A 144,179-nucleotide genomic window follows, 5' to 3' on the forward strand; every position below is an offset into this window, starting at 1 on the left:
ACACTTTGGTTTTAACCCAGTTGTTACACTGATAACACGTTTTGTTTGTTCGTTTAAAGCTAAGCAATATTGTTAAATGTTTTGTTGATTAAATTAGATAAAGTGTTTTTTAAAGCCACACATTTATGAATGAAGACATTCTATTTCATCTTTAGTCCTCAAAAGTAAAATAAATGTAGCAGCATTTGGTTACAACAGCTACCACCAGAAGATTTGCTCTCACCACCAGCTTTTTAAGGCCTGACAGCAATGGGGCAGCTATTGCTAGATATCCCTCCCACTTTCTTAGTGTGCTCCAACATTCATAGTGGTACAACTAATTTGTGGGACCTGAATTTCCCCATTGCAGGACAATAAATGAATGCTTATCTTATCTTATCAAGACACATCCTAATTTACAGTAACAGTGCAGCAAAATCCCTAAACAAGTGAAAATTATCCGATGTGGGCTATTTAACTCCCCCCCAACAATAAGTTCCTGGTTCTTGAAGAGACAGCCCAGTCACTGAGGCAGGGAAGCAGTCAGTGTCACCACCTTGTCCTCCGGGGGCTCTTAGGGACTGCCAGAGCTACAGGGATCTGAGGGGAAGACCAAGAGGGGGGATGACAGCTCCTTCTCTGCAGGGCCATGGAGGAAGTCAAGGAAAGAAAGATGAGAACACCCTGTATATGGCGCCTTCTTTATCTGTGCAGTGCCACTTTACTGAGTCACTGTCTCAGATGAGATGCTTTTTTCTTATTTGTCATTATACGTACAAGGTTCATTCAACAAAATTCATCAACTCTTAGGTGGTAGGAGAGACCAGAACACCTAACAACTACAAGGGAGAACACAAGGAGTGCAAGCAAACTCCACACACGGGTTCAAGTCCTGCTGAGTCCAGGACTCGAACCCGATGTTCACACACCACTGGTATACCATGCTATCTGGTACATTAGATGCACATTAGATGGTTGCACAGCACACCCAGCTGGAATGATGTTGGACTACTGCTGCGTTTGACCCAGGGTCTAGGAGCTCTGTAGAGGACTCCCCACCAAAGGAACATGGTAAAAAGTTATGAACCTGTGTTCCAGGCTACAACAATGACTATGCCTGATAACAATGGGGTAACACCTCATAACGCTCATGCTGTGACACAGCAGTTAAAGTTTTGGCCAGTAAGATACTTTACACAGTAAAAACCCAAAATAATTCAGTACAATTTTGAGCTGAAAAAGGGGAAAACAACTATAAGTTTAGGTTTAGAGTCCAAAACTACAATTTGACTTCAACTCGATTTCGGTTGGAAAACTTTATTGTATGTCTGGTGGTTCTCAGCTTGTGTCTCGCATCAGGAATATTATTCATTTCCAACACCCCCTAATTCAATATAAATAACAAAACACACACATGAAAACAAATTTACATGATTTAACTATGTTAGCAGTTTGTAATGGGTTGCAGTCATTTTAGGAACCACATTTGTGGGTCACCTTAACCTTCCATCCTACTCTCCGGCTACTCTCCGGGCTCTCAGTCTTCGGGTCATGATCTGCGCCTCATGACTATAGGTGAGGGTCAGAACATAGACGGACCAGTTAATCAAAAGCTTTGCTTTTTGGCTCAGCTCTTTCTCCACCACAACAAACCGGAGCAGCGCCCACATTACTGCAGATGTCGTCCCAGTCCGTCTGTCCAGCTCCTGTTCCTCCCTACTATCATTCGTGGACAAAACACTAACTCCTCTACTTGATACTTAAGTTTAGAAGGAAGCTGGAGTCACACTCACAACTACACCCTTCAAAAACAATGAAAGTGGTTCATAGTTTTTTATATAAACATTGTATCACTTGCATTTTCATTGACATTTGACATTTTATCTTACATGTCACAAAACACACAATGCTAAATATTTTAAGGGAAATAAATACAAGTCTGACTAGTGCTGTACTTCATGCTTCCCTTCAGTGAGAACATCCAAACATTAACTGGGTGTCGGAGGAAGTAAAGGAAATATTTTTATCTCTGATTTTGTCAACTACTTTTAATCTGGACGGTCAGACATGTAGAAGACTTGACATCAAGTTTAGACCAAGGTTGTGAAACAGAAAGTGAGCTTGACCAAAGCTTCTCTGACAGATTTTTCTCATTTTTCTACAGCTGTCAACACAGCCACCATAGTTGGGATATCAGCTGCTGCAGCAGCTTTAGTAGCTGTGTGTATTGTCTTTGGGCTGTTCAGAATTCGTAAGTATCCGTTCATTTCTAACTCATATGTTCATTCCATTTGTTAAACTTGTTAGATGTTGTTCAGTCTTCAACTCAATTCGTTGCACTGCATCAACCTGCTGTTAAACACAAAATTATTAAACCCCTGACAGATACAGGCTTAATCCCTTAATTATATCAAGAAGTTTTCTTCTGACTGGAAATTACATTCACATTTTTGAATGATGTAGTCACAGTCTGGACTTGTACTCAATTAAGCATCTGTGAAGCTAATTAAAGATTAGGGTGATGGCAAGGAGGCCTTCCAGCCCCAAAGACTTGAAGCTCTCCATTAAAGATAAATAATTAAGATACAAGTGAACACATGAAAACGATGAAGAATGTTTTTTTATTTCTGTAAAAAAGATGTTGCATTGAGAAGGGTAAACATTTTTTGATGTGACATTTAAAAAATGTAAATACAGACCAAAACATTTTACCCGTCCCCTCACAATAAATATTATTCTATTCATTACATCACTGAATAGAAATAAGTTTTTACCAAAATCTGCCCGGGGTTTGAATAAAATTCAGCTCTAACTATCAAAAGGTGTGTTTATGCTTGCTCAAACTGATTTATTAACACATAGTGACTAACATGATAAAAAAGGATAATTATTCTTTTTGCTGCAAAAAGGGTTGAGTATTCTTTTCTTCAGAAAAACATATTTCATTAAAGAAACAGGTTTATTTGTTTAACGATGTTTGAACATTACAATGTTACTTAGCTTACCTGTTCAAATGTAAATGTGTGGATTCACTTTAATTACTAAGGCTAGTTTTCTTAACTGTAATAAGATACTCTAATCATTTTAAATAGTTCGAGTAAAGCAATCCAGGTTTAAAAAGGCTGTAACACAAAATTAAATAACTACATTTTGCCTCTGATGGGCCTCACCAGACCTCCTCTCTTTCTTGGTTTATATGTTTTGTAGTAAAATACGAAACCTTTTATTATTTAATGAAACATAAAACCTCTTAAAAGGCTGGGAAAAATGATTTTGCTCTTAGCTCACTGTAGTTATGTTAATCTCCTGGCATGAATGCAATAGTATTTTTAACCGTTTAAATAAATCCTACTTCAGTCTGTGCAAAGTGCAAAATGCATTGAACTAGAAATTATTGCTTATGCTTTCTTTTCTTCCCATTTAGACTATTGCAATGGTCTTTTTAACTGTTTAAATTAATCCCCCTTGGCCCGTCTTCTGTCTGTGCAAAATGCTGCAGCAAGGCTGCTGACTAAAACAAATAGAAGGGCACAAATTGCTCCTGTTCTCACCTTCCTGCACCGGGTTCCTGTGCACATTAGGATGAATTTTTAAATTTAAATGCACAGAATCCACAATCTCTTTTAAGACACATCTAAAGACCTTTTTATTTAGACAGGCAGTTGCTTAAGCATGTTTTGTGCTTTTAACTTGTTTTTGCTCCTGTTCTCCTATTATACACTGTTTAAAGTTATTTAATGTTTAATAAATAACTCTCGGTCTGTTAGGTATTATCCGGGACAATAGTTGAAAGGAATGATTCGAGCACTGGCATTTATTTAACAGCAAACTCTGCAGACATTTAGAATAAATGATAAATGGTCCATATTAATGTGGTAATAAGGCTCATAGCGCTATCGAACTATGGCGGAGTGAAACGAAAACAAACTTTATGTTTGAAAAAAACAATATTCTGGAAGCTAATAGCATTATGCTAGCGGTCATTTGGCGCTAATTTTAAGAGGCTTTGAGCTGCATTTAGTCGTAATGAGAGGACTGGAGAACAGAAAAATCATTATCCCATCAACATATAAAACCCTTATGGAAATAAAGTTTGTTATAACCATAAAAACATCAACAATGCTTGGTTTCAAAATGCTAACAGGTGCTATGTCGGTTAGCTCCATGTGTTTTAAAAACACAGTGAAAACACGTTAATTAACCCTTTCTAAATAAACCGTTTAACTTTCCCTGTTCAACTCTGCCAAACCTGTCTGTGCCTCCGTGTCAGTTTAGTTCACTTTAGGGCATCCAGTTGGAAGCAGTTGAAAAAGGGATGGTGAAGGCTGGTTGGGTGAAGGTTGTTTGTCTGACCAGCTATAGGTGGCTATGCGGTTAGCTGAAACGTGGCTGTTTGGAGGCAGCTCCGGGATCCTTCATGCAGGTCTCAGTCCTGTGGAGGGGTTGGCAGCATGGGTGTGTTCGACCTGTGAAAGGGAGGACCTAAGCTCGACTTCCCTGGCATAGCTGCTCCTGTGGAGCCTGTGCTAGCTGCAGCAGGCGACTTCAGATCAGCCCTCCTCTCAGTTTGGCCTGGCCACAGAAGAGGAGGCTGCTCCGCGCTGTCTCAGGTCAGCTTTCCTGCAACAGCTGAGAAAAATCACAAGGCTGGTTTCGGCATAGATGGATTCTTTACTCCGGCGTCTGGTTACGCAGAAGATAGACCGCAGACTTAGCTTCGACCCAGCTTGCGATTCTCCGAACTACAGTCAGAACCTCTGCACTGAGAGGGTAGTGAGAGTGTTCTCCTCATAATTGCTCCAACGTAGCAGTGGGAAATAAGGCAATTATCTGTGGATATCGTGTCATATTGTACACTTTCATGCAGATGATGAAGGAACAAAGACTTAAAAAGCGGGTCCTCTTCAGGAGCTAGAGAATTACATTCCTAAGAATAAACATTCCTTAAGCGATAGTAATAATCTCTGGGTGTTTCATTTTCTTCTTGAGGAATGGCAAATGGGGCAAGAAGCCTGATCACTGTACACAAAATATTCTTCTCTTAAAGCTTTGCAAAGAGCTGAATAACAAAAAATCTCAATAATAATAATAATAATCAAAAAGCTCTGGAGGAAGAGCTTTAATGAAAACATGAACGCTTCTAGCAGTTGTTTTCCAAATAAGCTTTAGCTTCTCACGAGATGAGGGAGTCAAAAAGACAATGTTCGACTTCCTTCAGATAATCATGAATGTTTGAATCCTGATTATCTGGGTCAAAATGTTCTATGTCCAGAGCAAAAGTCTCAAGTTGGCGAATACAGATACCATAATTATGAGGTGGACCTGGACCACCGGGGAAATCAAGTTGGTTATATTCATGAGACAATGGAGGCATTTGAACTAATCTTTGATGATGCAAGAAAGAATGCTTCTGATCTAAGTGAGAGTTTTCCAAGGTGTGAACTCTGACGTGTGGTGGTGGGTTTAGGTTGGTGTGGGCCACCTGAGTGACTCTTCTGGCCTTTAGGGGGCGGCACAGAGTCAGGACAGGTGGTGGTATGAGTCAGGTGTGATGGCTGCTCATCCCTCCAGTCTATACCACCTGTGTCTGCAGAGTTATATAGCTGGTACTCTTTTGGTCCGTCCATTGCTGCAGGGCAGTGCAACGCTCCACTGTGGACGGTCTGACTTCCAGCATCTCTCATGGAAATTTGAGTTAACTTCTTGTAAACTCAAAATTTTAGAGGTTCAGTTCTAAATTTTGGGAAGATTGGCTCATTTATAGGTGCTGCGTTAAAAACTGCAGAGCTGTTCTAAGATTCAAGCTCATGCAAAGAGTCAACCTGCTGAGGTTGATCGTGTGAGGATTTCTCCTCAAGGTTGGAGGACATCAGGAGTTTGTTCCTCGGTTTAAGGTTTAGCTTCCTCCATCCTCACCTCGGCTCTTTGCTGCTACACTAGATATTGGTGTTCTGCAGTAGTAGTTTGTCGGACTTTAGTGGTCTGTTTCAGAATTACTTAATTACTTTGAAAAACAGTTTTAAGACCAGTTGGGATCTATTATTTTATTCTTTCAAGAGCTTTTAGTTATGATAATGTCTCTTTTAACCTCTGACTTTAAATTATTTAACTTTTATTTGTACAAAAATGCAAAACAATAAATTTTGCAAAATGAAAAAAACAAAAACGACAACAAAAAAGGACAAAAAAGCAGTTAAATTATTTTACCATATCCAATTTGGCATTTAAATAGCGTTGTTTCTTAAGTGCTGTCAGACAGTTTGCAGTAGCACTTTAAACTAAATTATGATTTTAATTACTTCCAACTACACAATCTTGATTCTTTGACTGACCTGCAGGTAAAAGAAAGAGGAGCCCAAATACAGTGTATGAAGTTCCCCAGGTAAGCAGTATGTTCTTTCAGTAAAAGAAAAACTCTCCCTATTTGCTTGTGAAACTAATCACATATTTCCAAAAGAGCAAAATTTTAACCTATCTATTGAGAAATAAAATAATTTCAGTTTGAGAAAAGCAGAAACCCACCTTTTTACACAAACATACTGTTTACAGCAAATGCATCTCTAAGAAAATTCTAGGTGTTTTAAATTAATTTAATTTAAAATCCTGGCCTTCACAGTGTAGTGAATTTATTCTGTTAAAGGCTCTTATTTAGATAGTATTCTTTAATTTTTTTTCTATAGATTTTTCTCTTATGTCTGTCAACATTTTGAGTGTAAGCTCTCAGTGACAAGTGATGTTGTGATATTTATTTCTAATTAACTCTTGTGTGTTTCTAGCCTAATCCACAGCAAAATCCATATGAAAATCCTGCAGAAATTGCTCCTGCTCAGTCTCCAACATCGACTTATGCCTTGGTGCAGTTTCATAATCGTCCTGAGCAGCACAATGACACCAGTTCCTGCCAACCCCCCCTGCCTGAAACAATTTATGCACAAGTTAACAGAGCTGAGAAGACCAACTCCCGCCCTGCTAAAGCCACCAGATGACAAAGACAGATTTACTGCATGGATCTGAAATGGACAATATTATCACATAGCTGTGTTCTAACTGTGCTAAAATTGTCATAAACTGCAAAGCTGAACCATATTTTAAATGCTACTATATCAGAGGTGGGTATTACCTACCTTTATGCAGTTCACATTTCCTAGGGTTGCATGAGTAACTTTTTGAACAAAAGGTTCTCCTAGGAGTAATTTGTACTTTTATTTCAGTTATAATATCAAGAAGTATCTCTATTCTTACTTGGGTAAAAAATCTGTCTACTCCACCCATCGTGAGTAACTTGAATAGAGAACCTAAAATCCACAAGACAGACACATACCTACAGTTTATGTCAAAGTGAGACTTCTTGTTTGTACACAAGCTTTGTTGTTTTAAGATTATTTAAGATTATTATCTGTAGAGCTCTTTGAGCCCTCTTACATAATACTTTTTTACTCTTGAGTAATTTCTTGATTGGCTACTTCTTACCGTTAATCGGATAAAAATATGTTTAAACAGTCCTAGTACCTCGAGTACTATTTTTGGCTACTAGACCCACCTCTGTTAAATGTAATCTTAATATTTAAGATTGCATTTATTGATGGATAAAACGGTGCATTAAATAAGTTCATAAAATTAGTCTACCCTCCACAGCAGGGAATGCAACAATCCTTCAGAGATGTGAGCTTTAGAGCCATCGTCACGATGAACATCAACACAATGGTCAGTGCAAAGGGTGCTCTATGCCAGAAGAAGGTGTCATCCACAGGTTCTCCACAGGGGGGCATCTTATCCCCCCTTTGTACATTCTTTATACAAATGACTGTAGGAGCAACCACAAAGGCAGGAGTCTACTTAAGTTGGCAGATGACACAGTTTTAACCAGTCTGTCCCAAGAAGGAGAGGTTGATCATGGAACAGTTGTGGAGGACTTTGTGAAGACAATCACTTTCTGAAATGAAATGTCCTAAAAATCAAAGATGTAACCGTGGAGTTTAGAAGAAGAACCTTCCCCAGTAATCACCATATTATCGTTGAAGGATCACAAGGGGAATCAGTAGAGAGATCCATCTACCTGGGTACAGTTACAACAGTCTAAAGCACAAGTTAAACATGTTTGCCATCTGGAACAAACACCTTCAAAGACTATTTTCTGAATGAGCATTTTTATGGTGGACAAAAACATGATGGTTTACAAGTCTTGTATTGAGTCTGTGTTAACTGTTTGTAAAGAGACAACTCTTTGTAAAGGCACAGGCAACGTTGGTCCGCTCTGACTCAGAGGAGTTTGTTCTTCTCCTCATGGGTGATTTAGGCTCCCAGTGGTCAAAACTAATAAATATAATTTTTCCTTCATACCAACAGCAATTAGACTGCAATTGGTACTTAACTGAAAAGGATTGTTCCGCTCTGACTGAAGAATTATGTTTTTAGCTAATTTAACTGATGGTTACTATCATTTCAATTGATGTAAATGTACGCTGTCTGATGCCCTATGTTGTGAAACAATTTTTCCTGCTTGTAAAAATTAAAAGTTGGCTATATTTATGCATTTTTCTGTTAAAAACTTCTTGTTGCAACAGGTCCAGATTTCTATTTAGGTCCTAATAAGCAAAACACCTTTTTATTAAATTAAAGACCGGAAGAATACAATGTTATTGTTACACATGTATTGTTGGAGAAACAGACATACAAAAATAAAAAAAATAAATGTAAAGCTGATGGAGTAGAATATATATATATATATATATATATATATATATATATATATATATATATATATATATATATATATATATATATATATATATATATATATATATATATATATATATATATATATATATATATTATTACATATTATACATATTACATTATATATTTTCAATTAGATTTGTTGAACAGCTGAGATATACAGCAGTAAGCAGTAAGATTTAATGGTGTAATGATAAAAATAAGTGACATCAAAGCTTTTTTCTATTGTTCAGTTTCTGATTTTCTGCATGTTGGTACAGTCACACGCATCACCACAAGAGGGTGACACAACACATGGCTGATGGAAAATCCAAATTCTAGAGCTCCGTCTACAGTTCTCTGAACATCTGGAAATTATGTGTAAAAAGCTTTTTAGATAATTTATTGCTCACATAAAGGGCTTATTGATGCATGCTGAAAATATTCAATTCAATTCAGTTTTATTTATATGGCGCCAATTCATGAAACATGTCATCTCGAGGCACTTTACAAAGTCAGATTTAATCATATTATACAGATTGGTCAAAAATGTCCTATATAAGGGAACCAGTTGATTGCATCAAAGTCCCGACAAGCAGCATTCACTCCTGGGGAAGCGTAGAGCTACAGGGAGAGTCGTCTGCATTGTCCATGGCTTTGCAGCAATCCCTCATACTGAGCAAGCATGAAGCGACAGTGGAAAGAAAAACTCCCCATTAACGGGAAGGAAAACCTCCAGCAGAACCGGGCTCAGTATGAACGGTCATCTGCCTCGACCCACTGTGGGTTACAGAAGACAGAGCAGAAACACAACAAGAGAGACAAAAAAGCACAGAAGCACACATTGATCCAGTAATCTGTTCTACATTAGATGGTAATAGCGGGTGATCTGTCTTCCCTGGATGATGTCACAGCTAACAGACTGTCAGACCAGGTGTACCTACTATGAAGAGAAAAAAGAGAGAACAAAAAGTTAAAAGCTGAAATGACGACAAGCAATGCAAAACTGAAGAACAGTAGAACTCAGTAGAGTGAGAGAAATAGACCCTGATGTCCTCCACTAGCCTAAGCCTATAGCAGCATAACTATAGAGGTAGCTCAAAGTAACATGAGCCACTCTAACTATAAGCTTTGTCAAAAAGGAAAGTTTTAAGATTAGTCTTAAAAGTAGACAGGGTGTCTGCCTCACGGACCAAAACTGGGAGTTGGTTCCACAGGAGAGGAGCCTGATAGCTAAAGGATCTGCCTCCCATTCTACTTTTAGAGACTCTAGGAACCACCAGCAGACCTGCAGTCTGAGAGCGAAGTGCTCTGTTAGGAACATACGGGGTAATCAGAGCTCTGATATATGATGGAGCTTGATTTTTATGGGCTTTATACGTTAGAAGAAGAATTTTAAATTCTATTCTTGATTTAACTGGAAGCCAATGAAAAGAAGCTATAATTCGAGAAATATGATCCCTCTTGTTGATTTTCATCAGAACTCTTGATTGCAGCATTTTGGATCAGCTGAAGACTTTGAACTGCGTTTTGTGGACTTCCTGATAGTAAAGAATTACAATAGTCCAGCCTTGAAGTAACAAGATCCCCTAATAATATATATATATTTTTCATATAAAGGAAAAGAGGGGGAACTACTAGTTTCTCCATTTACAACAAGTAACAGCAAAAAAAAGAAATAAAGAAAGAAAAGTGGGAGTAGGAACAGTTCAACGAATTAAAAACATTGTTTTTGAGGTGTAATTAACAGAGCTGCCAATTAATATCTGTTTCTTCCAAAAACAAGAGGTTCATTTAGCCAATGAAGAATTCAATAGTCAGCAGTGAAAATATCAGGATGTTTTTTTGAAGTATCGGCAAATACAGCGGATGTCGGAGCCATTTGGCCTTGATCAGGCTGCCGGCTGCATGACGCGCTCACTGTGGCTGTGAACGGACAAACCTGGAAGGTGAATGGAGCGAAGCCGAAAAGCTGCCTGTGTTTTTGGTAACGCAGACTGACTTTGGTGGTTGAACTCAAGGGGAGATGGGATAAAATCTGGAAGTGAAGCGCGAAAAAGCCCAATAATTTGGAAAATTGGATTTACTATGTGGAGCAAGCAAAAGACTTAAAAGCTGACAGGAAAGGCAGTGCAGCTTGTCTCATAACAAATAACATATTTGGATTCCCTCCCTATCTCAACTCCTGGATTGTTACGGCGGAGAGTGCTCAGAAAAGCCCCCGGCTACCCCCCTCCCCCGCTGACACCTGTGGATGCTTTTCTGAACTGTGGGCCGGCTGATAACATCAAGGACAATGGCCTCTGGAGAGTGTTCACGGAGATAAAACACTTTCGCCCATACACACACGCATAACTGATACTCATAAAACTGATTAATTACGCACACGCGACAGGTCTCAAATGTTTACCTTCTGCATACATGTTGTATTGTGTTATTTCTGCTTTTCGTGCTATGAGGTTTTTTTTGTGTAGGTTGTTTGACTCTATTGGTGAGAGCATAAATAGGCAAACATCTGTCTCTTTTTTTCTCCCCCCCTCTTTCCCCCATGTTGTTGCTCTTCCTTCGACAGTTCAAGGGCAGCGCCTCGTGAACTCCGTGTAGGCGGGGTTCGGGGCTGTTTGGAGGAATGTGGCCTTGACGGCTGCGCTATTTAGCAGCGGCTGACTGGCTGCGTTCCTTGGCAATGCAAGGCCTCAGTCAATTGTTCCCCCCAAAATGTTTGTTTGTTTATGTGATGGACGGTTGTACTGGAACTGACTTTTCGATTGCAATACAAATTGTAATTGAAAAAAAATTTTGATTGATTGATTGATTGAGTGTTTTAGCATAAATCACATATTTTGTTCTTACTCAGATCGAACTTCTCCAGTGAATCTAACAGTAAGTCACAGAGACGTGTGAAATGGGGGATTCTCTAATTCAGTGTTACAATAAAACCTGACAGATCTTACTCTGGTAAAATAGGTGAGATTTATAGTCAAGATAAATTTTATATTTTACGTTAAATATTTACAGTTTTAATTTTTCACAGAGAGAGAAACTGGCGACCTGTCTGGGCTTTACACCTCCTCTAATGACAGCTAACATCTCTGCAGGCCACAAACATCCTGCACCAACTTGGTTAGAGTCCAGCCTTATGTCAATGCTACAGAGCGCTTTTTGCTAAAACCAGCCACCACAGAGACAGTTTTTTCCACCAGGCTGTCATTCTGATGAATGCTTAACAGAAAAAGCACCCAGATCAATGCTACACTTGTTTGCTCCAATCAAATCTTTTGTTAAGATGCATATAATTACAGTCAAGAAAAACATTTTTATTTACCTTGTTCGTATATTGTAGTTAGAATATCTTTATTGACAGAAAAATGGAACCAAAGTCAAATTCCTTGTTGTGTGAAGCAACTTGAGCTTGTGGTCAAATTTAACTTATTCCTCCGTTAAAACTAAAACAAAAATCATTTTTTATACATTGATTGACTGCTGTATTTTTGAAACCTCCTCAACACTTTACTTTCCTGAGATTTCATCAGAAGAGGTGCAGAACATAATCAGGAAGATGAAATGCTCCCCCTGTCCCCTGGACCCTTTCTCAACATCCCTGGTAAAATCCCATATCACTGCCCTAAGTCCCCTGATCACTGCTGTTATAAATAGTTCCTTTCAATCTGGTCATGTTCACCCTGTCTTAAAAAATGCCATTATCACACCATTGCTTAAAAAACCCACTCTTGATCCGGAAGTCCTATCCAACTATAGGCCCATCTCAAATCTCCCTTTCATATCAAAAGTACTTGAGAAAGTAGTTGCCACTCACCTTCAGGACCACCTCAAACATAATAACCTCTTTGAGAAATTCCAGTCAGGTTTCCGCTCTGCCCACAGCACAGAGACAGCCCTAGTCAGAGTCACAAACGACCTCCTCATATCATCCGATGCTGGCTCTTCATCCCTCCTCATCCGTCTTGACCTTTCTGCTGCATTTGATACTGTCGACCATGGCATTCTCTTAAACCGGCTCCACCTCACTACTGGACTAAATGACACTGCTCTCAGTTGGTTCAGATCATATCTCACAAACCGGACAGAACACATCTCCCTAGGCCACTCCAAATCACATCCACACACAGTTACATGTGGTGTCCCCCAGGGGTCAGTCCTTGGCCCCATCCTCTTCATCCTTTACCTCACTCCCCTTGGCCAAATCATCAGCTGCCACAATATTTCATTTCATTGCTATGCTGATGACATACAACTCTATGTTAATGTCACAGCTGACACCTCACCCTCGCAGTCATCCCCATCAAAACTCACCACCTGTCTGGAGGAGATAAAGGTATGGATGGAGCAAAACTTTCTTCAATTAAATAGCTCAAAAACCTAAGCCATCCTGGTTTAAACTCCTCATCAAACCAAATCATTATCCATAACCAGCATCACCTTTTCTGGCACTAACATCCCGCTTTCGTCAACAGTTAGTAATCTTGGTGTAAAAATGGACTCCCAACTCACTTTTGAATCACCTATGCAAGACCTCTTTCTATCACCTCCGAAATATTTCCAAACTTCATCCCATTCTCTCCCTCCCAGACGCAGAAAAGCTGGTTCATGCCTTTGTCTCCTCCAGACTGGACTATTGCAACGCACTTCTCGCTGGGATCCCTAGAAAAAGTCTGCAGAGGCTTCAGTACATTTAAAACTCTGCAGCTAGGATCCTGATGAGAGTACGGAAACGTGAGCACATTACCCCATCCTCCATTCACTACACTGGCTTCCCATCTCCACCAGGATTGAGTACAAGGTTTCCCTCCTCACACATCAATGCATCCATGGACATGTCGCCGCCTACCTCAAAGAACTTATCAACCCACAGAAGACAAACCGGTCCCTTCGCTCCACTCACTCAAACCTCCTCCACATTCCCAGAACCAGACTCAGGACAATGGGAGATAGAGCATTTTGTGCTGCTGCCCCACATCTGTGGAATGTCCTCCCTGACACCTTGAGGGCACCTCAGTCCACTGAGTGTTTTAAAAAAGGCCTTCAAACATTTCTTGTTGGCAAAGCTTTTGGTCCCCTTTAGATGTTTTATTTATTTATTTATTTTTATTTTTTTCTCTCTCATCTAAAAAAGCTTTTTTTTAATGCTTTTTTTCTTTTTTACCTGTAGCACTTGGAGATCTTTTGATGGAAAGTGCAGTATAAATTAAATGTATTATTATTATTATTATTATTATTATTATTATTACTAACACAAAGTCAGTGCTCAGGCAAGTTTGAAATTACAAGAATAAACGTCATATTAAAAGTTATTACAACTTCCAATATCGTAAATATAACTTTAAAACTCGTAATCATGAGTTTTATTATTGTAATTATGATGTTAAAACTCATAATTACGCTAGGCTTATAAATGGCAGAAATGGGCTTCCATACTTGTGACCAGAGAGGAAGCAGCAACGAGCTCCCAAAGCTGGACTGGGAGGCTGGAAAGGGAACGACAGCATCTCCTCAAGGGCTGGATTACTATCTGTAAAAGCCGTGTTGATAAAGGTAATTTCGTAAATGTAAGTCGGTGAAATTACATAAATCTAAGATTTGTATTTTGTTCACGGTTTTTATTGAGAGTAATCTTAAATTATACAAAAGCCATTAGGAAAATCCCTCTTACTCCATCAGTCAACTTGAGAAATGGAGCTGATCATCTCGTTTCCTTTTCATCTGTTTCTAATGTTCATACTTCAAATACAAGGTATGTATAGAATATGTTTTTTTGTTTGCTTTTTACCAAACAAAGTCATGAGTTGGATAGACTTATTTTTGAGTGGGATCAACACAAATACTTACATACTTTTTGGACCTTGTTTGCGTTGTAATTGGAACCTTGATTTGTTTTCAGTTTCTGTTTAAACTGTTTGTTCCGCTTCTTAAAAAGTCAGGCAGACATGCAGCTCCCTGTTCTGTTCTGCTTAGCGTGCTCAGAGCGGCTGGGTGCGCCCCTCAGTTGTGGCTAAAACCATTTGTAGAAGTAGGGCAGACTCTGAGAACTTTTGGTTTTGATGAGCTCCTCTTACTAAAGCTTCCTGAGGAAAACTTACCTTGTCGTGATCATAAAGGTCAGTTTTCTCTGTAAAGTCAGACCTATTCGACGTGTTTAGGGGTTTGTATCATATTAATAGAACATGTGAAAACAGCACAAAAATACCGAGACCGAGATACCTCAGAAATTGCTCAGGCATATATCTGCCAGACGAATGTTGCTGGTTCAAAATTAGTTTAGTGTTTTACCAAGATATCTTCCTTGCTTACTTATTGCAGCTATATTGAAAACATTAAAATTGAGAAGTTATTTTCGCAATCAGGAGAAATTCATTGATAAATACAACAAAGCATTTGAACTTTGGCTAGCACAGCTACTTTATGAATATAAAGTGTACTTGTATGAAGTGTGTAATACAAAAAAACTTTTGGGTTTGTTGGGAGCAGTAATGGTTTGCAGTTGCTGAGAGGAATGACCTATAATCATGCTCCTCTGAGCCTGAAGGATGTAACACCCAGTCTCCAAACAGGGACAGACATTGAAGATCTGATTAAAAAATGATCTTATTCACATCATATGTGTATTAATTATATAGATAATTTAAAACATCAGCATCAGTCTCTACAGTCAGCCCTACTTGAAAATGTTGTACTGATTTCAGTTGAGTTTGAATTTTATTTTGTTTTCTGTTTTACAGAATCCACCTCAGTGAATCATGTATTTGTGCAGACTGGAAACGATCTAATTCTTAATCTCACAGAAGCTGAAATTCCCCCAAATTCTACCTTTTGGGTCTGGCAATTTAATGGTAACTCATTGGTAACATTTTCACCTCCTTCACCACCATCTGTTGAAGAGACTCACACCGGAAGAACTGAAGTCCTTGAGAAAAAATATAATGTGAAATTGAAGAATCTACAAAAGTCAGACAGCGGTATTTATACTGCAAGGTCAGTACTGCCCGAGGACAAAAAACTATCTGAATACAACGTTACAGTTCAAGGTAAGTTTTTCTTATATGTATATTTTTGATCTGTATGCATTTTGGGGCAGAATATTTAGTTGAATATTTCCAAATGGATGATAAAGTTTAAAAAAAAAACACCTGTTACCTCCTAAATAACCCTGTCAGGGGGTTTAGCTCCTTTCTTTTTCTTATGCTTTAAAACATTTTAAATCAACTCCGTCCCTTAGATCCAGTGTCTCCAGTTGATCTCACCGTTGACCTCACCTCCAGCACCTCCTCCAGTATCTTCACAGTGACCTGCAGAGCAGGGAACTCTTCCATCAGCAGCACTCTTAGATGTGAGAATCAAACGTGTGGAGAGAGTAGAGGGGTCACCACATCTGGCTCTTCTCTTCATATCTATCAGTTGGACAAATCAATCATTTGTAACCATAGAAACCAGGTCAGCTGGTCCGAATCCACTAAAAAGATTCAAGATTCCTGCACCACACAAGGTAAGACTTTACGACCAGAAACGATCATCTTGGTTTTGACCCAATTGCTATACTGTGGATGTGTTCTCTTGGTTCACTTGAAGTGAAGCAATATTGTTTTTTAATGATCTATTGATTAAATTTAAAAAAGATTATTTTCTAAACTGCATATTATAACTGAAAAAATTATATTCCTAATGTAGGCCTCAAAAGTAATAAAAAACTTCTAGCATAGCATTCAGTTAGAACGGCCAACCTCCAGAAGTTTTGTTCTCACCACCAGCTCATTGAGGCCAGGCTCAACCACAGACATTATTTATGTGAACGCCTCATTACGTGCACCCTGCATCGCCGCCATATTGGATGGATCTCTCCAACTCTAGGTTGGCACAGGAGCCGACAGGAAGAAACAGAGAGAGAGCAGCTTTGCCCGTATATTCTGCATCTTACAGTTGCAATAACCGACGACAACAACTGAAAGTGAATGACACGATGCAGATCACTATTTTGGGCAGAGATTGGCTCTGAAGATGAGTTTTTAATTGGTGAGAACATTGCAGCTTCTCTGACCGATTTTTCCCATTTGTCTACAGCTTTCAACACAGCCCCCTTATTTGTGATATTAGCTGCTGTAGTCGTTGTGGTTATTGCCTGTGTGGTGTTCAAAATGAGTAAGTATCTATTCATTTCTAACTCAAAATGAAATTATTCCCTCTAAGAAATATGCTCATTCCATTTTTCCCAAACTTGCTAGATGTCGTTCAGTCTTCAACTCAATGCATTGCACTGCATCAACCTGCTGTTAAACACAAAATTATTCAAACCCTGCCAGATACAGGCTTAATCCCTTAATTATATCAAGAAGTTTTCCTCTGATTGGAAATTACATTTCTATTTTTGAATGATGTAGTCAGAGTCTCGACTTGTACTCTGTGAGTACATCTATGTTGTCCTCACTGCAGTGTAGCAACTGCCGCTATACAACTAGCTAAACTCTTCCTTATAAATGAAGATGGAAGTTGTAGCAAGCTCTAGTCTCTCTTTACTGTGGCACTTTTCTTCTTAATACAAGGTAAGAGTGAAAACGGTAACAACACAAATACAAAAATGACCGTTTAACTATGTAACAGGTGCTTTCCATATGTAAATAAATGTAAATAAAACGTTTTAAGCTACAAATAAATCAACGGCATTTTCATGTAAGTACTACTATTTAAAATCAACTTATAAATGTAAATAATAAATTATCAACTTACGACGTTGCCTCTGTGACGTTTACAGCGATAAATCAGGTAGTTGAACACAGAAATGTAGCAAAATTTGAACAGCTAACTTCAAACTGCCTCTAACTGCTGTACTAACTACCGTGGTAACTGAAAATAAACCTGAGATTCGGAAGGTTAGAGATTAGGGTGATAGCAAGAAGCGTAGGGTAAAAGGGTAAAATTGTTTTTGAGGTGACATATAATACAGACCATAACATTTTCCCCCCCCCCCCCCCCCGACCGAAATAAATAAAAAATACTGTCATTATATCACTGAATAGACTTTTTTTCTTTCTCTTCAAACTTCAAACGTCTTCAAACTTCGGAAAACAAGTCTAGTTGTTTTGTTTCTTACTTTTTTCGGAATGACCGTGACCTGGATGACTGAGAATCTTTACTAGCAAATTGACAGTTCAATCTGCAGCTTATGACAACACTATTCTTTCAGTGTTAAGATGCTAAACCTGTAGGAATTACTAGCTCTGTGGCGCCTGCTTGACCTTTCTTTAGGAATTACTAGCGTTTTAAGCTTATGCTCCTCACCTTTCTTTTTAGAAAAATTAGCAATTTGAGCTTTATGAGCACACCCTTTCCGCACAAACAGGGTGGTACCTCGGATTGACTAGGAATCAAATCTGGAAACAAATCTGTTCTACACAACACAAAATAAGCTCTTAAAATTTCTTGTTAGAAAAATATGCAGAGGATCTTAGGTTAGATGTTTGAGCATCTAACTCCTCTGGACTGGAAGTTAATTTTTAAAATGCATAACTGTGGACTTTTCATTTAAGAATTGTGGTTTATACAAACATGAAGACAAGTCACAGCATCTGGACTCTGATGTAAGACAGTAAGATTAACTTTACAGTTAAAGGTATACTATGCAACCGGGGTTGATTTTCCAGCGAGGCTCCCCCCAGAGGGCGAAAGTAAAAGTGCACTGTCGTAAAGATGCTCAGCTGTTCTACTGGTTTCTCCGTCCAGCCAGGCGCGGTTGTTTTGAGCTTAGCAGACAGGCGAACGCAACGAATCACCATGTCTACTAACACAGTGAAAGTATGAACATGCACACAGAGAGAGAGAAACCATTCCAATGCAGTGTTTCTCCTAGGAATTTGCTTACCGGATGAGCGGAGCGGGGGGGGGGGGGGGGGGAGCTTTGCGCAACCGGCAGAGTGGGGGGGGGGGTTTACACAAGCTTTGCAACCGGCAGAGCGGGGGAGGCTAGCTTTGCGCTACCGGCAGAGGGGGGGGGACAACCTTTGCAACCGGCAGAGCGTGGGAGACAAGCTTTGCGCGCATATGGAGTTAGTTTTTTTTTTTTTTTGGAATGTCGGCCAGGCGGTAGCGTGAGGAAAACCCTACAATGTTACTTACAATCGCATCAGCAGAAACGCGAGGTCCGCGTCAGCCTTGCAGCCTTTTTTTAGCTCTCGCCATTCTGAAAAAGCTTGTCCGATGTTCACCCGTGTACGACTCCTCTCTCTGTCCAGAGTCATTTTCCTCTTTCTTGCCTGCTCCAACATGGGCTTTCCCTGTTTTCTCGCTGGTCCCGCCATATCCATCCATTTTCCAAACCGCTTAATTCCTCATGGGGTTACAGGGGTTGCTGGTGACTATCTCCAGCGTTCACTGGGCGAGAGGCGGGGTACACCCTGGACAGGTCGCCAGTCTGTCGCAGGGCAACACAGAGAGACAAACAGGACAAACAACCTTTCACACACACACTCACACCTAAGGACAATTTGGAGAAGCCAATGGCGTACCGCGCGCGAGCTATTTTTAGAAACACAACGTCACGATGACGTCACATCACGTGGTACGCAGTAGGGCATGCTTGCATAGTCCGCCGCTGTGTCGCTGTAAAAGAGACGTGCGTTACCCTTGGTTTTACTCGGTAAACAAATGCTTTTTCCAAATCTAAAACCATGGTTTTTAAACATTGTTGCTATGGAACGTGCAACAGCGACTCGAGTTACGCTGATCGGCCGCATATGAAGGATGTTTTCTTCAAGACTGCCAAGGAGAAATGTGTACGCTTGGAACACCGGGGCGGTCGGCCTACACAACAGTTCAACCCGGAAAAAGTTACCAAATTCACCTACATATGTAGCAAGCATTTTGTCGGAGGAAAGGGCCCAACCGAAGAACATCCTGACCCAATTCCAGCGACATTAAGTCAAGGTAAGAGTATTTTGGTGGCCGACATGTTAATAAAGTAGCGCCTGCTACCATGACAGCATACAGGCGCTAACATGATAGCCTGCTACCAGGATAGCTTACTCAAAAACATTTCAAATGAGACAAACATTAAACATATACCCATTCCTGGACGGTGATTGCAAACAACAACAAAAAAAACGGCCGACGCTGCCATGATCGCCGCGCAGGAAAAAAAAAACAAAGCTTACCGTTCATCAACTCGGCCAGTTTTCCAGTCTTTTTTTAAGCCCTCGAACCTCAAGCCATCGTTTGAGCTGAAGGTTGGTGTGTTCTTCAACAGTGCGACCAGTAATCCGTGTGCCTGGGACACCGTCTTGGGAAAGTTTAACGGCTGTAAAGTCGGTCATATCTGTTATCCGTGCGTTCTCTCCTGTATGCGTTCTCTCCTGTATGCCCTACCTAAGCGGCAAAAGGGGCGTTGCTCTTGAGACGGTGACGTCACGTGCGCGGTACCGCATTAACCTAACAGTCATGTTTTTGGACTGTGGGAGGAAGCCGGAGTACCCGGAGAGAACCCACACATGCACAGGGAGAACATGCAAACTCCATGCAGAAAGACCCAGGGGTGTACTTGAACCCAGGACCTTCTTGCTGCAAGGCAACAGCGCTACCCACTGCGCCACTGTGCAGCCAACAGTTCCGCCATAATAACTGCACAAATCTAGCAACGAGCATGCCTTTCACTGGGGGCGTGTAGCAGTTCTCGCCGTAAAGCAAGACCAACTCTCACGATGCACACGAGACTACTGAGCCTGTGGGTGCGAGCCGAGTGCTCCTGCAATTGCAAGTACGGTATTTCCCCCACAGACCACCAGGGTGGCCGAGAAAACCTTAGTTCGACCTGAAATGACTCATTTAATCATCCAAAACGGTATGGAGCACATTAATTAACTGAAAAATGTTGCATAGTATGCCTTTAAATCAACTATCAGACCGTTGGTAACACCAAACAACTTGATTGATTCAATCATTTGAATTTTTGCTTTTTGTAGTACAGTTGATCATCACTAGCTGCAAAAATTTTGGAGTTAACTTTTTTCAAAAGTTTATAAATGTCACAGGTGTTAATTCTCATACGTGTGCAGGGCAAGCTGTGTTTAGAAATGCTCACCCTCGTTTAACAGCTTGATCGTAGAGGGGGGGAGGAGGGGGGACTGGCTTCTCACGACTACCTCCCGATCAGGAATCGGACGATCGGTGAAAATCAAACATGTTTGAAATTCAGTCGGCTGTCGTGAGGTTTTCGTGAGCGCATCCTGCTGTTCAAGCAGAGCTACGAGGGGGCGCCCTCCCCTCCTCTCTGTCCCCACCAGCGGAGGGAGGGAAGCGGGCGTCCCTGAAGCAACCTCCGGCCGGTGTTAGGGAGGGCGAGCCGTCCGGTCCGCGCAATGCGCTGGCCGCCTGTTTCGGCACTCCTCTGCTTGCTGGGGGGGGGGGGGGGGGGGGGGGTGCGGGCCAGGCGACCTGCCGTGCTGCGCGGCCGCCGGTGCGTCTCGTGCCTCCTCTCTCCCCTCCGTTCCCCCGACGCCCGGTGCCTCCTGCGGGCCTCGCCAGAGCTGGGCTCGAACCCCTGCTCTGGGTCCCTGTCACCTACCGTCGCTCGCCTGCCTCTGCCACCACGGCGAGCGGTCCCAGAGGGGACATGACGTACAGTGTGAGCAGTCCGGTCTCGTCCGAGCGTCGCGCCGCACAGATCGTGAGCGGTGAACTTTTTAAACCCCGCGGTTCCGTCGCACAGTTTGAGATGTATATAAGTACCACGACTGAAAAACTCGTACAGTGTACACCCGGCTTAATGATGCAACGTGTGTTGTCTGCCGGATCTCACGGCCGCCTTCAATACAGTCAATCATTCTGTCCTTCTGTCTTACTTAAGCCACTATGTTAATATCTTTGGCTCAGCTCTTTAATAGTTTACATCATATCTAACAGATAGGTTTTCAGTCTTCAGGCTAAAAGGCCTCTAAAAGGCCATGGTCCCAAACTGGATGGGGGTCAGTCTCTGCCAGAAGTTTAAGTATCTTTTGGGACTTTTCCATGGCCCCGTCTACTCCACACCATTTTACTCATCATACCTTAACTCCTCTCCAACGTACCCGGTAATGCAGTAGCTTTAAACCTCACCTCCGTTTTGTGTCTTGCTTATATTAAGCTTTGTGGGATTAACTCTGAAAAATTACATTGAGAAACGGTAGAATACAATCGTAGATCAGGCTCTGACATGACTCTCTCTGCCTCTCTGTCTCTGTTTCTCTCTGTGAGAGAGAGAGGGAAATCAATATAACATTGTATCGTGACAAAGCTGGTGATCTACACCCCTAAATATAAGGGGTTGCTGCAGCACCATCCTTATCTATACTTACCATGGCCTTGCTGACAGAGGTCATATAAAATGTATATAACCTAGTAGAGATACACATTTTCATAGTTGGGAAAGCGTTTTGATTTTTCATCCCTATGGTCACCTTGATTTCCCACCTACGGCCTGCGGTGGCGCTATCTGTCTGCTGTTGCTTGGACTTTGTTGCGTTCTAACCTTTGATGTGGCTGCTCCTTTCCTTGAAGCCCGTATTCCATTTATTTCCATTAAACTGTGGCAAAACATAACAGATTTTACTGGTGTTGGAAAATATGTTCTCAACTGTTTGGTTTAGTGAAGCTCTGCTATGTTTCCTTCATGGAAGAGAAATGTAGGAACAATTACTCCAGATCTGTGATGCCAACAGACTGCTGTGCATTTATTTGAAATACTCCTATTAGTAAAGTCTCTTCTGTCAAGATGGCCTGTTTTCTGCTGCTACACTAGATATTAGTGTTCTGCAGTGGTAGTTTGTCAGTTTTTAGTAATCTGTTTCAGAAATACTTAATTACTTTGAAAAACAGTTTCAAGACCAGTTGGGATTTATTATTTTATTATTTTAAGAGCTTTTAATTATGATAATGTCCCTTTTAACTGCTGACTTTAAATTATTGATCGTTTATTTGTACAAAAATACAAAACAATCAATTTTGCAAAATTAAAAAAACAAAAAAAAGACACCAAAAAAGCAGTTAAGCTCTACTGCAATCTCCAATTTGCCATTTAAATAGCGTTGTTTCTTAAGTGCTGTTGGACAGTTTGCAGTGGCACTTTAAAATAAATTCGGATTTTAATTACTTCCAACTACACAACCTTGATTCTTTGACTGACCTGCAGGTAAAAGAAAGAGGAGCCCAAATACAGTGTATGAAGTTCCCCAGGTAAGCAGTATGTTCTTTCAATAAATCTACTAAAGGCTCTTATTTAGATAATATTCTTTACTTTTTTTATATAGATTTTACTCGTATGTCTGTCAACATTTTGAGTGTAAGCTCTCACAATGAAAAGTGATGTTGTGATATTTATTTCTAATTAACTCTTGTGTGTTTCTAGATCAACCCACAGCCAAATTCATATGAAAATCCTGCAGAAATTGCTCCTGCTCATTCTCCAACATCGACTTATGCCTTGGTACAGTTTCCTAATCGTCCTGAGCAGCACATTGACGCCAGTTCCTGCTCAACCCCCCTGCCTGAAACAATTTATGCACAAGTTAACAGAGCTGAGAAAACGAACTCCCGCCGTGCTAAAGTCGCCAGATGACAAAGACAGATTTACTGCATAGATCTGAATTGGACAATATGATCACATAGCTGTCTTCTAACTGTGCTAATATTGTCAATAACTGCCGAGCTAAACCATCTTTTAAATGCTACAGAAGTGGGTATTACCTAGATACCTTTATGCAGTTCACATTTCTTACAGTTACATGAGTAACTTTTTGAACAAAATGTTCTCCTATGAGTAATTTGTACTTTTATTTCAGTTATAATATCAAGAAGTATCACTATTCTTACTTGGGTTAAAAATCTGTCTACTCCACCCATCTTGAGTAACTAACTTGAATAGAGAATCTAAACTCCACCAGACAGACAGACACACACCTACAGTTTATGTCAAAGTGAGACTTCTTGTTTGTACACACGCTTTATTTTAAGACTATTTTCCATCTGTGGAGCTCTTTGATCCACTTGCAGGTTAAATGAATATACAGCAAACAGCAGATGTTTTCATTGGGAATGCTTTGCACTGCTCTAACATTTACTAGTCCTGACCTCAACTTTATAGATCATCTTTGGGATTAACTAGAGTAGAGGCTGCAATGCTGCTTTACACATTTAAATATGACCCCCCCTCTCTCACCCCCCAAAAAAGAAAAAATCATGAGCAAGATGTTAGGTAATGACAAATACTTTTGTCATTATAGTGTCTATACTTTCACTGCTGGAAGTATTGGTTTTATCAGTTTTATGTAGAAGAAAAAAATATATATTTTTAAAGTTTTTCTTTTTCCTTAATTTATTTTGTAATTTTTAATTTTTTTTGTACGTCACTTTATATATTTGTTTGTCCAATTACATTTTTTTAAAAGTATTAAATCAGATGTTATGATTAGTTGCTCAGTACTGGAGAAGCATTCTTACAGAATACCTTTTTACTCGAGTTATTTCTTGATTGGCTACTTCTTATCTTTAATCAGATAAAAATATGTTTAAACAGTCCTACTCCTACTTTGGGTACTATTTTTGGCTACTAGACCCACCTCTGTTAAATGTAATCTTAATATTTAAGATTACATTTATTGATAGATAAAACGGTACATTAAATAAGTTCATAAATTATTCTACCCTCCACAGCAGTCAATAAAACAGTCCTTCAGAGTTGTGAGCTTTAGAGCCATCATTATGATGAACATCAACACAATGGTCAGTGCTAGGGCTGGACGATAATTCAATAACAATATATATCGATCGATAGACGTGTGGCGCGATAGGAAAAAAACGGGCCGATAAAAGTTCGATAAAAAACTGTTTTCCTTCCTTCCTTTCAGCCTATCATATTAGTTGATGCTACAGTCACTACTTCCTCTCGACCAATCGTAATCGCGAACCCAGGCACGCCGTCACAAAGCGCCGCCCTCTCAAACCACAACACAGAGCACGTGAATATGTCGCAGCAAGGAGCGGCGGAGGAAACGGTCAGAATCTGTAGGACGCTTCCTTAAGAAGTTTCGTTTGAACTGTCAGGGGGCAACTTTCTTCCACCGGGAAAAGTTTCTACACATATCAGTGAACTCAAAACACCAATGTTCCCACGTTTTCACTTGCACATTAAGAAGTTATAGCCGATAAAAAATCTAAACTGTGGCGCTCCGGTCCAAGAGGTCACGTGATTCGATTTTTGCTGCTCAGCCAATCAGATCGCTGTATTGTGAGCTGTGCGCGTTCACCAGTTCATCATGGCTGCGCTCGTAAGATGTTTGTATGCATTTGTTTCCAGACGAAGAAAGCCCAATAATAGCATTTTCTGGTGCCAGCTGGTTGAGATCTTGATGGCAAGAAAAAAGAAATAGCCCAGACCATCCGTCCATCCATCCATCCATCCATTTTCTAACATGCTTATCCCCGCTGGGTTGGCGAGGTGCCGGTGCCGATCTCCAGCTGTCAATGGACGAGACGCGTTGTATAAACTCGTTGTGCCAAACGAGTTATCCCCTTCGGAATTTGTAGAATTTTGTATTGTATTTTTGAAATCAATAAAAGTTTTAACCTTTAGCTTTGTGAAGTCTAAATATTTTAAATATCACATTCTAATAAAATTAAATAGATTTTTTAAACTCCTAATACATTGTTCTATTTTTAAAAGAGACATATCTCATTTTCTTAATATGGTTAATATCTCTATATGGGTCTTGATTGAATTAAAATATTATTGAATCTGATAATTTTGGCTGTACCTTTATTCAGTGTTCATTTGATCACACGTGAAATCCACTCTATATGATCCATTCATGCGGGTCAAAAAGAAAAGAAAAAGAAAAAAGACGAATAAGCTGACAGCTGTGATGAACTCAGGAAGGTGGATTTTTGGTTTAAGCAGACAGACATGCGACAATCTAATAACATAAAGCTAATATTTTCGTGACACATGTGGAAATGACCACAAAGCCGTTTACTTTCCCAGAACGTGTTATATTGAGTGATCAATCGAGTTTTAACCGACATAGCAATCCTTTATGATCGCACTAACAAGTGTTACATTTTCTGTTTTTTCACACTAACTGAACGATAATGTAACGACACCATTGCTATATTTCGTTAAGAAAAGTAAAAGATCTTCATTCCCACACCTAATAGGTTGGAAATAAGCCGGAGTTGACTGGGTTCATTCTTCCAGTTGAATGCGCTCTCGGCGCAGGGAATACAAATTCTGGCGGGGATAAGTCGTTTGGCACATCGACACCTGTCGCCTGTGCTATTCTAGCGCAGCAGGTCTTGGTGATATCACAGTAAATTGGGCAAAAGTCTGGACTATTTCTCCCCTGCGATGGACTGGCGACCTATCCAGTTTATACAACGCCTCTTGCCCATTGACAGCTGGAGATAGACACCAGCACCTCGCGAACGCAGGGATAAGCGTGTTAGAAAACGAATGATGGATGGATGGATGGATGGATGGATGGATGGATGGATGGATGGATGGTCTGGGCTTTTTCTTTTTTCTTGCCATCAAGATCACTGCTAGCTGGCGCCAGAAAATGCTATTATTGGGCTTTCTTCGTCTGGAAACAAATGCATACCAACATCTTATGGGCGCAGCCATGATGACGTGGTAAACTCGCTCAGCTGACAATACGGCGATCTGATTGGCTGAGCAGCAAAAATCGAATCACGTGACCTCTTGGACCGGAGCGCCACAGTTTAGATTTTTTATCGGCTATAACTTCTTAATGTGCAAGTGAAAACGTGGGAACATTGGTGTTTTGAGTTCACTGCTATGTGTAGCAACTTTTCCCGGTGGAAGAAAGTTCCCCCCTGACAGTTCATACGAAAAGTCACCCTACAGATTCTAGCCCACGGCCTAAAACGGTCCCAAGACGGGGTTTTACTAGTTCGCCAGTCTGACAGTAATAAACCAGTGATTTGTAAAACTTGCAAGAAACCGGTAAAAACAAAGTCTGGTAACGCAACCAACTTGTTTCATCACGTAAGCCGTTCACACCCGCAGCAGCACCGCGAGCTGTGCAGCCCTGCGCGACTCCACGTCGTCGTCGTAGGAATCTTCTGGAAGTTCTTCCAAAACAAAGCAGGTATAGCAGCTAAACTGGGCTCTCTTCTTTGTGATAAAATGACAAAGCGTCCAAGCGGCATAAGGACATCACGCATGCAGTAACATGCTTCATAGTGATGGACATGCTGCTGTTGTCTGCAGTTGAAAAACCTATCTTCAAACAACTACTCGCCACTCTTGATCTGCAATATAAAGTTCCGGGACGCAAGTTTTTCTCTAACAGCGCTCCCTAAATTGTGCAACTAGTGCAGAGAATCAGTGCAAAATGAGCTGCAGTCTGCGTCTTCCCACGCCACAACCTCGGACCTCAGCCCTGCATCAGCCTCTCAATTATGAAACCTGAGAAGTTACTAGTGTACTATTCCCACCTAAATAGGCTATTATATTGATTTATTTGGTATATTTATTTTGGTTATTTTACTGGTCACTTTAGTTTATTCTTTGTCAGTATTTAATAACATAACTCAGGTCTATCTCTCTCTCTCTCTCTCTATATATATATATATGATATATATATATATATATATATATAGATATATATATAGATATATATATTATATATATATATATATATATATATATATATATATATATATATATATATATATATATATATATATATATATATATATATATATATATATATATTAGGGCTGGGCAAGTTAACGCGTTAATTTCGCGTTAACTCATTAGACTATTAACGGCGATATTTTCTTTAACGCGCGTTAACGCATGTTGCTCACATGCTTTTATTTTTGTGAAGGTCTGTTGCTGCGGTGTAGGGGTTTGAATCAGAACAGTAGGTGGCGATAATGCGCCAATAACCTCGCTGTCAGCCCAGCCTCAGATTCAAAGAGGAAGAAAGGTGCTGGCCGGAAAAAAACAGCCGACATGCGGAAGGCGGTGTTTCCCGCAGGTACCGCGAGCGAGCTTAGGCGAGGCGGTGAGTTGGCGGCCGGAACAAGTTTTGTGCGGAGCGGAGCGGGGGGGGGTCTGCATCGACGACGACGGTGAAGTCGCTTCTCGTTTCAAAGTATCCATGTATTTTTGCCTGTTTTCCCCCTGCCATTCACTATATGCGCGCGAGAAAGCAACAACAAAAAACCGCGTGTCAACGTCAAATAAACGCAAGCATATCGAGTTAGCAAGCATTTCAGTTTAAAGTTCATCCAGCATGGAATATGACAGAAACAAGTTAGTTGTAACCACTGCCAAGTTAAACTTTGGTATTAAACATAAAATGGTAATGCTGCTCCCTGCTGTTACCTCAGAAATTGCCTGTTTTTGGTAGATTTTTTCCCCATAAAGAGAATTCCCTGTCAGTGGCAATAAGCTTTAATTTATTATTATTGCTATTTTTTGTTTTACATGTTTAAGTTGAGCTTTACACTAAATATGTGTTACTGATAAGTGCTACAAATGTTACAACACTTTTGTTCATATGGCAGCAGAACATTAAAATAAAAGTGCTCTTTACACTACTTTTGAATTCATTCTTGGAGTTTGTAAATACAATGCGATTAATCAGTGCGATTAAATATTTTAATCGTTGCCCAGCCCTAATTTATATATATATATATATATATATATATATATATATATATATATATATATATATATAGATATATATATATATATATATATATATATATATATATATATATATATATATATATATATATATATATATATATATATATATATATATATATATATATATATATAATTCAACAATGTCTAACAAAGCTCTGATGCCTTCACACAGTAGATGCAATTTTGGAGAGACTAAGTCACAAAAACATGGACATGTAGACCTGGGGCCTGTTTCAGAAAGGAGGTTAAGTGAAAACTCTGACTATGTTAACCCTGAAATGAGGGAAACTCTGGGTTTTCTGTTTCAGAAAGGGAGGTAAGTTAAACCTGAGAAAGCAGAGTAAGTCAAGCCCGTTTCTGAAAGAGAGGTAACTTATACTCAGAGTCAGTTACCATGGCAATTTACTCTGTGAACCTAACCTGGTCGGGAGCAGGTTTTCTTCAGAAAACCCAGAGTTTATTTTGGTCTCCTCCCCTTTTTTAAAGAGGAAGTGGTGTTTAAACACCTCATTGATTCTTTGGGGACATATTCATTGCGCACATTTCAGTCACGCAGAGTGCATCAAAGGGAATGAAATGACATGACCTTTTATGGATGATCCTGTTGATGAAGAGGCTGTATTACTTCGTAGGGAGTTACATTTACGTTGGGAAAGGATTTTGAGGCCCAGAGTGGATTTTTTGTCATATCCCTATCCATTTTTATTTGAGCGTTACCGTTTTTCTTTACAGTCAATAAGATACATCCATAATCTCATCCATCCTTACATCAGAAACATCAACCATCGCGGCCGTGCTCTTACATCCGAGCAGATTCTTTGCGTTGCCTTACGTTTCTTTGCGAATGGAAGTTTTCTTTATAACATCGGGTATGCTGAACATATTAGTAAGGCTACTGTTTGAAGAGCGGTAAGAAAAGTGTGCCTTGCTCTTAAGCGCTTTCTGAGAATTTTTGTATTGTTTCCTGGGCACAAACCATTGAGAGTCATCAAAGAGGAGTTTCACAGGATTGCAGGTCAGTGGTGTATGAATCGGTTTAAATGAGGCTAACCTGATAAATTACATTCAGTTAAGAATATCTTGCTGCAACCCCTGGAAGTAACCTAATAATTAGAATTCCCTTTAGGATTTCCGAATGTGGTTGGATGCATTGATGGCACACATATTCCGATCATTGCACCTTATGAAAATTAAGCGGACTATGTGAACAGGAGATCCATCCACAGTATTAATGTGCAGGTACACTGACAGCCTACTGTTTCTAATGGTCAAAGACTACACCACAATACTGTAACATCTCTCATTCTTTGCACTGTCAAGATCATATGTGATGCTGCACATATAATTACAAATGTGGAGGCCAAGTGGCCTGGCTCTGTTCATGACTCAAGAATCTATCGGGAGTCAACCCTGAGCAACAGACTAAAAAGGGGTAAGTAAATGTATATCCTATACACATATTTCAATGTATGCACTAAACACTTACAGGGGAATTTCTATGCAGCTCTAAAGCAATGTGAACTTTCTTACAGGAGAGATTGATGGCTTTCTGCTGGGAGATAGGGGTTACACATGCTGACCAAATCTTATGGCCCCTTACCCAGAACCTGAACCAGGCCCACAGCAGCGCTTCAATGTGGCACACTGCAGGACGAGAGCCCGGGTGGAGATGACCATAGACCTGTTGAAAGCACGTTTCCAGTGCCTACGTCACCTCAGTGTAACCCCTGAAAGGGCCTGCGACATTATTGTGGCATGTGTTGTTCTCCATAATATTGCCATAATTAGAGGGGAGCAACACCCTGCCCTACAATTGCAAGACCTTGAGAAAGACCTCATCAACCCTGCAGATTTCCAGGATGGAAGGGTAGTCCGGGATATGATATGCCACAATGTCTTCTCAGATTAATACACATGATATCCACCACCACCACCACAAAAAAATGAATAAACACAAAATCACAGCAATTTATATGGTGTTCATTTGCTAAAAAAAAAAAGAAAACAAAAAAAAAAAAGATTTTAAAATAGTTTCAATACTTCCTAGAATTCACCTGTGACCATACACTCACCTCTAGCTTTAGTTTCAGAATGTCAATTTCCAGATCTGCCTTTTGGATCTGGCGGTCCAAGTATACAAGTTCTTTGCTGTTTTTTTCTATCTTGTTAATGTAACACGGGGAGATGGAGCCCGGACTGTGACAGAGGACGTGGCCCTAAAGCCAACTGGTAGACCTTAAATATCAAGTGGCCTAGGGTCTCCCAATTAAAAGTACCCAGGTAGGTCTGGCTTAAGAATTAGGGAACAGAAATAGTATACAAAATATATATATTTCTACAGTCTTTTACAATATTAAAAATAGACTTTATTATACCAATCTAAAATCCAATAAAGCACAGGAACACAGGACAATACTAGAAACAATCTGAGAATTAAACACAAACAACTGGAACCCAAATTAGTAACAACCAAAGACACAAAATAATGTTAAATAACCAAAAAAACAAAACAAGTCTCAAACTGCATCAATCCAGTCCTGTAAAGCTGTGCCAAATCAGCTATTTAATAAAATTTAAAAGAAGAACCCCGTACTATTGTCTGGTTCAATGTGTGCGGTGCTACAACTCCAGCTCTAAACAACCCCTTTTCTTAATTAACCCAGAGCATTAACCATGCACCTGGGTGAGAGCATAATATGCAGCAGCAGCAACCTGAAATACCAAAAAAAGATCACAATAAAGGGTCTGCTAACAACAAGACATAAGAAAACAAGGGAAAAACTGGTACCTTCAGATGCTGCAGTGCGAAGTCACTGAAAAAATCCCAGCAACACAAATTTCCTGATACCAATTCCTGGTGCAGCAGGCTAACAGCTCCAGTAGTCAGCCAAGTGAGATTCAATCTACTTCTAGCTTGGCAGGCACACCTGGTGCCTATATACACCTACTAATGAGCCCAACAACGCTGCAAACCCGAGGAAGGTGGAGAAATAGGGCACAGATGCATTCAGGGACATTTAATGGGTAGGAATTTACAACCACTCCACTGTTCCCGACCAATAAACCACCCGGTTACATTAATAAGAAGAAGTCTATATAACTCCTTAACTGGCAACTGAAAATACATTAGATTAGAGTTACATCATGAATGTAGTCTAAAATTCAGAATGAAACTGTGGCATTTACTGTAAATCACTGAACTGTGTTCATCTGTGCACCAAAAGTTGATGGACCTTCCTCTTGCTGTTCTTCCACACTCTGGGGGGGTAGAGATAAGAATGACCATTTATAGATATAAACTTGGATTCTATAGGATACTCCACATATAAATGTGAATGTGACATATAATATTAAAATTACCTCTGTAGGCCTGTCTGTGGCAGCAGAAACGGTTTCTTCATCCCCATCATCCTGTGAAGATGAGCATTTCATAGAGTACACTTTATAATACTATTTGTCATAATTGATGGTGTATGGAGTAGACTACTGACAACTGTATGGGGTACTGTTGGGACAGGAGGCTCCAAGAGGCAGATATTACCATCCGAATCTGTTGGGACCAACAAAAAACCCAATCCAAAGTAATATAAATGGAAATATCACATTTAGTCTATATAAAAAAATAACACTGTAGGTAGACCTCTTACATTTTATGAAGGCACTTAAATCTTCTGGAGTGACTGGGTCTGATGAAGTCCCTCCAGGAATTCCCTCAGCCATTGGCCTTCCAGCATTTAGGCTCAGGGCCATCTCTTCTGCATTTGTCAGGGGTTGTGGTGCAGGTCCTCCCCCTGTTTTACAAGCCTCTGCCTTCTTTCTGGTGGCTGAGTAGAAGTCAAATGAGAATGAACATTTAGACCTATGTCAAAAATGCTGCTGCACTGCTAGACACTGAATGCCATTTAGTCATTTATTATGTCAAATGTTTGTAAAGCCAGGTAGCTACTCTACTCCTATGATGTGCTCAAGGCTTACCTGCTTGAAGTATGTTTTTATATTTCATTTTCAGCTGCTGCCATGTTCTTTTGATGCCTGCAGGATTGCACCTATCCATGAAAATTAAATTAGGTTTAATAAAATACTGTTCTTCCAATTTCACCTCTGATATTATAACAGTTGGGTAAGTTACTCTAAAATAGTTCTTAATTACTAACTACAAATTTTATCTTCAACAAGTCTAATTAGATTAATGTAATAATTACTGTCTCTAGAAAGTATTGGTCTACTTACTAATTTGTTTTACTTACTTATTAATTACTTTCTAAATCCCAACCTCAACCACTTGAACAATACAAGGAGAGACAAGAAACTGCACTTCTAATGCTTTCAAATAAACAATATTGAATTGCATGAATTATTCTTAAATTGACCAAAGTGTGTAACTAGAGGGAGAAAGTTAAATTAAAAATATACCTTTTAAAATTTGATATTAAATCCACTATTGTTTTATAGTCTTTAATTTAATTACAGCATTTAGATGACTTAGTAACTTAATTCATTACACCCAACACTGTATAAAAATAATTAAAATGTAAACTTACGCATTGACTCGAGCAGCTATTTTCACCCAAGCTAACTCTCTCTCCTTCGCCGCTGCAGCCGTGTTGCTTTTTTTTTTTAAATACTTGTTCAAATTCTGCATATGCTTGCATAAGCACATCCAGTTCTGCTGGTGAGAAATATGCACACATTTTTTTGTCTGACGCTGTTGCCATGGTGACTCGTAATATCTGCGCTCCATTGATAATGGCTTTTTATAGTTGTGGTGCACGCGCTTAACTCAGAGTCAGTCAACTCAGAGTTGATTGAACTAACTCATTTCAGCTGTTCTGAAACCCAAAACTCAGAGTTTCCCATCTCAGGCTAAGTCAACTCAGAGTTCAAGTTTTAACTCAGAGTTGGTTGAACCTCCTTATTGAAACAGGCCCCGGGGTCCGTTCTTCGTACGTTGCTTAAAACATCCAAGATCAAATGACACATCCAAGATGATTTCATCCGGCTAATCATGATCCGGTTAATTGGGTTCTTCGAACACACCTGTTTTTTACGATTAGTATCACTGGATTGAGTTATCTGAGACAACTGCGCGTTCATGCGTTTGTTTAAAAGGGGAAATGTATCGATAGTAGAAACAATGATCAGCAGTGCTGCTATTGGCTGTTCAGCATGGCCAAAGAATGCCTGCAGTTTTTTTTCCAGCAGAACAAGAGCTTTTAAAAGAAGGCTATGCCGACGACAGGGAACATCTCAAAGTCTGCTAAAGCCAGGAGAGAGGGCTGGCAAACAGCAGCAGACATGATAGATGTTTCTATCACTTTCTACAGTATGTATTTTTGCATTTTAATAATTTCACAAGCACTTTGTTCTTTTATGTCAGAGCCTCCATGGGAGCCACTAGAACATGGGGAAAAAAGTGAAGTACAAGAATATTCTACAAAATGATAGCCTTTAATTATTATACTGTTTTTTAAAAAGCAACTTCTTCCTCTTTTTTAAAAGCCACTGTTAAATTATGTTTTTGTCTGTTTTAACAGCCACCAATAAGAAGGCTGAAAAAAAATCGGGTTCTTTTTACTTTTACATGTTTAACCCTTTTTCTTTGTTCTTTTTTTTTTTCACAAAATGACTCAAGGTGCCATCTGTTCCCTATATTAACGGCATCTTCAACAAAAGAAAAAGTATTTTGACCTGAAAAAAAATACAAATAAAGAGGAGAAATTGAACTCCACAACGTGAAAAAGAGAAACATTGCACTAGAGATCGAGTTTCTTCAAAAGGACCTTCAGAGTAAATTCTAATACACGATTTTACACATAGTAGTATTGCTGACTTTACATAACTATCTCTTACTGCAGGCAAAATATGACTTGCTGACATTTCTTTATAAATAATTGTTTAAATAAAACGACAGGAACAAAGCATTATTTGTTTTGTCTTTTATTGAACATAAAAAAAAATGGTGTTCCACAATTCTGTCCCTTCCTCTGCCACTAGGTGGTCCAAGTGCGCTGGCTAGACACAGACTTCCCTATCTCCTCCGCTATGATCTAATCCTGTTTACATGAAATAAACCTGCTCGGGAGCAGGCTCAACTTTGCGCACATGTTGCTATGACAGCAAGTCCGGGATGAGTTTCGAAGAACCAAACGATCCAAGATCATGCCAAATCGTCAACAATAAAATCCAGCTAACTGAGTTAGCGACGTACGAAGAACGGACCCCTGGGGCCCGTTCTTCGTACGTTGCTTAAAACATCCGAGATCAAATGAGACATCCAAAATGATTTTATCCGGCTAATCATGATCCGGCTTATTGGGTTCTTTGAACACACCTGTTGTCTATGATTAGTATGACTGGATTGAGTTATCTGAGATAACTGTGCGTTCATGCGTTTGTTTAAAAGGGGAAATGTATCGATGGTAGAAACAATGATCAGCAACTTTGCTATTGGCTGTTCAGCATAGCCAAAGAAGGCCCACAGTTTTTCTCCCATGCAGAACAAGAGCTTTTAATAGAAGGTTATGCTGAATTTGAGTCATTAATTAAAACGACAGGGAACACCTCAAAGTCTGCAAAAGCCAGGAGAGAGGGCTGGCAATAAGTAGCAGACAAATTAATGCATAAATACTGTCCATGTTAGATGTTTCTATCACTTTCTACAGTATGAATTTTTGCGTTTTAATAATTTGATATTAACTTTGTTCTTTTATATCAGAGCCTCCACGGGACCCACTAGAACATGGGGACAAGTAAAAGTGAAATACAAGAATATTCTACAAAATGGTAGCCTTTAATTATTAGGCCTATACTTTATTTTAAAAAGGCAATTGTTATGTCAAGAGATCCAAATTTCGGTGTCATTCCACTGGAAGTAAAGGACACGTGCAAACTGGGATTTATAACAAAAAATTCTTTATCTATAAAAATGAAGTTCTTTCTTTTCCAAGCCATCCACAGTTTACACGGTAAAACGGTATTGCTCCACGTCTAGATAATCCAGACATAGTTTTTTCTTATACAACATATGGCTCGACAGGAAGCAAGCCTTTCAAAGTAAAACTAAACATCACAATAAAATGGCCTGAACAAATCTTCTTACTGAATATGATAAAAATAAAAAGCAAACCATCATACAAATAACTTAAATATTTTCTATTTATGACTCTAACACCACTTTTTCCTCTTTAAAAGCCACTGTTAAATGATGTGTTTGTCTAATATTAGAAAAATCACACTCTAATATAAACAATATATTTTAATCTTACATCTGAAAAGATATCCCTCGAGCCCTGACGTCAATAATCCGTCGATTTAAACAAAAATACGCCGCACAGTGCCGAGGTATCGTTAGTGTGTTCAGCTTGAATCAGCAGGTTAGGGTAGCAGGTCAACCGCTCCAAGATGGCGGCCGTAATTCCTGCGCCACGATAGTCAATGCGGGGTCTACTCTTATATTATGTCTATGGCAGCAACGAGCTCCCGAAGCTGGACTGGGAGGCAGAAAAGGGAGCGACAACATCTCTTCTAGTTCTGGATTACTATCTGTAAAAGCCGTGTTCATAAAGGTAATTTCGTAAATGTAAGTCGGTGAAATGACATAAATCTAAGATTTGTATTTTGTTCACGGTTTTTATTGAGAGTAACCTTATATACAGAAGCCATTAGGAAAATCCTTCTTACTCCACCAGTCATCTTGTGAAATGGCGTTGATCATCTCGTTTCCTTTTCATCTGTTTCTAATGTTCATACTTCAAATACAAGGTGCGTATAGAATTTTTTTTTTTTTTTTTTTTTTTTTATTATTATTAAACGAACAACTTTTTTAAGTGGGATCAACACAGATACTTTTTGGACCTTGTCTGCGTTGTAATTTGAACATTTATTCGTTTTCGTTTTCTGTTTAAACTGTTTGTTCTGTTTCTTAAAAAGTCAGGCAGACCTGTTCTGTCCCGTCTAGCGCGCTCAGAGCGGCTGGGTGCGCCCCTCAGTTGCGGCTAAAAGCATTTGTAGAAGTAGGGCTGACTCAGACTGGTTTTGATGAGCTCCCCCTTGTAAAGCTTCCTCAGGAAAACAAAACTTGTTGTGATCTAAAGGTCAGTTTTCTCTGTAAAGTCAGACCTGTTTGACGTGTTTAGGGGTTTGCATCAGATTAATAGAATGTGAAAACGGCACAAAAAATAAGTGTTATTCTAACAGCAACTGATAGGATGAGTCCCAGTTCTGTGTTAGACTCTCAATTGTTACATTTCATTTATTCTACTTTATTTGTTTCGTTGTTTTGATCCCCCTTAAAATCTGTTGTCCTATTTTTTATTAATTTATTTTAATTTTCTCGACAGGCAAAACATATTACCACCCCAAGGAAAATTCAAGAATGAAGTAAAAACTAAAATTAACTGATATTAGTAGCTACCATGAGAACAATAAACTGGGTTAAATAGGAGGCAAACGGATTCACTCAGTTTTTCTAAAAATGTTTCGACACCCATTCAGGAGACTTTTCTCCAAACACAACATACCAGTAAATTTCAAACGTCATAACACTCTCAGACAAAAAAAACTGGTTCATCATAAAGACAGAACAGCCAAAGCACAGCTGAGTGGCGTTGTGGACTGCTCAGACTCCTACAGTGGAGAAACTAAACTACAGCTACATAAACGCACGGAGCAGCACAGGAGAGTCAGCAGCTTAGGGCAAGATTCAGCAGTTCACCTGGACCTCAAGAACAAAAGACACTCTTTTGACAACAATAATGTCCATATTTTGGACAGAGAGAACAAATGGTTTGAAGGAGGGGTGAAAGAAGCTATCTTGGTCAAAAGAGAAATGCAATCACTGAACAGAGGGGGAGGATTGTGTTTCCCAGTGTTTACAGCTCGGTCCTCCAACTCATTAAAGAGAGATTACATCAGCATGTCGTCATGACTCAGGTGACGAAGTTCTCCACTCACACTAAGCAATAGCTTCTAACCACCCAGGACAGTGATGGGTGGGTCATTGAATGTGCCTATGAAGATGGGCCTCCATATCCTTAAAAACAGCAGCGCTCCAACTGCAGGTTGCTCAGTGCGAGCCGCCAGATTTGACAAAGACTCCTGGATTGGTGTGAAAACATTTTCAGAAAGAGCTGAGCAAATTGAAGCCTGTTTGCTGTTGCAATGACCTAGACACATGAGGATTTGCTCAGGCATATATCTGCCAGATGAATGCTGCTGGTTCAAAATTAGTTTAGTCTTTTACCAAGATTTTTTCCCCTCTTACTTATTGCAGCTATATTGAAAACATTAAAACTGAGAAGTTATTTTGGCAACCAAGAGAAACTCATAGATAAACACAGCATTTGATAAATATCACAAAGCACTTGAACTTTGGCTAGCACAGCTACTAGTTGAATATAAAGTGTACTTGTATGAAGTGTGTAATATTATAAAGAAAAAAAAAACCTTTGGGTTTATTGGGAGTAGTAATGGTTTGCAGTTGCTGAGAGGAATGACCTACAATCATGCTCCTCTGAGCCTGAAGGATGTAACACCCAGTCTCCAAACAGGGACAGACATTGAAGATCTGATTAAAAAACAATTAATCTTACTCACATCACTCCTGTATTAAGAATATTAATAAGCAAATCTTTTGGATAAACTATATATAGATAATCAAAAAATCAACATCGATCTCTACAGTCAGCCCTACTTGATAATTTTGTACTGCTCTGAGTTCAGTTTGTCTTTTATTTTGTTTTGTTTTTTGTTTTACAGAATCCACCTCAGTGAATCATGTATTTGTGCAGACTGGACAAGATCTAATTCTTAATCTCACAGAAGCTGAAATTGCCCAGAATTCTCGCCTTTGGTTATGGCAATTTAATGGTAACTCATTCATAACATGTTTCACCTCATTCACCACCAACTGTTGATGAGCCTCACACTGGAAGAACTGAAGTTCTTGAGAAAACATACAATGTGAAATTAAAGAATCTACAAAAGTCAGACAGCGGTATTTATACTGCAAGGTCAGTACTGCCTAGAGAACAAAAACTATCTGAATACAACGTTACAGTTCAAGGTAAGTTTTTCTTATATGTATATATCTTTGATCTGTATGCATTTTGGGGCAGAATATTTAGTTGAATATTTCCAAATGGATGATAAACTAAAAAAAAAAAACACCTGTTACCTCCTAAATATCCCTGTCAGAGCTCCTTGTTTGGGTTTAGCGCCTTCTTTCTTTTTCTTATGCTTTAAAACTTTTTAAATTGACTCCGTCCCTTAGATCCAGTGTCTCCAGTTGATCTCACCGTTAACCTCACCTCCAGCACCTCCTCCAGAATCTTCACAGTGACCTGCAGAGCAGGGAACTCTTCCATCAGCAGCACTCTTAGATGTGAGAATCAAACGTGTGGAGAGAGTAGAGGGGTCACCACATCTGGCTCTTCTCTTCATATCTATCAGTTGGACAAATCAATCATTTGTAACCACAGCAACCAGGTCAGCTGGTCTGAATCCACTAAAAAGATTCAAGATCCATGCACCAAACAAGGTAAGACTTTATGACCAGAAAAGAGAATCTTGGTTTTGACCCAATTGCTATAATATCAATGTGTTCTCTTTGTTCACTTGAAGTGAAGCAATATTGTTTTAATGATTTATTGATTAAATTAAAAAACTACATGTTTATAAATGAAGAATTTCTATTCCTAATGTAGTCCTCAAAAGTAACAAATAACTTCTAGCATAGCATTCAGTTAGAACGGCCAACCTCCAGAAGTTTTGTTCTCACCACCAGCTCATTGAGGCCAGGCTCAACCACAGACATCATATATGTGAACGCCTCATTACGTGCACCCTGCATCGCCGCCATATTGGATGGATCTCTCCAACTCTAGGTTGGCGCAGGAGCCGACAGGAAGAAACGCAGAGAGAGCAGCTTTGCCCGTATATTCTGCATCTTACAGTTGCAATAACCGACGACAACAACTGAAAGTGAATGACACGATGCAGATCACCATTTTGGGCAGAGATTGGCTCTGGAGATGAGTTTTTACTTGGTGAGAACATTGCAGAAACCCAACCAATGGACCTTAATTTTCTGCTTATTAATCTGTAATCACCGTATTCCACAAAATAAGACTGAATCATGTTGCTAAATTAAGTGCCCTGGAATTACAGAGTAGAAACACACGCAGCATTGTGCATGTCAGAGAAAATTGAAAATACATTTAAATGAACAATCCAACATGTTTCCTTATTAAAATATGAAATGTATTAATGTATACATTTATTAATTTGTACTACCATATTTCTCTTTGTTTAAGGGCATAATAAAACAAAGTATTTCAGCATGAAAGGGCCTATTTATTTACATATTTAATAACATGCCATACCACATGTCTGTCTTTGTTATATAGCATACAACAAAGTAATTCAGTATGAAATCACGTATTTATACATTAATATATTATATGTCTGTCTGTTAAAGAGCATAAATATAGGCTTTATAAACAATTTATTTTAACACTAAACATGTTTTTTTATGTGTAACAGCTTCCTGTATCATAACCACATCTCTGCCGTTTGCAAAAAACAAACCGTGTAAAAATCAGGTAAAAGTTCAGGGAGTTATGATTTATTTTAGTTGGGCAAACAGCTTCCTCAGTACAAATAAATGCACTGGGGGTATGTGAGAGACCCATCCAAGATGGCGGCCATGCTGAAAGGTCAACTCCAATAGGAAGTGTCAGTCCATGTTACCTGACGCCGCCAGATAGATTTGCTCCGCATATCCATCTGGAAACCTTCCGTTGAAGTAATTTTGGGAAGGGGCGAAAATACTGGTTAGCTGATTGGCCTATGTTGGTGATAGACGGGCCAAATGAACCAATCAGATTCCTCGTCGCTCGTAACAGAGCGACGACGAAAACACAACCACAAGCCAAGCTACTCTTGCTGCTGCAGGTAAAGGCTCGTTGGCTCAGCAAAGAAATACTCTGTAATTCCGATAAAACTTGCTCGATAGCCACGCTAACGCTAGTTTCGTCGGCTGAAGCCGCCATGCTGTTAAGACTGAACTGACGCGCTTCCCGTTGCGTCACACCTCAACCCACCTCAAAGCCAACGCTGATTGGACGTTCGTTTGGTGAACGGCTCCAAATTTTCTTCAACGGAGAGTATCCAGACTGATCTGCGAGTGAAACCTTGAAAGCTCGCGAGATCAGGATGGTCTCACGAGGCTACAGTCCATGGGGAGTCTACCTAAATGATGTCTATACTCCCAACACTTTCTCAGTGTGCTGTCAATAGCGAGATCCTTCCAGCAGGCGCCCCAACATTCATTGTGGGACAACCATCACACATTCTAATACAGTGCAATCTGGTGCACTTTATGGTCCAAATAATACGGTAGTAGTGGTGGCTCCATACTGATACTGGTATCGGTGTCGGACCTGATACCAGCATTAAGTACTCATACTTGTACTTATAAAAGCAACCCAATACTCTGAATACTCATGTTGTGGTTTGTGCTGTGAAGAGGGGCAAAAAAGGCCAAATTTAACACAAAAATTAGATAAAGTATTTAAAGACTACACGTGACAGAATTCAAAGACTTTGATGCAGCAAAACCAAGATTGCAACAATTACTCCAGAAACATACCTGAAGCTCTTACCAAATTCATCGCCCTTGATGATCAGTTGTTTTTTTTTGTGGTAAATGATATTGTTAAGTAATTTTTGATCAATTTATTAAGTATTCAGTATCGGTACTTGGAATCGGCAAGTATAAAATGAAGTTCTCGTACCTGTGCTCAGTCTGGAAAAAAATGGTATCGGGACACCACTAATAGTGCAAAGTATTTCAAATGACAATGTCTACTGTTTGTAGAATTTTGTGTTAAAGCAAGAAGTCCCATTTTAACATAAACTATAGGTGTCTCCCTGGTGCATTTTTGGTTAAAACAAGTTTATTTATTCAATGAAGTTACACACGGTGGGTAGCGTAGCCATACGTTTTACTCAGGTAAGAGTTGAAATATTTCTCAATAGTATTACTAAAGTAAAAGTAAAAGGTACCTTGCAGTAAAGCCACTCTCAAAGCTACATTTTGTTTAAAAAGTTACTCAAGAAAATCTAACTTGGTAATACCAGTCTCTGGTTAATCCACACCAAAGCTCTAACTATTGTGATAACTGACTTGTACGTTATAGAGTCAAGATTTCTTCTTTTGTTTTACATCTCAGGATGTTTGGAATAACGTTCTCTCCAAATGATGAATGGACTGAACCCTTTTCCTGGTTTTCCAGCCACACTGATCATTGAATTCATTTTACATCGAGATTCATTCTCCCAGCTGCACTCACAAACATGCACATGTTCATACACAGATTAGTTGGGGATGAAGTGCTCTAAGTGTGGGAGGAAGCTGGAATCACATCCACAACTTTCCTATTGCAAAACAACTGGACCCCTCAAAATCAACAAAATTGATTCACAGTTTTTTTGTATAAACATTATATTGCTTGTAATATCACAGACATTTAACATTTAATCTTACATGTCACAAAACACACCAAACTAAAAGTGTTAAGGGAGAGAGTAAAAACCAAACTTTTGCTGTACTCAATGCTTCCCTTCTGTGAGAACATCTGAACATTAACTGCTGACCGGTTATAAGTAGAATATTTTTTATCACTGATATTGTGAACTGTTTTTAATCTGGACTATCAGACATTTAGAAAAATTGACATCAAGTTTTGACCAAGGTTGTAAAACAGAAAGTGAACCTGACTAAAGCTTCTCTGACCGATTTTTCCCAATTTCCTACAGCCTTCAACAAAGCCACCATGGTTAGAAAACCAGTTCCTGTAGTAACTACAGCAGCTGTGGTTATTGCCTTTTGGCTGTTTAAAATGTGTAAGTATCCCTTGATTTCTCACTCATAATGAAATTATTGTCTCTAAGAAATACATTTATTGCATTTTTCAAAACTTGTTAGATGTTGCTCAGTTTTGAATTTAATGTGGCACGACATCAGCCTGCTGTTAAAACATCACATTATGCAACCCCCAGCCAGATTTAGGCTTCATCCTTTAATTATATTAAAAAGTTTTCTTCTGACTTGAAATTACATCCAATTTCTTTATTTACATAGCCAGAGTCTCGGCTTGTGCTCAATGGAGCATCTGTGAAGCTAATTAAAGATTAAGGTGATGGCAAGGATGCCTTCCAGCCCCAAAGACTTAAAGCTCTCCATTAGAGATAAATTATTCAAATACAAGTAAAACATGTTCAAAGTGATGAAGAAGGGTTTTTATTGCTGTGATATATATATATATATATATATATATATATATATATATATATATATATATATATATATATATATATATATATATATATATATATATATATATATAGATATATATATATACATATAAATAAATATATTCCATTGAGAAGGGTAAAAATAATCTTTGACATGAAGTTTTAAATAAATTGCTTAAATTGATGCATTAACAAATACTGTTTGGAAAGAAAAAAAAGATAAATATTCTTTTGGCTGGAAAAGGTTTTCTTTTCCTCAGCAAAGCATATTTAGTTTAAAAACTGTCTTAAATTGTTTAAAGATGTTTGAACATCATTATGTTAGTTGCTTACCTGTTCATATGTAAATGTGTAGATTCTCTTCAATTTTTAAGGCTAGATTAACGCAACCCAGGGTGAAAAATAATGTAAAACAATATGAAATAACTACATTGCAGTGGCTCGAGGTTTATAAAACAATGACCCAAAGATCAGTGGCTATTTTATGGATCCTGTGATTGTTGCTGGGGGTTGCCCTGTGAATGTCAAGCTTGATCTACAGACAGAAAATTACCATACTGCAGAATTCCAGGTTCAGAGGGACACTGTGTCATTTGATCCAAGCACTGGAAACCTGCACATCGAACGATTGGGGCTCGGTGTATTTGGTTTTGGATGGATTTATTTGACCAATTAAAAGAATATACATTAAAGGCATACTATGCAACATTTTTCAGTTAATTAATGTGTTCCATACCATTTTGGATGATTAAATGAGTCATTTCAGGTCGAACAAAGGTTTTCTCGGCCGCCCTGGTGGTCTGTGGGGGAAATACTGCACTTGCAATGGCGTACCGCGAGCAAGCTATTTTTAGAAACGTAACGTCACGATGACGTCACATCACGTGGTACGCAGTAGGGCAAACTTGAATAGTCCGCCGCTGTTTCGCTGTAAAAGAGACGTGCGTTACCCTTGGTTTTACTCGGTAAACGACTGCTTTTTCCAAATCTAAAACCATGGTTTTTAAACATTGTTGCTATGGAACGTGCAACAGCGACTCGAGGTACGCTGATCGGCCGCATATGAAGGATGTTTTCTTCAAGACTGCCAAGGAGAAATGTGTGCGCTTGGTACACCGGTGCGGTGGCCCTACACAACAGTTCAACCCGGAAAAAGTTACCAAATTCACCTACATATGTAGCAAGCATTTTGTTGGAGGAAAGGGCCCAACCGAAGAACATCCTGACCCAATTCCAGCGACATCAAGCAGTGAACAGGTAAGAGTATTTTGGTGGCCGACATGTTAATAATGAAGCGCCTGCTCCCATGATAGCATATAGGCTATCATGGTAGCAGGCGCTAACATGATAGCCTGCTACCAGGATAGCTTACTCAAAAACATTTCAAATAAGACAAACATTAAACATTTACCGATCCCTGGACGGTGATTACAAACAAAAAAACGGCCGATGACGCCATGACCGCCGCGCAGGAAAAAAAAAAACAAAGCTTACCGTTCGATCAACTCGGCCAGTTTTCCAGTCTTTTTAAGCCCTCGACACTCAAGCCATCGTTTGAGCTGAAGATTGGTGTATTCTTCGACAGTGCGACCAGTAAACCGTGCGCCTGGAACATCGTCTTGGGAAAGTTTAACGGCTGTAAAGTCGGTCATATCGCTGGTTCTGTTGCGCGTGTAATAGCTGGTTCCTACGGGCGTTCTCTACCTGTATGTCCTACCTAAGCGGCAAAAGGGGCGTTGCTCTTGAGACGGTGACGTCACGTGCGCGGTACGCTATTGCAGGAGCCCTCGGCCCGCACCCACAGGCTCAGAAGTCTCGTGCAAGACCGCGAGAGTCGGTCTTGCTTTACGGCGAGAACTCCATGTGTTTTTGCCCTGCCATTCACTATATGCACGCACGAAAGCAACAACAAAGAACCGCGTGTTAACGTCAAATAAACATGCAAGCATATCGAGTTTTTTTTTTTATTATTATTATTATTTATTTATTTAATTTTTTTGAATGTTGGCGAAGCGGTAGCGCTATCTTGGCGAGGCGGCCGCCTCGCCAAGATAGCGCTGCAGGAAGCTTGATGTTCATACTTTCACTGTGTTAGTCATTGTTTGTACTGCCGTTTTTTCCACTTTTCGTTGCTTTCGCCTGTCTGCTAAGCTCAAAACAACCGCGCCTGGCTTGACGGGGAAACCAGAACAGCTGAGCATCTTTATGACAGTGCACTTTTACTTTCACCCTCTGGGGGGAGCCTCACTGGAAAATCAACCCCGGTTGCATAGTATACCTTTAAAAGAAGAACATTTTTAGACAACTTTTTTGAACAAGTCCCTGTTCAGAATGATGCTTTATTAAAACAGTTCATGTATGGCACAGATACGAGTCAGTGCTGTTTTTAGGACAGCATAGTAGTCTCATAAATGTTTTAGACATTAACCTTATTTACTATGTAATGCTGCCGTCTACAGGGGACACCCTTAAGTGTCACTAATGTGCAAAATTGTATTATCTATAATTTGTGTTTGCATCCCAGGAGAAACTGGAGGAGGTTTTGCTTACTTGGAGCAACCATCGAGTCCATCAAGTCCACAATTCAAGATCACCTCATGGACGTCCCTCATTTATGCAGCTCCTCTCATGTGTGGAGGAAGAGATAATCTGAAGACTGTAACCACTGACAAAGTCTCACTCTGCCTTGAGGAGTATTCTGTACTTTCAAAGACTTCCCATGTGATTGCTATACTGTTTTAATTAATGCATTTGTGTCTTTGCGCTTAGATTATTGTAACGCTCTCTTTACTGGGTTGGATAAATCTTCACTCTCACACCTCCAAACTATCCAAAATACTGCAATCAGACTTTTGACAGGTTCATGAAAGCGAGATCCATTTTATGTTCCTTACATTGGCTACCAACAGAGTTCAGGACCCACTTTAAAACTCTCACACTAACATAGAGCACTAAACAACCAGGCCCCAGATTACTTATGTAATCGTTTAAAAAAATATACCGCTGCTCGTTCCCTTTGTTCGGAACCTCAGGTTCTGTTAGTTGTTCCACAGCACCTATATAAAAACTAAAGAGGATCAAGCCTTTCAGTCTGTGGCACCAAGGCTGTGGAACAGTCTCCCCCTGCAGCTACGTTTAGTTACTCTTTTAAAAACTTTTTCTTTTTAAAACAGGCCTTTTGTTGAATGTTTTTTTTTGTGATATTTCCTATTTTTCTTATTTTATCTTAATTTTTGTTTGGTTGGTTTTCTCTACAGCTCTTTGAGATTGCTTTGTCTGTAAAAGGTAATTAATAAATACACTTACTAGTTGTCATGGTTGAGTTTTGGTTTGGCTTTGTTTTTCTGTTATTTTCATTTTTTCATCTCTTTTGGGTTAGGTTTGACTTTATTTATTGTTAGTTTTCAGTCATCAGTTATTTTCTGTCATCTTCACTTCACCTCCTCAGCAGTCAGTCACACCTGTTAACAATTTACCAGTCAATTAGCCAGACCCTTGTTCCACCTGTGAAGTACTCCATTTAAACCTCCCTCTGCCTTCAGTTCAGCACTGGGCCGTCATCATTCCACACCTCTCCATGCCAGTCCCCGTTTTGCCTTGGAAGCTTTGTTTTGCTCCTGTTGTTAAGGTTAGTCCTGTCAGTCACTCTAAAGACTGTTTGTTCACTGTTTGTTCCTGGAGAGGTTCTGCTCTGTGTCCTGGTGTCTCCAGAGAACTGCTAACTGGACTAGCCATCCTGGAAAGGCTCTGCTCTGTGCCCTGGTGTCTCTCAAGTTCTGCTAACCTGACTAGTCGCCCTGGTGAAGCTCAGCTCTGTGCCCTGGTGTCTCCAATGAACTGCTAAGCTGAGTGCTATGAGGCCTGCTAGCCGAGCAGCACCTAGCAAGTGTGGACTCTCTGTCTCCGGGCCGTCAGCTCCTGCCATCATCTACATCCCTGACCTTCTGCAGCCCTGAACCTCCGGTCTTCATCATCCGCCATCCAGCACACTTCCTTCAATTAAAAACTCTTAAACTTTAATCCCGTGTGCGCGTCCTGAGTTCATCGATAAACAAACCCTGACAGTAGTAATATTTACTTTCATTAAAAAAAATGTAATTAAAGAACATTAAGTTATGTTTTTAATTTTCAGCCATTTTACCAGAAGTGAAATTCCAACTTGAGATTCACAAAGATATATCATATTGAATTTATCTCTCAATTGATTTACCAGTTTAATCACCATGGCTTGTAGGATCCACACAACATCAAGCATTCAGTACTCAGTCAGGCAGTTCACAGTTACTTAACTGACTTATCAATAATTGTTGTATTTGCATTTCCCCATACTTCTGAACAATAAGACAAATAAGGCATGACCAAAGAGGAATATATAATATGCAGGCCTTTGATATTTATTAAATCTTTTATTTTAAACAATATTCCAATAGTTTTTACAACTGTGTTTCGAATATATTCTATGTGAGGTTTCCAACTAAGTTTATCGTCTACAATAATCCCTAAAAATTATGTCTCATAAACTCTTTAAATTTCAACTCCATTTACACATAACATTACATCGTTATGGACCCAATTACCAGAGAATACCATAAACTTTTCCCTTCATTTAACGACAACGTATTGTAATCAAACCATGTTTTCAACTCGGCTAACCTTTTTTTTTTTTTAAAGTTTTTTTTTTTTAAGTTTTTTTTTTATTTTTATTTTTTTACTCTTTTTCTATAGTTTTTATTATTTCATCCATATTTGTTCTAGAAAAAAAGAGATTTGTATCATCAGCAAACATAAACTTTAAAATACTAGATACTGCAAAAATATCATTTAAATAAAGTATAAATAATTTAGGTCCTAGGACTGAGCCTTGAGGAAGACCACATTTTATCATGTCTGTTTGTGACTTTGAGTTATTGATTTGTACATATTGTAATCTATTACTTAAATAACTTTTCAACCACTGATGTGTAACCCCTCGTAGGACATGCAGTTCACATTTACCTAATAGTCGTGCATGTTCAATTGTATCAAATGCTTTACATAAGTCAGTAAACACACCTATGGTATTAAGTTTCTGGTCAACTGCTGCAGCAATATGCTCCACAAACTCCATCACAGCTAAAGTTGTGGAGCAGTTGTTCCTGAAGCCGAACTGGTGCTCATTCAGTAAATTATTTTTAGTAAGAAAGGAGTCCAGCCTTTTTATAAATCATTTTTCCAGAATTTTTGAAAATTGTGGGAGCAATGATATCGGCCTATAATTTGTTAATATTTGCTTGTCACCACTTTTATGGACTGGAAAACCTTTGCCATCTTCATTTTATCGGGTAAGGTTCCAGTTACGAACCTGTTACAAATATAGGTAAGAGGTTTAATAATACTATAAATTACCTCTTTCACGATAGCCATATCAATATCATTACAATCTTTGGATTTGTTATTTTAATTTTTTTTTTAACTACGTCTATTACCTCACTTTCACTCACTAATTCCCAGAAACATTGTATTAATATTATTGAAATTATAATTATGCTTTCCATCTTTAACCTTTGGCAATTTATTTACTAAGGTTAGGACCGATATTAATAAATTACTTATTAAAAACTTCGACAATATTCAACTTCAACAACATATTATTCTCATAAATATGATTTTAAATGTATTCTCTATACAATGACTATACAATGAAAAACTGTGACTTTTATGCTCATAAATATGAGAATAAAGGTTTTATGACTATAGTCATAACTGTGACTTGAAACTCATAATTATGATTTTCTTTTGGGCTTTTCTTACATGGTTGAAATGGGCTTCCATATTTCACTCTTCGAAAGAAAATCTGTGGTCAGAAGAGGAAGCAGCAGCGAGTTCCCAAAGCAGGTGGGGGAGGCAGCAGTGAGAGAACAACAAATATCTCTTCTAAGGGTAGTTTACTATTAATAAAAACAGTGTTCATAACAGTAATTTTGCAAGTGTAAGTCCGTAAAATTGCAAAAATTTAAGATTTGTTTTATGTCCACGGTTTTTAATGGTAGTAACCTTATACAGCATTCATTTAGGGAAAGCTCTCTTACTTCCTCATACAACTTGAGAAATGGCGCAGATCATCTCATTTCTTTTTCATCTGTTTCCAGTGTTCACACTTCAAATACAAGGTAGCTATATATAGCCTACTACTTTTTGTTTTGTTTCTTTACATTATAATATTCGGATTGCTTTCCTTTACTGATGAAATAATCCTGTTATGACGTTTCTATATCGTAAAACAATAGAGAGGGAAGGAAGAAGAGTCAAGTAGGGCAAGATATTTATGGTTCTAAAATGTAAAACTTTTTTGCCTCTCTTTTCACTGAAACTTCAGCATGTTCCCTAATTTACAAGCTGGAGAGAGAAAGCTGAAACTATAAAATATCGGTTTTAACAAGGTGGCAAGATTTCTCAAAGGAAGACCAGACATTTCCTTGGGTGGTGTGTGTGTGTGTGTGTGTGTGTGTGTGTGTGTGTGTGTGTGTGTGTGTGTGTGTGTGTGTGTGGAGGGTATTTTGTTTAATCCATATGACAGCAGCACGACCAGGTAATTGCTCCTGCTACGCACAACCTTTTTTCTCAATCATAAAACTTTGAAATCTGTGATTTTCCAACTTTTGAAGGAGACAGGTCGTTAACAAGGGACTGTCCCAGGTAATTCAGGGACATCTGTTCACCCTAAAGGCTGACCAGTGTTAGCCACATTAAAACTATTTCCATTGGAATTTATCTGATTCATAATTAATCTGTTGTGCTAAATATCTACCTTGGTAAATTCTTTCATTTTTAAAATGTTGTCACCTTTTTACAACAATCTCACTGAGTTTGAGTGTTGGATTTGTACCATGAAAAGCAAATATGAAATTTTTTTCGTTGGGTCTGATAGGAAAACTGTAAACATTTGCAAGTGTATGAGAACAAAGAAACACCAAGTAGGAAATAGCTCAACCTGTCTTCAAATGCAAAAAAAACATTACGTGTCTTTGTATATAATGTATTACACACACTTTCCACTAAAAGCCAACCTTTGATTTTAGTCCTTTGAGGGGAAAAAAAAACCTGTCAATATATAATACATTTTTTTGAAGCTGTGGTGCCACAGTTATCGCCAGCTGTAACAACTCACATAAAAGAAATCCATCAGAAGCAAAAATAAAATATAAACTTTACAGTAAGTAAAGTTGTATACTATATATAGATAAATCCTCCTAAGCCCTGCAGCCCCAAACTTTGCAGGAGGAGTTGAAGCTTTTTCCTCTAGGTTCAGTACTGTAAGTTCCCTTAGTGAAAATGTAGCAAATTTGATCTACATAGATTATCTAAATTTAAACCAAGATTATCTAAATGGGGTTTGTAATTGGAGAATAAAACATGATTAGATTTAAACATGTTACTTTGAGGATAAATTCAGAAAAAAAAAAAACGACTGTGGGGGGCTGCTTTCAACAGGATTATTAAAGAATTTGCCTTAATCTCTACAGTCAACCAGGACTTAATAACTTTGTACTGATTTCAATTCAGTTTGAAATGCATTTTGTTTTCTGTTTTACAGGATCCACTTCGGTGACTTGTGTATTTGTGCAGACTGGAAAGGATCTAATTCTCAATCTCACAGAAGCTGATTTTCCCTTAAATTGTACCCTCTGGTTATGGCAATTTAAAGATGAAACATTGGTTACCTTCCCCACTGGTTCATCACCTCAGGTTCAACGAAATTACACTGGAAGACTTGAAGTCATTGAGAAAACACACAATGTCAAATTAAAGAATGTACACAAGTCAGACAGCGGTATTTTATACCGCAAAGTCAGTAGAGCCAAAACAACAAATACTAACCGAATACAACGTTACAGCTCAAGGTAAGTTTTTTCTATGTATATTTCTGATCTATTTATGTTTGGAGCAGAATAGTTAGTTAAAGGATCAACACAATCCTGTCAGACCTCTTTGTTTGGGTTTACGGCCTTTATCAGTGAGCCGTATACAAGCTAAAAGTGTTCTAAAAATAGTGTTGCTCTTTCAATTACATTTCCTGTAAGATTTTTACCTTTTTATTTGTACTCTAAAACATCTCAAATCAACTCCGTCCCTCAGATCCAGTGTCTCCAGTTGAACTCACCATTAACCTCACCTCCAGCACCTCCTCCAGTATCTTCACAGTGATCTGCAGAGCAGGGAACTCTTCCATCAGCAGCACTCTTAGATGTGAGAATAGAACATGTGGAGAGGGTAGAGGGGTCACCACATCTGGCTCCTCTCTTCATATCTATCAGTTGAATGAATCAATCATCTGTAACCACAGCAACCAGGTCAGCTGGACCGAATCCATAAAAAAGATTCAAGATCACTGCTCCAAACATGGTGGTAAGACTTCATGACATAAAAAGAACACTAAAATGATAAAATGATATGGTTTGTTTACTTATCTTGAAGTGAGACCATATTTTTTAATGTTTTAATGATTAAATTAAAGATTTTTAAAGCTGCATATTTATTAATGAATAATTATTATTTCACAATTAGGCCTGAAAATAAACAGATGCATGTGTTTTCACTGCAATGCTTTTCTCTGTAAATGTACGGTTAATGATTATTTTCTACAACACAACTGAACTATTTCTCTTTAATTCTTTTTTTCCAGAAGCCAAAAACTATTACCTGTATATTGTATTGATCATTATGGCTGTGCTTCTTCCTGTCGTTATCATTTGCACGGTCATCATACGTCGTACATGCCAGATAGGTAAGCTTAGGTTTCCATTAGGCCTTATGGAGAGTCTACAATGCTGTGTCACTGGAAAAGAATTAATCTCCATAAAATATTCGTATATTATGTCAGATTATTTATCAGGATTTATTTAGGATTGACCAACACAAAGTTGTGCATAATTGTGATGAGAAAGGACAAGAGAGTTGTCTTTCCTTCAACATCACAACTTTTAGTGTTCCACCAATCTGGCCTTTATGGAGACATGACAATTATAGTATAAAATTATTGTTGAGAGATAGTTGCAGTAAATCCCATTAGCAGTTTTCCAAAAGCTGTGGCTGAGACACAGCAAAACACAGAAGAAGGCGCTCATGTCAAAATTTAATTATTAACCTTCATGCAAAAATGAACAGAAACATAAAAACTTAACAAAATAATCTGCTCTGTGAAGCATGGTGGAGACAACATCATGCTGTGGGGATGCTATAGTCCAGCAGGGAAGAGGAAAACTTTCCAGAGTTTAAAACTTCTCCACAGAAGAACAACATTCACCTTCCAGCATGACAAGGACACTAAACACACACAGAGGCACTTTGCTGGTTTATTTTGACCTTGTGTCATTTCCCTTTTTTAATGTATGCAATTATGTACAACTTTGTGCTTTTCTAGCAGATATTGTCAGGGTTTTGTTTACCGATGAACTCAGGACGCACACACGGAACTAAAAGTTTGAGACTTTATTGAAAGGAGTGTGCTGGGTGATGAGTGATGAAGACCGGAGGTTCAGGACTGCAGAAAGTCAGGGATGTAGATGATGGCAGGAGCTGACGGCCCGGAGACAGAGAGTCCACACTTGCTAGGTGCTGCTCGGCTAGCAGGCCTCATAGCACTCAGGTTAGCAGTTCATTGGAGACACCAGGGCACAGAGCTGAGCTTCACCAGGGCGGCTGGTCAGGTTAGCAGAACTTGAGAGACACCAGGGCTCAGAGCTGAGCTTCACCAGGGCGGCTAGTCAGGTTAGCAGAACTTGAGAGACACCAGGGCTCAGAGCTGAGCTTCACCAGGGCGGCTAGTCAGGTTAGCAGAACTTGAGAGACACCAGGGCACAGAGCAGAGCCTTTCCAGGATGGCTAGTCCAGTTAGCAGTTCTCTGGAGACACCAGGACACAGAGCAGAACCTCTCCAGGAACAAACAGTGAACGAACAGTCTTTAGAGTGACTGGCAGGACTAACCTTAACAACAGGAGCAAAACAAAGCTTCCAAGGCAAAACGGGGACTGGCATGGAGAGGTGTGGAATGATGACGGCCCAGTGCTGAACTGAAGGCAGAGGGAGGTTTAAATAGAGCACTTCACAGGTGGAACAAGGGTCTGGCTAATTGACTGGTAAATGATATCAGGTGTGACTGACTGCTGAGGAGGTGAAGTGGAAATGACAGAAAATAACTGGTGACTGAAAACAATAAATAAAGTCAAACCTAACCCAAAAGAGATGAAAAAATGAAAATAACAGAAAAACAAAGCCAAACCAAAACTCAACCATGACAGATATAATCTGAATAAAATATTTTAAAATTTTCTGCTTGTTAAATGACAAAATGCATAATTATGTATAAAGGCACTGTATATGTGGATTTACTGTTTTAAATCAGTGATTATTTACCATGGGTTTCATTAACACCAACATAGTCAGGTAATAACTATGTAATTGATCATTTTCAATGTAAGCTACATTGCCATCTCCATTAGTTACATTTGTGGAAACAGTAATACGATTTTTATTCTTGGGGTAAGGAGTTAAGAACAATGACTGAGTGAATAAAGCCAGATTAAATGACAATAACCAAAGTAAATCACTGACTACTTCTTTACATCTCACCAGCAGGTAACAAATACTACATTGGCAATACAATAAATCATCTTTATTGGGTAAGTGACAGTATTTTCCTCAGTGTGTCTAAGTATTTAAAGGGGCCATAACTACACATTTCATTTTTCTCAGATTTTGGGGTATAATATGATCTGTTTGGCACTGATAAGGGCCGTGTGAATGTCAAAAGTGAATACCAGGGGACCTGCTGAGGGGCGTTTAGCTTTTTTTGTGACATTGAAAAAGAGATTTGGCATTGAAAAATTAGACATTGAAAAGTCAAACATTGTTAGAAAGTAAACATTTATAATGATATTCTCATTTTATGCTGCAGCTTTTATTTCAATGAGAGACATTTTCAGTGTCACTACAAGCTGGCTCTGTTTTGCTGTTGGGGACGGGGCCAAATTTAAGGCTCCTTCATGGGCCTTCTGTTTTTCCAGGTACTTCAGGTCCTCTGATGTGTGTGGACTTGTTGACGACGTTCTCTTATACCGTATTAGTAAGTGCTGCAACGTAGGCAGCTTCAGGGACAAGAACTCTAAGTGGCTGGACAGGCTGGTTAAAAGGGCTGGCTAAGTACTGGGCAGGAGGCTGAATCCTGTAAGAGCTGTGGTAGAAAGAGGTATACTGAAAAAACCCGAAAGCCATTTTGAAGAACTACTGACACCCTCTGCACAGATTCCTGAAGCATCAGCAGAGCGGGCGCAGCAGAATGAGCATTTTGAGCGATCCTTTATTCCCACGCAGGGCTGTCACGATAATTAATTAATCGCATGATAAATTCTAATCTTTAAAATGATTAATTAAAATACCAAAAAAATTATATCCCCCTTGTGTTTCTCTTTCCTCTCTATTAGACCGGATAATAAAAGGTTTCAGTACAGTGTCTACTCAACCCTCCCTTCTCGCTTGCTCACTGCAAGAGTTAAATCTCAAAGTTTAGTGCGAGAGCCTCGTGAGAAAGAACCAGAGAAACGCCAGTCTAAAAACAAAACGGAATTGCCGTCAAAACCCAATACGGCCGCTGTAGTGTGGGAGTTTTTTGGATTCTGTAATGAGCGGGGATAGATGGACCCAGTATTCAGACCGACAAGCAGGAGATGGTTTAAGAGGATTTATTAGCTTCACACTGGCAGGTTCAGTGGTTAAAGAAACAGTTAATGTTGGCACACGGGTGAGCAGGAACAAACAAAAACAGGAACAGGCTGGCTCAGAAATCGGCAAGGAAAATCAGGTCAAGATCGACAGGCAAACCAAAAAATGCTGGATACAACTCACCGACAGGCACGCCAGAAGATCTGGCAGAGAACAGAGGAGTGAAGCAGGTATAAATAAGGGAGTGAGCAGGTGAATGGAGGAGAGACTAATTACAGAAAACAGGTGGAACTAATGAAAGGAAGGGAAGTGACTGACAGATGATTAGCTCTGACTGGCTGGTGACTACTGACAGGGGAGTGACACAAACTGATTGGGTGAAGACAGATAGGTGGGTTGGCAGGTAAACAGAACTGAACTAAAAGCTTGCAGAACCCTGACTGATAACCAAGTAAAATAAAGAAAAGTGCATAACTGAACTAACACCAAACCCAATTTATGACAGATTTAAGTCAACAGCTTCATCTAGCTGAGCTGTTATATCGAGAGGATATAGTTGCGGTATTATGTCATTATCATATTAGTTGAAAGAAAAAATCCCAAAAAGTTTAAGGGATAGTATGTTTTGTTTAAATTCATATGGAAGCAAACATTTTCCAAAACTCCAGGATTTAATTCACTGATTACATTTGTTTTTAAGGACCAATCTGGCAAATCGGATGATCATGAATATGGAGCTGATATGACTTGTCCGGGAAGCATCTACCACATAGAGGGCAAGAATCAAAGAAGGTTTTTGAATGAAATGGCATATGGGTCTAGTATTAATGATTATGTTGGTGGCCCCCTGAGTGGAACATTGTCTGGACATGGAGGGTCCAAAATAGTGCTGGATGACTTTTAGCTGGCGCAAACAAATGTGAGCACAATTCCCCTATAATAAAATTGTTTAATTTGCCTCTACATTTTTGAATAACCTAGTTCCACCTTATCTTTATCTGCTGCATCCCTACAAACCTACCCGCTCTCTCAGGTCAGCTGACCAGCTGCTCCTGAGAGAAGCCATAAGCTCTGGGGGATTGTGCCTTTAGTGTAGCAGCATCTAAACTGTTAAGAAAATGCTCTTTTATCTCAGACAGGCCTCCATATTGTCTCTTTTTAAAATTCTTCATAAAATCCATCTATTCTCTTTGGCTTTTAACGCTGTAAAGACCCTGTTTTATATATATTTTTTTGTTTTATTTCATTTTGTGTTTTTGGTAGTTTTTAACTGATTTTATGTATCTTTCTCTGTTTTAATTTCTTCTTGTTTTTTTAAACCACAAATGTTTTGAATTGTATTTTGTCCTGTATGAGCCATGTTTCATTTTAACTCTGCATAGCTGTTAGGTCCACTGTTGTGTCTTAAAGTGATCTACAAATAAAGTTGCAAACGATTGGAATTGATCAGATATTTATTTCACTTCATCTAAAAAAAATGACTGATATATCCTTAGTACTCTGTGCCATAAATTATTTTTCTACTAGAATGGCATTGCTAACAGAGAGTTATTTTACCAGTTTGTTACGGACAATGGCCTTCGTTTGTTTTCTCAGCAGTCAGTGCTGCTCTCCATGGCTTCTTTTATATAGACGGAGCAAAAAGTGTGTTCCAGTTAGACTGAATGAACAAAGTAGTGCAGTTACGTGTGCATTGATCCCCGTTATATTTTTTTTTTTGTGGAGCTTTATTTCTTTTTCATGCTAACTACTTGTAAATTTAGCACAAGCCATAGATGTTAAATTGCTCTGTCACACTTTGAATCATCTTGTTGCTGAAGTGCTTTATAAAATTGTCATGATGCAACCTGAAGGCTGCACTCTGGGCATTTCCTGCCTCTTATCTTCTCAGTGCAGCCCTGATTGGGATTAGCCTCGTGAGACCATCCTGATCTCGCGAGCTTTCAAGGTTTCACTCGCAGATCAGTCTGGATACTCTCCGTTGAAGAAAATTTGGAGCCGTTCACCAAACGAACGTCCAATCAGCGTTGGCTTTGAGGCGGGTTGAGGTGTGACGCAACGGGAAGCGCGTCAGTTCAGTCTTAACAGCATGGCGGCTTCAGCCGATGAAACTAGCGTTAGCGCGGCTATCGAGCAAGTTTTATCGGAATTACAGAGTATTTCTTTGCTGAGCTAACGAGCCTTTACCTGCAGCAGCAAGAGTAGCTTGGCTTGTGGTTGTGTTTTCGTCGTCGCTCTGTTACGAGCGACGACGAATCTGATTGGTTCATTTGGCCCGTCTATCACCAACATAGGCCAATCAGCTAACCAGTATTTTCGCCCCTTCCCAAAATTACTTCAACGGAAGGTTTCCAGATGGATATGCGGAGCAAATCTATCTGGCGGAGTCAGGTAAGATTGGGATCACCTGTCTGGCTGCAATCAGCTAATGACTGGCTCCACCAGTTCACTCCACTATTTAGCTCACCTCAGTCTGTTCCTTCCTCGGCGCCGGCTCGTCTTCAGTCATCCGAACATCACGCCTGTGTAGTTCCTGTCTGTCTCCAGATCATCCTCTGCTTGCTCTGGTCCGTTCCCGTCAGCCAGCTCCTGCACCCTACAACTCCGTCTGGTAAACTGACTCTGGCTCTCATCATCCACTACCCGCTGTTGCAATAAACTCTCGAAACCAGCTCTGTGTGTGTGTGTGTGTGCGCTGTGTGTCCGGGTTCATCCAAAACAAATGACAAAAATGACTTCTTGACTTGGGGGTGTATATAAAAGTTTAAGGAAGATGACGTTTTGTTTAAATTTACACTGAAGCAAACATTATCCAAAACTGTTCTCCAGGGTTTTATCTACTGATTTGTTTTCCAGGTGAAGAATCAAACTAAGTTTAATGTTGAAAACCGAGTTATTTCTCTGACCACCACCTACCATGTAGCGAGGCTTTCTACTGAGGAATCCACCAAGACTAAAGGCAAACACTAACCAGAGTCTGGTTTTGCACGGAGAGAAAAGCCTCCCACATGACTTAACTTGTGACTTTTTAAAGAACTGAAAGATCTGTGAGGAGTCCAGTACCGACATGATGATGCCATTATTGTCGTGTGAGTTGCAGGCGTTAGTGCATAAAAACATTTACGGGACAGTCTGCAGTGCCGTTGTCCAGTAGGCCTACTGTAACAGCAGGGGACAGAAATAATTTCAGAACCAGTGCAATCAGGATAACCCAGGATGAAGTTATTGGTAAAACGTGAAAGCAGACGTAGCATTGGCTAATTGTAAGTTACAAATAACCCTTTATTCATACAGAAACAAAACATGAGGTGGTGGTTTACTCCAAAAAGCATCATAATGGCATAATGAGGAACAGATAATTAAAAAAGTGTCCCTATTTTGATGATAAACACCAAAGATTGTGCTCCTCCGTAAATGTGACAGATGTGTGGGGAATGACTAACCCTGACACGTTCCAATACACATGGTTTAGTGCTGGGAATAACAATATGTGTTCAAGACTTGATTATTGGCTTGTTTCTGTCGAACTACAAAAAACTCCTACACTGTAAAATTTCAGCTGCTCCATTAACAGACCACAGTGATATAAGTTTGGCATCATTAGTCCATAGTAACACTCAAACCAGTACAAAAGTATGTAAATGTAACGATAATCTATTACAAGTCACAGAATTTCAACAACAGGTAAAGATTGTGATTGATGAAAATAAAAATTCAGATATGTCTGATCTGAGTAAATGGGAATGGTCAAAGTTTCAGATCAAACAGTTAGCAATTATCACTGAGAAAACAAACTTATTGTAACGTTCTGTTGTGGTACAGGTTATTTTTTCAGTTTAGCCACTTTTCTGTTTTAGGATTTATTTCTGTTTCTTGTTTTGTATTGGATTTATGCTTAGCTTGTTTTAGTTATCTGGTCTTTGTTATTAGTTTTTATTTCAGCTCGTGTCTGTTTTGTCTTGTTTTGTACCTTAGGTTTATTGTCTATTAGTCTGTATGCTCCTTTTATCACCTCCACCTGTTTTGGTTAATCAGTCCCGCCCTGCTCTCCTGTTACGTTCGCCCATTTAAGCCTGCCTTAGTTTTCTGTTTGTTGCCAGGACGTCTTGCTTTGCCTCTACTTACTCCGTCAGTGGTAAAGAGCCCTCCAGCGCCTGTTTATCCATCTGTTTACCTGTCCGTTACCCGTTCTGATTTGTTTCTGTTTTTGAGTCAGCCCAAGCTTTTTGTGTCGACTTTTTTTGGTTTACCTTTTTTTCTGTTTTTGTTTTTTGCCTGGATTACCCTTCTTCTCCTTTAATAAATCTTTTGCATCAGCTCCGTGTCTGGCTCATATAGGATTCCTCCAAATTCATTACACTTATTTGCCAAATGGAAAAAACAAACTGAGCTGATTAAAAAGATTAACTCATTATTGAAAGAGGAAAGAGGGAAGTGATCTTGATAATGATGAACTCTGTTGTGCCATCAAGCCATGGGGAAAAAAATCAGACTGAGTTGTACGCAAAGGAAATTGAGACTTTTACTGGCTCCAGGATTGCCCTCCTCAGCAGGGTGCTGTTGCTATGAAGCCAGGAACACCCTCACCCTCCTCCTCTTTGCCTGTGGAGTCTCGAGTAGAGAGTCTGCGCTGTGGAGACCATTAACCGATGTGGGCCACATGGGGGCTCAAAGACTCACGAGCATCTGCAGGGTCGGCCAGGCTTTCTGTTAAACTAACATCATAATCAAAGCAGTAGTGGTCTGTCTAAGCTGTGCAGGAGAAAGCTGACCCGGGAGTGGAGCCACTATCCACAGGAGCAGCAAAGCCAGCCAAGCAGAGAAGAAACCCAATTCCCCATGCCGCGATCCCCCTTCACAGGCCGCCTAGGACCCGGAGCTGTTACCCCATGGTTACGGTTCGAGCTAGTCGCTGTGACTTCTGAGATAACCAGCTTTCCCTTGGAGTAATTCAACCATGCCATGCTGAGGAAGTGTGTTTTACAGTAATAACAAACGTTATTTCCATAAGGGTTTTATATACCAATGGCATATTAATGTTTATGTTTTCCGGTCCGCTCATTTATGACTAAATGGAACTCAAAGCTTTTTAAAATTAGCCCTGACTGTCCGCTACCATCATGCTATTAGCTTCCGGATAACATACCACGCAACTACGGTTTGTTTTAAACAGAATGCTTGTTTTCGTTTTGCTCCGCCATTGTTCGATAGTCCTATGAGCGTTATCACCGCATTATTATGGAATATTAATGTGAATTTAATGGTGTTTTAGTATAACTTTAGGATTAAACCATTTAGCGACCGGTCGCTATAGCAACCCCTAGCTTCCCAGAGAAATATTCACATCAATAAAATCAAACGTCCAAAGTTACGTATTTTTACGGATGTTGTTTTATCAAATAAAATTTTGTTTAACTCAGGATTTGTATTGTAAATGGGTTGAAACAGACCAAATGTTATGAATTAGTTAAGGTAATTTAACCTCATTCCACATGTTAATTCAGTTAAACAGCATTCTGTACTGATGTTCTCTTGATGTTCATTATATTTCTATTAATAAATTCTTGAACTAGAAAACAAGTTGTCGCTCATTTATTCTATAAGTGTGCAGAGTTTGCTGTTAACTCACATTTAATATTGGTCATGTTCTTGTATTGGATCTCATACAAACTTGGCCGTATGTTGAAGCTGTTCCTCAAAAATACCGTAATTTAGTAAATATTTCATTTTAGGAAAATATCATTTATTGTAAAAAAAAAAACGTTTGCCCTCTGCAGATGGGTTCAAAGGTGAATTGAGTAATTATTTGCATTGTCTGCAACTATTGTCTGAAAGAAACTTCAATATCCAACCTGCTCATTCTTGCTGAGGACTGTCTTGTGCTCTAAAATCTCATTGGCACAAAAGAACATAATGAACAACCCTGAGCATCTTCTTCATCAGATAGTCATGCAAAAATAGACTGTTTTCAGCTTTCACTTCTTCAGATGCACTTTACAGCCTTAACAGAGATCCTTTCTGCTTACAGCCTTCACTGTCAACAAAGACTTATTAAAGAAACAGACGATACGTATTACAACACCATTTCATTTCTCTTTGGGATTAATAAAGTATTTTTTAATTGAATTGTATGGAGCAAAAAGTTACTTTTATTCTAAGGTCAAAAATACACAAAATATTAAAAAGAAGTACTTAGCTGAGAGATTGAGGCTTCAAATATGGAGTGGTAACGCTCCATGAATTTACATGGTTAGAGTTATTTCTTCATAACTATTCCAAACTTGGTCGGCTGTGAAATGAGAATAAAAAGACGTTTCTACACAGTAGTAAACCTTCCCCCGGCCCCCGCCTTCCCCCCCCTCCCCCACCGCCATGCTGCAGGTTTATAGGAAGTGCTGCTCACTTCCTCAAATGATTTCAGAGATGCCGTTCGCTACATTTTTTATTTGTCTGTTTCTAGCACTTCAAATACAAGGTAAATGCTGTTTTGATTAGTTTGTTTTCTTACCTTAAGATTTTTGTTTTCACAATTTCATTTAGTGAATTAAATTATCCGGTTAAATCACTATTTCTACCTCATAAAACAAAAAACGGAAGAGAGAATGTCTAGTCTATTAAGTAAGAAAATACTTGTTAATGTTTTAAAATCTCATATTGTTCACTTTTCTTGTGACTGAAACTCCACCATGTTCACTGATTCACTAGCCAGATGTAGCTCAAATGACAAAATGTTTTTTTTTTGGGTCAATTATGGGGTTTTTGGGGATCAAGTGAGATAATTGCAAACAGGCATTAATCGGAGGCAACCGGATTTTGGCTCAGTATTCTGAGTAGACAGAAACATGGGTGTGCCGTTGGCTCTCCTGTGTCACCCACTGTGGCTAATTTGTACATGGAGGAGGTGGAGAGCAGGCCACTTAGTGCTTACAAGGGAACACCACCAACTAGCTGGTTTAGATACATGGATGAGATTTAGATTAAAATCAAACTCAAAGAAGTTGAAGCATACACCAACAACATCAACTCAGCGACATTAAGTATACCAGAGAGAATGTCAAGAACAACATGTTGCCTTTTATGGACTGCGGAGTACACGTTGAGGAAGACGGATGTCTTAAAACTGAAGTTTACAGGGAAGCCCACACACACAGAACAATATCTACATTTTGATTCACATTATCCACCAGAGAACAAACTCTCTGTTATCAGAACTCTTGAGTTATCGGGCTGACAATACTCCCTCTGCCACAGAGGAGACACAAAAAGAACAGAAGCGTATCAGGAAATCGCTTCAGACATGTGGTTACCCCATATGGGTCAGGAGCTTCTGAGAAACTCAGCAAAATCTTCGTAAAATACTTCAAACTGCTCAAGTTCAAACTCAACAACACCCTCAGACAAAAACTGGTTCATCCCAAAGACAGAACACCCAAACCACAGCTTAGCGGTGTCGTGTATGTGGATCAATTCAGCAGAGGTGGGTGGAATAGCCAAAAATTTTACTCAAGTAAAAATAGCACTACTTTAACATATGTTTACTAAAGTAAAAATAAAAAGTAGTCAGCCAAGAAATTACTCAAGTAAGAGTAAAAAAGTATTAGGTAAGAAGGCAACTCAAGTATGAAGTAACAAATTATAACATCTGATGATTTAATATTTAAAATGTATGTAATCGGACAGACAAAAATGTAAGGTTACATGAAATTAATGGTACTTTAAACACAAATATGAAAAATACAGAAAGAATACCATAATTACAAAATTCAGTTTCAGGCAGAAGAAACACTTCTAAATCATTGTTTTTCATCATTACATTTTAGAAGCAATACTTACAGCAGTTAATGTATATTTTAATAATGTTCTAACATAATGCTTGTATGTTAGAACAGTGCAAATTGCTTCCAATGACAATGTGCCTTTTAGAGGCCTGTTTGGAAACTTATGATACAGGCCCTGAAAAGGTGTTCACACCCACAGAACTTTTTCTCACTTCATCATGTTACAACCACAAACTCTGGTGAATGGTGTTAAGAATTGACTGATTCATGTTATATCTACTGTTTATTATATGTTTATTCAATCTCCAAATTGTTCAACGGGCTCAGCAGATAGAAAATAACATTAAAATAAAGCTAAATCTAAAGCTAAATCTCACTTTAACTGTTGACACTCTAGAGATCATGTTAAAGTTTAACATGATCTCTAGAGTGTCTCTCTGGTCCATTTTTAGTTAAAACAAGTAAATTCTTTATTCATAAAGTTACTTGCAGTAGTTAGAGCAGCCAGAAATTTTACTTAAGTAAGAGCAGTGACTCATTTTGTTCAAAAATGTACTCAAGTAAATGTAACTAGTTACAACTCACCTCTCCTACTTAGACTCCTACATTGGAGAACATAAACTACAGCTACATACATGCATGGAGCAGCACAGGAGGGCCAGCAGCTCGGGGAAAGATTCAGCAATTCAACTGTACCTCAAGAGCAAAAGACTGATGGCGAAGATGTCCAGATTTTGGACAGGGAGAACAGATGGTTTAAAAGGGTGTGTGAAAAAAGCCATCTTGGTCAAAAAAGAAAACTTCTCACTGAACAGAGGGGGAGCATTGCCATACCAACTCCTCGGTGTTTCCAGCTCCGTCATCAGCATCTCATTATGAGTCATGTGACCAAGTAATCCAAGCTAATGCCTCTAATAACCCAAGACAGTGACGAGTGGGACATTGATTTGCACATGACTTAAAATGTGACTACAAGGATGGGCCTACCTGTGCTTATTTTTATCCATTTACTTTTTTGTATCCTGTATGTGCTTAAAAACAGAATCGCTCCAACTGCAGGTTGCTCATGTGAGAGCCTCCAGAATTCACAAAGACTCCTGGATAGGTGTCAACACATTTTACCTGCTTTAAGTATGTTTGCGGTTCTTTTGTTACTACAGAAACATTTTAAGCTATAACAGGATTTAGACTCCTAGATAGGTGTCAAAATGTTTTCAGAAAAACTGAGTCAAAGTTTTGCTACCTCTGATTTAGGCCTGTTTGTGGCTGCCATGACCTGGGTAAGGTCAAGGCAGGCAAGTGAGATTATGCTCTTTCAGCACATTTCCTCATTCCCCACAAAAAATTATATACATTGAAATATATCTGATTGAAAATTATTGTGATGTACTAAACACCTATTTTGGTAAATTGTTCATTTCATTATTTTCCCTTTTCTCTTACTGTACTTGAGTTTTGGCTTTGATCAGATGAGCATACAAAGGAAATTTTAACATTCTCTGATATCAACCTTTGGAAAAAAATATTGTGAAAAAACTGTTGATATTTACAAGTGTATGGAGACTTTTTTCTTTCATCTAGAACAATGAATACTAAATAGAAAATATCTCTAAGTGTTCTCATAAACGAAACAAAAATCCCTGTTTATGTTTGTAGATAACAAACTAAACAGTATAAACTAAACAGTTAGACAGACAGACAGACAGACAGACAGACAGACAGATACTTGTTTCCCCACAAAGCCTAATTTTCACCACTGTGAAAACAAAGAAAACCAACCTTGGATCTGAGTAGTTATTGAAAAGAATATTTTGTCAAAAAATAACAGTTTTATTTTTATAACAGCACTGGAAAGACCATTAAAAACTGAGATAAAATTAATGTATCTAAAGTAAAACACAATAAAGAGATTGTAGAATAATGTCAAAGTTGGGTTTGTTGAGAGGAGTGATGGTTAGACAGTCTAACAGCCTGTCTCTAAAGAGGAACAGACAGAGCATATGAGTGAAAACAGTTAATCTTACTGATGAGATGTGAATTAGTGTAATAAGATCTTTTGATTTGATTTTGATGAACATTGCACATTTTTCAGGAATTCAACTAAATGTCCTTGACAACTTTGTACTGGTCTCAGTTCAGTTGGAAATTTATTTTGGTATTTTTTGTTTTTTGTTTTTCAGGGTCCACTTCAGTGAATCATGTATTTGTGCAGACTGGAAAGGATCTAATTCTTAATCTCACAGAAGATAAAATTCCCCCGAAATCTCGCATTTGGTTATGGCAATTTAATGATAACTCATTGGTAACATTTTCACCTCCTTCACAACCAACTGTTGAAGAGAATTACATTCAAAGAATTGATGTTCTGGAGAAAAAATATAATGTGAAATTCAAGAGTCTACAAAAGTCAGACAGCGGTGTTTATACTGCAAAGATAGTAACGCCTAAAGAACAAAGACTAACTGAATACAACGTTACAGTTCAAGGTAAGTTTTTATTAATTGTTAAATATTTAGAAATGATTAAAGAGTAAAATACCAACATCTGTTAACTGCAAAATAATCCTGTCAGACCTCTTCGTTGGGGTTTAGGGCCTTTATCGGTTCATATTCATAAACACTATAACCTAAAGCTAAGTGCTCTAAAAATAACGTTGCTCTTTAAAATACACTTCCTGTTAGATTCTGATTCTTTCTCTGTTTTTTCATACTCTAAAACTTCTCAAATCAACGTCATCCCTCAGATCCAGCATCTCCAGGAGATCTTACCTTTAACTGTGCCTCCAGCACCTCCTCCTACAGTATCCTCACAGTGACCTGCAGGGCAGAGGGCTCTTCCATCAACATCACTCTTAGATGTGAGAATAAAACCTGTAACCAGCAGGGAGGAGAGCGTAGAGGGGTCACCACATCTGGCTCTTCTCTTCATATCTATCAGCTGAATGAATCAGTCATCTGTAACCACAGCAACCAGGTCAACTGGACTGAAACCAAAAAAAATATTAAAGATCCCTGCACTAAACCTGGTGGTAAGAGTTCATGACAAGAAAAAAAAATACATTGATTTTAACCCAGTTGCAAAACTGATAAAATGTGTTTTGTTAGTTTGCTTATTTTAAAGTGAAGCCACCTTCCCTTTTTTAATGTTTTATTATTAAAATTAAAGTATATCATTTTCAAAGCTGCATATTTATGAAATATTAATTTCCATTTCTAACTTGGGCCTGAAATGTAACATACTGTATCAATGCAATTTGTTTTTGCTGTCATTGCAATGCATTTTCTCTTTAAATATACAGCAACACAATTTAACCATTTCTCTTTTATTCTTTTTCCCAGAATCCAGAAATCATTACTGGTATTTTATATTCCTCATTCTGCTTCTATTGATCGTTGTCATCATTGTCTACATATATCATAGATACAAGAAAGGTAAGTTCAGATTCACATTAAATGGCAAATATCATGGTTTTGAATCCTTCCTTTTCCAATTCCAAACCTTAAGTTGTGGTCGATATAAAGTAAAACTGCAATGCTTTGGTCTGAATTATGAAATCATTGTTGAAAGAAAGTTCTTAATAGTCCCATTTGCAGTTTTCCAAAAGCTGACTGAGATACAGCAAAGTAAAAAGCAACGTGGAAGAAAAGGTGTATGTCAAAATGTAACTTTCTGACCGAAGAGAATGTATGAGACCCCTCCTGTCAAATCACATGATTTATGACCCATGATCTATGAACTAAGATTTATGACTTGTGACCTATGACCTAAACTTTATGACATGCAACCTAAGACGTATGACCTCCTTAATGATTGCCAGATGCTACCAGCCATTTTGACACAATAACCCCTTATGTTTAGCATAATACTAGCTTTAATCCATCTAACAAACCCACAATGTGACCTTCATAATAATTACCAGAAGCTAGTGGCCATGTTGAGACCACCTCCTAACTTTGCGGGATGACACATGCGTTTAGAAACTTACTCATTAGTAGTGTTTGTTTTCTATAAAACTATTTGTTATCCATCCATTCAGCCATCGTCTTCCACTTATCCGGGGTCGGGTCGTGGGGGTAGCAGCTTCATAAAGGAGGCCCAGACGTCCCTCTCCCCGGCCACTTGGGCCAGCTCCTCAGGAGGAATCCCAAGGCGTTCCCAGGCCAGCCGGGAGACATAGTCCCTCCAGCGTGTCCTGGGTCTTCCCCTGGGCCTCCTCCCGGTGGGACGTGCCCGGAACACCTCACCAGAGAGGCGTCCAGGAGGCATCCTGACCAGAGGCCCGAGCCACCTCAACTGGCTCCTCTCGACGTGGAGGAGCAGCGGCTCTACTCTGAGTCCTCCCCGGATGACTGAGCTCCTCACCTTATCTCTAAGGGAGAGCCCAGACACACTACGGAGAAAACTCATTTCAGCCGCTTGTATCAGCTATCTCGTTCTTTTGGTCACGACCCAAAGCTCGTGACCATAGATGAGGGTAGGAACGTAGATTTGTATATTTAGAAATAATACAACTATTGTCATTTTATTCTTTATATAAAATAATCAGACTTTCTTTCAAGCCATTACCAATGTTTACGCTGTTGTCACACCTTATAATTTAAGCGTCGTCAAACAGAATCTCTGACCGGCGACCTGGGGTGGGTCCGGGAACAGCAGCAGCTTCGCCGGCCCGGAAAAGTTTTCCCGGCCTCTGTTACCCCGAACGCATTTAAACTATTACTTAAAGAACAGGATTAAGTTCTGCATCATATGAAGGAGTAACTCTTGGTTTCTTAGCAGTTGTGTTGAGACTACTTCCTAACTTTGTGGGTTTACACGTGTGACTTTACGCACTGTTCAAGTTATTTAGTGTTTATTGTCCAGGTGAATATCAGCCCAAACAGCTGATATTCACCTGGGCAATAGCTGAAAGGATGATTCGAGCACTGGTGTTCTTTTAACAACAAACTCTACTCACATATGGAATAAAGGAGTGACAACTTCTCTTCAACTTAAAGAACTTATGAACAGAAATAAATATACATCCAGAGAACACCACTATAGAATGCTGTTCATGTGAATTAACACTATATTTCAATCAACAAATCCTATCTACTAGGCTACTGAAGCTTAAGTAAAACTAATTAAATAAGACTACTACAAAATTAAGATAAAAGGAATTAAGGAACTATGCAGAAACAAAAGAAAAACATCATCAGATTGATTTAGTAACTTTATCAAGGATGTCCCTGGTTTTCGTTAGACAAATCTGGTCACCTTACTTTACGGGTGGGGACCTCTGCAGAAAAAGTGTTTAGGCTTCCTGCGAGGCAGTGTGGAGGGAGGTGTCCCAATGTTTAGGCATTGTCCAGCCGAGTAAGGCTGGTTCCTTACTCCAGCGTCTGATTACGCAGAAGATAGACAGCAGACTTAACCACGTTTGTGGGTGTTTTCAGTGTAGAACTCCTCTTCTCGAGGGCCCACGGACAAAGCAGAAGATAAGCCTGGGGGACTTTGGCTTCATAGCAATGGCACTCTGCTGTGTGTGCGTGTGTGGGTGGGGGGGGGGGGGGGGGGGGGGGGGGGGGGGTCAGTTCCTTGGTGCCTTCCAAGTTCTTAGATTTCTTTGTGACTTACAATGTACAGTCTGATTTTATATTCCACTTGGCTGAAAGCACGACACACGTGTTTAGATTCTTACTCTTTAGTAATTTCCATTTTCTTTAAAACAGTTTTGCTATGTTTAGAAATAATACAACTAAGGTCATCTTATTCCTATATATAAATGAATAAGATTTTCTTTCAAGCTGTTGTCGATGTTCTCACACTATATAACTGATCAGTTTCACATTCGGTTTGAAATTCAGGCAAATGTTACTCACCCAATTTTCCGTCCCTTGTTGTAGTTCCTCCAGGTTTCGGCCTCTAGGTGATGTTTGACATTCAACAGTAACGACAACATCTCCTACAGCACTGTTAACCATCGCAAACACAAAAGTATTATACTACAACTTAGTATTTGAGGACATACGCCTTTTGCATCATCCTGATAGCTCTTGTTTTGTAGACAACAAAAATTACTAAAGAGCAAGATTATAAACACTTGTCTAAGTCCGTAAAGTTAGGAGGTGGTCTCAACATGGCCGCTACCTTCTGGAAATTGCTGTGGAGGTCGCATTGTGGGGTTGTTAGATGGATAAAAGCTAGTATTGGTGCTAAACATAAAGGGTCAATTGTTTCAAAATGGCCGGTAGCATCTGATAATTATTAACACGTTCATAGGTCACAAGTCATAAATGTTAGGTCAGTGGTTCTCAATCCTGGTCCTCAGGTACCACTGCCCTGCATGTTTTAGATGCTACCACACACCTGACATATATGAATAAATGACAGTGGCGTGCTGAGCGGTGCCAGTCAGGGCCTTCAATACACATCAGTCAACTATAACTAAACAATGCAATATGCACTTTGTGCAGGAGAATGCAATGACTATGTGCCACACCAACCCCGCATGCATCCAACAATATGCAAATAAATAAAAATATGCCAATAAAAGCAACAGTGCAGTCCAATGGGTACATCAATCAATATATCAATGCACAATTGAACAAAATACACGCATGGCATGCAGTATTAATTAGCCACCAATGCAAAGTAGCAAATGTTTTCTTTGCGCCCAAGCATAATGTCAATCAATACTACTCAAAAAGCATGTGGTAAAATTTAAAGAAAAGATGCTCAGTATAGCCTGTATTAGAATGCTATAGAAAAGTAACACTCACCCATTACTTGTAAATAAAATCCATGTGTCTGTCCTGTTTTAACAAAGCATTCAGTAATGGTGTCATGCAGTTGTCCTTGCTGCTTCAGCTGGCTAGTTAGTTCCTTTTTAGTAGACAGAGATGCCAAAGGAGAGAGTCTTATTTGTCCAAGTTTTTATCCATTTGAGGGCTGAGAATGAACGCTCCACGGATGCAGTTGACATGGGAATGGTTAGGATGAGACGTTCTAGTGCATTCAGTTCTTTCATACTGTAAGAAAGGCCAGTTTTCTTCAAAAAAGCCAGGAGATCACTGATACTTCCACCGTGAAAGTTTGACATGCTGTGCATGACTTATGAGTCATAAGTATGTAAAAACAATGACCAAATCTCTAATAATGGATTAACAAAGCCAGATAAAATGACGACATGCAAAGTAGATCACTGAGTACTTCTTTATATCTGTTCAGCAGGTAACAAAGTCAACGTTGACAATACAATATATGCTATTCCTGAGGTAAGTGATCATATTTTTTCCCTATGAACTTAAAAACATTTTTAAAAATTTAATTATTTAACAATTAAGATTTCTGTAACTGAAAACACGAGAGTTTCATGTTTAGCCAGCTCTGTTATCTTCAGACTCCAAATAGTTATCAGGTTTAAAACCAGACCTCTCTGTCTGGTAAATATTTAAAGCTGAAGTTTACGTTTCTGATTGTCAGGGCCTAGAATCTCTTTTGGTCTCTGATTCAACTGGTTTAAAATCTCTTCAGTCTGTCACTAGATTCTCCGACAACCTTAAACCATGTAGCCTAATGTTCAGGTGTAGTTAAGCTTTGAAAGATCTAGACATGGAAAACATAGTCTATTGAGGATTGGAATCAAAATCTGATTGCACAAAAAACTAGTTAGTGTTTCAATGGATGTGGATGTTTGTTTCTGTGTATGAAAAGGGTGGCACAAATCTCGTAGATCACATGGACACAGAAAATTATAAAATGGCTTTGAGAGTTGGCTTAGTTTGTTGTTGAAAAGGGTCAGGGCTCACCAGAAATGGACTGAATATTTTGAGAAGTCCAAAAGCAGAACATGTTACTCAGAATCCCTCAGAATTGCACAGTTTGTCTATTCACATTCATCGCATGGTGTAAATATTCAGGTAATACTTTGAGTGAACCAAGAGAAGAAACAGCTTTCTGCTGAGTCACTAAAAGAGATTCTGCTTGTGCAAAAGGATTTTAAAGACTTTCATGCATATTCGCTAAGAAACAGCTCAGTAGCTGCAGCAAAATCTGAAAGTGCAGAGAAAGAGGATGAATGAAAAATAGGATGAAGAAGAAAACTACGGACTGGAGTATTCAATAAGTCCTTTTGTGAGACTGCTGTTATGATTTCGTTTTTGTATTGGTTCTAGTTATCTGATTTATTAGTTCAGTTTCTGGTTTTGGGTTCTTTCTTGTTTGGTTTTGATTAAGACGTGTTGTACTGTTTAGGTTGCCTGTTTTCCACCTGTCACATTATCAGCTCAGTTTGGTCTCCCCTCAGCATTTTGTCAGCTACCTTGTCCTGATTAGTTCCACCTGTCTTCTTGTAATTAGTTTCACTCTGTTTCACCTGTGCACTCTACTATATAGTCCTGATTCAGCCTTCAGTTCTCTGCCAGATCATTAATGAGCCTTTTGGTGAGTTTCTGTCCAGCATTCCCTTCTGTAATCCTGTTGACATTAACCCAACTGTCGCCTTTTTGACTTCTGAGCCGGCCTGATACCTTATTCTGATTTTCCTGCCCTGTCTGACTGCTTACATGTTTTTCTGACCCGGACCTGCCTGAAGATTATCTGAGTTTGCCTTACCCCGGTCTGTACTTCTGCCTGTTTTTGGACTGATTTTCGTGTACTGGTTTTTGGACTGCCATACTGACCATTGACCCTGCCGGTCCCTGTATTATCAAGATCTGTTTATTAAATCCTGTGTTTTCTCATACCTCGCTTGTTTGGTTTGAATACTGGGTCTGCATGTTTCACGTTCCTAACAACAGCTGCATTTTTAGAATTAGTTAACAGCAAAAACAATATCAGGGAGATGTGGAAGTGAATTAGAAACATTACAGGTTACTCAAAGAAGAATAAAGAGGTTATGGAAAGGGTTGGGACCAGAGCCAACAAATTCAACCTCTTCTTTAACAGATTTGATGCAGTAAGCAGTGCACACCCTACCGCTTAACCACACAACCACTTAGCTGAAAGACTGCGGGCCAGTGATGATAGTAGCTCGCTCTCTGATTCCCTGGATAACAGACTACCTTACAGAGCGGCCTCAGTAAGTCAGGCTGGGGAGCTGTGGGACAGTCAGAAGCAGAACTGGTGCCTCACAGAAGACACTTTTACCACAGTTTCTGTTCACACTCTGCACAGCAGACTTTCAGTAGAACGCTAAATCCTGTCACAAGCAAAAATACTCTGATGAGAACTGAGAGCTGAACTGAGCATTTCAGGTGCGCCTTCATTCTAAAACTGTTTGGTCCTTGCTGGATTCTTGGTTAGTGTCCAAATCTAGTTCCTCGCCTTGTAACTTTACCTGAAGTCCTTGATTAAAAGTTACTTACCCTTTGTGATGGCGCTGCATCGCTTCTGCTGCACGGTTGGTCCTCAACAACCGCAGATCATGACAGTTATATAGTATAGCAGATGACAGAAACTGTGGGTGGCTGTTTTTATGCTTTTTGAGGCACTTCAGCAATGGAAATTCTCCTCTGGGATGAATAAAGTTCTATTCTAATTTTGAATAATACATTTTATTTCAAGCACCTTTCAAAACACTCAAGGACACTGTACAGGTAAAAATAACATCACAATTAAAAGAAACAACAAACTACACACTAACAAAATCATAACGAAAGTAACATAATTATAATGAAAAGACAATAAAACAAGAATGCACTTTTCAGATTTTTACAGGTTAATTTCCCATTTCAGAAGAACTATTATTTCTATCCTTGCTTTATATTTTCCCCTGAATTGTTTTAAAGTCTTTTGTAGGCCTACTTGTTGTCTTACGAAAGCCTATTTGAAGTTTGTTGTTTTACTTATCTCTGTTTTTTATGACTGGATCAAGTGTGTTTTTGTTTTGTCTTTAGCAAATCATAGGCACCTTTAGATCTAGAGGGAGCCAAATGTGCATTCCAGTTAGAAAAACTGTTAATAAATGGAATAACGCAGTAACATATAGTTTGATCCCTGCTGTGTATTTTTTGTTTATAATTTACATGCAAACTATGTCAATTTAGCACAAGCCATAGATGTTAAATTACTCTGCCACACTAAGGATGTATCTAAAAGTTTAATGGATAGTATGTTTTGTTTACACTGAAACAAAGATTTCCTAGAATTGTTCTTCAGGATTTTACAGGATTTTTACTGATTACATTTGTTTTCCAGGTAAAGGATCAAACTAACAAATTGAATGAAACAGCTGAAGATGAACATCTGTCTCCGACCACCACCTACAGCACAGTGGGACCTTCTCTAACTAAGAAAACCTCCAAGACAAAAACCAAGAGCCAACCAGAGTCTGTGTATGCACAGATAGAAAAGCCTTCAACATGACTGAACTGGTGACTTTGGAAAGAACTGGGAAATCTGCGAGGAGCCCAGTGCTGATGTGGTGGTGCCATCATTGTCGTGTGAGAAGGCATGCTGCTGTGTTTCTCAATATCACTCACTCAAAATCAGTTCAAGGTGTTGTTAATATGTATTTTAAATTGGATGATGTGATTTAATCATTAGGGCTGTGGGTAGCGCTGTTGCCTTGCAGCAAGAAGGTCCTGGGTCCCTTGCCCTGGGTCTTTCTGCATGGAGTTTGCATGTTCTCCCTGTGCATGCGTGGGTTTTTTCCGGGTACTCCGGCTTCCTCCCACAGTCCAAAACCATGACTGTTAATTGACAGTTAATTGGCCTCTCTAAACTCTCCTTAGGTGTGAGTGAGAATGGTTGTTTGTCCTGTTTGTCTCTGTGTTGCCCTGCGATGGACTGGCGACCTGTCCAGGGTGTACCCTGCCTCTCGCCCAGTGAATGCTGGAAATAAGCACCAGCACCCCTCACAACCCCATGAGGGATAGAAGTGTTACTTAATGGTTAAATCCATCCATCCATTAAGTGTTACTCTCTCTATTTACATAGGCACGGAGAGGTGTTAAAAAGTTATGGTTTCAAAAATAATAAAAGTTTACATCGTTCTGCTCCTACAGTTTAAAGTTTGTCTAATATGTCAGAGAAAGTTTAACAGTGGGCAGGATTTGGAGCATAATAATTTAAAGCTAATAATTCATTGTTATTCCATGAGGACCAGAATGAAACAAGCTATAATATAATATAATATTCTGTGCAAGGGGGTGAATGTACCTGTCTGTTTATTCTATATTTTTGTTGTTGTTTGTACACAACTGTTCGCATCTTGTTTTGTAAGAATGTGCGTTTTTTAGCTGATACTTGAATTTTGTTTGATTACATGTGGCTAAAGTAGCATTTTATTACTGATTTTTCTAAATATATTTGGCTGAAAAAAAAGCACATCTTTAGTCTGTGTATATAAGAAACTAACTAACCCAACTAACTATAATAAATATTGACAACATCATTACATCTGAAATATTCACTATTATTTTCAACGTTAACGTAATAACATTTCTGTATTAAAACATTTAAATAACTTATTTAAATGCCCCTCATTTCCAGCACCTCTGCATTTAATGTAGCCTGCAGCAATAATGGACAAGAGCAAAATAAAAAAATAATTTGCAAATTACAGGGATTTTATCCCTACAACTATGACATGGACCTACCTAAGAGAGATAAAAATAACAGATTGGGAGGGATAAAATATCAATATATTAAATTTTTTTTCAATTCATAGAATTACATAACCTAATTTAAGAATAAGGGTGGAAGATTCTTGTATTAGGATTTTATGCCCCATAAAGAGTACTGTCCCAGTTCTGATCCTCCCATAACTTTATCCTCCTCCCATCGCTGTTAGTCAAACATGGTGAAAAATTAACCTCTCTACCAATCAACGGATCTAGAAAGATAAAGGTTTAAATAAGATCACTTTTATCTCTGTGGAGTACCACAGGGTTCAGTCTTTGGACCAATTCTCTTTACTATATATATATGCTTCGGATCGGCAAAATTATCAGACAGCATGGGATTAATTTCCACTGTTATTCTGATGACACTCAGCTATATTTATCCATAAATCCTGATGAATCCAATCAGTTACTTCGACTGCAGGCATGTCTTGATGACATCAAAAGCTGGATGACTTTAAATTTCCTGCATCTAAATTCTGACAAGACAGAAGTTGTAATCTTTGGGCCAGAGTCCTCAAAAAATAAAGTTCTTAACCAATCACTTAATCTGGGTGGCATTAACTTGGCCTCTGGTAATAAAGTAAAAAATCTTGGTGTTATTTTTGACCAAGACATGTCATTTAAATCCCATATTAAACAGGTTTCCAGAGTTTCCTTTTTTTCACCTCAGGAATATCGCCAAAATTAGAAACATTCTGTCCAGGAGTGATGCTGAAAAACTAGTCCATGCATTTGTTACTTCAACGCTGGACTATTGTAATTCTTTACTATCAGGAAGTCCACAAAATGCAGTTCAAAGCCTTCAGCTGATCCAAAATGCTGCAGCAAGAGTTCTGATGAAAATCAACAAGCGGGATCATATTTCTCCAATTTTAGCTTCCCTTCATTGGCTGGTGGTTCCTAGAGTCTCTAAAAGTAGAATGGGAGGCAGATCCTTTAGCTATCAGGCTCCTCTCCTGTGGAACCAACTCCCAGTTTTGGTCCGTGAGGCAGACACCCTGTCTACTTTTAAGACTAGGCTTAAAACTTTTCTTTTTGACAAAGCTTATAGTTAGAGTGGCTCATGTTACCCTGAGCTACCTCTATAGTTTTACTGCTATAGGCTTAGGCTACTGGAGGATATCAGGATCTAATTTTCTCACTCTATAGAGTTCTACTGTTCCTCAATTATGCATTACGTGTTGTCATTTCTGCTTTAAGTTTCTGTTCTCTTTGTTTTATCTTCATAGTAGGTACACCTGGTCTGGCGTTCTGTTAACTGTGACATCATCCAGAGAAGACGGCTCACCCGCTATTACCATCTAATGTAGAACAGATTACTGGATCAATGTGTGCTTCTGTGCTTTTTTGTCTCTCTTGTTGTGTCTCTGCTCTGTCTTCTGTAACCCCAGTCGGTCGAGGCAAATGACCGTTCATACTGAGCCCGGTTCTGCTGGAGGTTTTCCTTCCCGTTAATGGGGAGTTTTTCTTCCCACTGTCGCTTCATGCTTGCTCAGTATGAGGGATTGCTGCAAAGCCATGTACAATGCAGACGACTCTCCCTGTAGCTCTATGCTTCTCCAGGAGTGAATGCTGCTTGTCGGGACTTTGATGCAATCAACTGGTTTCCTTATATAGGACATTTTTGACCAATCTGTATAATCTGACCCAATCTGTATAATATGATTGAACTTGACTTTGTAAAGTGCCTTGAGATGACATGTTTCATGAATTGGCGCTATATAAATAAAATTGAATTGAATTGAATTTTATTGTTGCTTCTCAAAGTTTCTTGATTATATTTTACAGTGTATGGGGGTTTCATGCTACCATTCAAAAACATGTCTTAGCTTGCAGTTTTGCTAAATGACGTTAATAAGTGGGTTTTGTTGTCATGGGTGGCAGTTAGTGACCTGTAGCTTCTGAAATGACTATTTAAGGAGATGCTTAACTTATCAAACAGACAGAAGTGAAAACATTTAATCAGATGCTAACTTTTAGGCAGAATCTTCCAAGTAAAACAGATGTGAAGAAAATGTTTGATAACCTATGTAGCTTCATATGTGTAATGATTACTGCTGGTGAACCCCATATTCAGCGGGACACAGAGTTGCGTTTAACAGGTTTATTGTGAAGATGAGTAATAGGTGAGGCAGGCAAACAGAACCAGACTAGGTAGATGAATCTTGGCAGAAGGTAGAGGCAGGCAGACATGAGCAGGAGACCAGAGGAAGCAGGAAGAGAAAGACCAGAACAGGCGATGTAGACCAGGGAATAACCAGAACGGGCAGAGCATGCGGTTGGGACTCACAGGGAAACAGGTAGAACTGCAGCATGCAGACAATAGCACTTTTAACTGAAGAGTCAATATGGCTGAGCACACAGGATCTGGTAATAGCAGGGCATAACCAGGCATGGACTGGTAATCGGGCGTACCGGGCATTATCCCGGTGGGCCGACGTGCTGTTTGGGCCGGCAGACCCGACATGTATATTAATAATATGTATTATTATTATTATTAATTATTTTATATATCGGCCTCGTTATATTTCCATAATGTGTGAAGAAAAATAAAATCAGCAGCGCAAGAGTCTGTTCCGATCATCCGGCCCTTACCACAGGCTACTGCAGCCCATTGGTTATCATCCCTGACAGTCTAAAGGGCTAGGCCAATCATAAAGTAGAAAAACACCTTCACGCTCCATGTGGAACTTTGTGCAGCGGTGTTCACAGTAGTAATGAATAACAAACGCAAGGGAGGCGCAGAGAAACTGCGCGAAAAAAAGAAACAAGTTCTTCAAACGGACGCTGCGAAATGTGTCAAACTGACTGACATGTTCCCAACAGCAGGCCCTTCATCTGCTCCGGTGTCTGATGTAAAATATGGTGATGGTGGTGGTGGTGGTTGTAGTCAGTGACATACGTGCGGTAGAGTTCATAGCTGGTGAGGCACTGACGTCATCAGTCAGATTTACTAATATATATACTGTACAGTATAGAATCATTGCAAAGTGCTGAAGGCGACTGATTGAGCCAAATTAATTCACCAAGAGACATGGAAAAATATTGATTATTTGAGGAAAAAATAAAAACAAATTATTTGTCATTTGACTGTAACAGTTTGAGTTATGATGGATTTTTGCATTTGTAACATATTCTAAAACTATAACCCACATTAAGCACATTTTATTACAGAAACAAAACATGAATAATTATCGCTGTCTTACCTCTACTTATAAATTAAGTCCATGCGCAGCTCTTTCTGCACAAAAATATCTTCATTTTCCAGTAGAAGTTCTCTTTGTCTTCAGTTTTTAAAGTCTCTCAGTCTCAATGGAGCTCATTGCCAGGGAGGAAAGCCTTCCTTGATCAGTCCTGTTCCAGCTGGATGTTTATAGTCTTTTTAAGTGCTTTACTTGTTTAGCAAAACTCGCTAATAATACATCCATAACTTGCTGTCACTCTACAGTTTTGGATCAGGAGCGGTGCTCCTTGAGCGCCCCCTGCCTAGAGGCCAAGGAACTGCCGGCCTCACCTACAACCGGCTCTTTGCCTTTTATGTTCGCGCAGCAGCACAAAAACATGTTACCTGCACACAGATTGATGACCAAAACACAATTCGTAATCCACATGTATTAAATTGTGGAAAATCAGCTCATAACTGTTTGAACAATTGAAGTTATGATCTAGAGACAGGAGGATGCATTCACAGAATGGAAGTTAACATGGGATTGCGCAATCCCAGGGGAGGCCAAGCGTGCCTGTTTAGGAACCATGACAATGTGGTGGGCCAGTCTAATCCAAAATGCCAGGGCCGATTTTTTGTCCCAGTCCACCCCTGTGCATAACACACCGGACAAGAAGGGAAGAGACATTCTGGCCGGTATGGCTTGGCTGAGGCAGGTATATGTAAGCAGGTGACCAGGTGACCAGAGTTTAATGTAATTACTGCCCGCAGACGGAGCTGATTACCAGCAAGGCGTTGGCAGGAAGGAGACTGAGCTGATTGGACAGTGGCAGAGAGGTGGAGGCTGATCAGAAAAGTCCAAAGCAAAAATAAAGAAAAACCCAAAACATGACAATATGAGGAGTTTATTTCCTCTGTAAACAGTCCAAGTCAGGGTTAAGGTTACCAAATGTGAACAAATATGGATTAGTTATGAAATATGAAAGTTTAAAATAAGTTATGTAAATTATGGTTCAAAAAGTTTAGTTTATGTTGGTTGCACTTTTATTGCATTTTGTTTTTAAAAAAAGTGACCATTTATGTGCACTTTTTAAAGTGTGAACAGAGTGCAAGTCTCTGCTTAGATTTTTATCAGGTAGTTTTCATGTCAATCATGGAGACATCCTGAAAAGAGTGAATCAGTATCACTGTGTTAAATCAGAGAACTTCAAAGAGTTCAAAGAGGATGCTTTCTTCATGTTTTTAAAAACTTGCAGTTTTGATAAAAGGTTGGTTGATTAAAGGGTTGAGTTTGAATTGAGTGTTTGTGTGTTCTGTATCTAAAAATAGGTCAATAACCAACAGCATAAAATGGTCAGGGCTGCACCTAAAATATATGTTTAGAATTTGTTGATAATTATCAATATCGATCAATATGATTTCTTTTTTATCAATATGCTTTTTTCTATATTGTCCAGCTCTATTAGACAAGTATTGTTTTCTCCAAGGACAAGTTCCCCGTGATGTGGGATTAAAACGTGTTAAAAGCTAAAGTAAAATTCAGAAATATAAGTCTTGTTTGGGTTTTTTGTTCCCTTAAAATTCTTGATAAGGTAATACAAAAAGTAACAGTCACATCTTCCACTCCTCTGCAATGGGTCAAGCTGGCCCCGTACTTTAGGGGAATTTTTACCTTAAACATTTTGTTAACATGCCCTGCGATAGACTGGATAGACAGCTGGAGATAGGCACCAGCACCCCTCACGACCCCATAAGGGATAGATATGTTCGAAAATGGATGGATGGATTTTGTTAACAGTGGAGATCAGAAAAATCTGTCAGAAATAATTAAGTTCATTTGGAGCTTTTGTTGCCATCAGTGAAATTATGGATTCCTTCCATGGATGGGAACCCCATCTGCTAAAAAAGAGATAAGTAGTTCTTTAAAAGTATCACCCAGCTGGTCTTCACAGACTTTGAGGAGTCTGCCTGTGATCCTGTTGGGATCTGACAGACCTGACAGGCTCAGAGAGCACATGATATTAGTTCACTGCTCTTAAAAGATAATTATGTGTGATGGAAAATTCTCTTCATTAAAACAGATAAAAATCATCCAAGCTCTGACTGATCCTTGCATCCATCTCCTCTCCGTGTTCAGTCCAGTCATCGCTTTCATAACGTCCCATTCAGCTTTCAGATTACTTCCATGTAGTGTTTCCTCTTTTTTGTTTTCATGCTGACATTTGGCCCTTCTGATCTCTGGCTGCTTTTTTAGCCTCCACTATCTGCTCATCTATGTCAAAAGTCATCATACATAATATATAAAATGCATCCCTCACTGCTTAGTTTACCCAGGGTTTACTGTTTGGAAAGACCTCTACCTGCTTTGTGGGTATGATTGAGTCCTTTAAGTAGAGAATTTAGGAGGAGATCACCTCAACCCTCTTCTTAAGGTCTTCAGAATCACTAAAGGGCCCCAGCTGGTGCTTCTGGATATCTTTTCGATTTCTCCACATAATTTTCTGTCCACACTTCTACCTTCCTGGTAATATACTCTTTTAAGAGTTTCAGAAGTGGGAATACAAAGGATTGTGTTATGATCAGAGGAACCGAGATGGGGAAGAGCTAAAGACTCATATGTCCCTTAAATCTAAGAGAACTGAGGTTTTGTTCCGTCTAGTGGGGGAATAAACTGATAAAAAATACCTAATTGATTAGAGTGGTTAAAATAACCAAGAATAAAACACAATGCATCAGGAGGGAGCGATTGGAGATTTTGTGTAACTTGGTAAATTATGTTTGCAGAATTTTTTTGTATTGGATTTTGGATGTGCCGTATACATTAAAGTCAAAATTATCGTCGTCTTCTCGTCGTCTTCTCAGCAAATATATTTCATAGAATTATATGACTGTATTCATCACTTTGTCATTATTAGGACAACAAGAATTGAAATGAACATGGTAAAGGCCATTTTTTTGGCCCACAATCAAATTATCTGAAGAGAATAGTTGACATATTTGACTGGGAGAAGTTCCCTTCAGCCTAAAAGCTTCAACTTCTCCTTCACTAACTTTGAGTTGAGACGGAGAGTGAAACGTTTTCAACTACAAGAACTGAAGTCTAGTTATTTTTTTTTTTTAACATATTTTGGATCTCCAAAACAATTAAGAAGCACTCTACAGAACAGTCCAGTTTTAAGATTTAAAACGTCACCATAAGGTAAAGATCAGCAGGGTCTCAGTCTGTTGATTAGGAATTTATGTAACAAGTACAACACTGTTTGGTTTAGAGAAATTTCAATTTCAATGACGTGTTTTTTTGGGATTAAATATATGATGTATCCCTTATTGTTGATACAATCACAAATTCTTTGTTAACATTTAATCTTACATTTAATAATTCTTAAGAGAAAATGGTTAACGTCAGACCAGGCTCTCCTTCTGAGCTAATTAGCTGCAACAAAGGAACTCTCACATGATTTAAATATGGTGTTTTAATGCAGTGCAGCAGCAAAACAAAACAACAGACTCAGAGGAAGTGTTAGTGGTTATAGGTCCACAATGCTGCACTTTGAATTTATTACACTCAGAAACATTGCTGCACATGTTCACCCTTGTCACAGTTGGGCTTTTGCTGTCCAAAACATCACTCTCTGAGAATAACCTTTCTTTAAATAAACTTTATGATCACGTGGTTGTAACCGAAAACATCAAACATGTCTCTTTATAAATGTACAGGTTTTGAAAAAAAAAATGAGATGCAGTTTAACTTCTTCAGAAAATGAATAAATAATATACAAGTATTTGCAATTTCTGTGCAAAGGATTTTGTGCAAAAGATTGGAGGCACAATTGGAAGGATGGAAAAAATACAGTTAAAGTACACAACTGTAGAATATTCTGAGGTTTAAAAGAAAACTGACAGGAGAGGATGTTTGACTGAACAAAATAATGGAAAACACTAGAAATATGTAAAACAGAAGCATTCCAATCAGAGATGAGTAGAGTAATCAAAAATTGGAATATACGTTGTTTTTTATTTTTACAATGAATATTTATTATCTCTCTTTTTAAAACAAAGTGTTTGCTGTGCATGTCTGTGTGGATTCTACTCAGTGTTTCAGAGGCCCACAGCTGTGAAACAGCTTCCTGTCTGGCTAGAGTTTGACCACATCCTCATTGTCTCTGTGAACGTGAGAAGAAGCGTTACTGGGAGATTTGTTTATCACGCTAAATAACCATTTATATGGACTCTAATATAGAAACAATGACCAAATTAATTCTGTGGTTGAGAAATCGTTCAAAAACTGGATTTGATTAGATATTTATTAGATACACCTGTTTACTTGCTGGTTAATACAGGACATCAGCTAATCCCAAGGCAGAAATATCAAAGCATTTAACCAAATAGATGTGGAGAAGAGAGTTTGGTTATGTTCAAGCTGAGCAACACAAAAAGGGAAAAACGAGGTTTTAAGTGACTTCGAATGTTGCACGGTTGTGGGTTCCAGACAGGCTGGTTTAAGTACTTCAGAAACTGCTGATCTCCTCAAATAAAGACAAAAAAAAAAAGACAAATCAAAATGAGTTATATTTCAGCGATGGTAGATGTTGTGTTCAATATGATGATTGTAACTCCTGTGGTTTTTATGGTTTATTCCAGTTCCATAAACCATAAAAAATAGCCCCATATATTAATCCCCCCCCCCCCCCCCCCCCGTTGCAATAATGTTATTTATCCTTTTGAATAAATTTGAATTATCATCTTAGACAAGTCTTAAAGGTTTTCTTGAATCCTAGAAATCTTGCAAAAAGCTCCTGGTATTGATTGGCTTGAGATGAAATGATTTCCTTTGAACTTCTGTTTTTTGCAAGATGCCTTTGCAAATAAAATGTTTTTTCTTTTACCAATCTAGATTTTTCCTGTGTAATTCCTTTATAATGAGAAACCTGTTTTATAGGCAATCAATTAGGACTAAGTTAGCTCATAATATTCTCCAATAAAAGCTGGTAAGTACAGAGAACTGAGACTTTTTATGGCATTTTCTGCCTTAAAGCTCTCTTTCTTTGTTTTGAGTTGATATTATGCTTTTAACAAATTTCCTGCTCAGTAGACATATTTAGTATTTCTTTTATGTGTTTATTGCCCCCTTTCTAATGAACATCTGCTGTGAATTTCATGTTAATAGGCTAATCAGAAATACATTTATTGAGAAAGCATTAATATGTTCAGTATTTATTTACACAGCTGTGTGCGCTCGAATCAACAGGCTAGGGTTCTTAAGTTCATTAGTTAATTTTACAGATAATTTTTTCCACTGTAAGACGTATTGGAGAAGTTTTTATATCTTAGGCCTCAGTTTATTTGATAATTTTACTGTGCATACTGCTCCATTTTCATATTCATTTTGGTAAATATAGTATAATACAACCAGACCTTCAGTAGTTACAGCAGACTTTGACCTGTACAGGATGTGACATGTGTCCATTTGTTTGTAGAAGTAGTTATTTCTGTTTCTTGACCTTCTCCATGATGTGGACACCAACTACAGCAGAGACCATGATGATCAGACCAACAGAGAACACAATTTTCTTCACAAGATAGACTACAGAGAAATCTGCAACACAAGAAAATGAGGATCATTTACAAAATGTACTCAGCTAAGGCAAAGACAGTTATACTGTAAAACAACTGAAATGACAATCTAGAAAATACTTTTGATACATTTTTCTTTTTCCTAAAGTGGTGCTGTAAAAAGATGACTTGTTTAAAGGTGATACCAATTTGTGCCACACATTTGCATATTCCTGTATTTGTTAGACTTACCAACACAATGGCGACAAAAATGTTGAATTTGTACTATTTTCTCAGACCAGCTGATCTGGTTGCTACTGTTACAGATGATTGATGAATATGACAGGAACATGTGGAGAGACGCACCAGACTGAGTGACCACTGATCTCTTTCCTTCATCCTGATGACAGATTTTGTTGTCACATCTAATAGAGCTACGTATGTTAGAGTCCTCTGTGCTGCACATCGCAGTGAAGTTACAGGAGGAGGAGGAGGTGCTGGAAACTGAGTCGATGTTCAGATCAGGCTGAGAGACTGGATCTGAGGAAGGAGGGGTGAAAGTAGTAAAATGGAAAAGAAAAAAAATTATGGCTAAAATGTATTTAATGTGGAAAGTTTGTTTGTGTAAACTTACCCTGAACTGTAACGTTGTATTCAGTTAGTTTTTGGTCTTTAGGCGCTACTGACCTTGCAGTATAAATGCCGCTGTCTGACTTTTGTAGATTCTTTAATTTCACATTGTATGTTTTCTCAAGGACTTCGATTCTTCCAGTGTGAATCTCCCTAACAGATGGTGGTGAAGGAGGTAAACATTTTACCCATGCTTTACCATTAAATTGCCATAACCAAAGATCAGAATTTTGGGCAGTCGTAACTTCTGTGAGATTAAGAATTAGATCCTCTCCAGTCTGCACAAATACATGAGTTACTGAAGTGGATCCTGTAAAAGAGAAGAGACAAATAAATGAAAAAATTGACATTTAAAAGGAATTAATAGTGGAGAGTTTTTCCCTTATTTTCAGATTTTGTCTTTTGGTGTGTCAGCCAATCAGGTAAAATCAGCTCCTTTTCACTCAGACAATACAATAAACATATTCTCTTTAGATAAATAATTTGTCAAAAATATATTTAGGTAATGTGTAAATTTAAGAGAAAAGGCCACTTCAGAATTTTATTACTTTAGGTATGAGGAAACGTATTAATTTCCCAGTATCTCAGAAATTAATACGTTAATATTAAGCTTTGGTAAAAAAAATAAGATTGGAGGCACAATTGGAAGGATGGAAAAATATGACTGCATCATAGTTAAACTACACATCTATAGAATATTCTGACTCCATTTCTGGCTCATCTGGTTTTTGGAAATTGACACATTTTACTCCTTAATCCATCAGAAATAGATTTGACTCGTGATGGACAGCAGAGGAGGGCTCTCTGTCGTGCCACAACACCACAGAATGTATGGGAAATACCCGACTGACTAGAATGTGACGGAACATTTTGAAAAGTTGTTTTACTATATTTTATAGTTACAGCAGTTCTGAATTGTTTAGATTTTATTTATATTTTTTGCTTAATATTTAATTCATAACCTTATTCTTACTGGCTGTATTTTTTGCTACTAATTACAGTTGTTCTGACACATCAGAGCTTAAGTGGAACAGAATAATAGAAATGAGGTTGAAGAACACCAATTTGTTTACGTCATAGCCACATCTTTACAACATTCTCTGATCAATTATCGCTTCAAATGTGCCGGTCTTACATTCCTTAAAGTCTTGAAACATATGTGGTATCTATTAATTAGGTAAGAAAGTTTGAACTTGGCTTTTATTACAAAGTTCCATTTACTGCGGAAAGGAAAAACCTCAAAGTAGTTCAAGTTGTTCCCAAAGGGATGTTTCATTGCAATATACATCTTAGTGTCTGCTTTTAGCAAACTCCTTAATACAGTAATTCAAATGGCACTAATATTTGTGCAACTGTACACATCATGCCCGCCCCTAATTTGCAAAGACAGAGGTTTCGCCCTTCTTAAAAGTGCAATAAAAATTTTATTAACTTGGCCTAAAAACTTCAAACCAAACTAATTGTGTTTTTGAATATCTGATCATGTGGTTAATTTTCTTAATAGATAAGCTTGATCAATCTTCATTAATCATACTTGTCAGCAAGTTATAAAAAGGTAACTCACTCAAAAAAGTGAACCAGACCAGTTGGTCACTTTATGTTAACTTTTCATAACCAGTTAACACTTAAAAAACATAAAAAACAAACAATTACATATTGTTTATGTTATTCAACCCAACAAGCTAATTTTTATTGTGTTTAATGGAAATTAAAAGTAAAGTAAACAACTTCATTGGTTCCCATTTTTGACTGTAGTTTAAAATTTGTCAGACGTAAACCAACAAAAATATGAGAATATTTTGCATATGTATGTGGAACATTTATTATGTCCTTTTATTATGTCTCCTACCTGATATTCCAACAAAAAACAGAAGAACTGGTCCCAAAAACAAAAACATCATAGATTCTCTTTGTTTGTCCTTTCAAGTTTGTTGGCGGCTCTTTCTGAGAGCATATTAAGGAAGTAAAAACATCTACATCAACACCACAGCAGTAGAGTCATATGCTATGACCTACGCATCCTGTTCAAACCTCAAAATGGTCTACATAAAAACAGTAACAACAATTAATTTCCACTTGTAATTGCATCTAATGTCCTGTTTACAGCTTAGACAATTACAAGCTAACAACTGTAAAGGAGCCCTTTAAAGTTACAATTGATCTTATTTCAACTGCTTCTTAATTTTTTTACGAGTTTTACTGTAAATATAAAAAAAGATGTGTCTTCTCAGTCAAAAACACAAACAAAAGTTGCTTTCATTTAGATATTTGTAATGATGCGTTATATCCATACATGCAATGGTACCAGTCATTTAAGAAGTCAATTTAAAAAAAATGGTGAGTCATTGCTGATGAAATGAGTTTGTTAAATTGACAATTCAAACGTTACAAACAAACGCTTGACCAGTGTTAACAAATCTGCTTATTATAAATGACTTTGGCCTTGTTTTTCAGTTGTTTATTTGTCCTCATCCATCTTGGTTGTTTACTTATTTTTGTGGTATACTTGTATTATGTATTTTACTTAATGATATTCCTGTAAAAAAGGGGGTAAATGAAACTGAACAGGACATTTACATAAATATACATTTATATTTCATAGACCTGTGATCCTGTGTTTTGTGTAGGTTGGAGGTCTTAATAAGTCTCTTACAGAGCCTGCTACTGCCAGTCTCCTTTCCAAACCTAATAGATCAGTGAGCATGAATCTGCCTGGTCTGTCACTACTTGCATCTTCTGGTCCCCTGGTCATCCCTGCCTGACTGCAACATCAGTCATTGCTCATCTGTCAGATCTGGTTCTGCTTGCCTGCCACACCGGCCATCATTCATCCCTTACAATAAACCTTTGAAAAACTCTGTGTCCGGCTGAATATCAGGCTCACCATCGTCATCCATTTGTTTTTTACAATGTATATGCTCTCTTTTCAAGACAAATTATGCACTGTGCATTTCAGTTCAGATTCTAGTCTGTATTTCTGAAGCTCACAGCGCTGAAACCTCTTCCTTTCAGAGAGATGAACCACTTCCTCATGGTGTCTATTTGAAATGAAGCATGATGGTGAAATGTGTTTCTCACACTAAATGAGCTTTTACAAGCAGTTTAATATAGAAACAGTGAGCAAATTAACTCTCTGCTTGTGAAAAAATATATAAAAAAAAACTCTGGCCAGGGGAGGTTTAAGCCCCCTCCCCTGGCCACTTTATTAGATACACCTGTTTGCCTGCTTGTTAACAAAGGGCATCAGCTAATCCCATGGCAGAAACATCAAGGCTGTTAGGCATCTGTTTGTGGTGGAGAGAATGTGGTTAAGTTCAAGCTGAGCAACACAAAAAGGGGAAGAAAGGGGTTTTAAGTGACTTTAAAGTTTGAAGGTTGCATGGTTGTAAGTTCCAGATTTGCTGGTGTAAGTACTCGAGAAATGACTGATCTGGGATTTTTTTCCAAAACCAATTCACATATTTACCGATAATGGCCTGGAAAAGAAACTATCCAGTGAGCAGCAGTCATGTGGACAGAAGTGCCATGTTAATATGAAATATCAGAGGAGAATCAGCAGACTTGTTCTAGAAGACAGAAACAGCAAAACAACCACTGATTACGACCAACGCATGCAGAATGTTTTCTTTCAATACAAACATTTCAAAACTTTTTTATGATTAACACTTTGAGGTTTATACATACTACACATTGCAAATATTGGTGAGTTGTTTTTGTTTGCCAATCATTAAAAACATGTCTTAGGTTACAATTTTGCTAAATTAGGTTAAGTTAGTTTTGTTATGAGTGGAAGATAGCCACCTGTAGTTTCTGAAATTACCTTTTAAAGAAACGTTTCACTAATTAAACGGCAGAAGTTAAAGCTTTTAATTAGATGTTAACTTGGTTATCCAGAGCTGGGTTTTCCAAGTGAAACAGATGTGAGCAGATGTTTAATAACCTTTGTGTACTTTAAACACTTTCAGGTTTATGTATATCACACATTGCAAGTATCTATGTGGGAAATAATAGTTATGCAACAGTGTTGTGGCTTGTATACAGAATGTGAACAGATATCTTTATTGTAAAGTGAACTCCAGCAAAATAAAAAAAAGAAAGAACAAAATGAAAAGAATGCAGAAAAAATCTGAAATAATAAGTTTACACACCTGCATTAGTGCCCTCTGGACCCACTCTGCTTTATGGGAAGGGATGTCATCAAGTATAGACGGGTCCCCCTAGAATATACAGCCTCTGGGAGAAGGGCACATCCTGTATAATCTTTGTAACATCATTGTGAAGCTCAAACCAGAAGCCTTGCATTATCTGAGAGCTCGACCCCATGTGAAGGTCCCTTTCTTGTTGTGGGATGTCCAACAGTCAGAGTTTTATTTTAATTTGACTCGGTATAACTTGGACCCCTGTTAACACCCACAATCTACTCCCAAGTGATCATCACATCCAGAAGATCTACTTGGTCCCTTGATAAAGGTAGAGGGAGAGGGAAGCCACAAATGTGTGCATCTCCTGCTGGTCAACATGTGTTTCTGAAGATTAAAGTGTTTTATAAAATTCCCTGAATGTATTATTTATTACTGTGGGGTCACATGTAAGAGCACCTCCTCCTGTCCTAATTGCTGCTGTTATGCTCTGACGTCACTGCTGCAATAATTTTCTTATCCTTTTTGAATAATTTTGAATTATCATCCCAGAAAAGGTTTCTTAAAGTTTTCTTTTGAACCTTAGAATTCTTGCAAGAAGCTCCTGGTAACGATTGGCTTAAGATGAGATGATTTCCTTTCCACTTCGGATATTTGCAAGATGCCTTTGTAAATAATATATTTTTGCTTTTACCAATCTAGATGTTTCTTGTGTAATACCTTTATAATGAGAAACCTATTTTATAGGAAATCAATTAAGACTAAGTTAGCACATAATATTCTGCAATGAAAGTTGACAGGATACAGAGACGGGGACTCGAGTTTGGGACTCGTACTCAAGTCGCACTTAAGTTGCATATTTAATGACTTCAGACTCGACTTAGACTTGCATTTGAAGAACTTCAGACTCGACTGACAGACGCGATTTCAGACTTGTGAACAACCTGTTATTTTTAAATGTTTTTTGTTTAACTAACTTGACGGATCGCCACTTGGCTTCTTTTCTTACATGCACACAGTAAAGGTCGAAAAACAGCAACGGGGCTATCAGACAGTCATGTAGCACTGACTTAACGCTACGTGACAAATGCACGCGCGTGCAACCCATACAGATATGAAGGTGTTTCTGTCCCACCGCTCATAATAACCTTTGGATACAAAAACATCACATAAAGAGGGAATAAAAAAACAGCAAACTGCAGCTTCTGTAGAAAGAAATTCACGATGCTGGGTCCACCACATCTAATTTTATCCGGCACCTAAAAACCCACCCGGAAATTTTAGTCACTGTGTAATAGATATACAAACAAGCCAAGGTCAAGTCCTCAGGAGTGCAGACATTAGTTTATTACATAAGTATCAAAGTATCAAACTAAGTTAAATCAGCTTTTTTGTACCTTTTAATGTAATGTTTTAACCATTCTCTAAGCTCACAGAGAAGAAAAAGAAGCTTTGAAATGCAGTATTTATATGCAATTTATATTTTACTAATTATTGGATCCACACTAATTTTGGTACACTTTAAAAACCTATGATATTGGAGAAGGCTAGGTACTAATCTAAATAAAAATCCATGTTTATCTACAGGTTCTCTGAATTCACTAAAGCGAAAACTGGCAGGTGGAGATGGATTGAGCAGCACCGAGCCCTTTCTGACAAAAGGAGTGCAAGTGTACAGCCAGGGACATCCCAGACATAAGGCTATTACTGGAGCAATAATACAGGATCTTTATCCCTTGGATTTGCTAACCTCTCATATATATTTATAAAAGGGTAGGATTTGATTTTTTTTCCCACAGCTCTCACCTTCACTTAAAAATAAAAGAGCAGATGTTTACTGCTGTAGTGGATATTAATAATTATCAATTAAGTGCCCTTACTTGGGCTGCGACCTTATCATGGTGGAGGGGTTTGAGTGTCCCAAAGACCCTAGGAGCTGTGTTGTCAGGGGCTTCATTCCCCTGGTAGGGTCACATAAGGCAGACAGGTCCTAGGTGAGAGACCAGACAAAGAGCAACCCAAAGACCCCTTATGAGGAATGAGATAAATAAACGTAGTGTTCCCTCGCCCAGACATGGGTCACCGGGGCCCCAGTCTGGACCCAGGCCTGGAGGTGGGGCACGCTGGCGAGTGCCTGGTGGCTGGGCTTTTACCAAGGGAGCCCGGCCAGGCACAGCCCAAAGAGGAAACACGGGTACCCCCTCCAAAGGCTGCTCAAATTTTTTTCTAACAGTGTTCAGTGAAAATATCACAATGCATCGTGATGCATCGCAATAATTCAAGTATCGTGATGCATCGTGATAGAATTGGATTGTGCAAATCGTGATTCAAATCGAATCGTGACTACTTTGGCAATACCCCCTATTTAAAAAGGGGGACCGGAGAGTGTGTTCCAACTACAGAGGAATCACGCTCTTAAGCCTCCCTGATAAGGTCTATTCTGGGGTTCTGGAAAGTAAGTAAGTCAGACTTGTTTCCAGTGAAAGTTGGACTCTGCCAAGGTTGCCCTTTGTCATCGATTTTGTTCATAACTTTCATGAACAGAATGTCTAGGCGCATGTTGTTGATGAGTTTTCTGTTTTGGTGTCCCAAAGACCTGGTGGCCTTAGGATCGCGACTCTGTTATTCGCGGATGACGTGGTCCTGTTGGCCTCATCAGGGCGTGATCTACAGCTCTCACTGGAGTGGAGCCGAGTGGGAAGCGGCTGGGATAAGGATTATCCATCCATCCATCCATCCATTTTTCAAACCGCTTAATCCCTCATGGGGTCGCGGGGGTTGCTGGTGCCTATCTCCAGCATTCACTGGGCGAGAGGCAGGGTCGCAGGGCAACACAGAGAGACAAACAGGACAAACAACCATTCACACACACACTCACACCTAAGGACAATTTAGGGAAGCCAATTAACCTAACAGTCATGTTTTTGGTCTGTGGGAGGAAGCCGGAGTACCCGGAGAGAACCCACGCATGCACAGGGAGAACATGCAAACTCCATGCAGAAAGACCCAGGGGTGTACTCGAACCCTGGACCTTCTTGCTGCAAGGCAACAGCGCTACCCACTGCGCCACTGTGCAGCCCCTGGGATAAGGATTAGTGCCTTCAAATCCGAGACCATGGTCTTGAGCCGGAAAAGGGTAATCCGGGTTGGGGAGGATGTGCTGCCCCTAGTGGAGGAGTTCAAGTATCTTGGGGTCTTGTTCAAGAATGAGGGGAAGATGGAGCGGGAGATCAACAGGCGGATTGGTGCAGCGTCTGCTGTGAAGCGGGCGCTGTACCAATCCGTTGTGGTGAAGAGAGAGCTGAGCCAACAGACAAAGATCTTAATTTACCGGTCGATCTATGTTTCTACCCTCATCTATGGTCACGAGCTTTGAATTGTGACCGAAATAACGAGATTGGGGATACAAGCGGCTGAAATGAGTTTTCTCCGTAGTGTGTCTGGGCTCTCCCTTAGAGATAGGGTGAGGAGCTCAGTCATCCGGGGAGGACTCAGAGTAGAGCCGCTGCTCCTCCACGTCGAGAGGAGCCAGTTGAGGTGGCTCGGGCATCTGGTCAGGATGCCTCCTGGACGCCTCCCTGGTGAGGTGTTCCGGGTATGTCCCACTGGGAGGAGGCCCAGAGGAAGACCCAGGACACGCTGGAGGGACTATGTCTCCCGGCTGGCCTGGGAACGCCTTGGGATTCCTCCTGAGGAGGTGGCCCAAGTGGCTGGGGAGAGGGACGTCTGGGCCTCCCTACTGAAGCTGCTACCCCCGCGACCCGACCCCGGATAAGTGGAAGATGATGGATGGATGGATCAATTAAGTGAGCCCACCACTCATGAGAAAGATAAAAAAAAGATAAGAAAAAAGAAAACATGCATCCTTGTCTTTGTAAGTTTTTTAATTCAAAGGCGAGAAGCGTTTGAATGTCTCTGGTCCCCAACGCAGTCAGGAAACAGAGTGAGAGGAAAAGGGCACTATCTAATTCAACTCCTCTCTGTGTCCTTGGATGTGGAAACACAATAGTAAATATGTAAGCATGTGAGCTTCTTTCACATGGGAAAGTTATGCAGGTGCATCTAGACAAGATATGATCAAAGTTACATACATCAATAAACATCAATAACAACAATCCTTTCTTCTGATTAAGAAATCATCAAATAATAAAAGACAAATTTTAAAACATTGTGAGCCTGTAATAGTCAGGGTTGGAAATTGTGTAAAAAGTACATAAGAACAGCAAAAGCTGAAATTATAATTAGAAAGGAAAGCAAATGTTAAAGGACACATCTTACTTCATTTAAAATACTAGAATGCTGAACATCAGTATTAACTCCCCATCTAGTTTAGAGTTTTTACATCATTATAGCATTCTTTAAGTAATGTACAGGCCATCTTCATCAGTACTGTCATTGTCTTTTAATGCAGAAACATCATACTTCTCCAGATCATGGGCAACATAAACACAAAGCAAGTCTGCATCAGTATTGATCTTCAGCATAGTGGTATCAGTCATTTTCATCACTGAGGGCTGTTTGTTTATTTTGAATGCCTTGATGTTTGAGAGAAACACACAGTAACACGGTGAGTAAAGTTCCCCTCTGGAATAAAACCTTATGGTCAACTAACCCAGCACACTAGCAGTTATTAGCTACGGTACCCGGTAAAGGGCTGTACCCCTCCTTCAAGTTGCATTGTGCAACGCTCCTCGTGCTTTGTCACAAACCTCTCGTGAGCCACCAAACAACTATTTAACCCATTTTCAGTGGGAAACCCTAAGATTTAACCCCTTTTACACTCAGGAAATGAGAAGGAAGGGAGGGGTGAGCAGACAACAATGCAGTATTAATGAAACTTTTTTGCTATCCCGTCTCTGTGACGGAGATGGAAACACAAGGTGAAATAAGCAAGCATGCCTACGCAAATTATTGCACTTACTTTAAGTAATCATGTGATTAGAATTTATTGTGGGATTAACTGATTACTGCGACAGGCCTACTTGAGACTTGACTTAGACTTGCAAAAAATTATTTGTGAACACGTCTGACAGGATAACTTACTAAGTACAGAGGACTTGAGGAGTTTTTGGCATTCTCTGCCTTAATGTAGCTCCCTTTCTCTATAAGTTATTATGCTTTTGACTAATTGTATTCTCAGTAGAAATATTTTGTATTTCTTTTATGTCTTTATTGCCAGCTTTCTAATGAACATCTGCTGTGAATTTCATGTTAATAGGCTAATTAGAAATGCATCTATTGAGAAAGCATTAATGTGTTCACTTTTTATTCATACAGCTGTATGCGCTCTAATAAACAGGCATTTGTGTCAAGGGTTCTTTAAGTTCATCAGTTCATTTTACAGGTAATTTACGTCACTGTAAGACTTATTTCAGCTGTTTTTATCTCTTAGGCCTCAATTTATTTTATCATTTTACTGTATATACTGCTCCATATTCATTTTAGTATATGCAGTATAATACAACTAAACCCCCAGTAGTTACAACAAACTATGAAGTGTTCAGGATGTGACATGTGTCCATTTCTTTGTAGAAGTATTTATTTCTGTTTCTTGACCTTCTCCATGATGTGAACACCAACTACAGCAGAGACCATGATGATCAGACCAACAGAGAACACAATTTTCTTCACCAGATATACTACAGAGAAATCTGCAACACAAGAAAATGTGGATAATTTACAAAATGTACTCGGCTAAGGCAAAGACAATTGTACTGAAAAACAATTGAAACGACAATCTAGAAAATACTCTTGATACATTTTTAACATTTTAAATAGGTTTTTGATTTTTCCTAAAGTGGTGCCCTGAAAACATGACAGTCACCTAAAAACATGACAGTCAGCTGTTTAAAGGTGATACCAATTTATGGATTATATTTGTACTTTCCTGTATTTGTAAGACTCACCAGAACAATGGAGACAAAAATGTTGAATTTCTACTATTTTCTCAGACCAGCTGACCTGGTTGCTACTGTTACAGATGATTGATGAATTTGACTGGAACATGTGGAGAGAAGCACCAGACTGAGTGACCACTGATCTCTTTCCTTCATCCTGATGACAGATATGACAGATTTTGTTGTCACATCTAAAAGAGCTACGTATGTTAGACTCCTCTGTGCTGCACGTTGCAGTGAAGTTACAGGAGGAGGAGGAGCTGGAAACTGAGTCGATGTTCAGATAAGGCTGAGATACTGGATCTGAGGAAGGAAAGGTGGAAGGAGCAAGTAAAATGGAAATTACGAGAAATTATGGCTACAATGTATTTAATCTGGTTTGTTTGTGTAAATTTACCCTGAACTGTAATGTTGTATTCAGATAGTTTTTGTTCTCTAGGCTGTAATGTCTTTGCAGTATAAATGCCACTGTCTGACTTGTGTAGATTCTTTAATTTCACATTGTATTTTTTCTCAAGGACTTCAATTCTTCCAGTGTGAATCTCTTCAACAGTTGGTGGTGAAGGAGGTGAAAATGTTACCAATGAGTTACCATTAAATTGCCATAACCAAAGGCGAGAATTTTGGGGAATTTCATCTTCTGTGAGATTAAGAATTAGATCCTTTCCAGTCTGTACAAATACAGGAATTGCTGAAGTGGATCCTGTAAAACAAAAAACAAAAAATACCAGAATAAATTTCAAACTGTACTGAGATAAGTTCAAAGTTGTCAAGGACATTTAGTTGAATTCCTTAAAAATGTGCAATGTTAATCAAAAATCTAATCAAAAGGTCTTATCACACTAAATCACATTTCATCAGTAAGATTTATTGTAAGAAAAACTTACCTTGGACTGTAACGTTGTATTCAGATAGTTTTTGGTCATTAGGCAGTAATGACTTTGCAGTATAAATACCGCTGTCTGACTTTTGTAGACTCTTTAATTTCACATTATATTTTTTCTCAAGGACTTCAATTCTTCCAGTGTGAGTCACTTCAACAATTGGTGATTCAGTACGTGAAAATGATACAAATGCATTATTATTAAATTGCCATGACCAAACGCGACATTTTTGTGGAATTTCATCTTCTGTGAGGTTAAGAATTAAATCCTTTCCAGTCTGCACAAGTACATGATTCACTGAAGTGGATCCTGTAAAACAGAAGACATAAATAAATCAAAATATTGACATTCAAAAGGAATTGACAGTGGACAGTTTTCACTTTTTTTGTTTTATTTTCAGATTTCATCTTTTTGTTTGTCAACCAACAGGTAAAATCAGCTGCGTTTCACTCAGAAAATATAACATTACATATATTATCTTTAGAAAAATAATTTGTCAAAAATATATTTAGGTGACGTGTAAATTTAAGACAAAAATGATCCACCCCCAAGAAAGAAAGTTTTTGATTTAAAATTACTTTTAAACAACAAAAAAGATTTTTTTTGCTAAGACAGGCATCTACCAAAAGATAAAAGAAATGAGAATGTGCTACTAGAAAAAAATTATTTATCTGTTTTTTATCTATATTTTGTTTTAAAAATTACATATCAAAGTGAACTTCCTTTGTAATGATCAATCAAAAAAATCTTTACAGTCATTACAGCAGTCAAACCTATCTTTGCATATTTCTGTTAGTAATGAGTTACATGTCTTTGATGCTGGAAGGCCTCCTTCTAATCACCCTAATCTTTAGCTCCTGCCTCAGATTGTCCAGCATAATCATGTTGGTACTCTGGCTGGGCCACTCCAGAATTATATTACTTTAGCTAAGAAGAAACGTATTATGCATACGTTAATCAGCTATGGTAAAAAAATAATATTGGAGGGACATTTGGAAGGATGGATATAATATGACTACACCATAGTTAAAGTACACGTATGTAGAATATTCTGAGGTTTAAAAGTAAACTGACAGAAGAGGATGCCTGACTCAGTGAGCAGCCATAAGTAAGACTGAACACAATAATGGCAAACACCAACAATCAAACAGAAGGATTCCCATCACAGATGAGTAACCATAAATTGTACTCAAGAGTAGCATAACTCAACATATCTTTATTGAAGGAGATGTAGAGATGTAAAAGATTACTCAAGAGTAAAAAAGTATTTGGTGAAAAGGTGATTTGAGGATTTAATAATTGATCATATTATCTGATTAAATTGGTAAAAGAAATCAGACAGAAAAATAAACCTAAATGCATTTTATTTTAGTTTTTTAAATATTAAAATAAACAACATAAATATGAAGCACAAATTCTGTCAGAAGTATTTTATATAAAATTTTCCATATTAAACTTTTATTATTTTTATATTATAAAACTTGCTACATATATGTAATAGAAAATAGAAAAGTTTGTCCAGGTATATAAATTGTTTACTGTATATTCAATTGACCTCCAAATAGCACAACAGGCTCAGCAGATGGAAAATAACAATGTAGTGGTAAAATTTGTGTAAAACCAAGAAGTCCCATTTTAACATAAACTGCAAGTGTGTGTCTGTCCCAGGTGTATTTTTGGTTGAACACTTTTGATCAAAGAAATCACAAAATAAATAACTAATTACAGAATTAATGTCAGGTGCTCTTGGCTATTGTTGGTTTGTTTTAGAAAAAAAAACAAATATAGACAAACTGATACGTGCAGTATTTTGATAATGAAATAAATAATTACAGCAGGCATGAGGAGCAGTGCAGGGAAATAAACCATGAGAAAGAAGGACAGAAAAATCTATCAGAGCAACAGGGAACATGAAGTCAATGGAAGAACCCAGCAAAGACCTAAGAAAACCAGCAAACCCATAAACCGAGGGGAGGTGCAGTAAATGACAAGAGCTACAGGTGAGAGTAATCAGGTGAGAATGAGGAACAGCTGAGACTAATGAAGACAGAAAGGCTGAGGTGAGGAGTGTAATGAAAAGGAACTGAAGGGGAAAACATATGGAATGAATTTCACAGAAATAATACAAAATACCCTACTGACTGAAATGGCTTTCATTTGTGAATTTATAGATGGTGGAGTCTGTGTGAATGAGGGGTAAGAATTGTTGGCCTGGCCAGCCAGCTTGATAATGTGTAGCACTCTCTGTTCTGCACATTATAAATCTGGATCTGCTCCCATCGAATCCGTTTGGGGAAAGGAGGGACATTCAGCAGAACTCTCTGAGCTGATTGGTTGAAGCGCCCACCAACAAAGGTTAGTTTTAACCAGTCACAGTATCAATGAGAAACTACAAGTTACCCTGGTCCTGGCACTTCTCGCTGTTCTTCTTTCAAAGATGAAATCATGGATTCTGACAAAGCAGATGTGATAGCAGCAGCCAAACCCGCGTCCTGCTGCGCTGCCATGGTTATTTTGGGTTCGGCTGTGGGCTTCGTAACTATTGCTTTCGTTGCAGCTTAAACCATAATACTGCAACATGTTTGGCCTAAACAATTTTGTGCGTTTGTGATCGCACAAATACCATGAGAATTTAGCTTGAGGCAAGGCTAAACAATTAAGAGAAACTTGAGTTTTTTTTTCTCTGATGGCCAAACCTAATTCTACATGTACATTATGTTTTAAATAACAATTACAGGTATTGCAGTGAAATTAATGAAAAAGTAAAAAGAAAAAAAAAAGTGAAAAACCTTGGTGTTATTTTTGACCAAGACGTGCAATTAAACAGGTTTCTAGTATTTTCTCTTTTCACTCTGGAATATTGAAATATTTTGTCCAGAAGTGATGCTGAAAAACTAGTCCATGCATTTGTTACTTCAAGGCTGGACTATTGTAATTCTTTACTATCAGGAATTCCACAAAATGCAGTTCAAAGTCTTCAGCTGATCCAAAATGCTGCAGCAAGAGTTCTGATGAAAATCAACAAGAGGGATCATATTTCTCTAATTTTAGCTTCCTGTTAAATTAAGAATATAATTTAAAATTCTCCTTATGATTTATGATTCTCCATCATATATCAGAGATCTGATTACCCCGTATGTTCCTAACAGAGCACTTCGCTCTCAGACTGCAGGTTTTCTAGTGGTTCCTAGAGTCTCTAAAAGTAGAATGGGAGGCAGATCCTTTAGCTGTGGCTCTACACTCTTTCAGGAAGAGTGAATTCTTGATGCAATCTTCTGGGTTTCCTCAGATAGAAAACTTCTTGACCTATCTGTCTGATTTAATTGCATTTGACTTTGTAAGAAGCCTTGAGATGGTATATGTTGTAAATTGGTGCTTATATATAAATAAAATGTAATTGAATTGAAATTGAAGAACTCTGCTTTAAAAATTACCAGAGGGAAAACCAAGACAATTCTTAAAAGTTGATGTATAGTTACAGCAGGTATGAATTGTTATTTTTTGCTTAATGTTTAGTTCTTATTAAACTCAAATTCATAACCTTATTCTCGCTGGCTATATTTTTAACTACCAATTACAGCTTTTCTTGCACATGAGAGCTTCAGTGGAAATTAACATCATTATTCATACAAAATAATCTCAATGATCAACTATCCTTCCAAATGTGCCATTCTTTCATCCCTTAAGGTCTTAGACCTAAAACATTTGTGATGTCTTTTAAATAGGTAAAAAACTTTCAAATTGGCTTTTATTAGAAAGTTCTAGTCAGAATCAGAATCAGAGATACTTTAATAATCCCAGATGGAAATTACTGTTCCAGTACAATCGCTATAACGTACATCACAAACATTTCAAGGGGAGACCGTTTATTGAGGCAATGCTGCCAAGGATTGCCTTGGCCTTAGAAGGCCTTACACGGTGCCCACAGGGCGCTGCCATTGACTCTGTGGAAAGATAGGAGCCACACTAGGAAGGGAGAGGGAAAAACACATATATCACACTTTATCCTATTAAAAGGATACAGTTTGAGATATCTAAGAAGTCTCATATCGTGTTTAAAAGTAGAAATGTCAAGCATCCCCTGAGTCACTTCCTTATTTTCAAAATAGTGGTGCACACTGAGCAGCGTCTGCATGCACATTCACGGAAGAGCATATCTAAAGAGATAGAGGCTGTATATAAAAATACAAAATGTGGTTAGCTATGACGCGGAAAGGAAAGTTCTCAGAGTAGTTCTAATTGTTCTTAAAGTGACGCGTCTTAGCAGTATACATTTAACACAGTAATACAAATGCTTCTAATATTTTTACCACGGCACAGATTGAATCACTGTACAAATCATACCCACCCCTTATCTGCAAAAACAGAGGCGTCAGTCCTCAGAAAAAAAGGCAAGAAAAATGTAATTTACCTGAACCAAATTACTTCAAACTAAGATCACATCAGATCACAAGGTTAATTTTCTAAGTGAATAAGTAAGCTTGATTAGTCTGACAAAAGGTTTTGGCAACTAAAAGTCCCAAAACTGTTTGTCAGGAAGTAAAACAAGAAAACACCACTCAAAAAAGTGAACCAGGTCAGTTGTTTACTTTATTTTAACATTACATAACCAGTTAACACATAAAAAATGGTACATTCTTTATTAGGAAAATCAAATTTACCTAGGAAATAAATTTTTTATGTGTTAACTGGAAATCAAATAAACAACTGCACTTGTTCACGTGTTTGATTGTAGTCAACAATTTGAGAAGCGATAACTACCAGAAATATGTAAATATTTTACATATGTGTGTAGAACATTTATCATGTTTTCTCTTACTTGATATCCAGACGAAAAACAGAAGAACTGGCACCAAAAACAAAGACATCGTAGAGTTTCTCTGTTAGGCTGTTCAGGTTCTTTGTCCGCTCTTTTTGACACAGAATAAAGGAAGTAAAATGTGCTGCAACAACACCACAGCCTATGGCCTATGGTGGGGGCTGGACGGCGGGGGGTGGCAGACACTAATCTGAATCCTGAATTCAACATCAAAACTCATAGACATTCACTGCTTTCATGTTCAAAGAACTTTTCTAATTTGTGCCACTAAATCTCTCTGATTGCCTCTTCTTGTCTGTGTGAGTCTCTGCAGATTGAACTTTTTACTTATGCTGCTATAGGCTTAGGCTGCTGGAGGACATCTGGATCTATTTTTCTCACTCTGAGTTCTCCAGTTACCATTGTTTGTTGTTATTTCAACTAAATTTTTTTCTCTCTGTCCTTGTTCTTTTCATAGTAGGTACACCTGTTCAGGCGCTTTGTTAGCTGTAACATTATTCTGCCGGGGGTGGGGTGTTGGCTGATCGCCGATCATCTCCCATTTCCATATAACATAGAAAGGATTGCTGGATCAATGTGTGCTTCTGTGCTTTTCCTTTTTTGGGTCTCTGCTCTGTCTTCTCTAACCCCCAGTGGGTCCAGGCAGATGAGCGTTCACACTAATCCTGGTTCTGCTGGAGGTTTTCCTCCCTGTTAAAGGGAAGTTTTCCTCTCCACTGTCGCTTCATGCATGCTCAGTATGAGGGATTGCTTCAAAGCCATCAACAATGCAGACAACTGTCCACTGTGGCTCTACTCTCTTTCAGGAGGAGTGAATGCTGCTTGTCAAGAATTGATGCAATCTGCTGGGTTTCCTTAGGTAGGAAACTTTTTTCTGGGACTGAGGACTCTGGGTCGGGTTCTCCCATCTCTGGTGCTGAGGTTGCCGAGATTGTTAAAAAGCTCCTCGGTGGCAAGGCCCCGGGGGTGGATGAGATTTGCCCTGAGTACCTTAAGGCTCTGGATGTTGTGGGGCTGTGTTGGTTAACGCGGCTCTGCAGCATCACGTGGACATCGGGGGCAGTTCCCCTGGATTGGCAGACTGGGGTGGTGGTACCCCTATTTAAAAAGGGGGACCGGATGGTGTGTTCCAACTATAGAGGAATCACACTGTTAAGCCTCCCTGGTAAGGTCTATTCAGGGGTTCTAGAAAGGAGGGTCCATCGGATAGTCGGATCTCGGATTCAGGAAGAGCAGTGTGGTTTTCATTCTGGCCGTGGAACACTGGATCAGCTCTATATCCTCAGCAGGATTCTTGAGGGGGCATAGGAGTTTGCCCAACCAGTCTACATGTGCTTTGTGGATCTGGAGAAGGCATTCGACCCCGTCCCCCGAGGGATCCTGTGGGGGGTACTCCGGGAGTATGGCGTACCGGACCCTTTAATAAGGGCTGTCAGGTCTCTGTACGACCGGTGTCAGAGTCTGGTCCGCATTGCCGGCAGTAAGTCGGACTCGTTTCCAGTGAGAGTTGGACTCCGCCAAGGTTGCCCTTTGTCACCAATTCTGTTCATCACTCTTATGGACAGAATTTCTAGGCCCAGCCAAGGTGTTGAGGGGATCCGTTTTGGTGGCCTTAGGATTGCGTCTCTGCTATTCGCGGATGACGTGGTCCTATTGGCTTCATCAGGGCGTGATCTACAGCTCTCACTGGAGCGGTTCGCAGCCGAGTGCGAAGCGGCCGGGATGAAAATCAGTGCCTCCAAATCCGAGACCATGGTCTTGAACCAGAAAAGGGTAGAGTGCCTTCTCCAGGTTGGGGAGGATGTGCTGCCCCTAGTGGAGGAGTTCAAGTATCTTGGGGTCTCGTTCACAAATGAGGGGAAGATGGAGCGGGAGATCGACAGGCGGATTGGTGCAGGCGTCTGCTGTGAAGAGGACGCCGTACCGGTCCGTTGTGGTGAAGAGAGAGCCGAGCCAAAAGGCGAAGCTCTCGATTTACCAGTCGATCTACGTTCCTACCCTCATCTATGGTCACATGCTTTGGTCGTGACCGAAAGAACGAGATCCCGGATACAAGCGGCTGAAATGAGTTTTCGCCGTAGTGTGTCTGGGCTCTCCCTTAGAGATAGGGTAAGGAGCTCAGTCATCCGGGGAGGACTCAGAGTAGAGCCGCTGCTCCTCCACGTCGAGAGGAGCCAGTTGAGGTGGCTCGGGCATCTGGTCAGGATGCCTCCTGGATGCCTCCCTGGTGAGGTGTTCCGGGCACGTCCCACCGGGAGGAGGCCCAGAGGAAGACCCAGGACACGCTGGAGGGACTATGTCTCCCAGCTGGCCTGGGAACGCCTTGGGATTCCTCTGGAGGAGCTGGCCCAAGTGGCCGGGGAGAGGGACGTCTGGGCCTCCCTACTGAAGCTGCTACCCCCGCGACCCGACCCCGGATAAGCGGAAGAAGACGGACGGACGGACGGACTTTTTTCTGGATGATTTGATTGAATTTGACTTTGTAAAGTGCCTTGAGATGACCTGTGTTGTGAATTGCATCCAGCCTCTGAAATTCTCTTTTGAGGAGATGTTTCACTTATTAAACTGCAGAAGTTGAAGCTTTTAATCAGATGCAAACTTCAGTAAATCAGATGTGAGCAGATGTCCATTCCATCCATCCATTTTCCAGCACGCTTATCCCTGCTGGGGTTGTGAGGGGTGCTGGTGCCTATCTACAGCTGTCAGTGGGCTAGAGGCGGTGTATACCCTGGACAGGTCGCCAGTCAACACAGAGACAGACAGGACAAACAACCATTCAGGCACACACTCACACCTAAGGACAATTTAGAGAGACCAATGGCGTACCGCGAGTGAGCTATTTTTAGAACGTGACGTCATATCACGTGGTACAAGGTAGGGCAAATATGCATTTTCCTCCACTCTTTCGCTGTACGTCACCCTTGGTCTAACTCACCAAGGGTGAGTCGCTTTTTCTAAGTCGAAGACGTCTCCTAACCATGGTTTTTAAACATTGTTGTTATGGAACGTGCAACAGCGACTCGAGGTACGCTGATAGGCCGCATATGAAGGATGTTAAAGCCGCAAGCGACGTCAATCGGCCCTCGCAGCCATGCGCCGCTCCGGCCTATTGGCCACCGCTGCGGTGCCGGCCGGCTGGCTGGCTGGCGGTGTTTGCGCACCGCTGGCCGCCCCCCACCGCAGTTGCTGTCACGCATTTTCCTGGCCCGTCCACCGGCCGATTCACACGAACGCGTTCGGAAGCGCTCCCCCATGACTCACAACAAATCTGGTGCAGACCGGTCGATGCAGCGAGGAGATACAGCCGTAATGATAATGCATTTGGCCACCGGACCGGACTAAATTGTTCGGCGGGCCGTACAATTTATACCGATTCCTGGACGGTGACTACAAACAGAAAAAAACGGCCGCTGACGCCATGAACGCCGGGCAGGAGAAAAACATCGACTTACCGTTCTATCAACTCGGCCCGTTTTCCAGTCTTTCTAAGCCCTCAACACTCAAGCCATCATTTGAGCTGAACGTTGGTATGTTGTTCGACAGTTCTACCAGTAAAATGGGTGCCTGGACATCCTCTTGTGATAGAACAGCTGAAAAGTCGGTCCTATCGTATCTGTTGCATGTGTAATGGCTGGTTGCTACGTGCGCTCTCACACTGTTTGCCCTACCTTAGCGGCAAGGAGCGTTGCTCATGAGATGGTGACGTCACGTGCGCGGTACGCCATTAATCTAACAGTCATGTTTTTGGACTGTGGGAGGAAGCCGGAGTACCCAGAGAGAACCTACACATGCAAAGGGAGAACATGCAACCTCCATGCAGAAAGACCCAGGGTGGACTCAAACCCAAGACCTTCTTGCTCCAAGGCAGCAGTACTACCCAATGTGGAGCCTGTAATCAGATGTTTTGATCTTTGTACATTATAAACACTTTCAGTATTATACATATCACACATTGCAAGTATTCATGTGGGAAATAACAGTTATTTATCAATTAGTATTGAAGCTTGTATACAGGAAGTAAATAAATATCTATATTATAAAGTGCACTCTGGCAAAATGACAAGAACAAGATGAAAAAAATACAACGAAAAATTTAAAATAAAAAGTTTACACACCTGCATTAGTACCGTCTGGACCCACTCTGCTTAACGGGATGAATCTGATTCTGTTTCTGAGGTCATTAAGTAGAGATGGGTCCCCCAGGTTGTACAGCTTCTGTGAGAAGGGCACATCATGTCCTATAATCTTTGTAACATGATAGTGAAACTCAAACCAGAAGCCTTGTATGTTTTGACAGCTCCATAGTATGTGAAGGTCCCTTCCTCGTTCTGGCATCTCCAGCAGTCAGAGTTCTGTTTTAACTTTACTCTATATAGCTTGTACCCCTAACAACACGCCCGATCTCCTCCCTAGTGATCGGCGTGTTTAGCAGATCTACCTGGTCCCGGGATAAAGGGAGAGTGAGAGAGAAGCCATAAATGTGTGCATCTCCTCCGGGTGAACGTGTTTTTGAAGATAAAAGTGTTTTATAAAATTCCTTTAATGTCTTATTTATTTCTGTGGGATCACATGTAGGACCACCACCACCTGTCCTAATTGCTGCTATTGTGCTCTGAGCCTCTCTCTGTTTAATGTTTCTGGCCTGCAGTCGTCCTGCTTTCTCACCATCAAAATATTTTTGCCCTGCTTTGAAAAAACTAGAACTCAGCCCTCAGAGTCAGAAAAGATTCATATTTTAGGTTGGTCATATTAGTCAAATTTGAGGTGATCATATTTTTTTTAATGCAGCTTGTTATATTAGATTTCCTCTGGAAAGAGGCGTTTTGTATTTTATGACCTCTAATAAAAGCCTTAAGTGCTTCCCATGTTACACCAGCAGATGGTGCTGATGCCAAATTGGTCTTTAAAACATGATTTTTGTTTTGAGCCCTCAATAATTTTTTGAAACTTAGGTCAACCATAAGACTGGAACTAAGTCTCTACATGGGGGGTATTGCAAAAATTTACCACACATAGAAACACAGGAGCATGATTAGAGAGGAGAATGCTTCCAGTGGAGCTTCTATGAAGGAGAGACCAATTCTAGAAGAAAAAAATCAATCCAGGAGAAAGTTTTGTGGCATGGAGAATTGAAAGTATAGACTTTTAGAGATGGTAAATGAATGGCCTGTACTTGTATAGCACATTTATAGAGTCCAAGGACTCCAAAGTGCTTTACACTACATACTTTACACTTCTTGTGACATTCCTGTATATCAGAAACCTGTTTTATAGGCTACTAAATAGGATTGTTAGCTCATAATATTCTGCAATGATAATTGGCAGGAATGCATACTAGGTATGGAAAACTTGAGTGCTTTCTTTGTGTTCTATGCGTTAATGTAGCTCTGCTTCTAACTTACAATCTTCTCTAAAGACATTTGTGTTTATTTGTTTGTATGCATTGCCTTGTTTCTTAGTAACATCTAGTGAAACATTTATGTCAATAGGCTAATTTAAAAAAGATCAACTGCAAAGGCGAGGTGCTCAAGACCTGTTTACACCACTGTATGCTCTATAATCAAAAGGCATTTGTGTCAAGTTGATTAGTCGATATTTGAAAGTAATTCACAAGTAGTTCCCTTCACTTCAAGACCTATTGGAGCTATTTTTCTATATTTAAGGCCTTGGTTTATTTGCTAATTTTATTATGCATACTGCTCAATTTGCACATTAAATTTGAAATACATCATATAATACAACCAAACCTCCAGTAGTTAGGACTAACTTTGACCTGTTTAGGATGAGACATGTGGCCATTTGTTCGAAGTATTTATTTCTGTTTCTTCACCTTCTCCAATATGTGGACACCAACTACAGCAGAAATCATGATGATCAGACCAACAGGGAGCAAGACTTTCTTCACCTGACAGACTACAGAGAGATCTGCAACACAAGAAAATGTGAATTATTTACAAAATGGACTCAGCTAATTCAGACAGAGACAAGTTTTACTAGAAGCAAACAATCTGGAAAATTCTTGATACATTTTTAACATCTTAATTTGGTCCTCATTTTAATAAAAACTATACCCTAAAAAGATAACTTTTTTAATGTATGACATCAATTTGTGCCACACATTTGCATATTCCTGTATTTGTAAGACTTACCAACACAATGGCGACAAAAATGTTGAATGTAGTGTTTTCTCAGACCAGCTGACCTGGTTGCTATTGTTACAGATGATTGATGAATTTGACAGGAACATGTGGAGAGAAGCACCAGACTGAGTGACCACTGATCTCTTTCCTTCATCCTGATGACAGATTTTGTTGTCACATCTAATAGAGTTACGTATGTTAGAGTCCTCTGTGCTGCAAGTCGTAGTGAAGTTACAGGAGGAGGAGGTGCTGGAAACCGAGTCAATGTTCAGATAAGGCTGAGGGACAGGATCTAAGGAAGGAAGAAGTAAAAGGAGCAAGTAAAATGGGAATAAAAACAAATCCCAGCTAAAATTCATTTAATCTGGAAAGTTGGTTTGCATAAACATACCTTGAACTTTAACGTTGTATTCAGTATACAGAAGACATAGTCATCATTTCATTTTAAATAATTGTAAACATAAATGACATTTGACATAATATAAGCAGATGATCAGTACAATTATCAAAATTGTAAATCGTGTTGGAAGAGTTGAACTCAATTTATCACCGGACATTAATTTACAATTTAAGAGTTTATTGAACAAATATTTGCCAAATACATTGTCAGAGCCAAATGTTTTTGTCAGGATCCTCTGAGCTGTGATCTTGTTTTCAGTTGATTGGACTCACCTGCGTTTAATTATCCCGTTGTGTATTTAGGTTAGCTCAGTTTATTTCCCCGTTGTCGGGTCATTCTGCTTTCTGCGTGCCGTGTTCAGGCTGGTTTCATCCCCTGTGTTCAGGCTGGTTTCATCCCCTGTGTTCAGGCTGGTTTCATCCCCTGTGTTCAGGCTGGTTTCATCCCCTGTGTTCAGGCTGGTTTCATCACCTGTGTTCAGGCTGGTTTCATCCCCTGTGTTCAGGCTGGTTTCATCCCCTGTGTTCTGCGATCACCTGTGCTCCCGAGTTTCCTGTAAGCCTCTTTGTTTCATTAAAATATCCCGTTTAGCCCCATACGTCTTTCTCCGCCTCGTTGCTGCCTAGGTCCTTGCTGCCACCCTACTGTGACAGTTTTACTTAGTTTTTTTTTTCTTTTACTTTGTTTGTGGATTAATTACTAAAAATGGTCATGTTTCTTTATCTATATTTCCTTTTTTGCTTGATAGAAGAAGAAAGACCATCCAAACTTGGCAAAATTCTTGTCTTTGCAACAAGTACAACTGTTATTCCTCCAGTTTTTTGCATAATTTGTCCATCAGCACTGATTTCCTATAGCAAATTATCTATAACCTTAAACTGCCACTGCTTGAGACATGAACATTTCAAAGAAAGTGTGGACTTTGCATTAAGAAGCATTCAAGGGTTTGGGAGAGAATCATGAGAACAAGTTTTGCACAGCATGTCTTGTGGAGGATTTAGTTCAAATTGAGATTATTCTTTTTTTATTCAAGAATTTTTAAGTTCTTTATTTCAGTACACTACATACAAAGCAGAGGAAAAAGTCAGAAAAAAGCCAACTTTGACAGCTTTTTTGTTTAGAATCCAAGCAATATTTTTTTATTTTATTTGTAGGTCATAAATTCTGTTTTGTCAAAAAAAAAGAAATCTTTAACAATTTAAAATTGTATATGTTCTGATCTGGTTATAATTGTACTGTTCTCCTTATTGATCAGAACCAAAACTTTAAATTGTGAGCCACCTCTTCAGCAGAGTTTGCAGCGTCGTAGATTCAGACTAAAACCGGGATTTAGATTTCACATGAATGTTTTATACAAAATTATTCACCACACAAGTTATTTGAAAATTAATATAAATCTGTTGTATTAATGTATACCAACATTTCCAGCACATTAAGCAAAAAATAAATAAAAAATAAAATAAATAAAAACTGGAACAGTTCTAAGTAAGTAAAGTGAGTAAACAGTAAAAATAACAATTTTTAAACAAGTGGCCTCAGTAAATCGTCTCCCCCTGAAATGTTTGTGATGTATATGGTGGTTGTACTGAAACAGTAATTTCCCTCTGGGATTATTAAAGTATTTCTGATCCTGATTTCTACACATGAATGCCTACAGCGCAGAAAAAAAACTTCAATAACATACTGCAGTTTGTTTACTGGTTGAGCAACTCCTGCCTTTATGTTCCTAGCTTGGTCTGAAATATCTCTAAAGTTTGTGAGAGAATGTCAGCCGGTGTTAGCCAGTGTCTGGGGCTAATGTTGATCCTGTCAGCTATGCTTCCTCCACGCTGGACCAACGAGTTCTCTCGTGAACTTTTAAAGTTGTTTCTGCACTTTACAGCAAAAATATTAAACTCTGAATAGATATTCAGCCAGGAAGAAGTTGTCTTGTCTTTCTTAGTGTGAAACAGCCAATCAGGCGTCACCGTCTTCATATTCCTGCCCACTGAGTGTGATGGGTGAAGGTGACAGTTTAAATGATTTCATGATGAGTCTGCTGGGTGACGCCATGAAATAATAAAACCTATATTCAGATGAATTTATTTAACAAAAATGAAATTTAATAATTTAATGTCTAAATTGAAAAGGCATATTTAATTATTAAATGGCACATTTAAATATTTAATTTTACATTTTATAATTTAATGGAACATTTAATTGTTTAATGATGTATTAATAAAGAAATTGTGCATTTAATCATTCAATGGAACATTTAATGGTACATTCATTTATTTCATTTCACATTTCATTATTTCATGGTATATTTACATTTATTTCATGATATATTTATTTATTTAACATTGCTCCCAGTTGCCCAACATTGCTGGCTTTAGACTAAAGCCTTTTAACCGTTTATTTACTTCTTGGTCAGCTGGTTTATAGATTAATTTGTGCAACATAACACATTTCTAGACTTGGATAAGCTAACAAAAACGTTTGGCTAACTCATTCTACCTTATATTCTGAGACCCCCAAAAAAACTGATAATTTGGCATGTGCATCCACCCACTTTGCCATGAAGCCCCTAAAAATTATTGGTGCAACCAGTTAACCAGTTAAGTCCACATATGTGCAACCTAACAGATTTGCACACTGAAATGTTCTGTTATTTTGTTGTTGCTGGCTTCAAAATAAACGAAAAATAAAGTATTGTAGTTGTAGGCATCTTCTGCAAATGAGGTGGAAAAATGCAAGGGGGGTATTGGAGTACTGAGCAACTTTATAAACGTAACATCTGATTTAATTTGTCCAAAATGTAACTAGAGAGACAAAAGCACAAGGTCATGCGTATTTTAAAGAACACAATAAAAAAATTCTGTAACACCGAATAACATCATTACGTCGTAACAAATTCAGGCAGAGGAAACAAACATGTCCAAAGCTCTGTTTTTTTTTTTTTTTTAATCATAACATAAACCGAGTGTACTACTGTATCAAAGCAAGAGGTGGTCTCTAATATTCTCAGGGTTGGGTAATACGATGAAAAAAGGCTCTGACATCAAGACAGTTCCTGTTTTGCAAAGTCCCGTTTTAGCTGGATTAAGAGTGAACAGTTCTCTCAAGCAGTGTTTAAGTTAAGGGAGAGTTTCAAGGCTAATGTTTTATGGTTAGAAGAATCATCTTCTTGGAAACCACACGTTTGTTTTATTTACTTCCTCTTCTCTACTCGTCTTAACTCTAGCTGTAAACAAATTAAAAGGCCTGGTAAAATCTATTGTCATGGCTCAGTGGGTAGAGGAATCACACCCCTGTTTTGGGACAGTCAGTCCTTAACGTGACTGTACTGGATTTGACTCCTGGTCCTGGCCCTTACCTGCGAGTGCCAGTAAATCTAAGAAAAATCCCTCGCCATGTATTTGCCTCTTGCTGCACTGTTCAGCCTCTATGTTCCAGTTCTTCAAAGTTCAGCCTATTTTACACAAATTTCAATTAAATTAGTTGTCTGCATTTAACCCATCCCTTGGGGAGCAGCAGGCTGCCACTGTGCGGCGCCAGAGAAGCAGTCTGGGGCTAAGGGTATTGCTCAGGGACCCAGAGTGGCAGTCTGCGGGGTTGGAACCAGGAACTTACAGCCTTCTCAGAATGTCAGCGCACTGCTCTAACCACAGGCCACCACTCCCTCTATACTGTACATGTCTGCCTTCTGCTGTTTATTTAGTTACTGCATGTGCTCAGTGCGTTTAAAAATATGCCCGTTTTTCTCTTGCTGACTTTTCTTGTCTGCTTCTCTGTGAACCAGTTGTTGTTGTTGTTTTTTTCCACAAAAGGTAAAATTTACATGTAAAACTGATCAGGTTTAAGAAAAACTGTCCTGAATTACAGGTGTACCAAATAAAATATATGCAAGGAGATTTGATCAACTTGATACAATTAAGTAATTTGATGTCTCATAATTTAACATTTTAAAGTTGTAATTAACTAATTCTACAGGTGGGTATAGTAAAAGGCAAAGGGTGAATATGTGGTAAAGCACGTCATGGATGTGTGATGCTGTTGGCCTGTTTCTCTTTCACGTAAACCTTGTTAGAAAGCATAGCATCATGAACTCTTTTAAATACCAAGCTATTTAAGTAAAAATCTGATAGAGTCTGCCAGAAAGCTGAAAATGGGTCACTTTTGCATCATTCCACAGCATAACATTAAAAATATATGGCCAAATTATTGCAAAAATGATTTACCAGATGCAAAATTAAACTTCTTCTAGAGTCATCTCAGTCAACAGAGCTAAAGCCTTTACAAAACATGTAGGGTGAACTAGCTTTCTTTTTCTTTCTTTCTTTCTTTCTTTCTTTCTTTCTTTCTTTCTTTCTTTCTTTCATTTATTCATTGATTACACATCAAATTAATCTTTGTAGAAGAAAGGAAAAATTAACCAGGGCATGGCCTCTATCTCTAAGGCTGTCATGATTTTTGGTCTTTGTCTTTTGTTTGTGGACTATTCTGGACTGATTAATTCTCCATGCTCCACCCTTCACCATTCCAGCCACCACTCTGCACCTAATCAGCTCCACCTGCTGCTGCACCTAATTACCCTCAAGTCATCCCACCTGTTCCTCCGCCTTCTTATACCTGCCTCATCCAGCCACTCCCCGCCAGAACGGCTTGCCCTGTTTCCCCTCCTGCATGTGTAATGGTTTTCCAGTGACTTCTCTTTGTTTATCTGTGTTTTCCCTATGATCAGTCCTCGCCCTGCCCTCTCTAGTCTGCTAGTTCATGCTTGTGTGTGCCGCCTGGGCTAGTCAGCCTGCGCTTGCTTCATCTGTTCTCCTGCCACCTTCCATCTCAAATAACAATAAAGATTTTAATATGTACTCTGTTGGCTAGAATATCGGGTTCTCCACGTACACCAGCATTACAAAGGCATCCAGAGAGTGATGTTTTATTGCATTTCTCTGATGTCAGGCTTCAGTCTTTGTGAAATGGTATTATCCAGTGATTTCCAAATCTTATGTTTGTATCTGCACACTACAGTTTGTCCCAACAAACTAATCAGTGTTTTGTCCAAAGCCAGAATTAGAATTTATTTCATTGTTATTCGCTGTGTATCTAAAATGTTGGAGACAATGTTTAGCTTCTGAGAAGCTACAATTTTAGCACTGATTCTCCCCTGTAAAATTCTATGGGCAGCCTTGGAAGCTAAACTTTTGGTGAGTTAAATAGACTTCTGTGTGGATCATGTCAGGACCTACTCCTCCCTGGTGAGGAGGTTCTCTTCTGGTGCATTCCTCCTCATGGTGTCCAAGTTCTTTACATCTCCAGCATGCCCCAAAGAGTTTATAGGCACAGATTATGGTACTTCATTGGTGCCTTTCCTGAGCTCCAAATGGTCCTCTCTGCTTCCATGTCTGTGGATATACATCCACCACCTGTGATAAGTTCATCATGTTCGAGGGATCCACTGATCCCTCTGTTACCATAACAGCGTTGAACCATAGCAGCTTGGGTCCTGGATCTCTTCACACACCCCTGAATGTAATCTTACATTCAGAACTGTTGTTTTTCTTGTAAATACCTTTTATAAACAGTTCTAAATTAATTATTCTGATGCATCTTTGTTATTATTTATGTAGGAGTTCCTAGTAAACATGACTTTTGTGTAAACCAGACACCCTCAAGGAATCTGTATTGAGTTATGTTAGTATAAATATGTCCTTGATTACATGTCAAGTTTGATAATTATGCACATTAGCGCTAAAAAACAATTTAGAATATCTTGCCTTTGGCTGCTTTGAACTTTCAACATTTGAGTAATACCTTCAAGTAAACCTGAATTCAACCTTTAGCCGTCATAATCTAATATGCATCATGTTGACGTTGCATCTAAAAGCACATCTGAGTGCAAACTGAGCTGCTTTATTTTGAAGTACTCGTAGTTTCTGTATCATGACGCCTGAGGCCTTCAACCACACAGATGAACAGTAATCTAATGGCGACAAAAGTTAGATATATAAATGTATTATTTGTCAGAAATCACAAACATCACTTCCAAACTCCTGCGCATTTTGCATACCAATTTAATAATACAGTTTTTCCGTGATAGCGTAAGATTTGTTTTTTTTTACTTGATCTGTTGCTGCATCTTTACAAGTAATGATTAATTTAGGATCTTCACCCTATTATTATGCATTTGGTTTGTGTTACAGTAGCAAATATGTTTATTACTGACTACCCACTCAGTTAAAGCAGAATGATCCTGATTTAAAAGATTTGAGAGTAAAATCATATGTATACACTGTCAGCTGAGATGGTAAAGAAATATAATCTATATGTGCTGATATTTCAGAATCGTCTTGGCTCACCCAGACTCTGGATGGCTGAGTCAAAAGTTGCTTTAAATTATATACACTGTTACCAGTAAGGAGGTGAGACTTTAGTGGACAATGTGGTTAATTTCTGTTCATTATTATTTCACATTTTCCATCACTGAATTTAAATTAAAAATTTGATTTTTCAAACACTGTGATCCTTCAATAAAAGCTGAAATTATTCTAGAGCTTTTCCCTGTCTTTGCTGGGGATTATAATAAATATATTATTGTATTCAAAAATCAAAAAAGCCACCAACTTTCTAAATGGAATCTATGTTTATGCAAAGTTTAAGAACATTTATCTGGCACTGAGTGTGATAACACTTTAACTTAAAAAACACCAAAAACGTTAGGGTTGATTTAATAGAAAATATTCCTAGATAAATATCTTTGTGATGAGCCCATGCATTATGAAGATGGAAACACATAAAAGTTTAACAAGGTCAATGGAGTGAAACGAAATTGCCGGATTTTTATCTCAGTGCCCTTTGCATGCATCATGCACCCTCATCCACTCGTTAATAATTCACAGCAAGGTGACATACCTTCGGGTTTAAGGCTTTAGGAAGAACTCATTTAAGTTAATCACAAAATGAATTGAATATCAGGATTACATCATGGCTGAATTACCAAGCAGGCAAAGCAGACAGACGGCCTGGAGCCTTGACGCTCGTGGGCTGCCCTGCACCCAAAGCTTACTAAGGATCAGCCTTTTCAAATTAATTCTGCTAAGACCGGTGTGAGAAGATTCACTAATAAAATCAATGGCTGACAGGTTAAAGCCTAAGGTTGGGTCATGGACTTTTTAAAGCCAGAATTTCTCAAGCTGAAGTGAAATGTTGCCAAATAAAGATATGTTTTTGCTCAGTTCAGTTCAGTTTATATGGCTGTGATTCACGCTAAATCTAATCTCAACGCAATTTACAAGACGAACGGTTGGGATTCATCTCGAATGAAAAACAACCCACTTAGGTCCAAACTTAATTCAAACCAACCGTTTCACCCCAGTACAATCTAATATTCAAAATCTAATCTAAACACATTCAGTCCATTTTAATCCAGCTCAACAATCAAACCTCAATAATTTCTTTGGTTAAATGTGTTACGTCTGCTTCCAACTGCATCTAGTCCATAATTACGCAATAAACAATCCTCATGCAAGCTTGAGCATCGTTGTTATGATGCAAAAAGAGTCGATGAACACTAAATTGAGTTGTTCATAAATATGCTAAAATAAATAAATAAAAACTTTTAGAAAGTTTCCTGGTTAGTGCCTGCATTAAAAAAAGAAAATGTTAAGGGGGTCACAACTAAAACGTAACTGTGGAGGCAAAATAAGTACAGCACGTGTATATATGTGTGTGTATCTATCTATCTATCTATCTATCTAGATAGATAGATAGATAGATAGATAGATAGATAGATAGATAGATAGATAGATAGATGCTCCACACTCCACAAAGGTGTGAAGATTTTCTAGGTATACTTTGGGTCCCTTTGTGCCAAGCATTCACCAAATCTTATGCAAGTAAAATAATATACCATGTCATGAAGCTGAACGGGGCCATGAGTGAGCTGGACTCCAATGACCTCTACAATAACTAGATATCAGTCTAATGAAGCACCGTCAGGATAATAGATATGCAGCAAACCACTGATGTTCCTCCAGCCAGGTCTTGGTCTGGTCATCGGTGTCCTTACTTTTGGACTTGCCTTAAATTTCTCAAAAGGGAGGCAACCATCTCAGCCGAGTGCCACTTTACAATAAGTTCTCAGTTGATGGAGCTCCTCACCATACCTCTGGGCCCAACCGCGCCACGGAGGAAACCTATTTCAGCTGCTTGTATCTGGGAACAGAACATACATGGATTTGAGAACTTTGGTTTTTAACTCAGGTTGACAAACTGGAGCGGCACCAAATAAAGACCCAATCTATCGGTTCACCTCCTCCTCTGTCCTGCCATCACTGAACGAGCTGCCAAGAATGTACAACCCCTTTAACCTGAAGCAGAGTGCAACGCCAAAAGAGATGTTCCCCCTTTTCCTACTTTTGAAAATTAGCTTAGACTCTCGTGATCATAATGTCAGAATGGACTTAGTACACCAGGCTTTATGGTAGTTATTATAAGTATTACATTTAAAGATTTCACGTGGACATAAAGAACAATCAGAATGTTGTTTAGGGACAATGTTATTTCTTTCGAATTTGCATTTTTTTTCCATCAGTGTCTGCAAAGGTTTGTCTGCCTGTCCTCATAAAAACCAAGCCAGTCATTCAATTAACCCTCATTTGTAATCAAGTCGTATACGACGTGTCTGTCTCTTTCCATCTGTCCCTGACCAAAACAGAAGCCATCAGCACAGACACACCAAGGACGTCTGTTATGAGTCCCATTATCCTCCAGCTCAGTCATAAATATTTTTCCCCCCATCCTGATTCGACCCGCATCCTTCTCCTTCTCCTCTCCTCTCTGCTCACGGCTGCAGGCCCGCTCTCCAACCTCAGGATGGCAGCAGCGTCAAGCAAACAAAGCAAACAGCCCACACAATCTGCTTGACAACTTCTCTGCCCGTAGACAAAGCCTGTGACATCATCTGCGGAGGGACAGAGGGTGTGCGAAGGACAAATGTCTTGAAACGCATTACATCATTTTCCCCTAATATGATAATATATCTCAAGCAGTGAGAGCGGTGCCAAGCATGAGAGGGGCCATAATCCTTCCAGCGGTCGCCTCAAACGTGAACAAGGGGATAAAAATGAAAGAGTTGGAGGAAGAGGAGGTGGAGGGAGGAGGAGGAGGAGGTGGAGGGGTCCACAGTGCAGACGGGAGTGCAGCAATGAAGGTTATTCCAGATATTATTCCTCAATGAGAACAGGAGGAAAGAAAAACGTTAATCAGAAGTTCACACTAAGTGAGGAGGAGCTTTGCCCCCTTCCTTCCGTCCTTGTCCTTTTATCTGGTCGTATCTGTGATTTCTTTATTTGATTTTGCTCTGTTGTCATTGAAAAAGAAAAGAGAGGGTAAAGACCACATGGAGGAAATGGAAAGAGATGTGGATGTGAAGAAATTAACTAAAAAAAAAATTGAGAAGGAAAAGGACAAAAAGATCTAGAGATAGGAGGGAAAAATTAAAGCAGGAAGATAAATCAAAAGGAGAAACAGGAGGAGGAGGAAGATAACCAGCTTTTATGGAGGGCTATTAACGAAAGGTTAGAGAAAAATCAAATGGAAAAGAGGAGGTGAAGGTAACTGGGGAGGAAACAACAAAGATTGGAGCGAGGGAGGGGAGAAAACAGGAACGGTGAACACAGAGCAAAGACTCCTGATCAAAATATTCAGACCAGGGGAAAGATTACAGTTATTACATTTCATACAGCTGGATTGAAACCAGGTTGTTTGTCGGGTTTAGAATTGCAAAAAGAAGAAACGGGAGCAAGAAACAAGTAAAATATGAAGTAGACAATTTATTGAGAATGAAATTTAAACTAAAATAGGCCATTCACCATCCTAAAGCCTTCACAAACTTCTCTAAAACACCAGATTTATTCTAAATTTGGCAAGAAATTTAAATAAGGAGGCAAAGATTTCTGACAAAGATGACTCCAGTGATCTATGGACTACTTTTAAGTCCCTGGGAAGGCTGCCGGTCTGTTAGGTTTAGACGCCGTTCAGACATTTCTCCTGACTTCCTCCTCCTCACCTGATAAATAAAAACAAGTCATTATCATAAGAGCTTACATCCAAAGTGGCGGCTTTTCTATTTCTACTTTCACCTTATTGTATGCGTCATATGTTTGGCAACCTTTGAAAGTGTTTTTTTCTACACATTTTGGATTCATTGATTCAATAAAGTGCCCTGCACCGTGATGGTACCCCACCTACACGGGCTTACAAGACAATATACAAAAAATACACAAAGATGTACACCAAGATGGCCCCTGAAGATGAATCACAACAGAACATTTACGAAACTTACATTGCCTAAAAAAACATACACTATAGAGGATAGAAAACAAGCATTTTCTACAAATTGAGCTAAAACGAGCCTCTTTGTAGCCAAACTAACATAAGTTAACAAACAAACCAGTGTTTTTTTTCTGTTGCATCTTCTTTAACAAATTTTTTATCAGAGGGTATGTGAAATACAAAATTAAATTCATCCTCAACCACATTAAGTTCACAAACAAACGTTGGTCTGCTTTGAATAATTTTTAGCTGAGCACACAGTGACCTTTGTCCTATTGTTATGTTTAACTTTATAAATAACTCACTGAGAAACTCATCCTTAATTTTAATATTATTTCTATGTTTGGGTTTTCTACAAATGTCCAGCAAACACTGATCTCCATTCTTGTTCATCATCCTTTGTTTAACTTAATTATTCCAATATATAATATTTAAATCATCATCAGAATAAGTTGGAGCAACCTCTTTAGATCAAAGTTAACTGTAAACTTAGTGCCAATTAAAAAGGTCTTCCTGGTCGGTCTTTACTCTGCCGAATAAACGCCTGAATGGGGATAAAATCTACTATTGTGAGACTTTAACACAAACCCAGCTAAGAAGAAAGAGAAAAAGTTGTAACAATCTTGATACAGACTCTTTAGATATGAAAACCAATCCATGAACAAAGTGAACAAAACTTTTGGATGAAGCATTTTCAAGAAATAATCAAAAGTTCGGCGGCCTTCTATTCAAGCTTTTAGTTTCATCTCATCCTGAACGATCCTGAAAAGATGTCAGAGGAAAAAAGAGACAAAAAAGACACGGAGATGATTTATTAGGGAAGAAGGAGGTTTGAGGTTGAATAGGAAAAGTTGGAACCACATTTAAAATGAGAGGAAAAGGGAACAAATGAAGAGAGAGACTGAGGAAAAAATTAAAAGGGATGACAATGTGGACATGAGAGATTAAAGACAGGAGACAAAAGAGATGAAAAGAGGGCAAAGGAGAAAAAAGCAGAGAAGGGGAAAGGTAAGAGAAGGACATAAAAAAGTGACCAAAAGAAAAATGAGAGAAGAAAGTTAAAGTAGAGAACGGAGGATGGAAAAGTAGGTTAGAGCGCCTCTAACTAATGAAAAGATGAACAGAAATTTGAAAGAGCTGTGAAGATATTTTGCAAAGGGAGAAACGGTGCAGAGGAGCAGAAAGAGTGAGATGGGAAGATGCTAGAAGCAGAAAACTGTTTTTAGGAAAACCCTGAAAGATGAGGAGACAGGGTGGCTGTAGGAAGGGGTAAAGCAAAGCTGGAGAAAATTGGGAAAATATTTCATGCAAAATAAATGAGAGACGGATATCAGGGAAAATGAAAGAGGAGCATCAGAGAGACAAGAAAGCCCAGCGAAGGAGGCCAGTCAGCTACTGCTCAGAAATGAAGGAAACAAGAGAAATTCTGCAGGGGTTTGTTGTGGCTTTACACGCTGAGCTCACATTCAGGAAAGCACCTTTTTATTCCCCTTAATATTTGTGTGCTATATATAGGCGCACTCTTACATTCTCCTTCAGCCCACTCAGCTCCAGAAACTGTCACTACAAAGTGTTTGAGCGCAGTCAGGTTGGCCTGAATAAACTTCGCGTGAAACGCAGAAACATTATTAGCAGCAGTGGCCAAAAGTTTAGAGACTCAAAAAGTCACCAACTTTTTTCCATCATATAATGAAGCTCAAGAATGTCAAACTTTTCAAAGGCCTTTTTAAGAAGCACACAGAGTGCTGTGACAAGTGTTAATTCAGCCTAACTAGAGTTTTTGTTTTTATCATGAACACCTTCTTTAAGGTCATGCCCCAGCATACCAATCGGGTAAAAGTCCAGACTTTGAATAGGCCACTCCATAACCATTGCTTTTCCCCGCCACTTAGTCGTGGACCTGCTGGTGTGCTTTGGTTCATTGTCGTGCTGCACAACCCGAGTAAACTTGAAGTCCCAAATGTATGGCCAAACGTTCTCCAGGAGGATTTTCTGGTAGAAAGCAGAGATCATGGTTGCATCAATTAACAGCAAGTCATGCAGTTCTTTCAGCAGCAGAGAGACCTAACCTAGCTCCAGGCTGGGCCTTATCAAAAATCCTTGCATATGATTGGATAAGCCACTTGTCTGTCATCTTTATCGACGTGCTATTTCAACCACTCACACCGAAGCCAACCCGTGACGCTGATGAGAGCGACGCAGGAAAAAACAAAAGATAACAGCCAACCAAAGCCTTCAGAGTCGTTCTCTGATGTTCTTTTAATGAAACAATATTAGGTAGATTGGACAACACGGAAGAAATAGCAGCATCAATGTTAACGCTTGCTTCCTCGATGTCAGCCGCCATTGTCTGAATCAGTGTCACGGTCGCTTCTCCACTACGTCACATCTATGAAACTCCAGCCCTGCGTCCTGATTGGCTGGACAATAAAATTGGTTGAAGAAATCACTTTCTATGGGAGATGTCCCAGATGTATGTGAGTGAAGCTAGGTGGAGCAATATCAATCTTGCTCGTCAGCTTAGCCAAATGGGGCCTCCTAAACACTTGGGGTGACACTGAAACTAAAAGCCATAATTTCAGGATTTTATTCTACTGTTGTAGCAAAGATGCCCATAGAAAACTATCCTAAAGACTTAAGTAAATGCCTACTGATATCTTTTGGTTTATTGTTTGATTTTTAATATTACTAATGATCTAATGTGCATAGACCAATAACAGTACAGTTAATATTTTGAGTAGGACAAAAATTCATTTTTTATTGTGTAATTATATTAGAAATAAGGTGTACATTTATTGAAAAACAAACCAATTACTAGGGGAAAGTAGATACTGGCAGATACAAATAAAAGCTCAATAGAAGGTCAAGAAGAGCGGCTGCCTTGCCGGCTGTGCATAATTGGATGAAATGCTAAACTGATGCTACTACAATTTACACTGGCCAGTGGGGTGTCCAGTGGGGTGGCCAGGACATGGCACAGGGTGGCCGTGGCCATCCCTGGCCAACCCCTGGTGGCGCCATTGGACGCACCTTCCCAGAAGCCCAGCTGTCGTCTTTTCAATCCTCGGAGGATTTTCTTAGAAGTCTTAGAAACACTCAGATGTTTTTGGACAGATGGTTTTGAAACTGTTCTATGGATGTAATTCTTGAGTGTTGAGTCAACAGCAAAAGTAACTGAGGCATGTGAGATCAGCTGGGCTTTAGGTGTTTTTCTTGGTTCCTTTGATGCACTGCTAATGGACACTTGGAATAATTTGGGTAAGCCAGTCACGCCTGAGAAGTTCTCCCCTGTTCCATGTTTTCTCCATTCACGGACAATGGCTCTCACTGTGGTCCAGTGCAGTTTGAAAGCATAGGTGGAAAGCAGATGTATCCGGAGGGAGCGGCTGAGCGCCATCAGGAAGACTGAGAGGAGGGGAAGGAGAGAGCAGAGTAAATGAACGCAGATAGAGGAATAAAGTAGGGCTGGACGATAATTCAATAACAATGTATATCGATCAATGGACGAGTGGTTCAATTGAAAAAAAAAACAGTCAATAAAAAGTTCAATAGAAGAACAGTTTTCCTTCCTTCTGCATTCTAGCCTATCATGTGGTTTAATACTACAGTCACTACATCCTCCCAACCAATCACAATCGCAGACCCAGGAAAACTCTGTCACCAAGCTTCAAAGAGTTCAGAGAGCACATGTTTAAGACTTGGTTGAATAAAGAGTTGTGTTTGAATGCAGTGTTCTTTATATAAAAAAATAGGTCATTAAGCAACAGCATAAAATGACCAGGACTGCACAAAAAATATATTTTTGGAATTTTTTGATAATTATTGACATCGATCGATATGATTTCTATTTTATCGATACGCTTTTTTTTTCTATATCGTCCAACACTAGAAGGAAGAGAGCAAAAAACAGCAAAGCACACAAAATGTCAACATATTTTTTGTGTGTGTTGTTTTTTGTTTATGTTGGACTGTAGTAATATTAATAGTAATAGCCATGCTATTTTAACCAAGCATTAATAATACTGTAAACAGCACTGATAAGGTTGTGTCTGTACATTTTACAACGGTACATTTCACTGTACATGACCTTGTAACCCTTTGCAAATTGATAGATGCCAGTGACTTTGTCATCTGTTCTTCAATTTCTTGGCATGATATGTTGTTTCTTGAGATGTTTCTGCCGGCTTCAGGTTGTCCAGTGGGATAAAGCATGGTTCATTTGAGGGAGAGATGATTTAAGGGAGAGGATTATTTTTAACCAAAGACCAGGTTGGTTTGAATAGCTTTTTTTTTTTTAGACATAAATGAAATCATCATCTGAAAACTAAAATTTGTATTTACTCAGGTTATCTATGTTAAATAAAATTCAATGTCATGAGCTGAGATATAAAAAGCAAAAACAGAATAAATCTGCAAGGGGGAAATACTTGCCCACATCACCGTATATCAGCGTCATGCAGCGAACCCATATTTACAATGTTGGCCTTTCCTTTTACAGACGTCTATAATTCCTTTTGGCATACAAATATTAGGTTCTGGGTCAAATCCTGTCTGACGATGATCCTCTCTTTCAGTATCAGTGCTTGGAGGTTGTCTCAAGGTTCCTGTTCTTTTTTTGTCTCCTATTTAAAGATGGACCATAGGTTCCTAAAGGGATTAGGGTAGTTTCCTTGCCATGTCGAATTGTACTGAGGTTCATAAAACAATCAGTTCCAATATTTATCAAAAACAAACCAGTCTCACAATTTCAAAATGAGTCAGAAGAATGAACTCTTGTTTTTGCAAGACAGCGATGACTATCGCATTCTGAAGGACGAGAATATTTTTAGGAATAGATTTTCTTCAGAGCAACTCTAAACACTTTTATTGAAGATTATATGATTGAGATTCAATAATCACATTTATTAATAATATCAAACAAAGAAAATACCCCATTCCTTTGAAATCCAACCCTGGTGTGTCCTACAGAACGTCAGTCTGTCCTTGGACCTTTGTCTTGGAGATAAATGGCTTCTTTATGGGAATGTTTGGACCTGGGCCAACTTTCAAAAGTGGATGCCTCACTCTGCATGCAGAAACACTCACATCTGTCTGCTTCCATTACCAGGCGAGCTCTGCACTGGTGGCAACTCAGTCAGTACCTTTGCTGAACAGACGTGATTGGACTTCCCCTCTCAAAATAGGGCTACTTACTTATGTGACTTTAAGAACCGTATTGGTGACTTTAACAGTTTAATTAGTGTGGGGGTTTTATGACCACAACTTACAAGGCTGATACTGCCATTACGTTTTCAAAACCAAAGCTTTTTTAAAGACACATTTTCAAAGTCCAGATGCCTTCTGCTTAAGCACGTAGAATTTCCATTTCCTGGATAACAGGACACCAAGCCTCAGTAAAATTTTGGGAGACAGTCCTGGGACATTCTGGACTTCCTTGGGCATCCTAAGAGCTTTACTTACATCAGTTAAACCCTTCTCTAAATTCTTAGTCATTTAGCAAACGGTTGATGTGGATGCACGTGGCAAAGTTATGACAATAGGTGTTTCCTTTAAGGTAACCGTTGTTGGCTAAAGTAGAATGATCTGCACTACTCCCAGTTAAGGCAACCGTTAAACTCATGTATTTCAATAAGAATGACTGAGTGATGTACAGCGGCGTCTCTGGCATGGTAAACTGAAGTGAGGCACAAAACTCTACACTTATCAGCAGCAACTAATTTTTCTGTGATTTATACAACCTGACTTTGATCAATTTTAAATGGAACAGATGTATTAGCATAAATCAACACACTAGAGAATAAATCCATTTTATATAAGCTAATAAAGGCTCACTCATAACAGAAAAAATTCATATCAACAAGGACAACCAACACTAGATTGTCGCACACTTTCCAGCCGAACGTAAACGTAACGTGTGCATTTCCAATGTTTTGATTGGACAATCCGAGCTTGGGGCCAGAGGATTTGTGCCCCACGGCTGTCCACTGAGAGCCTGTTGGGCATGTGCACTGCAATTTCAGATGTTCTTTATTTAAACGTTGGTGGGCCGGCCCCAATATCAAGCCGCTTCAAGAGGATTTAGCCTACTGAGCTTGTCAGTATTCTGGCAGACTTAGATATATAGACACAAATGTTTTAACAGAATTTTATTGGTAAGGGAATGGGTCTTTTTTACAATGTTACTCTATAAAGAACAATCCTGTCCCACTGATTATTGGGAACATAGAGCTCCACAGCGACATCTGGTGGGGCCTGACCCTAAATGCAGAGACGCCAAGGGTGATACCAGTGATTCGGTCTTTGTTGAAACCTAACAAAAAATAGGATCTTATGGCATGGCTAATATACCTTTTTCTAGTTAAAGCAGCAGTAGGTATGTTTTGTATAAATGTATTTTTCTCTATGTCCTGACAGTAAAATATGAGACAGATAATATGTGAAAAGATTAAGCTCCTCTGGCTCCTCCTATTGGTCTTACAGCTATTTACAGAAATACCCTACTCCCGGTCAGAAACAACCAGTCAGAGACTGGATGGATGTCTGGCTCTGATCTGTTGTTAGCAATGTCAATCTCTCTTGTCCACAGTTTTCTCAAAACTCCTTTGTGCAGCTTTAAATTCCTTTTCAGTAACTTTTGAATTAATTGGATTTCACTGGATCCCTCATCAAGGGTCTACAGTTGAGTTAAAAACAGTTTTCTGTCAGCCTCAAAACCTTTACCCAGGATTGTACAATCTGAGTTAGCCACATTCTGATTTTGTTGCTTGCAAACAGAATAAAGGACTTTTGCAAACGTTTTATGAAACCGTGTCATCTTTTATTTTCTTTATATTGTGAAAAAATAATTACATTGAATTTGAACAAAAACATGACAGGAAACCTGAAAGTAAAACAACATCTCAGTATCTTGTAAGTTTGTTTTCACAGATTTCTTCTTAACAGAAACAATATACTAGTACTGAACAAGAACTTAATACACATGTGAATAATATACAGGGATACAAATTAAGAACTGGAGAATGAAGATTATACACGATTGATTGAGCTGACTCGTTATCTGCCTCATAACGATCCTCGCCTCCACTTCACACAGTTTTAAGTGCAACATGGATTCCTCCTCACTGTAGCGATCATCAGATGCTCGACAACATCAAGCAGAACATCGTCTTGATCCCTCATGCAGAGAACAGACAGGCTCTGCAGCTAAATGAGTGACAAGCTCGCTGTTTCGGCTCCTTACACATGTTCTAAGGCCATACGATACCTCCTTCAACATCTGTCCAACATTTAACTAGGGTTTGACTGACAGACAGTATGATTCTTTTCTTAAATAATCATGATTTTATTTCTTTTAATCAGTCTATATTATGAATTGGCTCTCTTTCTGAAATTGCAAATGGGGAAAAAAGAGGCTGTTACCTTAAAAACAGTAATGTAGATTGAGCATTCATAACGTTTCTGCATTCTACTCCCTCTACAAGGACACCTTTGGCTAATTTAGTAAAAGTAGAAAATTATTTTCAAGAGGAAAGGCCTATAATATGATTTCTTTTTATATAGTAAGTAACTTATTGCTTTAAGGCCAACATATCATTTTTATGCATTTTCCAAACCTAATTTTTGCCTGAACATCTTGGACTGAAAGTTGTATTTATGGCCAAAACAGGTCTAATTCCTAACTCAACAAAGCAGAAATCAAATCCAACTACCCAGCTATGCACGCCACGTTAAGCATTTGGCATGTTTGGGTGAGTGGATTTTCATTAGTGCTGTCAGTGTCTGGACAGTGCAGCATGATATTAGCTAACATTTTTCAGTAGGTAATTATCCATTTGCATAGCACTCAATGAAAGTCTGGAGCAGTTGTAAATATGTGCGTTTTAGACTTCATCTTTAAGTTCCAATGATTATGTGGCAAAACTTTTATCTATGTACTTAATATCTGTCGCAGCGTCTCTTAACTCTCAATTAATTTATGTTTGCTACACTATCAGATGCAGGAAAAGCAATTTTGGAGTCTCATTTACTTAAAGCCACTTGTACCCTTATGCCATAGAAATGTAAACAAGAAAATACGTAAAGACGTGTTGTCATCTAACTTCTTTAGGATTTGCAGAGTGCTTTGTGCTTGACAAACTAAAATAAGTACCGTATTTTTCGGACTATAAGTCGCATTTATTTAGAAATTTATTTCACACAATCCAAGACTAAAAACTGACATTTAATCTAGTAAGGCAATTTATTAAATTACACAGCTGTATCCCCAGTCTGCTGAATAATATAAAACATAGGAGGTTGAATTAGCATAATAAGCTACCGACTTGAAACCGGAACGTTTATGTCAGCGCATTTCAGCGTAGCGGCCTGTTACGCTGAAAGTTGTCAAAATTACGCCTAAATTAGACTGTGAGCGTAACGGTGCTACGTGCTAAGCTAACAGTACAACACGGATGTTTGAGAGCAACATAAAGCTCACTTGCATCAGCAAAGTTGTAAACCGCCCGGACAACAGACCTGTAAGCTAGCGCTAGCTGTTATTAGCTTGACGGACAGCCCAATAACAGGGTTCTTTCTCGGTCTGGGTCCTACAAGCCACACCACGCAACGCTCCGCTGCATGAATGCAAACTAAAACAGTGAAACAACGTACAAACGTGTGCTGTCTTTGTTGTCTATAGGTTAATGTTTCAATAAATGTTCAAGTGGTATAATTTTCCCCAAGACTAGTGCGCCCTCTTGTGGCTATAGACGGTAATGTATACTACTTGGTTCATGTTGGTCAGTATCAATTACCATTTAAAATTGAAATACAAGTCGCAGGATCGGCCAAACTATGAAAAAAGTGCAACTTATTGTCCGAAAAATATGGTAAGTTTAAATTGTATTCCTCTATTGTAGTTCATTATTTTCGATTCCCCAGTTTAAAATTACCTATTGTATAATTTTAAATGCTTACAGGTTCAGATTTACTGTTAAAATATTTTAGGTTTTTTTTTTAGAAAATGCTTCCGAAGGTTCAGATTTGGCTGCAGAGGTAAGTTGTTACATTTCAGGACAGAAATGGTTTAGTTACACAAAAATCACTGAAACCATATCAAATATTAACCCTGACAACTTCTGCCTTTTATAACACATTAAATTGCATCAATGTTCTACCTGATTAGTTCAGATTCCAAGTAACATTTTCTCATCACCTTGACATGTTTTGTTTCATCTATGTTCCAGTCTAAAGCACTTTTTTTGCTCTTTCATGCAACACCAACCAACTGGGGTAGTTGCTAGTTGTAGGTATCAGGTTTGTTGCACCTTTTTTTTGCATTTGAATATACAATAATTAAGAATAATGATGAAATGATGATTTAAAAACTATGGGTCATGGAGAAGTGCCACATTAGACCAGTTTTCCTCTGTGTTAAAAATAAGGTTTGATATAATGACATATTTAAAAAAAAAAAAAAAAAACATGGCAATAACTGTATTTAAAGCTACCAGATTACACTAAAATATTTGAACGGTAAAATAATATTTACCAGGGAAATAGCATTTTCAGGCTCTGTGTTGCTGTGTTCAGGAGTGATCTCCTTCATACCAGCAGGTGTGACCGGCTAAGATATGAAATTATCAGTCAAACCCTAATTTTTTCTTTCCATAGTATGGAAATATGTTTCTAATACCTTGGGTTATATTTGCCCCCACACACACAAACACGCACACGCACACACACACACATGCATCTTAAAAGTTGGACACTGAAAATACATTTGTATGTGTGAAACACATTCCTCCACACATATACCCAGTCACACTCAATCATAGAGTCACAATAATCACAAACTGCTGCTGCATTTGTACGTCTGCTCAGTTGATGTTTTTTTTTTTTTTTTGGCACTCACTGAAAGGTTCAACACAGTAAAACTGGATGTCAAGACACTGCAGAAACTCTGGGTCAGCCCGGCCCAGCATGGGTCTGGCCCGGTCCTAGTCTGGGTTGGCCTAGTTGAGGCTGACTTCAGGCTATTTGTAGCATGACCGACAAGTTGTTTGGGCCACAGATGTTCAATACCCAACTTTTTTTTTTTTTTTTTCATGAGTTTGTTTAATTAGACCACAACGGGGAAAAAAAAAAAAAAAAACATGTGTTTTATAAGACAGGCCACTTTGGACAAGTGCTTTCTTCAACTGGTGATATAAGACCACAAAGCAAATAACGAAAAATACAAAATACATATTTGGTTAAACTGAAATAAATCAGAGAGATGCTGAAATGGATATCATGAACTTGTGAATATTTATATTTTCTATAAAATGGACACCAGAAATATAAGCAAGCTAAAAATACATACTTACACTATACTGTGTTATAGTGTTACTTTATGACAGAAATTTGGAAGAAAGCAGCAAGAGAGAGGTTTGCAATAATGATTGGATTTCTTTTCTTTGTGAAGGCAGTTTTGACTTTAACATTTGGAAGCTGGCAGATGGCTTTTAATTTGACACATGGTAGCAAGTTCGAAAGAAATGATCGGCACACATTGCACAGAGAAAAACACATGGAAGAAGAGAGAAAAGACACGGAATAACAACCTAATGAGGTAAAAGTTGCCATATTCCTTTCTTATACAGCTACAGGAGCACGACATTGCTGTTTTAATTTACTGAGATCCACCTGCGCGTTTGTCCACTGCTGTGCCTTACACCTTAGCATCGGCCATGTGTGTTTACCGTCTTATGTGAACTCTAATGTCAACAGACTGTCACCAGAGGTATTAAATAAGTACCTGTATGGATTAGCTGTGCATTCAACAGCCTTAGCACCTCCCCTGTCAAATTCACTCATCCTTCCACAAGGTTGTAACAAGACTGCAAGTCAGATGCAAAATACTGCTCAGCTACAACTCTGTAAAAAGGTTGTAAATAGATTATGGTGTGCAGTACCATGGGTGTGATCACCGTTTAAAATTTAAGACGCTCTCCTGCTGGCGTTCTACCCCTGCAGAAATGGTTTACATCATGACCTTAGAGCCACAAGGTTGCCTCTGATATACAAAACGGCGTGGCTGTGGTTTTCTTTCTGTGCGTTTATAGAAAACAAGGGTAATAAACACATTTTTATAGCCCCTCTGCAGACAATTACCATAATGTACCATGAAGGGTTGATGGGGCGGCTGATAAATAATAGTCAATGATTGCTTCTGGAGTGGCTGATAGCCTCTGCAGCCTGGGGTCTTATTTAATGCACAATCATTTTTAACTGCTCCAAAATGTAGAATACAGATACAAGTGAGTGACTCCTTATTGCTTTCTGTGCCTTTTAAATTTATCTGCCCAGTGAAGCATGCAGGATGGGAACTTTCGAAAAAGGTATTAAATGAAATATTGAATATACCATTGATGGATGGAATAGAAAAGGTTCATTGTCTTAATGCTCTTCAGGAAAAAAAAAAAAGCTGCATTGGCCACATAGAAGCTTTTAACTTGGAGATCGTGATTATTGACACACTTTTCTTGTTTTCCACTAAACAAATTCTTGTAACCATAAAATATGAAGTTTTGAGTCGGTATGATGATGAAGAGAGCGATCTAGTCGAATCTCATTAAGCTCAAAGTGCAAACATAAATTATTTCAATCCACTTGGGGGGTTAATTGCCAAACAATGAAACAGTTTTTCTATTATTTTAAATATTAATATTTATATTAAATCTAAGGGTAGAAGATGAGATTAGGAACTACGATACGAAGTACGTTAATATGTTTGGGGGAACACTGACACTACACTGAGGTGTATGAAAATAGCTATTGTCCACATTAACATTTGGGGTCATGTGAAAAACCCAACTTTTAATTTGAGTACATTTCAGCGGGGAAAGATAACCCTATATTGAGAAATAATAATTTTCCTAAAATCACTGTTGCAGCACTTTTAGACTTTTCCCTGTAACATTTAATCAAAAACTGCAACTGAATAATTTTTTATGGCGTCTGGGATAAATAAAATACAAATCAATAACTATTTTGCCTTGGGTTTTTAAAGCCATTGCACCCTGTCGGCGGGTAGACGCCTTGGCCTACCTCCAGCTCTTTCCCCCTGAAGCAATCACACTTTAAATAAAAACTTCTTCTGAAGGAACGACTCTCTGAACAGAAACTATACTTTTGCACTTTTAATCTAAACAAGGCAGAGAAATTATTACAGAGATCAGCGATGGGGCTCGAATGATGGCTACATTTGCTTTTTAAAGAACTGAGGTAAAGCCCTAAGTGTGCATGTTGCCCCCAAGATAAGGGTCTTTTTTTTCCCTTTATCCATATCAATGTATGTCACATCTGTGACGTACATAGTGTCTGTATGAATCATCCGGTAAATTTACAGAACAGCCTTCAAAAGCTCTAACAATCTGTAGCTTCATCTAATATCTAACAGGTATAAATGTGTCACAACACAAAAAAACTATTTCTTATAGAAACACCTCAAGATGGGAAAGAGCAGAGAACAAGCTATTCATCTATGTCAGACATAGGTTGAACTTCATAACATAGGAAACTGTTACTCATCTAAACCATTTAGACCAACTTGCACTGTGTCAAATAATGCTGGAGAAAGATCTAAGTTTATGTTGCCAACATATAAAACAACTGATGATATGGGGGGAAAAATCCAAAGCTCACTGCTAAAGGCAGATGAGAATGAAAGAAGCCACAGGATCATGATGTTTTGTTCTTCCATCAGAAATCTCTATTGGGGCTCTCACTGCTTTGGTCACATTAGACTTAGAGCGTCCTGGTGGGTCTGATGTGAAATGAATGACAAATGTGTAGAAAAGCTATTTATACCCACTGATAAGTAAGGCAATAGCTCTGTGATGCTGTGGAAGTAAGTGTCTGTTGTCCTTGGAGGTATTTTAGAGTGGATGGCATCATGAACTCTTTGAAGTTCCAGGACATTATGAACACAAATCTGGTGGAAAATTGGAAATGGGTTGTCACTGGGTCTTTCAGTAGGATGATGATCCAGAAAAAAAATGGTCAAATGATCAGAAATTACTCACCAAGGAAAGCAAAGGGGGGAAGCCAAGAATCTGGGTGATTTCTACCATAGAGTTTTTGCTTTTTGCATAATTATTTTCCCTCTGGAAATAAATGTACTCAAATTAACCGATGGGTTCTTCTGGCATTTTAAAACTGAGAGTATGCGACAGCAACAAAATATCTTTTATTATTAATATTATTATGGCTTTTTACATATCTTTAGCCGGGGTGCTTATAACTGAGGAGCTATACGTTAAAATCGAACAGCTGTCTCCACAGATAATAGTTTGACAACATATCCGACCACAACCTAGAGGAGGAAGAGGAAATTGCATGGTTTATCCCCTTAGATTTTCAAGTTTCGAGAACCAAGTTCTGCTTTGAAGGCCAGTTCCGCACACACCAAAACCCGACATAACACTATGAAAAACTCGCAGACATAAGACACCGGCAAAGTTGCTGTTGCAGAGAGAAAATCAGCATACTTACAAATAGTACAAAGTACCATATGAGCTAGATAGAACCCTCTCTACCTCACTTTGATATGTTAGACTACATTTAAACCTTCTTCGTCGCTTCCCAAGTCTACAGAACTGCTCCGATCGAGCAGCTGCTCGTTCCCGGCCCGTCGTTTTGAATGTCGTCACCAGCTTTAGAAAAAAGGCAGTCCAGTCAGAAGACAGGAAGTCAAAGAAAGAGTCTCACGGCAAACAACTATATCCACAGCAGGCGTCTGCTCCGGCTGGATATTTGTTGTTTCGAGGTGAAGCTCTTTAAGTTTTCTACTTTAAGCCTACCACATTAAAAACCAACTCTGTTTTAAAGGAACCCGGACCGCTTCCGACCATAACGCCCACGTTACACATTAAAAAGTTAGTGTCACCCAAAATGCTGAACCTTTGGTCCACAACTCCTTATAAAAATATTATAAAATGTTTCTGAATGCCTTTTTTTTTTCATATGCTTCAGTATAAATATGGAAAAAAATCTATTCTACTGTGCAAGTGAGAGGAACAAATACATTTTTAAACACTTGAGGGTGGGGGAGGTATCTTTTTGCAGAAATGTATAGAATGAAAAGGCGCTCCCACCACACCTTGTTTCACAAACACTGCCTTTAGGATTAATTTCGGGTGAAATATTAGGTATAGAAATGGACGACGATGACAAGATACACAATACAAGGAGGAGGAGGAGTAAAGAGACGCTTGCTACTGCTCCTTTTGTCGTGTACGATATCCTCTTACCCAGAGCACCTCATTGTCCGCGCTTTGAAAAAAAAAAAAAAAGACACCATTTTATTTTTTCTGTTGGCACATAAAAAACTGGCACTCTGATCAATCCAAATGCATTGTCCCACTCAAATCAAGGTAGATCTTGTAAGAAAAAAAGCCATTAAGTATGTCTTAGTGACAAGTGCCAGCGATATTTGTGGTCCAAGCTGCCTCTTTTGCTGCAAATGTTTTTCCAAAGAGATGTGGTTGTATGTCTGGGTTTATGTGTTCAGCAATGTGAATCAGAAAATGCAAAAAAAAAAGAAAAAAGTGTGGTTTAGTGAGAGGTTTGCTGTTTATAGTTTTATACAAGAAATATAACTTTTAAATGACCCAAATTTAACATTATTTACAGAGACGGGAGTGTTTGGGAGGGCCGTGTGATTGGGGAGGTGGACCAAGAGCGGTTGGCAAAGTGCTCTTCTTCTCTTTTCCTCTCCTGATCTCGCGTTTGCTTTTGTTGATGGATGACCACTACAGGCAGGAAACTTGCGTCAAATCGGTGTGAAGATCACTGCATGTATTGCTTTTTTTCTGTGTAGTATGTGATGTTCCTAAATGTTGGCTATTGTAATGGTGTAAAAAAAAAAAAATGTTTTCCATGCAGTGATTTCCATGGAAAAGGAAAACAGCTTCACGTACAGAACTGTACGGCAGGTTTTTATACAGGATGTGATAATACTGCTGATGCCGAAAGCAAATCCAGGAAAGCGTGTTCGGGTTCCTCACACGTGAGTCTGCATTCGTTGCGTGTGTTTTTGGGAATAGTCAGAGGGCGGGGACGAGTACGAGAAGCGAGTGGAGCTCCCATACTTTGCCAAGCCTGTTTCGGGACTTTGCTGTCCTGTTCCCGGGCCCGACCCGGTCCCCTGTCCCGTTGGATACATCTCATAGGCCGGCCCTTCCTCTATGGTCGGAGCGAAGCCCATACGGTAGCTGGGATACTGAGAGGAATATCCGTAGCTGTCGTATGGCAGTTGGGTTGAGCTGTCCAGCAGGCCACAGTCTCCCCCAGGGTAATCGCCTGGTGATGGCAGGGCAGGATTTGGAGGAGCTTCCTGCCTCTGTGCTACCCTGGAGAAGGTGTTGAACTGGGCGTAAGTGGCATGGGACATCCTAGAGGGTGGCCGAGGGTCATAGCAGCCCGCCCTCGAGCCTGGCACCGCACTGGGAGGAACTGCACCCCCGGCTGCGGCCGACGGTCCGATGGAAGTGGCCCCGCCTGGCCCGGCGTTGGGGTTGGGTGGGCGAAACTCTCCCTGGTAGTGGACAACGCGGGACTGGGGCCGCGCCTCGTCGTGGGTGGTGGCTCGGACGTTGTAGTAGCCATTAGTTGGATCCTGTGGTCGGGCAGAAAGAAATTTGTCTTATTAAATACCCTTTCATGCATTTCAGTTCTTGCTCACTTCAACGTTTGAGTGAGGTTTGTATCTCAGTGTAAGTGCGGTATTGTTGTTTCATGCCATGTTGTGAAATGTAATGATTTCTGAATGATGCAGCACACAGTACATAAACTCCTAGGAAACGCTGTGAAGCCTCAAGACAATACATAATTATTTTCTAGGTCTTCTCTGCCTCATTGGGGTGTTTACCATCGCCTCCCATGGTCTTTGCAGTAATATTCCTTACCATGCCTGCAAACCTGAAAGATGCCACACTAAGCTTTGTCACAATCCTACAAAGATCTTCCCATTAAGCATTTTTGCATTTATCTAACAAATCCACGTTTTCTCTAACATTCAAAAATATTTTTTTTAAATATTACACCGGTGATCACAGTCAATGAGAGAACGTTTCGGCTGCTTCAACTAGTCGTATCGTAGAAGAGCCTTCATCCGGTTTGAACGGTGGAAAGTGAAACAACTTGATAAGCCAGAATGGCTTTACTAAATCCAACTGAAAGTGCAGTGATGTGACACCTGGATCTCATTAGATCAAAATATTGCTATTATCACGGGCACACCCACCCGCTCAACATTTAGGCCTACAGCCACATCATTAGCACTGTACTTTATCAGATAAAAGATGCCGCGAGAACTGTTATAACGCTTAAAAAAACGATGGAGGTTCTGTTCATTTCACCTTTCCTCTCCATTGCCGTGAACTGTCTGACTGAAGAGATCAAGGCGAAACAAAATGACTTTTATGCTGTAAGTTGGACGGTAATATTTTGCTAGTTAAGAAAAAAGAAAAAGCTACTAATGCTCATTCAACACATCATCTAAGACATCTGGGAGGCACAATGTTTTTACTATTATTCAAATTTTCCCAGTTAATTATCATTGCAATTGCAAGCTATGGTCCTGACCGAAGTATTTGTAATTACTTAAATTATCTGTATCAAAGTGCCATAGTAAACTCAAACCCAAATTCCTGTTATTTGTGTAGCATCTGAAATATGATACAATCTTCTTTCTTCGCTCAGATACATGTATGTTTATGAAGCAGAACATCTTTCTCGTCACCACACAATTAACATGGACTGCACTAAAATATACAATATCAACAAGTCATAATCAAAAATAATTTCCCTACTTATTATTTTATATCATTGTCTGTCCAGAAACAGAAGGAGGATGTGGCAGCTATGTATAGAAGCTGTTATATTTGAACACCATTTTTCCATGGTAAGCCTTGTTGCCCCTCTGAGCTCCATTGTGCCCCCCAGATGGGAACCAGTGTCTTAGATGATTGGTTGAATGAACATTATAGTAGCTTTCTTAACAGAGTTAACCCATTTAACAGGAGCAGATTAAGCCTGTTCTGCAGAAACTCCGGCGAGGACAACATGCAAGTCATGAAAATTAGATAGCAAAGACCACAGCATCATGATATTCACTGGAGTGAGAGTGAAGTGGGACACAATAACAATACTAATGTAGACCAGGCTCTACTATAAATATTTTTTTCTTTTGCCGCTCTTCAAAAACTACTGCGTTTTCAAGCATATTCATACTTCAAGTATTGGATTGGGGCTTTATATTTGGGCTTCATGTGGGCAAATAATGTATCTAATATTAAATGACTCAAATCAGTGTTGGGAATAACAAATTGTTAAAAAAATACAACAATATTTTAACCAAGGCTTAAAACAGTAGATTTGACTAATTTAAAACTAAAGACAGGTGGGAAAAAAACAACATATTTTTGTGGCTCTGGAATGAACGTGTCAATATCTCGCTTAAGATGCGGCTGATTATCTATGAACAAAATTAAGACTTTTGCATTTTTGAATCTATAAAATAGAAGCTGCTAAAATAACATCTTCTGCAGAATCCTATGAGGACAGTTATCCATCTTGCTCTCAGACAGACGCTTCAGAACTGGACAAGGACCAGCAGACTGACGAACGGCTTTATCTCTGGAGACGTGACCCTCGCTATCCCCTACACACAAATTCATACACACTCCTAAACTCCTGATCCCCTCACTGATCAAAGACCATTACTACTGAACTGCTGGACTGTTCTGCACGTGCAATCAGTTTTCACAGCACAATGCACCGAATATTGCTCTGGTTTAGTAAGATTATGTAGCTACTGCTTATTATGCACTGTTTAAAGCAGCAGTGGGTCATTTTTGTATACATGTATTTTCTGCATGTTTGTTAAAACTGTCACTATATCCTGACAGTAAAATATGAGACAGGTAATCTGAGAGAAAAAAATCAATCTCCTCTGCGTTCTCCCAGTGGTCCTGCTGCCATTTGCAGAAATACACCGCTCCCGGTCAGAAACAACCAATCAGAGCCAGGAGGAATGTCTTAGCAGGGGAAATCACGCTGCTCTCACCGCCTCCCCCGCACAGCGCTACCGTCATTCAAGCTCAAGATTGCTGTTGGGCTGCAGCTGTGTGGAGAAATGATGGAGAAACAACCTGCTTTACAGGAAAAAAAAATGCAGATTTGTTGAGTGGCACCTGCTCAGAAAACAAAGACAGGTAAACAGTGGAGCAGCATGACAGGCTCTGCTGTGGCGACATAGATGTGAAGGGAGGGTTGTAGCACCGCAGAAAGCAAGGGCGAAGGACTGTAAGGTGTGCTTGCTTGGTCGTGTCAGATGAGCGTTCACACTGAGCCTGTTTCTGGTTCTGCTGGAGGTTTTCCTTCCTGTTAAAGGGGGAATTTTCCTCTCCACTGTCGCTTCATGCATGCTCAGTATGAGGGATTGCTGCAAAGCCATCAACAATGCAGACGACTCTCCACTGTGGCTCTACTCTCTTTCCTTAGAGAGCAAACTTTTTGACCAATCTGGATGATTTGATTGAATTTTACTTTTTAAAAGTGCCTTGAGATGACATGAATTGTGAATTGGCGCTATACAAATAAAATCGAATTGAACTGTTCAAATTTTCAGGCTAAGCCCACAGTTTTCTCAAAACTCCCTACTCCGGATTCAAAGATCTCTCTGTATGTATTTCCGTCCGTCCGTCCGGTCCTTCGGGGTCGGGTCGCGGGGGTAGCAGCTTCAGTAGGGAGGCCCAGACGTCCCTCTCCCCAGCCACTTGGGCCAGCTCCTCAGGAGGAATCCCAAGGCGTTCCCAGGCCAGCCGGGAGACATAGTCCCTCCAGCGTGTCCTGGGTCTTCCCCTGGGTCTCCTCCCGGTGGGACGTGCCCGGAACACCTCTCCAGGGAGGCGTCCAGGAGGCATCCTGACCAGATGCCCGAGCCACCTCAACTGGCTCCTCTCGACGTGGAGGAGCAGCGGCTCTACTCTGAGTCCTCCCCGGATGACTGAGCTCCTCACCCTATCGCTAAGGGAGAGCCCAGACACACTACGGAGAAAACTCATTTCAGCCGCTTGTATCCGGGATCTCGTTCTTTCGGTCACGACCCAAAGCTCGTGACCATAGATGAGGGTAGGAACGTAGATCGACCGGTAAATCGAGAGCTTGGCCTTTTGGCTCAGCTCTCTCTTCACCACAACGGATCAGTACAGCGCCCGCTTCACAGCAGACGCTGCACCAATCCGCCTGTCGATCTCCCGCTCCATCTTCCCCTCATTCGTGAACAAGACCCCAAGATACTTGAACTCCTCCACTAGGGGCTGTATTTACTACTGTATGTATTTAGATAATACAATTTATCATCTGCCTATTTACTTTACTTTACAAATTACGTTCTAGTTCCTGTGTATGGTCTACTTAAATGTAACACACAAATCCATCTGCCTATTATGTGCATAGGACAACAATCATTCATGGCGTATGCTTTGATCACTCATCTGTGTATAAGGTTTCATCTGTAAATATTGACCCTATGCTATGAAAAAATGTGTACCATACCTCTTATATACCACATAATTGATGCTGCATGCACTTTCTGCTTATTGCACTTCTGGTTAGATACTAAACAGCATTTCGTTGCTCTGTACCTGTACATGCGTAATAACAATAAAGTTGAATCTAGTCTAATCTAAAAAGAAAAGAGCAATATCAGGGAAAGGTAAATGGGTGTTTCACAATATCTTTTACTGAACCAGGAATTTAAATGAACAAATAAACAGTTATTTTTTATTTATTTTTTTACATCTAGATAAAACATAATAAAACAATTTCCTGGTCTGTAGACGTTCAGACGGTCACCTTGCTAAGCCACAAATACTGCTTCTCTGCACACAGCAGCAAGGAATTACAAGCAAGCAAGGAACTACTTCTATAAAAAGCTGTATAGATAAGGGGATTTTGTTTCCCAGCACAGTTTAAAAAGGCATGATAAATAAAAGTTTTGTTGTTGTAAACAAGAACCTTTGGACCGGTTTTGAAAATGCTTTGCTGGAGGAAAAACAAGACCTTACAGGAACCGGGAGATGAACTTGACCACAAAACTCATGCAACATGCAGGAAATGATGCCAAAGATGCTGCAGATAATTGTTTTCCCGAAAACCCCTGGTGTCAGCACGTGAAAACCTCTTCGCTGACTCATCTCACCTTGAGCTCGTACTCCTCCCGCGTGTCGCTCTCGCTCCTGATCTCCTGCTTCAGGTCCATGTCGTCTTTGAACGGCTGAGTGGAGGGAGAGAGGGAAACAGAGGGCAAAAACTAAACCATCAAACAACAAAACACACACACGGAAAGAGGGAGGGTGAAGAAAGGAAAGAAGGAGGACGACAGGGAGGGAAGAGGAAAACAGAGTTTCAGCTTTTTCATCCCAGGAGAGTGAAAGACGAGAAACGGTTAGAGTAGTCGGGAGAATAAAGGGTTCTGGGCCGCGGTTTGAAACCTTCTCAAAGGGGCGCCGCCGATTAGATTCTCCGGGACAGCCGCAGATTTTCTAAAAGGAGCACAATGTTAAAGTGAGTGTGTATTTTGGATTGGATTGGTTTTTGTTTGTCCGTGGGTTCAATAATAGTGTATGATGATGATATGATATGATACAGTAAAACACAGGTGTCAAACTCAAGGCCCGTGGGCCAAATCCGGCCCGTCAAGGTAAATTATCCGGCCCTCGAGAGCCAGAAAAAAAGGCGTATATCCTTTTAAAGTGTATAAAGTGGCTAAAACTGTGCCTCCTATAAGTGTAACTCACCCCAATATCAACTTTTTTTGCAGATAAACTGTATAAACCGGGCCTAATGGTGCTACTTTTATGTTACTGAGCATTTTGTATACTACTATTTGAACTGGAATGAAATTATGCAATGAAAAGTATCGTCTCTACACATGCAACCGGCCCTTTTAATAACTTCATGATGCCAAAGTGGCCCCATATATAAATTAGTTTGAAACCCCTGCAGTAAAAGAATAGATTTCTTTTAGTATGTTGTAATATAGGAGATTTCAAGAGTCTCCTACTACTGAGCAAATATAAAATTGATCATTAGTTTTAATTTGTCTATCTTTTGAACATTTTCCCATTTTTATCACACTCCAACCAAAATGTCTTTTTCGCATTATTGGCAAGTGTGACGTGCACACGTACTCAGTCCTCTCTACCTGGATATGACTAAATTATATATAGTGTGACAAATAGTGAGATTAGGGTGAGAAGTCACCCTAATCTCAGTGTGAATCCAGTTATTCTGTGAAGGCCTCAGAGGTTTGTCAGAGAACAGTAGCGGACAAGCAGCATCATGGAGATCGGGGAATCGAGCAGACGGGTCGTGGGAGAAACGCGCAGGGAGGTTTGTCAATCAGAGGGGCAGCCAAGAGGCCTGCGGTAACTCTGGAGGAGCTGCAAAGATCCACAGCTCAGGTGGGAGACTCTGATGACCTCTTAAAAATGTGGCCTTCATAAAAGAGCGGCAACAAGAAAGCCACTGTTGAAAAGAAGGCTTGAGAGATCTCTGTTTGCTGCAATCCTCATGCGGCACAGCAAATATTTCGAAGAATGTGCTCTAACTGGAATTTCTAACATAGAACATCACCTTGGGAGGAGCATGCTGTGGGGATGGAGGACACTGGTCATATGGTGAAGCTACATGGAGTTAAATTACAGGGTTATCCTTAAAGTTCTTCAAGAGGCTTCTAGAGTCCATCTAGAGTCTGCAAAGGAGACTAGGACACAGGTTCACCTTCCACCTGGCCACAACTCCAAACTGGAGAAAGGCCCAATATGTGGCAGGGCTTCAAAAGTGCTTTCATTTTCAGGAAGCTTTTGAAATAATGGACAAAAATGTCAGTTTGTAGATGTGCAAAGCATTCCCAAAAAAAGTTTCACAAAGTATTGGGAGGTGGAGGGCGGGGGGCAAAAAATAGAATGCGTGCCACAGTTTCAGATTTTTATTGTAACAAAATTAAAAACCATGCACTTTGCTTTGAACAATTATGCTCTACTTCACATGTTGCATAAAGTCTCCCAAAAATACATCGAAGTTTGTTGGTGATATGCGAGAAAGCGTGAAAAGGCTCAAAAAGTGTGACTATTATGGAAGACACCGTATGTAAACTAGGTGCAATACTCTTCAGAAGGGTAGTTTTTGGAACAGGAGGCTATTTTTTTGTGTTATCTATGAAAGCCTCCTTGGAGTGTATGTGTGCCCCTCCTGCCACGTTGCCCTTATTGTTGGCGTATTTGCACATTTAAGGCCATTGACCCGTACGCCTCCTCGCCGCCGCCCCCGGTGACTCAGATGGGAGTTTACTTACGGAGTACATGGCCTTGACCATTCTGGTCGCTGTAGAGACGTTGGCCGCCTCTTCCTCCAGGCTGTGGGTCTCTTTGTTGACCGTTTCTACCTTGATGTCTGGTTTACCGAGCGTGACACCGCGGCGACCTGGAAAACAAAGGTTTTATGATACGGTCTAATATAAAGGTTTCAGAGATTACATAACACAAAATGAAATTATGTGAAATTTATACATTTGTGGAAACAGACAAAACATGTATGACAAAGTTTGTTAATGTGTATGAAATGGAAGAAGGTTCAGATGAAAGGGTAAATCTTGGGCAGATAGAGGAGGTGAGAACTTAAGAAGTGACGTGGAGACGCTACAAAAGATTTGGGGATGAAAAAGCAAAAGTTTGAAATGTCAGGGTTTACTTTAATGGTTCTTAATGAATTTCCTTTGCTGATCATCAACTAAAATGCCACAAATAGTTTTCAATGATACTAAAAAAAAAGTCTTCCTGGCTTTAATATCGCCTTGTCATTCTGAAACACCGAGCTTCACAAGTCTTCACAACCCAATACTCGGTGTTTGCCGACATGAACAACTCCCTTCCACTGCCAGAAACCTTAAAAGAAAAGATTCCCATCTGTGAAGTCTCGCGCTTCATCGCAGACAACAAACAGGAGACTGTTTATCTGCAGAGACAACGATGTTTGTTTGAGTTTCTCTTTCTGAACGATATCTCTTCTGTAGCCGTGTTTATCAGCTCTGAACCAGAGTATGTACTCTTATCCCCAGAAAATCCCTCTGGGGACTCTGCCAGTCACCTTCAACGTCTTTTCCTGTTTCTTTATTTCCGGCGAAGCAGCTCGAAAATTAAACATCTGAAAGCCGTCACAGGGCTTTTAGATCTCCGGTTTGACGAAGCGTGGTATGTGCTCATAATTACTAATTGGATTGCCGCTGGCTATAGAAATCACACATATAGAAATTCACGATTTAAACGCCATTCACCTTTTAAAGCCTCTTGTTTTCAGACCTCGTATTTATGGAGCTACTTTATCCTGCGTGTGCAAGTGGCAAGAGAGAATATTAAGTCAATGTCAGCAAAAGGAAAATGAAAACATAAAGTGGGCGATTTAAGGCCGATTGCCATTTTTACATGAATATTCATTAATCTCATTTGAATAAACTGCTGTGCGGCCAGCATATGTCATTAACTTCGTGCAGCAGGAAAAATGACAGAGCAGGGATGGCGGATGAAAGAAAGACTGACAGGCAGAGTAAGTGTGTGCAAGTCTCTTTAAACAAACACATTAAGAAAAAAAAAAAGCCACTCTGTTCAACTCACTGCCTTTGCGTTGGCGGTAGAAGAAGAAGGCAAGTGCCAGCAGAATCATAAGCAGCAGAATGGAGGAGCACACTGTACCACCGGCGATAATTCCCACTGGAACAATATCTGAAACGAACACAGGCAGAAGAAGGGGTCGGGGGGTTGAGGGACAGCTGCGGCTTCGCTGCTGCACAAAAAAAAAAAAAAAAAAAAAAAACTTAACGAGGACGCCGCTCAGTTTTAAGGGAAAATCCTTTTTGTGTCCTTGCTCAAAGCCGAATCTCTGAGGGCTGGTTATGTTGATAAGGCGCGCTCGTCAGACAAGGGATGAAAACGCTTTCAGTGGACGTGCTAGAATGAATCCAAACTCTGTCGCTCTCTCTAAGATGTTTTGGTAGAATGGGAGGGGGATAAGACTGACAGAGCATGGAGAAACCATTTTCTCCAATATAATGTAAGATCAGAGATTTCACAACAGAACGGCCACCAAGAACGGACTAACAACACTCAATGGTCCTTCTGAGCCACACAGTTTAATCTATTTTAAAGGGAATTGGTTAAAACCAATGGAAAGAATATTAAAGTTATTTACTGGACCTACTTCAAGAAGTTTTCAACACAAGCTCTGAGCTTTATCACAACAGTTTGGAGACGATTTAAGCTTTATCTTATTTATTAATGAAAACAGAAAAGGCAACAACTCTCTCTTAGATCTTCTGAGTCCCGCAAAGATCACTTGCTAATTGGAGTATAACTAGGCAGGTTACTTTAAACACAAAATGTATACAAAACAACATTTGTCACTAATTTCAGAATAAATATGGCTCCTACTGTATTTTCGGACCCATAAAGTGCTGCCTCAATACAAAATATTTTCAAAATAGGATTTATATATTATGTTGAAGTCTTTTGGATTTTTTTATTGGCCCCACATGTCAACCACATTTATTGAAGCCAGACAACCGCAGGAGATCTATGTGTCAGGTATGCGCACACCTCCAAATTGTGCAGAATTGTGACTTCTTCTGCTCAACCGAAGAATATATTTGCCAAGAGTGGCATTGAATTTAGCAATGAGGAAGGATAATGAATTGGAAAAATAAAAACATGGACAGCACCTTATAGGGTATATAATCAAAGCCTTGTTGTGATGAGCTCAGACTTATCAGCGAAAAACACAGATCTCCCTCAGCAAGGTGCGAAACTGATGGCTGAGTTCCAGTTCACTGTGGTATAGTTCTGCAGATTGTTAAAAACCGATGATAGTTGAGAAATAGCGACGTGATACTCAAAAACACATTTGACAAGTAGTAAACTTGCGGTTTTCTAATCGCTGTCATCACACCGCAATGAAGTTTTCCAAATATGCCGTGATACAGTAACATCATACCGGGGACCTAACTGTATCAGCTCACTAATTTCCATCATACCTTTCTCCTCCAGGGTGATGATCATGGTTCCAGGTCCGAAAGAGTTCCAGGCGGTACAGTTGTACGGAGAGTGGAAGTCGGACTCCATGACGTTGTTGATGGTGAGGGTGGAGAGGACGGCCCCGCCTTGGGACTGAGGTTTGCTCTGCTCCACGGTGTACCTCTCCATCAGAGTGCCTTTTTCCTTCTCCCACACGTTCTCCTTCCACGCCCAAACCTGTGGAGAGCAAAACCAGACCGAGTTCAAATTGGGTCACGGAGACATCGCCAGGCTTCCACGTCTGCTCCTGATGAACGCAGCTCCTTCGCAGAGACGGGAGATTTGTCTCAATTAGATCAAGGCCGAAGCTCCAATATGTTAAATTTTCATCTGCACTCCACTCGTCGCTGCTGCAACTTAACCTCAGGAATCAATAATGCTAATTTCCCTTTATCTCAGCAGTGATTACTAAGAGAAATCCACATCTAGAAACACATGGTCAGGATTAAACGTTTTAGAAGACAGATTTAGTGTTAATAAAGGTTAAGGAACATACATATGCCGTGCTGCAAGCACTCGAACTGGAAGAGAGATGAATTCCTCATCAGGGAACCAAAAGGCAGGAAACACAGTGCAGCAGGTGTACACGGGTGTTAAAATCTCAAGCAGGTTTTGCCACTTAAAATGTGCCACGGTGGAATTTTGAGGGTATTAAATATGGAGCGACAGAACATCAAATATGCATCCAGCCGTATTCTGGGCTTATGTCTCTCTTAAACGGTGTTAAAAAAAATTAAATATGACTCATTGAGTAACAAATCCAAAATACCCCCGATATTTTTATTTGCTTTTAAATGAAAAAAGTCTTTTTTTCTGTGTCTGCAGTCGTCTCCTCCAAATTTTGCTCTTTCTAACAATAATTATGTTGCATGGCTTCTGTCTGTGTTTTGTTCTTTTTGCTGTTTCTGAGTCTGTCATTGCCTCATTGCACACGTGCACAGGCACACACACACACACACACACACACACACACACACACACACAGCACCGCACTCCATATTTTATGAGTCGCCGTGTCTCTGCATTAAGCCTGGACTATAATGTCGTATCGCATTATACGCTTCGGGCTCGCTGGCAGTGCAGCAGGGGGCTGAATCGCTCTAAAAGCTCTGATTTCTGTCATGTTGGCACTGCACAATTGGATAATTGACGCTGAAAGGTACAAAATTTTACTCTCCCTCAATCCCTCTTCCTCTGATTTCAATTTATTGCACCCCCACAGTCCTCTGCACTCATTCCAGACGTCAAACTGAAATAATGGATTTATTTCTTTCCCTTTCGCTGCTTCTTTTTGTTACCGTTGAAGATCCCACTGTTTGTCGCCTCTAAGGTTTCAATAACATATTATGCTGCCAGTATCTTATAAAACATTCAGTTCAGAATAAATTGTAGTTTTATCAAGAGTTGCTTCCAGTGATTTTCTAGGAAACGGTAAAAATACAAAAGGGGTAAAAAAAAATAAACTGTTCAAACCACTTTTGTTCTGAAATATTCAAGAGCAATTCACAAATTTCCAAGAAGTCAATCTATGAAATAAATTTCTTTCAATACAATTAGTCATACATGATTACAAGGCCACACTTTGTGTAATGCATCAAAAATAAACAGCAGATACTTATGTTATATTGCTTAAAATTTCTGGGATGTCCTCTAAGGTTCTGCATAAGCTACTTTCAGAAATTATAAAAAGTTATTAAAAATGAACAGAGGAAACATTTAAAATGCCTTGCCAGTGTCTCCACATTTTGTCATGTCACAGCCATACCCTTCAATTATTTTTAATTTAATTTTGTGGTATATGATCAAGACAATTTTGTTTTTCACAAACAAAAGCTAAAAAGTGTAGCTTCTGTTTGAAATTATCCCCTCTACTTAGATATCCCAAAATAAAATGCAGTATAATTTGTTAGAAGTTAATTATTTGTTAAAAGTAAACTATGTGTAATAGTAAACCTTTCACTGTAATTTTAATGACCGGTGAGCTGTTTTCTTTAGTTGCTTAAAAGAATCCAACATATCCAAAAACCAAGATCAAAATTCTAATTGTTTAAGTAATCTGTAGCACCAAACATGCTGTTGCCTCATTTTGTCTAACTCGTCTCAATCAAAAAAAGAAATAAAATAATAAATGAAAATCATTGTTTCAGCTTGAAATGTGGAAAACTCAGCTAACACGCTTTTATTAAAAACTAAGAATCAAGAAAACATACGTCCAGTGGTATATTTTTTTGCAACATTTCCCATTAAATTTTAAAAAATGTTTTTGAAATTCCACTTTGAACTTCTTTTGACTTTCTGGCATCAGCCTCTTAAGCGTCCGACCTTTTGGCAACCTACGTGCCTGTAGGAAGACTGCAGTCCTCAGGCAATGACCGGTAAATTCTTCCAGAGAAACGGCCAAAGATGAGAGATGACAAAACATCAAAGTTCCTAAACTCAGAAATTTTCTGCCCGAGGCTGTCAGGTCAGGAGAGTTTGTGACCTTTTCCAGATCTCTTTTTCAAATATATTTTTTTACAGCGAATCCTGTATGAATTTTAAGCTTTCTAAATTCAACTGAATCTCAAAATATATTTTGCAATGTAAAAGACATTTAAAAGCTCTTTCACAGTATATCGATATATTGGGAATTAATCTTCCTTTTATTGAGATTTGATTAATTAATTTCAGGTTATAAACGTTACAATGGTGTATCTCATTTCTAAAAAGCACAATATGTGCAACCAGGCTCACAACTTTCTGTAGAAAATGCTGCGTTGGGAATAGTCAAGGCAAGACTTGTGTAAACCAGAGTTAGCACATCCAACTTGTCGTCAAACAGCACATAAAGGAAGAGCTGCACTGGAAACGGCTCTACCAATCAAATACAACCTCCGCGTGCTGATGCAGTTTGGCTACAATTACTGTAAATGAGATGCTAGGCATGCACTTAGTGAAAAAAAAAAAAACTCTAGCAACAGCAGAGCAGAAACTCAGTTGGATCCCGCAGGATAATTGCTACATGCAGAAAGGTAAAAACAGATGGGAGTATTGATGCAGGGGGAGAAAAAGGGGGAAACAAATTGAAGCATTGCTTTGCTCGCAATACATAAACAAGGCAGCAATAACACAGAAGGTAGCACCCAGATCATTTCTTGATGGAAATCATGTATTGATAAAAAAAAAAGAAAAGGTTCCTGAACACAATTCCTCCCCCATACAGTCAGAACTTGCTCATTACGTTTTAAAGAGAACATCAGGTTAGGACCTGGAGCCTTACTGTCAGCAAATATTT

At 39.2% G+C, this 144,179-nt stretch overlaps 2 protein-coding genes and 2 long non-coding RNA genes across 5 annotated transcripts in view; 3 read left to right on the plus strand and 1 right to left on the minus strand.

Moving 5' to 3' along the window:
- The first annotated feature begins 14,203 nt into the window (after positions 1-14,203).
- On the plus strand, positions 14,204-23,284 carry LOC105916717. The gene is made up of 6 exons (XM_036137786.1): positions 14,204-14,446; positions 15,432-15,737; positions 15,929-16,195; positions 16,768-16,845; positions 22,859-22,902; positions 23,075-23,284. The coding sequence occupies exons 1-6, from the start codon at positions 14,386-14,388 to the stop codon at positions 23,282-23,284; spliced, it is 966 nt and encodes a 321-aa protein (XP_035993679.1). The 5' UTR covers positions 14,204-14,385.
- A 12,576-nt stretch (positions 23,285-35,860) lies between these two features.
- LOC118563487 lies at positions 35,861-46,100 on the plus strand. Its single transcript, XR_004931249.1, has 5 exons — positions 35,861-36,166; positions 38,162-38,468; positions 38,676-38,942; positions 42,224-42,310; positions 45,246-46,100. It is a non-coding gene; the product is annotated as an uncharacterized LOC118563487 (long non-coding RNA).
- Positions 46,101-48,622: 2,522 nt separating this feature from the next.
- Positions 48,623-51,461, plus strand: LOC118563345. The gene is made up of 4 exons (XR_004931160.1): positions 48,623-48,870; positions 50,295-50,601; positions 50,837-51,106; positions 51,384-51,461. It is a non-coding gene; the product is annotated as an uncharacterized LOC118563345 (long non-coding RNA).
- Positions 51,462-124,737: 73,276 nt separating this feature from the next.
- The window catches only part of kirrel1b (kirre like nephrin family adhesion molecule 1b), a 133,111-nt gene continuing 113,669 nt past the window's right edge, over positions 124,738-144,179 (minus strand). The window contains exons 11-15 of one of the 2 annotated variants that reach the window (XM_012879398.3): positions 140,866-141,082; positions 139,454-139,561; positions 138,139-138,266; positions 135,982-136,056; positions 124,738-131,391 (exon numbers count right to left, since the gene is read on the minus strand). In XM_012879398.3, coding sequence (XP_012734852.2) covers positions 130,777-131,391; positions 135,982-136,056; positions 138,139-138,266; positions 139,454-139,561; positions 140,866-141,082 — 1,143 coding nt within the window. In that variant the 3' untranslated portion in view covers positions 124,738-130,776. Of the gene's footprint in view, positions 131,392-135,981; positions 136,093-138,138; positions 138,267-139,453; positions 139,562-140,865; positions 141,083-144,179 lie in introns of both variants that reach the window. The other variant, XM_012879389.3, reaches the window with a different exon arrangement.

This window comes from Fundulus heteroclitus, chromosome 6 (genome assembly GCF_011125445.2).
Source record: "Fundulus heteroclitus isolate FHET01 chromosome 6, MU-UCD_Fhet_4.1, whole genome shotgun sequence".
NCBI lineage: Eukaryota > Metazoa > Chordata > Actinopteri > Cyprinodontiformes > Fundulidae > Fundulus > Fundulus heteroclitus.

What these genes read in the sequence shown, in the direction of transcription:
- LOC105916717 (XM_036137786.1), top strand. Translation starts at nt 14,386, where the DNA reads ATGGAGCTGATCATCTCGTTTCCTTTTCATCTGTTTCTAATGTTCATA. An exon ending in CTGTGTGGTGTTCAAAATGA is followed by an intron (nt 16,846 to 22,858) that starts GTAAGTATCTAT and finishes ACTGACCTGCAG; the next exon opens with GTAAAAGAAAGAGGAGCCCA. An exon ending in CAGTGTATGAAGTTCCCCAG is followed by an intron (nt 22,903 to 23,074) that starts GTAAGCAGTATG and finishes GTGTGTTTCTAG; the next exon opens with ATCAACCCACAGCCAAATTC.